General features: G+C 36.0%; 1 protein-coding gene and 1 long non-coding RNA gene across 2 annotated transcripts; one reads left to right on the forward strand and one right to left on the reverse strand.

The window, feature by feature from the left end:
* Nucleotides 1–20,612: 20,612 nt before the first annotated feature.
* Nucleotides 20,613–117,248, reverse strand: ZNRF2 (zinc and ring finger 2). The gene is made up of 5 exons (XM_059933669.1): nucleotides 116,027–117,248; nucleotides 65,399–65,494; nucleotides 37,269–37,374; nucleotides 29,454–29,533; nucleotides 20,613–26,519 (listed from the first exon to the last, which is right to left on the reverse strand). Exons 1-4 carry the CDS (start codon nucleotides 116,469–116,471, stop codon nucleotides 29,476–29,478), a joined length of 705 nt encoding a protein of 234 aa, XP_059789652.1. The 5' UTR covers nucleotides 116,472–117,248; the 3' UTR covers nucleotides 20,613–26,519; nucleotides 29,454–29,475.
* Nucleotides 115,593–118,675, forward strand: LOC132371903 (uncharacterized). Its single transcript, XR_009505006.1, has 2 exons — nucleotides 115,593–116,401; nucleotides 117,427–118,675. It is a non-coding gene; the product is annotated as an uncharacterized LOC132371903 (long non-coding RNA).
* Nucleotides 118,676–121,896: the final 3,221 nt, after the last annotated feature.

Raw genomic sequence — 121,896 nt, forward strand, 5'->3', positions numbered from 1 at the left:
TACACTTATTAACACTGTAAATAAATTTAAATGGAATACTAAAAAAATGTTTAAGTAACTCATAAGAAGGTAGGAAAGATCAATGAAGAACAGAAAGAACAAAGAGAATACAAACTAGCAGACTTAAATCCTAAGATACCAAAATTACATTAAATGTAAGTAGTCTATACATATGATTTAAAAGAAACTGACCCAATAGATAAAACAGTATTTTTCTATCTATAAGAAAGAGATGAGACAAATTACCAACATCATGAATCAAAGAAGAAATATCACTACAGACTCAGAAGACATTAAAAAGATAATAAGGGAAAACACCTCTATGCCCATAAATTTGACAACTTGGATAAAATCAACAAATTCCTCAAAAGCTACAACTCTCCAAACTCACCCCAAATGAAACAGATAACCTGAATAGTTTTGTAAATACTAAAGAAACTCAATCCACAGTATAAAACCTTTTGATAAAGAAATCTCTGGGCCAGATGGTTTCATTGCTTAATTGTATCAAACACTGAAAGAATAAATAACAGCAATTTTACACCATTTCTTCCAGGAAACAGAAGAGAGGAAAGCACTTAAAATTGAGTTTTACAGGTTTGCAAGATACAAGATTCACATACAAACATCAACTGAATTTCTATGTACTAGCAACAAACATATCAAAAATGAAATTAAAAACACAAAACCACTTACAATTGCTCCACAAAAAAAACAGAAGTGCTACAGTCTAAATCCAACAAAAGATGAACAGGATTAGTATGAAGAAAATTACAAGACTCTGATGAATATATTTTTAAAGACCTAAATAAAGAGAGAAATCTACTGTGTTTATGGATTGAAAAATGACTTAACACATTAAAGATGTCAAGTCTCCCCCAATTGATCTACAGGCTTAATGCAATTTTTATCAAAATCTCAGAAGGATTTTTTTGTAGACATAGAGAAGCTTTCTAAATTTATATGGAAATATAAAAACAAAACAAAAAATTTCAGAAAGAGGGGGACTTCCCTGGTGGCGCAGTGGTTAAGACTCCGCGCTCCCAATGCAGGGGGCCCGGGTTCAATCCCTGGCCAGGGAACTAGATCCCACATGCATGCCGCAACTAAGAGTTTGCATGCCACAACTAAGGAACACACGTGCTGCAACTAAGACCCGGTGCAACTAAACAAATATCTTTAAAATTTATATATATAAAAAAAAGACAATGTAGTATTGGTAGAGGAACAGGACAGAAGAGAAAAGAGTGCCAGAAATAACCCATCAAGTACAGATTTTGACAAAAGGGCAAAAGCAAGTCAAAGAAGAAAAAAATGGCTTTTCAATAAATGGTGTTAGAATAACTGTACATTTTTAGGCTTCAACATAAACCTCACATCTGACACAAAAATTAACTCAAGATGGATCATAGATATAAATGTGAAAAGTGAAATCATGAATCTTTTAAAAGACAACATAGGAAAGAATCTTAAGGGTTAAGCAGAGTTCTTAGCCATGACACCAAAATCATGATCATAAAAGAAAAATACCAACAAATTGAATTTTATCAATACCAAATCCTTTTGCTATGAGAAAAGACCCTGTTAAGAGGATGAAAATACAAGATATGAACTAGGAGATACATTTGCAATTCACAGTTCTCACGTGAGACCTATTTTCAGAATATGTAAGGAATTCTCTAAATACAAGAGTAGAAAACAAAAAATTCAATTAGAAACCTACTAGAATGGCATGAAAAAATCCACAATACCAACTGCTAGTGAGGATACAGAGCAACTGGATCTCTCATACATTGCTGGTGGGAATATGAAATGATACATCTACTTTGGAAAAAAGTTTGGCAGTTTCTTATTAAGTTAAACATAGACTTACCATAAGAATCAGCAATCATACTCCGGGGTATTTATCCTAGAGAAATGAAAACACAAAAATCTGTCCACACAAAAATCTGTACATGAATTTTATAGCAGCTTTATTCATAATAGCTGAACTCTGGAAACAATCAAAATGTCCTACAAAAAGTGAATGGATCAACTGTGGTACATCCATACAATGGAATACTACTCATCAATAAAAAGGAAGGAACTATTGATACCTGCAATACATTGAAAGGATCTCAAGGCTATTATCCTGAGTAAAAAAAGCCAATTTCAAAAGGTTATATACACTGTATGATTCCATTTATAGAAATTATAAATTTCCATTTTGAAATGACAAAATTATAGTGAGAAAGAACAGATCAGTGGTTGCCAGTGGTTACAACTATGGAGAAGGTATGATTATAAAAACGTTAGCATGAGAGAATTTCTTTGTGGCGATGGGAAAGTTGTATATCCTGATTGTTGTGGTAGGTATAGGAATCTATATATGTGATAAAATGTCACAGAACTATGCATTTAAAAAAAAATGCGTGTAAAACTTGGTAAAATTTGAATAAATCTGTAGTTAGTTAAAAGCACTGTACCACTGTCAACTTCTTGTTTCTGATAAGGAACTATGGTTATATAAGGTCTTACCACTGGGCCATCTGGGGAATTCTGGGTGAAGATACACAGGAATTCTCAGTCCTATTTTTTGCAATTCTTTGTGAGTATAAAGTTACTTGAAAATACAGCTAAAAATTGGCAGAAGAGGCTTCTAAATACAGTCCAGATTTTAAAATTTCCCTAAAAGACTCTTTCCCTAGACCAATAAAATGTAAAAACTTAAAAATCTGCCTCACTTGTGGATTCACCTAAACCCTGTTCTGCACTTTCCAGTTTGTTATCTTGCCTTTCTCTTCTCTCCTTTTCCATCTTTGGAATGATCCATTATAATTCAAAGTCCCTTAAAATTGCAACCTCTGTATGAAGAAGTCCCTAATACGTCAACTTCTAATCCTGGTTATATTCAGATCATTGTGCCATCATTAAGGACTTCCCAAGTCCTGTCCTGGCCCATATACTCCAAACTTTCTTGACCTCATTCAAGCACTTCTTTCCATCGATGGGTCCAGGAGATGCAAAAACTTGACACTGTAAACCACTGGAAAATTCTCCCATTCTAGCCAAAAAGAGGAAGAACTAGAAGCCTCTAGGCAATCATAAAGGAGACCCAAGGGAAACTGTAGCATCCAAATTCCAATGATTCCCTTAGCCCAACAAGATGATTATCTCTGACGGAAGGATAGAAACAAACCTTTCAAATGGACACAGGTTGTACTATAAATCCTACAACTCTTTCTATAAGTATAAAATTATACTTTTCAGAATTATATAATTACCAGGTAGTAGGTTAACTTTTCCCATCTCATCTGCCTATAGCTGGCTCCCTCCTCCCCTGCCTCTTTTCCCTAGGAATTATTTTTTAAAAATTAATCAAAAAGTTATCTGTTGTTACTCACATATTCATCTAGTCCAGATAAAATTCGAGTAAAATTTTTTAAAGGCTCAAGCTTTACACATATTGCCTTTTCAATTTTTTCTTGCTAAAACTAATACAGGAGAAAAAGTTAATTGTTAGTTTAATGGCATTAGATGCTAGGCTATCAGATTCAAAAAGCCGGAAAGTTAAAACTTTTCACATAATATAAATTTTGGCTTTATGGATGGAGGTTCATCGTATATCAGAAATAAAAAGAGTTATACTAGAAAAGAGTTCACGTAATATTCCTGATCATATCCCTTTGGACAAATTGGAATGACTTCAGTTTAAAAACAGCTCTCGGTCTTCTCACTGATGTACCATCACATAAAAATCATCTTGGTGCAACGTACTGGTTTGTACAAGACTTGGATTTAACGTTTTTATGATTTGAACTTTTCTAAATCGCTTGCATTTTAGGTCAAGTTGATTTAGTCATGTGTAATTCTTATTATGCTACAAACCATAAAGACTTCATGTGTACACTTAAATTGCAGTTTCCCAATCCATAGTTAACTTTGTTAATAACTTAGGTTAATATTAAATTGAGCTAAATTAATAAACAATCTTTGGATACCTTGACAATTTCTAAGAAAAAGATACAAAATGCTGGTCACATAATATGGTTTTAATTTATGCTTGTTTCCTATTTTTAAAATTATAGAATGACTAAAGAGTAAGTGCAGATGCCTTGGAAAATATTTATTTTTGCAAAATCTTAAAATCTATAAAAGATACAAAATGTGCAGCCATGCATGGAGAAAAAAATTTAAACACTTTTTGGTTTTATGTATTCTAGTTCTGTGTTTGGAGGAAATAAAATGAGTTATTTTGGTTAAGGCAGTAACTAATAAAATGGTTGAGACTATATTATAGTAACAAAATAATACATCTCATACACATCAGATAATGAATATGGTTTAACTATTTATTATTGAAACTGTTCATTTTACTAAGATGGTATATTCAATATAATAGGTAATCCTATTTTAAAGCAGAACTAAAACTTTAAATTACATGTTTACATATGTCTTAACAAATATTTAGGAAGGCTTTAGAAAGTTGCATTAATGAAAGGCAGACAGAGCCTTCACTGTGAATCATTATTTGGGTGATATAACACAAGAATCAAATTAAAATTAGGGTTTTCTTTCTATAAAATGACCCAACTTATTTTGTGCCCAGATAGTAGTTTCTTCTTAAAGATAAAAATATTGTGAAATCTATGTTTTTGGCATACTCTTAAATACTTTTTTCAGAAAGAAGGAACTTTGTGTTAAAGTTTCTTATAATCGTCACTTATTGCTGCTGTTCTTACATTGTCAACTTGTAAAAACTGCAGTTAGATACTTCTCACTATGTTTCTATCTTGTCTCCTTGTCAATCTTCTTTATTTTTGCCTTTCCCAATTTGAGAATACTAAAACTTCCAATGTGTCTTTCACAACTCAGTGTTTTTTGGGTATCCTGTAATGGTTACAAGGTAACTTGTGATTTGCTTCTTCACATTATAAAAGGAAGAAAAGTAGAAATAACTGAATTTGTTTGGTAATTTGAATTTTAACTAACTTAAAAGTATTTTGAGAGCTCTCTTTAATTTTCAAAACTAGGGCTAAAAGAACAAAAACTTACAAATCATAAGAGAAATTTTAAAAAGTGTTTTAATATCAGAGAAAAACTACCAATACCTTTGAGTCCTGATGAAATAGACCTTTCCAGGGGATCTTAAGCTCGAGTCTTAACAATCCTCTAGGAGCAGATGATCTTCAGATGAAGACTGCCAACCCAAGGTCCTCAGATCAAAGAGATGATGACAAAGTAGACAGCCTCCACACAACATGGCAGAATAAGATTAATTTGCTGATATCTCAGATTTTCTTCTTTACTGCTTATCTTATTTGTTACCGTACTTTGGTGCCCCCTAGCCATCACCTAATGTTTTCACAGAATGCTTTCACAATTCTCACTGCTGTATTTTCATTCTCCCACTGTCTCTGCGGTATAAGAAAAGGCAAAACCCCTCGTGTGTTCTTCTCAGTCCAGTTACTGCTCTACATCTGATTGACTGCTAGATTATTTTCATCCCCAACCTGACCTCATTGACAAAAATTTAAAGTGACAGCTGTTACTTTATATGCATAGGATGGCAGGTCTTTTATGATATTTGAATTTTCCTCACATTTATTAACCCCAACGCTTCAGTCTTATAAAAATTGGAACCTAACCTCAAGTCAACAAAATACTTCTGCTGAAATCATTACTGTACAAACATTATAAGCTCATTAGGAGCGGGAACAGATACTGGCGCTATCCTGGTGGCAATGGTCAGTCTGTTTTCTTCAGAGACTCTTCAGCCTGATTTGGAAGAATTCTTTGCCTTCACTCAGGGAATCTGTCTGCCTCAAGGGACAAGCAGTTGGCTCAAGTCTAATGTGATAAATGTTATTTATACTACCAATATAGTCTAACACCCATCCTTGTTTTCAACCAACCTTGTTTTCAACCAACATATCACAGTTTGTGGGATACAGCTAAAGCAGAGCACCAAGGAAATTTTACAGCATTCTATACAAACTCTTTCAGAAAATAAAAGAGGAAGGAACACGTCCCAACATCTTTTAATGAGACCTCCATTACCCTGCAAAGATACTGCAAGAAAAGAAAACTATAAACCAACATCCTTCCTGGCCACAGATGCAAAAAAAAAAAAAAAAAAAAAAAGGAACATTAAATGATCCTTAACTAATATTAGCAAATTGAACTGAGAAATATATAAAAGGTTGGTTCAACATTCAAAAGTCAGTGAAATTCATCATATTAGCAGATCAAAGAAGAAAAACCTTATCTCAATAGATGAGAGAAAAGCACTTGACAAAATTCAATATCCATTCATGATAAATTGTCTTAGGAAATAGGAACAAAAGGCAACTTCCTCAATTTTATAAATGGCATCTACAAAACACCTACAGCTAACATAAACTTAGTAGTGAGACTGAATGCTTTCCCTTTAAGTTCCAGAACAAGCAAGGTTCTCAGCTTTTAGCATTTTCATTCACATCACACTGGAGATCCTAGCCAATGTAATAAAAGGGAAGTAAGGAATGGAGAGAGGAGGGGAAGGAGGGAGGGAGGAACTAGAAAAACTAAAATATTTGGTGAAAAAAAAAGAATAAAGTTGGAAGACTCACACTACCTCGTTTCAAGACTTACTACAAAGCACAAAGCTACAGTAATCAAGATAGTGTAGTACAGGGGAAGGGCAGAAACAGAGGCAGAACAGAGAATCCAGAAACAAACCCACACATGTACAGATAATTGATTTTTGACACAATATAATCAAAGAACAGTGTTTTAAACAAGTGGTGCTAGAATAATTGTTCATATGCCAAAAAAAAAAAAAAGTCCCTCAACCCATACTTTGTACCACAGTAAAAAAAAAAAAAAAAATTGGAAATGGATCACAGACTAAATATAACACCTAAATCTTCTAGAACATGAGTCAGCAAACTAAGGCTCATGGGCCAAACTCGTCAAATATGTGATATAGAAAAATAGTAAGGCAGGGTAAGGAAAACAGGAGATGTGAGGGTGAGGGGAGCTCAATGGGCTGGTAAGGTATTCCTGTTTTGTACTGTATGGTTAAGGAAAGTCTCTCTGATAAGGCAACAGCTGAACCAAAGCAACAAAAAAAGTGGAAGAGGATGCTTGTAGAGACCTGAAGGAAGGTCACAGGCAGAGAGAAGAGCAAGTGCAAAGGATCTGGTGCAGGGGCTTGCCTGCTGTATTTTAGGAACATTAAATGATCAGTACGGCCACAAGAGAACAGGAGGAAGAGCAGGGGAAACGACTTAGAGAGAGCGAGCCACTGGAATGTATACATCTGTGTATGCATGCACACACTCCATATGTTATAGGGTCTTTTAGGTCATGGTAAAGACTTCAGCTGTGGCTTTGAGTAAGATGGGATCCATGGAGGATTTTCAGCAGAGGAGTAACATGATCTGATACTACTTAATGGCATCCCATGAACATATAGGCATAGAATAAGAGTCTGGAATGATATATACCAACAAATTAAGGGAGGAAAAAAATTAAGGTAAATGGGGAAAGGAAAAACATGATGTTTTCTCCTTTGTGCTTTACTCGTATTTTTGAAAATTTCTACAACAAATATCCAGTATTTTGCTGAAAATTTTTTATTTTAAAATATCTAAAGGATTAATTATTAGAACCATCAACTAAAATAACCTTTTTCTTTGCTTTACCTTAAGCTCCGAACAATTATACACAGCCCATTTCAGCTCCTAGGACAATAAGCAAAAATGAATATTAACTAAGCGGCATGTATGTGGCTAACAAATATCTAGAATGAGCCACTGACATTCAGGAAGGGCTTAAAGAGAATAAGGTTAACTGTCCTGAACAACTGTTTTAACTTGTACTACTTTCCTTCTTGCTTGAATTTAGTAGTATCTTTATTGATTTAACTTTGCTTGCCCATTTTTGGAAACTTGTCTGTACATTTCTCTTAACTGCAAGGATTCCAAGAGCATCAGGATGCAGAGACAAAGAGAAGCTTTTGTAAGAGCCCTGGTCAACAGAAGATTTAGAAAAAACACATGCCATGGGCACTGCTTGAGAAGTAGCCAAACATGAAGACGGTGAAGGACCATCCCAGTGGATGTTCTCCAGTGTTTCTAGCAGAGTTCTCTGTTCTAGTGACTGCTGTGTAACAAATCACCCCAAATTTAGTAGCATAAAACAAAAATATCATGTATCATCATCTCTCACAATTCTGGGGGTTGAACGGACTCAGCTACGTAGTTCTCACCCAGGGTCTCTCGCATGGTTGTAATCTGATAGCAGCTGGGGTTGGAGTCATCTAGAAGGCTTCCTCACTCAAATATCTGGCAGCTGATATGGCCTGGGCTTCCCCAGAGCATGAAAACTTGGCCCCATGGGAAAACTTCCTGAGAGAGCCAGACAGAAGCATACTGCCTTTTCTAACCAAGCCTCAGAAGTCATACAGTATCACTTCCGCTGCATTCGTTAGAAATTAGGAGGGCCAGTCCATACTCGAGAGAAATGAAGTTGATATTTTACCTCTTGATTGGGGAAACACCAAAGAATTTGTGCACATGATTTAAAACTAGTTCATCCTCTGGCTTAAAGGCTATTAGATGGAATCAGACAAGAAAATAAATAACTAATGAAAGGCATTAGGCTAAGTGTGAAGTATTTACAAATTATTAATTATGGGGTGTGGTTCACAATAGGTTAGCACAATCAGAAGCAGTTTTCTCTAAGAAAGGACATTTTGAAAGGTCTTATAGAATGGTAGAATGTTCATAAGCAAAGATGTGAGGGGAAAATAATCTAGACATCCATTCCCTTGGATTGCTACAAAGGTCTTTTGAAGATATAGCAAATGATTTTGTTTAACTGGGGCTTAGGGTACATGGAAAAGAATAGTGTATGTGGTTGAAAAGATAGAGTTCGGTTACAGTATTAAAGTACTGTATTTCAAATCTGAGGTGTTAAAAGCTCCTAGGCACACTCAGGTGAGGTTTACGAAGGGCCTTATTCTCCTCAGCTACAAATTAAGTGCCTAAATAAATCTGTAACCATGTAGCCCCCTACAACTTCTCCAAACTGACCTTCAACTTAGGTCCTACTCCCCCTCATTGGGCTTTGAGGTTTCCACTCAATCTGCCTTTGGAGATAGAGGATCCTCAAGGTCCTTGACACATCTGTCCTCTCTGTTTAACCTCTATTGAGGCATCCCATGACTAATCAAGCAACCTACTTACTATAACATAGCTTCACTGATCAGCTCCATTAAGATAAAAGGGTTTGCTATTTCTGATACTAGGAAATCCTAGATCAACATCTTATCAACCTCTGCTTTTATAACCTCTCTATAATCTTCTGGTGGTATACTATCAAATTTCTGGAGCCAGGAACCCTAATATTCATAATCACAATTTTGGTTCAGTCACCTACCCATGGTTTTCCCTTGGTCAAATCACTTAACCTCAAGCTTCCTCATCTATGAAGATAAGGACGAAAATCCCTTTCTGACAAGGCTGTTGTAAGCATTAAATGAGATACTTGTGCTTAGCATAACGACTGGCACACAGTGAGTGTTCCAAAATACAAGATATCACTTTTATTAGCACAAGCTCATTACACAAAACCCTAATAAAAGAACTATCAAAGGGCTGATGTGAATAGCTTAATTAATAGTTTTATTTTTATCATGTGTGGTTAACCTATGCCCCTGGCATTACATGACTCGACAGTTTCATTTTATCCTCAATTATATTCTTCAGTTGCCCTCTTTTTAATTTATAATTTCAAGACGCATTGGTGGATAAGTAAACTTCTTTCACACAACATCTTAACAGAAGAAAATTAAACAGGGAAGAGGATATAGAACAATGGTAGATATAGCAAAGATAGAAAAATAGTGACAGAACTCAGTTTTGCCCAAAGTACAACTTGAACTTACATGTCCTGTTGGTGGGAGTGTTAAGTTGGATAAGACTTGAAATTTCAACATAAGAGTACTAATGAAATTATAGTTACTTCAACAGTGGTATAATGCTATCATCAAAACTATGAAATAAATCTGTATTTAACAACAAAGATATCTATGATATATTGTTGAATGTGCAGACTGAAAGACAACACGTATGGTATGACACTATTTATGTAAAATTATGTTTGCACAGGTTGATAAGTGATATATTCACCAAATATTAACAGTGGTTTATACTGTAAGATCTGAGGTAGTATTACTTCTTAAGTACTTACATATTTACTTTTGCAATTGTCTCAAAGAAAGATTTTACTTTTTTATTCCACCAGGTATTTTTAAATTGAAGTACAGTTAATTTACAAGGTTGTGTTAGTTTCTGGTGTACAGCAAAGTGATTCAGTTTATGTATATATATAAAACTGTCTTCCATAGTGGCTGTACGAATTTACATTCCCAACAACAGTGTAGGAGGGTTCCCTTTCCTCCACACCCTCTCCAGCATTTGTTATAGACTTTTTAATGATGGCCATCCTGACTGGTGTGAGGTGATACCTCACTGTAGTTTTGATTTGCATTTCTCCTCTAATTTGGGAAGTTGAACATCTTTTCATGTGCCTATTGGCCATTTGTATGTCTTCTTCGGAGGAATGTCTATTTAGGTCTTCTGCCCATTTTTTGATGGGACTGTGTTGGTTTTTTGTTTGTTTGGTTATTGAACTGTATGAGCTGTATTTGTATTTTGGGAATTAAGCCCTTGTCGGCTGCATCATTTGCAAATATTTTCTCCCAGTCTGTAGGTTGCCTTTTCGTTTTATGGTTTCTTTTGCTGTGCAAAGGAAGCCTGTAAGTTTGATTAGGTCCCATTTGTTCATTTTTCCTTTTATTTCTATTTCCTTGGGAGACTGACTTAAAACACTGCTACAATTTATGTCAGAGAATGTTTTGCCTATATTCTCTTCTAGGAGTTGTATGGCGTTATGTCTTCTACTTAAGTCTTTAAGCCATTTTGAGTTTATTTTTGTGTAGGGTATGAGGGAGACTTCTAACTTCATTGATTTACATGCAGCTGTCCAGCTTTCCCAACACCACTTGCTGAAGAGACTGTCTTTTCTCCATTGTATATTCTTGCCTCCTCTGTCGAAAACTAATTGACCTTAGGTGTGTGGGTTTATTTTGAGGCTCTCTATTCTGTTCCATTGATCCATATGTCTGTTTTTGTGCCAATACCATGCTGTTTTGATTACTTCAGCTGTGTAGTATTTTCTTAAGTCTGGGAGGGTTATGCCTCCACCTTTGTTCTTTTTCCTCAGGATTCCTTTGGCAATTCTGGGTCTTTTATGGTTCCACATAAATTTTAGGATTACTTGTTCTAGTTCTGTGAAAAATGACATGGGTAATTTGATAGGGATCACATTAAATCTGTAGACTGCTTTGGGTAGTAGGGCCATTTTAAAAATATTAATTCTTCCAATCCAAGAGCATGCGATATCTTCAAAGGAAGATTTTTTAAAAGCTGTCCTGACTTGACTGTCAGCTAACAACAAATCAAATACCAGCAACCATCAACATGGTTTGAGGTATCACCTTGCTAGACATGATAAAGTACAGTATAGTATTTATGAAAATACTATCAAGCAAAAATTTGTCAACTCTAATAGTGGAAGAGTGCCCAATCAAGGATCTTCCTACCATTTGGATTACATCATCATTTACTGTGTACAAAAATGTAAAGCTATGCTAATACTTACAAACTGGTATCACCTTATCTTTAGGTCAAGTGCCATGGAAAACTTCCTACATTTCTAAGCCAAGAACACTTCCCAGCTTCAAAACATATTACAAACATATAGTGATCAGGACTGTGTGATACTGGCATAAGGACAGACATAGATCAATGGAATAAAACTGAGTTGAGAAATTAATCCATACATTTATAGTCAACTGATTTTCAAAAAAGGAAGATGGGGGAAAGAATAGTCTTTTCAATAAATAGTGCTGGAACAACTGGATACTTACATGCAAAAGAATGAACTTGGACCCCGATACCTCATACTATACATAAAAATTAACTTCAAATGGATCAAAGACCTTCTGACCTTACCTAAATGTAAGGGCTTAAATTATAAAATTCTTAGAAGAAAACATAGGTGTAAATCTTTCTAACGTTGGATTAGGCAATGGTTTCACAGATGACACCTAAACACAAGAAGTCAAAGAAAAAAATAGATAAAAGTGAACTTCATCAAAATTAAAATCTTTTGTGTTACAAAAGTCACTTATCAAAAATGTGAAAAGACAACCCAGAAAATATTTAAATATTTGCAAATCATATATCTGATAAGGGTCTAAGAATCCAGAACATATTAAAAAGAATTCTTGAAACTCAACAATAAAAAGACAAATAATTTAAAGACGGGGAAAGGATCTGAAGACATTTCTCCAAAGATATATAATAAGCCAATAAGCACATGAAAAGATGCTGAACATAGTCATGGAAATGCAAATCAAAGCCACAATGAAGCACCACTTCACAAAGTCACTAGGATGGCTATATTAAAAAAGATGAACAACATGTGTTGGTGAGGATGTGGAGAAATCAGAACCTCTATGCATTGCTGGTGGGAATGTAAATTGATGCAGCCATTTTGGAGAAAGTTTGGTAGTTTACAGAAAGTTAATCACAGAGTTGCCATATATATGACCCAGCAATTCTACTACTAGGTACATACCAAAGGTAATTGAAAACATACTTTTACAAAAAGACTTGTACACAAATGATCGCAGTAACACTATTTAAGATAGTAAAAAATGGAAACAACCCAATGTCCATCAAACAAATGTGGTATATCCATACAATGGAATATTATTCAACCATAAAAAGAAATGAAGTACTACTATGTTACAGCATGGATAAACCTTGAGAACATCATGCTAAGTGAAAGAAACCAAAGAACACATATTCTATGATTCCATTTGATGAAATGTCCAGAACAGGTAGATCCATAGGGAGAGAAAGTAGTTTAGCAGTTACCGGGGGCAAGGGGGAAGGGGACAACAGGGTGGGACTACTAATGGGCATGGGGTTTCCTTCTGGAGTAGTGTAAATGTTTTGGAATTAGAGAGTCGTGGTGGTTGCATAACCTTGTGAATATACCAAAAACACTGAATAGTACACTTCAAAATGGTGAATTTTATGGTATACTAATATTATGTCTCAATTAAAAAATTTAAAAAAAAGAATGATGGCAAACCTCTTGCCTGAAGTTATGTAAGAGAGAAGACGATGAAGCAGTATCTTTAAAGTACTGAAGGAAAAAAAATTACAATGTAGAATTCTATGCCCAGCAAATTTTTTTCAAAACTGAAGGCAATGATTTAAGACTATAAATCTACAACAATCAAGACAATGTAACATTGGCATAAGTAAAGACGTATAGTTCAATGGAACAAAATAGATCCCAGAAACAGATCCACACATATCATTTGATTTTCAACAAAATGCCAAGTTAATTTCAACAAAATGCCAAGTTAATTCAACAGGGAAAAGAGAATCATTTCAACAAATGATCTAAATAAGCTGGAGAGTCATATGGATAAACATAAACCTCAATACTTACCTTCACACCATATACAACAAGTATCTTGAATTGTATCACAGATCTAAATGTAAGAGCTATGGAGAAAGATCTCTGTATTAGGCAAGGATTTCTTAGGACACAAAAAGCATAAACAGGAAAAAAATAAGGAAATTGAACTTCATCAAAATTGAAAACTTTTGCTCTTTCAAAGACACTGTTAAGAAAATGAAAAGGCAAGCCACAGACTGAAAGTATTTGCAAATCATATATCTGATTACAGATTTGTGTGCAGAACATATAAAGAGCTCTTGCAACTCAATAATGAAATGATGCACAACCCAACTTAAAAATAAGCAGCCCTGTGAGACTTTAGGAATAACTGGGTAAGAAGTATGGCAAATTTCATCCCCACAAAATACTGATAAAATTTGACAAAACTATCATTTCAAAACTGGAAACTGACCAAAGGCATGCAACAAACAGGCGACATTTACTTAAGAAAACCTACTGAATCTTGGCAAAATCAGTGGGAGCCCAGCACTTCAGCCTGGAGCAGCTCCACCTCTCCCCAGAAATCTCCCAAGTTGGTGGCACTGTAATTCTACCAGAGTGGGCAGGCTGTATCTGCAGCCTTCCTGCTGCAGAGGTTGGACTGATGTGGAGCAAAATGTAAGAAAACTCATGCTCAGGGGTATTGTTGGAAAAAGTATCATCCTGGGGGCAACCAGATTAGGCCAAACATTACAGCTAGCCTGAGGATGAGACACTACTTGTGCTAAGCAACAGGTGAACAGAACAGCAGAAACTTAACATAGTGATATGGGGATGAGATAATAGTGAGCCTCCAACATATCCTCAGGCTGGGATGGGATGACAGCTGCATGCATATAACCCAACAATTCTACTTCTAGGTACTTACCTAAGACAAATGAAAAATATATATCCACACAAAGACTTGAAGGTGAATGTTTCTAACAGCATTATTCATAACAAAAAAGAGTGGGAACAATCCAAATTTTATCAATCAGTAAATGAACAAATGTGGTATATATCAATACATACAACAGAATACTATTCAGCAAAACTAGGTAAAGAATTATTAATACATGCTAAACATGGGTGAACCTCAGAAACATGTTAGGTGAAAGAAGCTAGATGCAGAAGACCATATTTTGTATTATTCCCTTTATATGAAATATCCAGAAAAGGGAAATTATGGAGACAGAATATAGACTAGTGGTTGCCTAAGTGCTGAGAAGGGGGAAATGAGGAGTGATTGTTAATGGGTATGAAGTTTCTTTATGGTGATGAAAATATTATAGAATTAGACATGCTGAGGATTGCACAACTTTGTAAATATACTAAAAGCCATGGAATTGTGCACTTTAAATGGTTGGATTTTATGGTTATGTAAATTATACCTCAACCAAAACTGTTAAAAGTAATAGGACAAATATTTGAACAGACCTTTCACTAAAAAAATATGAGTGGCAAATGAGCACATAAAAAGATGCTTAACATTATTAGTGGTTAGGTCAATTCAAACTAAACCAGAAGATACCACAACATACCCACTAGAATGGTCAAAATTAAAAAGACACTGATGTGGCAAAATCCTCATGCATTGCTGGTGGAAATGTAAAATGGTACAGCCAACTCTGGAAACAGTCTGGTGGTATCTTATAAAGTTAAACAAATATTTACCATACAATTCAGTCATTCCACTCCTAGGTATTTATTAAAGAGAAATTAGATCACATGTTCACATAAAGATTTATATATAAATGTTCATAGCCACTTTATTCGTAATAGCCCCAAACTAGAAATAGCTCAGGTGTCCACCAACAGGAGAATGGATAACACACTATATGATATTCACATTCATATACTACTACTCAGCAATAAAAAAGAACTGATTCAAGCAACAACACTGATGCCCTCACAAATATGCTGAGCCAAACAAGCCTGACACAAACAAAGTACACACTGAATGTTTTCGTATAATCTATAGTGGCACAAAGCAGATCAACGGCTGTCCAGGCCTGAGGATGGATGGGTGGAAACTGACTGTAAAGGGGCTTGAGGTAACTTTTGAGGGGGGATGGAAATGTACTCACCTTGGTTGTAGTGATAGTTTCACAAGTATATGTGTGTGTCCAAACTCATCAGACTGTATACTTACAATGGATGTTACTGCCCTATGTAAGTTATAAAGTATTAGTTGCTTTTAATACGCTGAGAAGAAAAAAATTTGATTAGAAATATAACACTGTTCTCATTAAGGAAACAGGCCTCTAAAAATGGAAATGAGTTAACAAATCTGTCTGGTTGTCTTTACTGTAATTATTAGGGATGTAATATTCAACATGATAAATATAATTAATACTGATGTATTATATATGAAAGTTAAGTCAGTAAATCCTAAGAATTTTCAGCACAAAGAAAATTTTTTTCTTTTTCTTTTATTCTGTATCTACATGAGATGATAGATGTTTAATGAGCTTATTGTGGTAATCATTTCAGGATGTATGTAAGTCAAATCATTACGCTGTACACCTTAAACTTACATGTGCTTGATAAAACTGGAAAGAAAGAAAAAGAGCTAGATTTCATGCATCCATCCATGTTACTTATATATCTGCTGTGCCATAGCTGATTACCAACTTCTGCTAGGAATACTGAACCATAAGCTCCCTAAAGGCAGGATCTATCTTTTTTCCTGATCAGTGTTCACAAAGTGTCTCACACAGTATCTTCCATCTCTCAAATGTTCAATCAATATGTGCTAAATGAATGAACCACTTCAGTTAACCCTGCATTCTAGTTCAAGTAACTCCCACACATTTTTCTTCACGGTGAGAAGACTTCTGAAGATTACCAACATTAAGAATGAAAACTATATGAGACTATAGCTACTCACACGCCCACACAGTTACCACAGTGCTTTCTAGTGATTGATGTGAGTGTAATAAAACATTATCTTTGAATTATTAACTGCTACATTTTTCATTCCTTGCATTCCTGGTTGCTTATGGCAGCTTACTCAGTGACTCATTGGCAGCTGCTGCTTCAGTAGGGAGAGACAATATGGATTAAAACAAAGACAATTTCAAGTGTCAAAGCTGAGTTTTTGAAAGCCAAAGGAAGAGCCGGGAGCCTGAAGGCCAAAGGGCTTTTGATTTATCAGAGCCATGTTCTGGAGGCAGAAAGGGCTTTTAAGAATCTATAAGCGTTGCTGGGCAAATCAAGGATGTGAGCCTGGCTGAATAAAGTAGTTTATTCTACGAACCACAGAGCTGGGAAGAATGCATAATAATACAGGAGCAGTTTTCTCATTCAAAAAGATCCAAGAGTTCGATCAAGCAGGAAAGAGAATTGGAGGGGATGAAGCTACAGCTTAGTTGCAGAGGTCTGAAAACATGTTTGGCACTCTCCTCAACGGCTGACACCCTATTTTGGGGGTGTGAGGAAACCCTAGATAAGGGCTGTACACTGGCTACACAACAGGATCACACCAGAACAATCAACTCAAGAATCTCTGGGGTGGGATCTTTAATATCTTTAAAAAGCTGCCTCTGCCTTCCCTTCCTACCTTCTGAGTTCATCTAATGTTTAGCCAAGTGCTGAGAATCACTGGCTTATGAGGATCCCAAAGCAGAAGAGTATAATATCTGTCTTGCCTCGGTGTAGTCCATTCTTGCAGACAAACTCCCTGGCAATCCCACTCCGACTCCTTTCAACAGCTCACTTGAGCACAGAATCGCACACAAACTAGAGAACATCTTACTGAAGAGAGCTTAGAATTTACTGGTGACTCTCAAGCTGGATTTTGAAGAGTCTCAGTTTTGTGAATGAGGGTCAGGTGAACAAGTTTAGAAGTTTAAGCATGGATGTGGTAAAAAAGTGAACTACTGGCTAGAAGGCCTGAAACTCATGAAACTGCCCCCACAGAGCTCAACACAGGGGACAACTTAGACTAGTGCTATCATCAGCACTGCTCACAATTCCTACTCATTTGGCTAAAACTTCATACACTAATTCCTAACTATCAAACTGACCAGTTATTCAGAGCCTGTGTGTGCTCACCAAAAAAACTGATGATGACAAAAGCCAGTGACATCTATGAGAGCACACAAAGAGGATTCATTAGACCATCAACCTTTTCAAGATATTTCCAGCCCTTTTCATTGAAAAAATCTGGCAACTCTGCCTCAATTTAGTAACAACATAGGACTAGCTCTGCTCATGCGTAGTAGCTACATTAACTTTGAGAAACTCAGGTCTTCGGAAGTTGGTATTACAAGGATTTCAAAAATATTCAGGTTAAGGACAGAGTAGAAAAACAACCTCCCAGTCATCTAGACCTGTGAGTCCAACACGGTAGCCACTGGTCTCATATGGCTCTTGAGCACTTAAAATCTGGCTAGTTCTGAATACAGATGTGCTATAAATATAAAATATGTACCAGATTTCAAAGACTGAAAAACAAAAAGAATGTAAAATATTTCATTGATAGTTTTTAAACTGATTATATACTAAAATGATAATAGTTTGGACACTGAAATACCTCAGGAAGGCCTTTATAGCCTTTGCAATGTTTGAGTTCCAGCAATGGTTGAACCATATACCGTTTGACTTCCTTGATGGCTATCCTCTGAATACCTGGACATGAATATCCTTAACATTTACAGATTTAATAACATTTCAAATATTAATGAGTTACTCTGAAAGGCTCATGACATACAGTAACTTGATATTTTCCCCAAATACAAATTTACATTGCTAATACTGTACAGTTTGCTTTCAGTTATCCAGCTACTAAATGATCAAGACAATTCAAAAGCATTTAAATCTCAAACTGATTTTGTTGGGAGGATATTTTTTGGTCAGGTACTTTTAGAAATCTCATAAAATAATAAACACTGAATTCGTAAGTTTACAGGAAAGAACCACAGAAATAAGGCACTGTATGGTATAACAACTCTGTCATTAAGGTACTTACTGCAGAAAAACTGTTTTCACTCCATGTGGGAAACCAAATTTTAAATCATGTGGTAATATTTATGAATATAAGCATTTTTGACATTTTAGAACAATTCCCTTTCAGGTGTGTTAAGTTTCTATTATTCTCACAGGCTTTCCTTGTAGAAACTCCTAGTCTAGGAAGTTCCAAGTTGTCTTCAGGAGCACCTTTGAAACAATTTGGAGATTTTGTGGAAGTTCCCATGGATATGCTGTTATTAGATTAGTGAATGGCGGGGGTGGGGGGGGCTTGACTCCTTGACCTAATCTAATACAAGGATATCCCAAGGTCTTTCAGGAACTAATAAACCTCTTCTGGCCTTCCTCTTGCATAGCCTAACCCTCTCATCCCAACAGCAATATCCATCAGGAAAACAGGATTCATCCTTCCTATTACTAAAAAGACTCTGCTTCCAAGAGTAGTAGAAGACTGGTACAACGGAAAGGGTATGGGACAAATGAATCAAAGAGAAAACCTCAAGAATGCTTCAGAAAAAAAAAAAAAAAAGAATGCTTCAGAGTACATCTTGGCATTTCACTAAGCAAACCTACTTAGTGAAATGGCTCTACTCCAACAGGTATCTGAGGTTAAGAGGGAGATTAGTGGTGGAGGAGTCCAAGTCACCCAACCCAGATGTCGTTTATCTAGTTCAGTGTAGCCCACTTACCATGAACTTCTAACAGTGTTGGCCACATTTTTGTCTAGACACCCCTTGAACTCTAATACACACACACACACACACACACACACACACACACACACACACAGAGCAAGCAATTCCTGTCTGGCTTCTCTCTCAAGGCTCTGCCTCCCACTTAAGATCTTTCATGTTAGAATTGTTGTTCTTTATCTCTAGTTCTCCCTCCAGCAGATACTTCTGGCATAATTGGCTTTTCCCAAGGAGAGACATTCTGTCCTTAAGATTCCACCCTTCAGGGACTTCCCCTGGTGGTGCAGTGGTTAAGAATCCGCCTGCCAATGCAAGGGACATGGGTTCGAGCCCTGGTCCGGGAAGATCCCACATGCCATGGAGCAACTAAGCCCATGCGCCACAACTACTGGGCCTGTGCTCTGGAGCCCACGTGCCTAGAGCCCGTGCTCCTCACAAGAGAAGCCACCACAATGAGAAGCCCACACACCGCAACTAAGAGTAGCCCCTACTCACCGCAACTAGAGAAAGCCCACACGCAGCAATGAAGACTCAACACAGCCCAAAAAATAAATAAAATGAATAAATAAATTTATTAAAAAAAAAAAAAAAGATTCCACCCTTCAAGATGTGGAAAAAGTACAGCTGGGAGTTGTCTTGGTCTTATCTGTCATCCCTTACATCTAAATGACTACCAAGATGAGTTAAGTTCTTCCATCTTTGCTTTCCCTATTGTCATTGCTTTAGTTTTGCCCCTCATCATCTTGCCTGAATTACTATAAATTTTCTACAGGTCTCTCTACCTCTAGTCCCATTCGTCTCTAACCTGAAGGGAAAATCTGATTGTCTTTTTCCTGCTTAAAATCCTTCAATCATAGTTTGGCACATACATCTCTTCATGATTTGTCACCTGCTTACCTCTCTAGACATAGCAATCCTCCAAGAGTGCCATGCTTGTATGTGCTAAGCTTTCTGCCTGGGAATCCCATTCCCAGCCTCCTGCTCCACATGTCCTTTTATCCATATCCCTTAGAGCTATGATTATTCTTAAAGACTTAGTCATTCTCTTGCCTAGTCTGAGTTTAATGACCCTTCTCATTACCTCCACAACAGCCTTTGTGTGTACCAATGGCTATCATGGCATTTATTACTCCGTATTTGCTTCACCCACTAAAGATTAAATTCCTAGAGGTCAGTTTTCCTTGATTTCTGTATTCTTGGCTCCCTAACAGCCCACAGAACCAAGCAGTGCTTAATATATAACTGCTGAAATAATAAATCTCTAGATTTCAGCAAGAGCAAGATCAGAATCTGCACTGTCCTCTGGAATACTTAGGTTTCTTCAACGTATCAGTTAAGGTTTATGACTTACTCCTACACATCATGAATGAAGAGAATAACAAAATTTATTCACAGATGGGCACAAATATTTTTATTGTTTATAAAAACTACTAACATTATTAAGTGCTTACTCTGTGCCTGGTGCATACACGTTACTTTCCCATTTAATCCTCACAACAACCCTGAAGTAGGCAGAAGTATTACCTCTTTTTATAGGCGAAAGCGAGGCACAGAGAAGTATCTCGTCCAATGTCAAGGAGATGGCAAAACTCGGCAGTCTGGCTCCAGAACTCATGTGGTTAACCATTATGCTACAAAATTCAATACCTCTTCCATCATGAAAATTGTGCTTCAAAAGATTAATAACTCTCCTTTTAAAAACATAATGGAATGTTACTAAAATACAATCTAAATTTTAAAAATTATGATTGTGCACTGGCAGACCATCCCTCCCCAAAACTTAATAGCTCTCCAGTAATATTTCAATTACAAATTTACAAAATAGGTTTTACATTAGATATTTCACAGTACATCTTTCCTAATGGTTACGATAAAAAGGCCTCTTTGTCCATTACCACTACAAACAGTCGTTTATTAAGCTATTGCAGAATTTCAACTAATATTTTTAGATCCAATTTTTGTGGTAATGGGCTGAAATGTAAAAATTCAATTTTTTTCTGTATACAAAAATAAAGAAACTGTGACATCAGTTAATTCATGGTAACCTTTCAGCATTCAGGTAATTCTGTTTTATTGTAATGCACTGTTAACTTCTAGACATAAGGGTGGATATGATAAACTTCCTTGAAAACATTCTTCTCTTATTTTCTACTTCTAAATAATGGGATAATTTGGCAAGATCATTTGGAAGTCTTATTTATTAAAATATCAATAACGAATTGTTCCATTTTAGTTTAGAACACACTAATACAAGTTGTTCCTAACACGTTTTCTATATTTCTTGTGATTGATGCTTTAGATACCTTATTTAACAGGAAAATATTTTCTAGTAGAGGAAATTATAAAGTATTACAGAAGAGTTGAGGAAACCATGAACAGAGCAGTAGAGGTAAATATCTATCATTATCATGATTTTCAAATAAGGAAACTCATATAGTCATTGCAAAGCAATAAAATGTAATGGACTGCTATAATACAGATCAATATCATCATCAAGTTCCAAAATCTCTTTTGTATCTCTCTATAGGGTCTGCTAACTGTATTACATGCACACAGATGCTCAAAATGCTTTTGACTAATAATGAAAGCTTTTCAAGATGCTGGCACCAGATTCACTGGTAACAGGATACTGATAGAACTCTAAGTTTATAAATATAAATCATCAGTATTTATCAATCTCAGCATACCAAATCAAAAAGGAAGTCATGAGAATTTAGTAATAGAAGAAATTAATAATCACTTCTGATTCTAAGACTCGGGGTCCTGAAAGGTGCCTCACAGTCCAGGGCAGAGTTAAGAAGCACAAGGTTGGTTAACAGATACTATAATATCACTTTTTAAAATTTCATTTATTTCTGGGATGTGAGTTTATGCCATGCCACTCTTTACCTCTCTATAAACAAGCAACCAACAATCTATCTTATTATTAGCTATTGGTCTAAAATTAATGATGGCTTAAATATCTGAAAATATGTCAACTCCCCTAAGTATAGTAATGTTGCATTTTCAATAAAACTCAACATTAACATATCTGGTTTTCTTTGATGCCTTTTACTTTCCATAGAGAATCAGATACCTTAAAAGACGAGGTATTTCCCATTCATATAATACAGGGATTCTGTGATTTGAAAAGAACATCCAGTTTCTTAGCTTAAGCACAGCATTCACAGAATATGGTATTTGAAGTATTGTCTGGGTAAGTTATTACCAAAAAAATTTTACCAGCTGTTCCTGAATAAGGATCACTACTAGGAGTATACCAAGTAGCAATTTCCTGTAAAGAAAACCAAGTAACAATTTAGTTTCAGAATGAAAAGATCTGGGTAGAGAAGGAAAGTGGACAACACAGATAACGTAACTACCATAATGTTCCTCACAGTATGTTGTAGCAAAGAAAAAGATCAGAAGTTACATACTTCAGAAACAAAGGGGAATGGGCCAAAGACAAAATATTGGCATGCTAGAATTTTTTTTTACCTTAGAATATATCTAAGAAAGAACAAGGGACACTTCACATTTAACCACTCACTGTCAATATGTTCTGAGTTTACCTCAGGATAAATCAAAATGCGAGAAAACGGCCCAAATGAATTAGAAAACTTCCTGTAACTAACAAACTGTACTCATATTTAAAGCAATATTTACCTCTATGTAGTTTTATAAAATTCCTAATAATCTGATTTATATGGAAACTTTCTCTTTGAAAACATAAGATGATTGGATATTAATATCAACATATAATGTGGATGTCAATCAGATGGTAAGTTCAATTATTCTTTAATTTTAAAAAAGAGTTTCATGCTTTGTTCAAATGTAGCTTATTGTTAGAAAATTTCCCTTCTTTAACTCTCTTTTAGTAAATAAAATTAGGTAATATTGACATTAAATTTACAGTCTCTTTTCATTTAAAGGAATACCCCTGTGACTTGCTATAATATGTTAAACAACTGCTCTTAAACTTCACTAAACCCAAATTTGGCAAGCGAACTAAGCTTTGAAAAAAATCTGGTATTTTCATTAACTCATTTAAACTGGAATCTTTTTGAAATACATACTGCAAGTATGCTCCTCAGGCATTTTGGGGCTGCATTCTAGTAGACTGTTTAGTATGTGAAAACTTAAATAACTGTATAACATTTAAAAGAAATAGAAGACTTGCACTAAGAAACTAAAACCTACCCAGTACCCAACAGTTTAACATGACTTTTTTAGTTGTTTTGGCTACCACAAAATAATGAGTTATAGAAACCATTATTTATATTTCAATCAGACACTGCTCTTAAAACACAATCTATATCTGATTTATAACCAGATCTGAAAAACACAGATGAAGACTATTCTTAGTTTATTTCTCTGGGAAAGAGCCAAAAGAAGACAATAATTGTACTCATATACATTCTTACGCTCTCTTACACATTTAGGGGGAAAAAAAGCCAGATCACCGTAAGATGAGTCAAAATTGGCAATTAACCCATTATGAAGAAAAGAGCGGCACTGAAGTGAAATTTCAGAACACAACTGCTTTCTATATACCCAACTGTGATCTTATTTGAAAACAAGTATTTACAAAGATTCTAGAAAACTATAACCAACTTGATAACTAGGGTTTCATTCTTTATTTTGTCTCCATAATATTCAGTTGTCAGTAGTTTCAGCTACACATTTAAACATGTAACGTGATTTTATGTCCTACTTACACTATTCAGTGTCTGTATATAAATTTACAAATATTATAAGTGACATTATATACAATATTACTTATAATATTTTCCAGATTAGCAATTTTGAATTTAAATAAAAACTGGAGCATCTGGGCTTTAAAAAAATGTCAATTTCTAAATTCTTTTCAGGAAGTCACTGATGGAGACTGAATTTAAAGTAAAAAAAACAAAATGCTACCTTTTGTAAATTTTAACAAAAAAGGGATCACTATAAACAGATTTAAGTAGATACTGTTCTAGACAAATAATGAAGTAGCACTTGACACTGACAAACACTGAACTTTCTCTTAAACCACAGGAGCTTCTACTGTAGGAGCTGCAGCACGGAACCGTATGACAAACAAAGGCTAAGTGAATACGACTGTGAGTGTATGGTACAGGATAAAGAAGGAAAAGGGAATTTAGGCCAATAAACTTTAAAAGTCAATGAGTAAATTATATCAGAAAATCAACTTCCAAGAGAATATCAATAGTTAACTACCACAGCTATAGTAAATCTTTTCCTTCAAGAATGCAAGACAAGAAAATAATTCTTACCATAACAATATACCAGTAGAAAAAAAATTATTCACATTCTAAGAGGTTTTTCTTGGTGTGTGTGTGTGTGAGAGAGAGAGAAAGAGGGAGAGCAAGAGGGGAGAGAAAGCTTACAAAATTGAAAATGTGAACTAAAGTGTATTCATATTAAGATTTTGTGATAACAGAAAAAATTTAAGGAAAGAATATTTTCTTTGAGGGAAGAATATTTTCCATAACTGGTTAAAAAAAAAGCACCTATGAAACTGTGCTGTCAGCTGTCACAATGGAGGTTTTGGACTCTTCTATCAACTGCAGCATAACAAAAGACATTTCACAGTAATAACTTTAGGGAAAACATTACCTGGTTTAGGATCACACTGAAAGCAATGAAAAACTCTTTTAATTGTTTATAATATACATATTTTTCTGGGTAGCAGCAGTTGCTCCTGTACGTGCCCTTTTAAAAAATATGAAACAGAAGCAATAGAGTAGAAAAAAAATTGAGAAGGATAAGAATAGCAGCAATAAACAGAAAAGCAAACACTTAAATACATTAAAGAAAAGCTTAAAATAAGGAAACAGTACTGTGTAACTCTCAATTATACTGAGTAAAGTGCACTGCTTAAATTGTTCACTGATAATATTTTCCCTATGTTGAAAACATGAAATCTATTTATTGGTATTTTTGATATTAAAAAAAAAAAAAAAAGACATTCACTGTTGCAGCCCTGATAGCTCTCTTCCAGTATTTTTTAACCATTCAGATGTATTTTGTGGGAATATTTATTCACATAATTTTGCTTAATACATTTCTTTCTAAACAAGACTGAATTTAAAAGTCTCTAACATTTTCAATTACAGTAATAACACATTAATAAATTATAAATTAACAAAATCTTCATGTTTGCTTTAAAAAATCATTTATCAAATGCTAAACCCCAGATTATCTGGAAAATTAAAGATGCAAATTGCTATAAATCTGGCATCCCAATTAAATTCTGATTTTTAAAAGTATATAAAAATGTCCCTCAAATTATTCCAAGTTCCACTCAAGAAAATTTTATTTTACCCTTTTCATAAGTTATTAAGTTTACAACCTGCTAAACATTTTACCCAAATGTAGGAAAACTGCCTGGAGATGCAAGGCACAATAAAATAATTACATGAAAAAGAACAAACAAAAATACCGGTTAAAACAAAGTTACTGTAGCTGGAAGCACTTAAAATTGGTAATTAGTATTTTTTTAAAGTTGCATAGCTGCAAGATGATTCACTGCTGATTAACTAACTGTTGAGCAGTTTTATTTAAAAAGGAAACAACATATTTAATAAACTGCAATTCTGTAGATAATCCAAATTTAATTAATTAAAATGTAATTATGTAACTTGATTTTTTTTTACTCTTTGGACTGCATTCTGATAATGTTAAACCTTTAATTTAAAGTATTAACATACTTCAGCTTTCCTATGTAGAAGTCTATTTTCCACTCTTGGGGAAAAAAAAAGAAAATCAAAGAACTTGAGATCATGGTCTACATTCAGAGAATGTTTTACTGCTTGATTACATTTCTTGGTTTCACATTCAAGACTTTAATTTTTAAGAAGTAAATTACGTGGTCTTCAATTTAAGAATAGATGAATGCAGGAACATCATGTTGGGGAAAATAAAGGGAACCCAAACTAACCCAAAACAAATTAAAAACAACTAGTTGCGCAGCTCTAGAGAACTTAATCAAAAGTTAATCAACTTTTAAATCAGTTAACTTTGGTGTCTGAATATAAAATGTTCATCAGTATTACCTATGTAGATGACTATTAAGGGATGTGCAGCATTTTCAAAATCCCTGTGTGTCCTTTATATGCATGTTTGGTACACTGAGTTCTGTGACAATTGTCCTCTCCTCAGCAGGATTTTTTTCCCTGTATGATTGTCCATCTCTGCATTACTGAGTCTCACAGAACTTAGATTTCTGGCTGAGTGTGCCTGCATTTTTGTTTTTGCTTTTCCAGAGATAAATCTTCATATCCTCTCAGTTTTTCAAGCATCTTGAAAAGACAAGGAAACCTGTGTAAAAGTGGATACATTTAGTTTAAGCAATGGTCCATGATAGTAATACAAATCAAAATACAACATCCATTTCCCCACGAACATTGCTTTAGACTGTAAATTTTCATACACTTACTTAGTATTTTAAAAACTGATAAAATTTGTTTTCTGCAAAAGAACAAATCAAGGACACAGAAGGACCAATTAAAGCTTAAAATAGTTACAAAAAGTAGCCACTAAGTAACAGTCATTCCCCCTCCACAACAAAGACTACACCAAACTACAGAAAACACACACACACAAACACACACAATTTACTAAGCCCTCTCCAAGTAACTAAAAACCTCGAATTACAAATAGTGAACAATTTCCTAACTAAACAAGACCTTAGATATTCATGTATCTCCGTTTTGGGCTGACTACTAAATTTGTATGCTGAAGAGTATCAGAAGTGCTACTTACATGTTGCCTTAAAAAAAAAAAAAGTTTTAACAACACTGAATCCTCTTCAAACCCACACATTTTTTTTTTAACATTTTTATTGGCGTATAATTGCTTTACAATGTTGTGTTAGCTTCTGCTGTACAACAAAGTGAATCAGCTATACGTATACATATATCCCCATATCCCCTCCCTCTTGAGCCTCCCTCCCACCCAAACCCATCCACTTTTAATCTAGGACAGCAAAAGGGATAGAAGAATTTATCATTTGACAAATAAGGGCAGTCAGAACAAAAGCAAAAACGTGAGAGAGTTGAGATATTCCATGTCTACACATTCTCAGAAATGACTCTTCAAGACCCATAGAGAAAGATTCCATTGGTTCACATTTCTGAGGGCAGCTGCCACCAAACTCAGGTTCCACAATGAAAAAAAAATGAAGAAGAAGATAACATTGATATATAGGGTAAGGAAACTGAAATGCTGTTTAAAACCAACAGACATGCATATTGACCATGAGATGAGATGCATGGTCCACATATCCCATAACCTCATTGTGACACTAAAAGAAAAATTTCGCTGATTAGACCATGTAATAAAATATTTTATATCATAAAATTCCATTTTCACACAAAAAAGTTTATTGACTAAAAAGATAAATTTTATCTATGGGTGAAAGATTTAGACATATTATTTTGATATGTGGAATACTAAGGTAAAAATTTCATTTTATTAGCATTGGTTTTTAGTACTTAAAAAGCTTCTAAAATTTTAGCTATAGCTTTACTTTATTGGCCCAGATGTAAGGTGACCCTGAAGACATTCCAAAGCATCCTCCTCTTCAAAAAACCCTTTACACAGTAAAATAAAAACATACATACATGCATGTATCCTCAAAATACCACTCCATCACCACACTTCTCTTATACAGCAACCTAATCCCAATTCATACCTCAAATGTGTCAAGGTATGATGATCTGAATCATCTCACAGTAAAAGGTTCAAAAGCTGATACAGTCTACCCAGGCCTTCACATTTCACAGGCATAACCCTAATGTTATTAAGACAGAGGTCTCTCTCAATGTTGCAGCTCTTATTTCAGCTGCTATAGCTGCTATTATCTCAAATATATTTTGCCAATATTCTTATCTGCCGCTATTAAATGACCCTCATTAAGAGGGAACAGAATTCCTTGAATGTGTTTATTATCTCAACACCTCAAATTTAAGACCAGGAGTTACTGAAATAAAAGGAAATGGGGGAACAGCACAGGACCAGATCTCAGGTATTATCTGCTCTAGTTTCCTGCCTCCAGTCTTAGACATTGAGGAAAGATTGTTGTCTGTGACTATCTTGAGTCTCTCAACACAGAGGTTCTAACTCCTTCCAAAACAATTCCAAGATTGGCTAAAATATTCTGCCTTCATATAAAACACAATGTTTTATATCATTTTTGAAATGATAAAAATAAAAAGCTTTTCATATACATGAAGATAGCAATTAGGTTAACTATTTTTTCAAAGCTAAATGATGGAATATGAAAAAAGCAATACTCAAGTGAGGTTTTCATTTCAATTCGCTAAACATTTTCAGAAAATGCAGAGTCACGAATAAGCTACGTCAATAGTGGAAAACAAATTCTGTATTTGGTTTAAAATTCAATTTTTTTTTTTGTCTACTGTATAGGTAGGATACAAAAGTGAAAGATTAAATTGAACGAATGAATACAAATGCAACTTTCTGAAGAAACTGTTCCTACCTAATAATAGCAAAATAGCAAAGAACACAATCTTTTGATTCAATTCCCAGCTCTACTAAGGAACTAGCTATGTGACCTTGACAAGTCAAGTTTCCCTCTCTAAAACTTAATCTCATCATCTGCATAACGGGAGTAGTTAAGAGTACTGAGCTCAAAGGGTTGTTATACCAATTAGATGAGTTATAAATGGATGTAAAATGCTTAGACCAATCCCCGGCACATAATAATGCAATATAAATGCTAACTAATTATTATGATTAGAATTATATTATATTGCATTACCTAAAAACATACCTGGGAAGTTATGGATAAGAGTATGGAATTTGATTCTGTTGCTAACTACATGTCCTTGGACTGTTGGTGCAACGTGCTTCTTAATGTCATAGAACTTAATTACTCTGACCCTCAGGTTTCTCATTGGTAAAATGGGGTCATGATATTTACTTCATGGGGTTTTTTAAAGTATTAAACTAAAATTAAATAAGCTAAAGTGTTCTAAAGTACCAAAAATATAGAGTTTACTTAATATATGACTCTCTTCGGGAAATCAAGAAAGTTGTTTTTATGTATCTTTTAATGTGAGTTTTCTATACAGTAGCCTAATACAATGTCTGGAACACATACACACACACACACACACACACACACACACACCCCTTAATTAATAAATGAGTGAATAAAAACGGTGGTTGAGAATGTATAACTCAGGTAACAGTTTAAAAAGCAATTAAAACAGAAAAAGGGAGAATTACCTATAAAACAGGAAGCTGATGCTTAATCTGAAGGGTGCTCAGGGCAAGATCTATTTACTTCAAACCATTCATCTATGCAGCTAGAAAAGAAATAAACCAGAAAAACTGAAACACTTACGTTTAATTATTTATATCATAACAGTCATAATAAAAATGCTTACTTCTTGACATTAATATATCTCTGTGGAAAAAAATACAATGTTTTTAACGACCATATTTGGCATATAGAAATAAAAGATAAGAATATGTTTATTACATTCTGATTATTCTAAGCAGTCAGGGAAATGAATCTTTGCAAAATTATGCTATAAAGTACTTTAAAGTTTAAAACAGAACAACCATTCCCAAAAGAGAACCTAAAGAACTACCACTTTACCAATATTCAAAATTAAAGGACAAATCTGGACAGATATTTCTCTCTTCAAATTAGTTGTTCATTTATGCAAATGTCAACCAGTTCATGCCATAGATCAAACTTTTAAGCTTTAATTCTTGACAATACTGCATTACATTTTAAAAGACCATATTTATGTGATGTGAGTATTGAAAACTTAATTCTATCCCTTCCTTCCTGCAATACATATACATATACAAATAAATATACCATCATCCATTTGTATTTATAAACTATTTCATGATTTTATAGGAAGTTAAATATTAGAAAGTTAAATATTAGTTAAATATTTTATAGGAAGTTAAAGTTAAATAATACTATTTCATGATTTTATAGGAAGTTAAATATAGGAAGTTAAATATGCCCTAAGTTATATTAGGGCAGCAGAGCCTTTTAATTTTAGTTTTATAGATCTGCACTGTCCAGTGCAGTAAGCCACAAGCCACACGTGGCTATTTAAATTTAAATTAATTAAAATTAAAGAAAAATGCACATCCTCAGTCACACTAGCCACATTTCAAGTGCTCAACAGCCACATGGCTAGTGGCTACTCTACTAGATAGCACAGATATATAACATTTCCATCACTGCAGAAAGTTCTAATGATAAACTCAAGGCCTTAAGAAGGTTAAGTAACTTGCTCAACAGCTAGGAAGTTACCCAAGCAGATTTTATACTGTTCAACATTCTCACTGTCGACACATTGCAAAATTGCATATGCCACAAAGCTAGAAGGCTTGGCTAATACGTTGAAGGGTAAAATTAATATTTATCCAACCTCATATCCTGACAGGTTGGTTTGATAGGTAAAAATGATGGATAAATTTAAAAGGAAAGAAGGTAAAAGATCTCAACCATATGACGTTCTTTCAATATCTAAAACAATTTCTGTTGTCATTAAGACTTTTGCTGTCTAAATAAACATGCCCAATTTGGCTTATGACACTGTTTTCATTCAGCCTGCTCTCTATTTGACTCACTTGGCTCTAGACGTCCTCTGGTCTACCAGAATACCTCTTACAACAAAGTACTGAGAAATGAACAAAATACTCCAGATGTGTTAACAATTCCCAATACATCTGAATAGTACACCCTCTGTGATCTAAAATGGGTACTTCTTATTTTACAATCATATGATTTCGGCTTATCTAGACAAAGAAACCATTTAAAATCCCAGGTCCTTCTTACATAAATTGCTATCAGCCCACATTATTTAAAATATTATATTTCTCTCTCCAAAATCCAGCAGAAAATCACTCTCCTGATTTTGGTGCTTTACTTTCTTAGGCATTTTCTTACTCTAAAACTATATATATGAGTATTCCAAAACAACGTATAGTACTGTTTCCATGTTTTAAATTTTATTTGAATACTACTATAAGGTATGCTTTTTTCTAGTGGCTTTTTTTCAGTCAATTTGAGGTTTGCAATTGTTAATAAATAAGGCTCTAGTTTTTACATTTTCACTGTGTATAGCGTTCCATCGTATAAGCACACCGCAATTTATGTATCCATTCTTTTACCAATGGACACTTTCAGTGATGCTATGAACATTCTTATACATCTCTTAGCCAGCACTACTCAAAGGGTGGTACACACAGTGCTAATCCTTGAGCTATCTGTTACCAGTCCCCTAAACACATTGTTTTGATTGACTTTTTTTTTTTTTTTTTTAAGCACTGCACAACTTTCTCAATGAAGACAGCACTGTATTGATTTATTTTCTGGTACAAGCTCCTTGATCTCACCCTGTACCTGCACACTAAGTAGTAGTAGCAGCACTGTCCTGGAGCACAAGATCAAAAATCCCTCCAGAGCATATACCTAGGAGTGGAATTACTGAGCTGTAGGATATGTACAGCAGACACATTTGTATGATTACTGGACACTTGTGGCTCCTTTTTATGAACTGGCTGTCAACAACTTTTGCCAATTTTTCTATTTTGATTTGTCTTTTCCTTATAGATTTGTAAGAAGTTATTATCCAGATATTTCAGCTGTAACATAATACACACATTTTTGATGAACCTTGCTTTCTACAAAACTATTCACTAAAAATAACAGGGTTTATGAGAGAAAAAAAAACAGGTTAAATAAAGGCAGACCACTCAAATAATACAACCCTGTAACCGGAACAAAGCTGTGCTCCTTCCAAACAAATAAAATACCTCTGTAAATATAGGATTTTTTAAAAAAGGGTGAGGTTAGCTTGATATAAAGAGGATTAAGGAAGGATTGATACTGTTGAGTTACAGAGACAAAAGCCAAAGCACAAAATTTGAGAACTATGAAGTAAGCAGGCACTTCCAAAATAAATCCCAGGGCCTAACTGAATTGGGTGTGAGTCTACTTGGTGAATGGGCATCCTTAAAGTTAACTGTATTCTTCCATGGCTTGCTTCCATATTTGCTTTTATTTGATGGAGCAAAGCATTAATGTGCTTAAAAATATTATATATGAACCAGTATGATGTGATTATATTGTCGCCCTTCTATACCTTTACCAACTGCAATGAGCTAACTGCATTACAGAAAGTTGCTGAAGCAGAGTACTGTTTCAGATAGAAAAACTTTTGTTGTTATGAAAACACTCTGAGGTCTAGTTTTTAACTTTTTCACAGTATCATGATGCAAAAAGTTTAAAATTTTAACGTAGTCAAATTCATCAACTTTTCTTCTAAGTTTTTATGGGGAGGTTATCTTAGCCCCCCAAATAATTCCTTACCATGAGGTTAAGAACATCTCTCTATATTCTTTCCAACACTTTAGATTTTAGTTTCCACGGGCAATTAATCTGGAATTCTTATTTCAAATGTAAAATAGGATTCAATTATTTTTTCATATCCATAACAGCATCAATAACAGTATTTTTTCATATCAATAACATATCAATCGATCCCAGTGCCATTCATTGAATAGTTCATTCTTATCTTTACTATACTGTAATACCACCCTTGGGAAACCAATTTTTCCATTCATGTTAAACAAACACTTACATAGCACCTATTATATGCCAGAACTTTCTAAAAACAACTCATTTAAAACCTCAGAAAAGGGACTTCCCTGGTGGTCCAGTGGTAAAGAATCTGCCTTTCAATGCAGGGGACACAGGTTCGATCCCTGGTCAGGGAATTAAGATCCCACATGCTGCAGGGCAACTAAGCCCGCGCACCACAACTACTGAGCCCGCATGCCTCACTACAGAGCTTGCGTGTGGCAAACTACAGAGCCTACGTGCTCTGGAGCCCACATGCCACAACCAGAGAGAGAAAACCTGCACACCACAACTAGAGAGGAGACCGCACACCACAACGAAGAACCCGTGCCCCGCAACAAAAGATCCCACATGCCGCAACAAAGGCCCGACGCAGCCAAAATTAAATAAATAAATAATAATAATAAAATAACCTCAGACTTTATGAAGTTGGTACTATTGCCTCATTTTACAGATTAAGGCAGAGAAAAATTAAGTAACTTGACCAAGATGACACAGTGAATTAACAGAGGGGCTGGAATTCAAACCTTAGGAATCCTGACTCCCAACAGTCCATGCTCTTAACCTCCAAGTTACGTTGTCTCTCCGTATATGCATGGGTGTTTATGGACTCTATTCTTTCCCACTTACCCACCTATATCCTTTCCAAACTGTCTTAATTAATAGTCCTATGGTGAATTTGTACAGGACAAGCTCCCTGCCCCCAGCATCGCTTTCTTCTTTATGAGTGTCTCGACTATTCTTGGCCCTTTGTTCTTTTATCCATTATATATTTAAGAATCAACTTGTCAAGTTACATGAAAAAACTAGTTGAGATTTGACTGGAATAGCATTAACTACATAGATTTGGGGTGAAGTGACATCTCTATGACATTGAGTTTTCCTAGCCACAAAAAGGTACCTGTATTTACTTCAAACCTTCCATAATATCTTTCAATAAAGTTTTAAAGTCTTGAATATCTTAAGATTTATTCTCAACATACTTTATTCCCGTTGTAGTTTCTGTTGCTGTTAATGTTTTTATTCTAAAAAAAAGTTATATATATTTTTTGTACTGGGATATGAATGCAGCTGGTTTTCATATGTTGAGCTCATATCTGGCAACCCAGCTAAATTCTTATTAATTTTAATATATTATCGAATATTTATTCTTTGCTTTTGATTTTAAATTATTAATAATATAGAATTTATTAATACGGTCCTTTTCCTCTGTTAATGTGGTAACTTATATACATAAATTTTCTAATCACATATATCTTTGCATTCGTAGCATAAATCCAATTTGGTTGAAAGGCATTATTTTCGATCTATATTGACAAATTTGGTTTGCTAGTATGTTTTTGGATTTTGCATTTATATTCATAAATGAGAGTTCCTTTTAATTTTCTTTCTTATCCTGTCCTTGTCTGATTTGGGTTACCAAGTTTATACTATTCTCATAAAATAAGTGGGAGAACCTTCTATCATCTTCTACTTTTGGGGGGAATTTACTACTGTTAACATGGTGTTCTTTGGACATCTGGTAAATTTGCTGTCAAACTGTCATCGTGGGCCTGTTTTTAGGCTTTTGGTGTGGTTTTTTAAAAAATATTTGTGGTTTTTCAGGGTTAGTCTTAATAACTACTTATGATAGTTATTAGTCTATTCAGGTTTCCTACTTCTTTTTGAGTCATTTTGGACAATATTATATTTTTAAGGAAACTGTCTGTTTTGTTTAAATTTTTTACTTGAAAAGTATAAAATTTTTCACAGAATTTTCCAATCGTTTTTAATTTCTGCCATATCTAGAGTTACGTGTTCCTTTTCATTCCTATACTGTTTATTTTTTCCTTCTAGAGACAATCTTGCCAGAGGCTAATCTATTTTATTATTCTTTTCAAAGAACCAACTTTTGACTTTGTCAGTCTCTACTCTAGTGTGTAATTTTTTCATTCAATTTTTTTCTTCTCTGATCTTTATTGTTTTGTGTTTATTCTGTTACCAATTTTCTAATTTCAGTAAGAACTTGGATTATTGATTTTCAGTCTTTTAAAAAATATTTTAAATTAATTAATTAATTAATTAATTTTTGGCTGCGTAGGGTCTTTGTTGCTGCGCACGGGCTGTCTCCAGTTGCAGCAAGCATGGGCTACTCTTCATTGCAGTGCGCGGGCTTACCATGGTGGCTTCTCTTGTTGCGGAGCATGGGCTCTAGGTGCGCAGGCTCAGTAGTTGTGGCAGACAGGCTTAGCTGCTCCGTGGCATGTGGGACCCTCCCAGACCAGGGATCAAACCCGTGTCCCCTGCATTGGCAGGAGGATTCTTAACCACTGCACCACCAGGGGAGTCCTTTTCAGTCTTTCTTTTAACACAAGCCTTGGTTTTCACTATTATTCAGTTCAGAGTATTTTCTAAGTTCCCTTATGACTTCTTCTTTGATCACAGAATATTTATCTTTTGTCACTGACATCAAACTGAGCTCAGAGAACAGCATTCTGTATGGTACCAACGTTTTGTGGTTTGTTAAGACTTGTCTTATGGTCTAGTACATGGATCAATTTCTACAATACTTCATACGTACTGAAAAGAAAATGTACTCTCTAATTGCTGGGTGCAGATATACACATACACATCCATTAGATCAAATCTGTTAACTGTATTGCTCAATTTTTCTAGGTCTTAACTAATTTCGTGTATGTCAGCTTGCCTCAGTGAGAAGTGTATTGAAATTTCCCATTATCATGATGGATTTGTCAATTTTTTCTGACAGTTCTACGAATATTTTGAGACTGTGTTCTTTAGTACACAAAAAATTGAATTTTATATAATTTTATCATCATAAAATATTAATACTTTCTGCAATAAAGTTAATTTTGTCCAATATTAATTTAGCTTTGTCAGTTTTACTTTAGTTAATATTTGCCTGGATATGGTTTACTATCCCTTTACATCCATATTTTTCTATAACCCTTACATTTAAGTGTGTTGCTCATCAACAGCATATCCCAATCTTTTGTTTTCAACTCGTTACTTTGATCTATTTGGATTTATTATAATTACTGATATTGGATTTATTTTTGCCTCTTTGTTTTGGTACTATTTACTATTTTCTCTATGTTTTCCCCAACCCCCATGCCCTGCTTTTAAATAAAATTCCACATTATTTCTTTTATTGCTTTTAAAGTTATAGTTTTCTATTCTTTTTGTAGGTTACCTTAAATCATCTTAAATCAAATTTTTCCTGAAACCAAGAACACTTTATGAGAAACCAGATGGGCTCTGGAGTCAAACAGACATGGCTAGAATCTCAGTTCTTCCATTTATTACCAGCTATGCGACCTTGGAGAGATTGCCTATGGTCCCCAGCTTATTTCCTCAGCTGTACAATGAGATTGTTACAAGGCTTATATAAGATAACCTATTCAAGAAGCTATGGACAACACCTGGGTCACAGTAAATGCTTAACAAATGGTAGCCTTTGGGATGCAAACAGATATGGGCTTAAGTTTTAGTACTAGCAGGAAAAAGAAGGCCTTTTTTTTTTTTTTTAACATCTTTACTGGAGTATAATTGCTTCACAATGGTGTGTCAGCTTCTGCTGTATGACAAAGCGAACCAGTCATACGTGTATATATATATATCCCCATATCTCCTCCCTCTTGCATCTTCCTCCCACCCTCCCTATCCCACCCCTCTAGGTGGACACAAAGCACCAAGCTGATCTCCCCGTGCTACGCGGCTGCTTCCCACTAGCTATCTATTTTACATTTGGTAGTGTTTATATGTCCATGCCACCCTCTCACTTCGTCCCAGCTTACCCTTCCCCCTCCCTGTGTCCTCAAGTCCATTCTCTACGCCTGCGTCTTCATTCCTGTCCTTCCCCTAGGTTCTTCAGAACCTTTTTTTTTTTTTTAGATTCCATATATTTGTGTTAGCATACAGTATTTGTTTTTCTCTTTCTGACTTACTTCACTCTGTATGACAGACTCTAGGTCCATGCACCTCACTACAAATAACTCAATTTCCTTTCTTTTTATTGCTGAGTAATATTCCATTGTATATATGCGCCACATCTTCTTTATCCATTCATCTGTCGATGGACACTTAGGTTGCTTCCATGTCCTGGCTATTGTAAATAGAGCTGCAATGAACATTGTGGTACATGACTCTTTCTGAATTATGGTTTTCTCAGGGTATATTCCCAGTAGTAGGATTGCTGGGTTGTATGGTAGTTCTATTTTTAGTTTTTTAAGGAACCTCCATACTGTTCTCCATAGTGGCTGTATCAATTTACATTCCCACCAACAGTAAGGCTATTGTTTTTTAAGAAATGGGGAAAGGGAGTTTCAATGAAGAAGAAATCTTTTCAGCCCTAACTACAAAAGTGTGAAACTTGAGAAAGGTCTTTTAGTCTAATATCAATTTGGTTAACATAAAAATAAACTTACCCTTTATGATATATGCATAGACAAGGCAGTCGTGCTATAGTATCTCCCTGCTGCAATTCTTCAAGGCATATTGCACATTCCCCAGCATCTTTACTCAGCACATCCTCTGAGAAAAAAGAAAATGAGTTTAGGACAATAAAACTGAAAGAATTATGTGAATGCTAATTTATAAAGAGTGGTGACTGGCATATTTTGTCAGAAATACATAAAACTCAGCACCTATAATTGAAATGCTATTCACAAATCAGTGAATAATGTTTACCTTTACTTATGGACAGTGTCTCTCATTTCCATTTAGATTTCATTGAGGCATTGCAGTTAGTAATTAAGAACAGTATGGAATCCTCCAACTTGCAAAAGACTTTGCTGTAAAACTTTATCAGTAAGTCAGTTATTTGGAATTTGGAATTTATTGTCCTTATCCTACTAATCAATATTAATTTGGTGCCCAAGCTAGTTAAAAAAAGTGTATAGAGTATAACATGGCAGAAAAGACATGAAAATACTATTGTAATTTTTAAAATTCTAAAATAACAAAATTGCATAAGTTAAAGAAATCATCTTGAATATAGGACTTTTAAAAAAATCTGCTTAATTCAAGAAAATACAAAGGTAAATCAAAGCTTTTGTGTAGATTCTGAAAGGGATTTTTGGAAACTTGAGGATTTCAGGCATAAGGCTCAACAATTCTTCTTAATCCTTTTTTTTTTAACATTAAATTTCCCAATTTTAATAACTGTACTATATTTAGGTCTTAATCCTTTCCCATGACAATGCCAAGTCTACTCCAGGCAGCAATTAGACTAACTTGCACGGTATTTTAATCACTTTGTTTAAAATATTCCTATGGTGAAAGCCTTTATAAAGCAAAAATTCCTTTCGGGAAAAAAAAAAAAAAAAGCTTCTCTCAATTTATGTTTTATATTGAAATTTTAATTTAAATTACATTTTATTAACGTTAAATTTTAATTTTAAAAGGATCTTGCCTAAAATAGAGTATATTAGCCGGACATACTTTGTGACTCTTTTTAAATGAGGAATAACTAAAACATGCCATTAAAACTGTTGAAGAGTACACATTCTTAGTAAGTTTAGAGAACAAAAAGCAAAAGCAGGAAAATGCAATATAAATTTATATCACAAATAGATAAATTACTGGTTTTGGAAATAAAAACCAAACAAGCTAAAGGGGAAAGGCTGCATTAATCTCTACCTAAGTGCTTAAACACAGAGCAAGGTAGGAAAGTTTCCTAAAATTAAGTACTCATCTGCTAGTCCCATACCTCTTATAAACACCAACAAATTTAATTGTGCACATATCTGTAATAGTTCCTTCTAGAAAAATCCATTCTATAAGTAGTTCCCCCTTTAGTTATTCATTTTGAGATAGCACATTAAGATGAAATACAGACTCTATTTGGTCTACAGAAAGTAAGGTACCAGCAGATGATTTACCCATAAGGCTAGAGGGGGTAAGAGGGCAACTTCCACAGAAAAAGGAAAGGCCTTAGCAAGAAGACTTATGCTTTCAGAATCTAGGGAATATGGTTGATGTAATTTTAGCTAACTATTGGGTAGCTCACAAGCTAATATATCACATCAAAGACTTAACCAGAAGAAGATTTTTGGGCAAGTGGAACTGGGTAAATGAAAAATGATGCCTATTAACACTCCCCTCAAGAGTCCTCTCCCCATTTTTCTTTTCTTGACCCTGGAGGTCCCAACCGCAACCCCGACCCCACCTGCAACCCCAAGTCTTTCCTCCTTCTCTTGATCTCCATGTTCCTCTTATTGTTCTGGATAGCTTTCCACAGATAGGGAACCAGTTTAATGTAAAGCACCTAACTAGTGTTAAAGTTAATTGGTATATTGGAACCCACAAAATGGAAGTCATCTCAGTGGCTCTGACCACGTCCCAAACCTATACCTAAGTCAGCCTGCACTACAGAAAATACCTCACTCTCAAGGAAACCCAACACCAATCACAATCCTCCAACTCAGCTTTAGCTAGCCTACCTTGCCCTAGAAAATAGAACCTGTAAGCCTTATAAGGAAACCCCCAGCCTCCTAGCCAATCATGTCCTGTTTTCACAGTGCCTCTTCTAAGGCCCCATAAAACTCACTCTTGTCCAAAATCCCCTGGGGAGGTGCTTATTAGGCAGTGTAGTCCCCCAATCTATGGATTGTTTTTCCATTGAATAAAGGACATCAAACTTGTTACCAAATTTTTTAGTTTTATCATTTAACACTAGGATGATAGCAATGAAAAAAAGAGGAAAAGATCTGAAGGAAACATTAAAGGATCATGGTACAGGTATAATTCCAAATAATATGGAATTTTTTGTGGTATGTTCTCACCACTTAGATTTTTTTCACCACAAAGATATACCACATCATAACATAAATCCAAGTCCCACAACTAACTTCAAAAAATTAACCATCACTTCTTATCAAGCCTAAGACATCAATAATTATAAGATGCACCATGAGTTTTATATTTCACCAAGAAAAAAATGCTTCCATTAAACTATGACACAAATCAATTTTAAGACATGTCTCATTTTTCAGAGTTGTTAAAATTTATAAAAAGAAGTGTGTCTTAGAATTGATGGACTAGGGTATCAAATTTTCTACCTTTTGGAATACAGTAACAATGCATCTAGATTTAAGTATAAAGGAACCAAAAAATCTCTATTAACATAAATTAGATAGACCAGCTTTTAAAAAATAAAAAGTATTGCCACATTTTTGCCATATAAATCTATGTAACAGATTCTCAACACAAAATAAAAATAGGTAGAAATCCACGAAGTAAAAGCTTCTGAATTCATTGTTCACAGAAATGTTAAGTGTCTTAGAATGCTTTTATGTTGACCTATAACTACCAACTCTCATTTCTTTATTACAATAGGTTTTAAAAATCTTTGAGTTGGGAAAATTTTAGTATTTTAAAAGGCCTTGGTTATCCTGTTTATAAGAAAATTTATTTACAGTACAACAAAGACAAATCCAATCTGCATATAATTAACAGAATAATATATATTTTAAGAATATAATGATATGCTTTGCAGGTACTAATTTAAAAAAATCTTTTTAGTTTAATCTAGAATGACATATTAATGTCAGTCATTTTAATCAGAAGGTCCTAAAGTCCAAGTAATAAAAAATATGCAGAACTGTACTTTCTATGTTAAGATACATATATGTATACACATACATGTATATGTGTGTATATGTGTGTGTGTATGTATATATATATATACATACACACACACACACATATAAGAACATTCCAAACACATTACTTTCAGTGCAGAAGCAGCCCAATAGCCAATGTAAACAGTTTCTAATGAAATGATCTCTGCTCAGAAAATTAAAAGTTAACATTAACATATTATAGCCACTGCTCAACTGCATTTTGATAAGCAACTCTGAGTTAAAAGATAGTTCGTTCTCAACAGTTACTGCCCCAAGTAGCAAATGCTTAATTTTCAAATTTGAAAGTCTTATTTCCAAGAGAATCTGTCTTTGTACGTTTGAAGGTATTTATTTTTGAAAAGTTACTATGCAATGTGATTAACTTTTGACTGGAGGTTTTCTAGAGTATGCCCCTCTCCTACCCTATTGTGACATTGTACTTTCTTTCAAAGGGAAGTTTTCAGCTTAGTAATGAGATACATGCAGAGTTAAATAGGGCCTAGAAATACCACTAAATCCAGGACATTGAAGCATCTTTAAGACAGCTGAGAAAAGATTATTAAAAGTCTTTAGCTAATCAATTGAAAACCGTCATGAAGAAACCATCTCAGGCAATAAGGAGTCAATGTTTTAGGACTAGAATACCTTAAGGGTAGACTACTAACTAGCCAAAATTAATATGAGAAAAGCAGAGAAGGGAACACAAATAGATTTAACTACCATGGTTGGCTAGTATGGAATTCCCGCTCTCCACAAACACTGATTAGTGGAGAGATACTCAAGACTGTGAACAGGAAACTAAACTTGTATTGCTTTTTCAAAAGTGTTGATGTCCCACCTAACAGCTGGAATCAGTGTATTCCTTTTCAGTCTAATTCTTTGATTTATTCACATGGTCTATGCATTAATTTAGAGGTACTGATACAGGAAAAGAAGAATTAAACCTGGAATAGAACAATGATTTTATCAAGAAGTAGGCACCAGAATCACTTGGGTATGTATTCTGCTCAACAGAGAAACAAAACAAAACAAAACAAAAAAACATATACCTGGGCCCCATCCCTAGAGATTCTGAAATATACACCTGCTTCAGAAAACAACTGCTATCAAGGAAAGAGCATGCTGAAATAGAAAGAGCATAAGATTTAAAGTTGCAAGTGATATATGAATTTCCATTCTCACTATTAGTTAGGTACATAACCTCCAAAATGTTGGTCACCCTTGAGTTTCCTTTCACTCTTCTTTAATACTAGCATTAATAAAGGTATTCAAAATATTATAGAGATGAAATTTTAAAGACTCTTGTGTGAAATTTCATGTTATAAAAACACTATACAAAATATTAGTTTTTATCATTATTATCAGAAAAACCTTTATGACTTCTTGAAAAACAAAGTTGGTCATTTTTCTCTTTCCTCTTCTCCCCATTCTGGTTATTCTAGTTGTTGCAATTTTATAAATTGTCATAAATAATCCCATGGCCAACAGAAACTTCTATAGGATACTCTTGACCCAGCCATTTCTAGAGACCTATTATAATTGCCAGACTGGGAACAACTCCATACAAATGATACTGCCTAATTAACTTTTAAACGTTTTGGCTTCATTCTATATTTAAAAGTATTATAAATGTCCACTTTGCTACATGCTTTTAGAAGTACTTAAGTCTTTTATTAATCCTATGAGGTAACTAAGGTTACCTCCATTTTACAGATAAAGAAACTGAGGCTCAAATAAATTAAGTAACTTACCAGAAGTTACTGAACGAGTAAGTTCTAGGGTCAGGATTCAAATTTAGGGTAAGTCTTTGGCCTTTCTACAACTTCATGAATTTTGCTACAAAACAATTTCACTTTAAGAGTATAAATACAGAAGCAAACTGTTTTAGGCAACGTTAGATTTGAATATTAAAGGTGAGGATGGCTACCTATTTAGAGGAAGTATGCTTAAGACTGGTCATATGCTTTATCTTCTGGAGTTATTAAACTGCTATAAAAACTGGTATCAGAAATGAACTCACACTTTACCGCTTACTTCCTTCTATGGAACAGGAAAACAGCCCTGTCCAACAGAACTTTCTATGATGACAGAAATAATCTTTTATCTGTGTTGTCCAAACAGTAGCTACTAGCCACATATGGCCTGAAAATAGCATTTGAAATGTGTGCAACTGAGGAACTGAATTGTAAATTTAATTTTTGCAAAATGTGAAATCTATATATTTCAATATAGTAGATAAGAAACATACATTTATAAACTAAAAACTTCTGTAAATTGTTATTTTACTCATAGCCTCAAGCTCATAATTTGCATCACCCAAAGAAATTACTTAAAATTCAAGCAGCCAAATATGCAAAATTAAAATATTTAGCAAGTACAAGCACATATCCATATAGTTACTGCAGATCAAGACAACATGAACAAAAGCAGACAGCCAAAATCCTTTGGGGTGGTGGGGGAGAAAAACAACAACTAAGACCAAATTTGTTAGAGGCAGCCAACAAAACTCCATGCGAAAATTTCATAATCATCACAACCTTATTTTCAGATCAAGCATCCAAAGGTATATGATCTTTTCAGCAAAATACAATGCCAAGCACTATTATGGATCAGGCATTTTACCTGAAGACTTATTTTTTGTTCTTGAACCCTCAATGATAGCAGTAGAAAACAAAAGCAGCTGAAATGTGAAATAATCCCTAGAAAAATCGAGAATTAAAAAAATTCACAACATTAGTAAGAAGCAATTACTCAAAGAATGAAAAATTGTGGCTCACAAGGTTTATTAATAAATACTTTCAGATATAAAGTTATATCTAATGGACTTAAGAGAAGTTAACATTAATATTCTAGATTATAGATCCGTGAGATGTTACTGTACTCAAGTATCATTAAGGGGAGTTAGAAATGATATTTAACAAAGGAAAACAGTCATTTTCACTGTAAGATTAATATATCAATAAAAACATGGGGATAACCTTTACTAAACTGTCTAAAACTCAAAGTTCATGGTCAGGGTCAAATTTTACCCTGTTTGGAAACTTCTTATTCTGGTTTGACGAGAAATTGTGGGCTTCCTCTGCCTAGATGCTACTGACATTTACTGCATCAATGCTTTCTTTAGTTTAAATATAATTGAGAATTGGCTAAACATATAGCCACTTTTCATTTGCATTGTTAGAAACTTACTTTAAAACTAAGACTATTCTTCAAGAGGAGACAGAAGTTGTGACTCTTCTGATGACTTTTAAGGAAAGATGTGTACTCTTGGGAATATTTTGGAAATTGACATTTGGCACCTTCTCCAAGAAAATGTAAGTAAAATAAAATGGAACCCAAAGTATATACTCTAAAAGGTAAAATATACAAAAACAACACTAAATAAATACTTATAGATTTAGTTTTCTTGGACCTTTTTATTTCTAACTCGCCTAAAAAAATAGCTCAGGATTAAGTATTTTATAAAACCAGCTACCGGGACTTCCTTGGTGGCGCAGTGGTTAAGAATCCGCCTGCCAATGCAGGGAACATGGTTCAATCCCAGGTCCATGAAGATCCCACATGTCACGGAGCAACTAAGCCCGTGCGCCACAACTACTGAGCCTGCGTTCTACAGCTGGCGAGCTACACTACTGAGCCCGTGTGCCACAACTACTGAAGCCCGCGCGCTTAGAGCCATGTTCCGCAAGAGAAGCCACTGCAATGAGAAGCCCGCGCACAGCAACGAAGACCCAACGCAGCCAAAAATTAATTAATTAATTTTTTTAAAAAAGGTACCTAATAAGCTGCAAGAAGTTATACAAGTCATCTAAGAAATTTTTAAATTACCAAATTACTTCCCAATCTTCATACCAAATTAAGATGACTTTCCTTTACTCCCTCCCTGTTACAAATCACTGATTTGCTAAACCCTGAACAAGTGTTTACCTAAATGAATTGTCCACATTAAAAAGTTAAAAAAAAACCCCCAAAACCAAACAAAAAAATACCCCAAAACACACACATACAGAAAAGAAAAAAAAAAAAAAAAGAAAAGAAACTGCTGAATATATACAAAATTAAAATAAAATATACTTTGAACTAAAAAATTTCAGGTCCATTTTTGATTTGAATCAATGCAGAGAGAAAAACATCAGTCCTAAAAAAAACAAAAAAGCTGATTTTCAAACTTAATTTATGATTGTATACTTTTAGAATTAGATTAATGTATTAAATTATAATGTAGGCTTTAATGGCAATAACAAAAGAGTCAAACAATCTGGGTAATATAATGTAGCAAATTTTTAAAAAGTGTTACTTATAGACAGTTCTAGGTTCAAATTCCAACTCTGCAACGGGTTTAGGAATATAATGGGGCAACAATACCTACTTCATAGGGCAGTGGTAAGAATTAAATAATATCTGTTAAATACCTACCACTGTACCTGGCAAGGAGCAGGTATGTTCTGAATACTAGCTATGTGATTACTGGCAAGAAAGGACACTTCCTCTGAGTTTGTTTTCTCCAATCTAAAGAAATGATGAAACCTGCTAGACTTGTCTCTTAAAAGTGTTATGAAGATCTAATGAGATAACGCAAATAGAATTGCAGTCTTACGGAAAAGAACAGGTCTGAACTTTGGACAATGCACAAAATTCTGAGTCTCGTTTTCTTCAAATAAATTGCAAGTCATAATACCTGCATCTCACAGTCTTTCATATTGATGATTAAAAATAAAAGAACTAATAATGAATGTAAAAATGCTTAAGGCTCTAAATGTTACTTAGCTAAATTAAACAAAATTCTACTATCGTATTGAAACTGAAAAATGTCAATACAATGGTATTGTATTATAGCATACAACAAAACATATTATGTCAGAACTATTATCAGATTTATGAACTACGATTCTATCTATCATTCTGTTAGAATGAATCTGAGAAGGCGTATTACAATGTGTATGTATACGTACTGAGGCTAAAGCGTGATGGTCTTTCCCTGCTGCTTCCCCCTGAGGCTACAAGGTAATTAGCAGGCTGACTGGTAGATAATGTACAGGGTCAAAACTCAAAATGCCTAAAGGGGGATAAGCCAGAAAACGTTCAAAAAGTAGCTCATCTTTTAAACTACTTCAGAAGAAAAAAGAACAAAACAGTTGTGACAATAAATGTCAACTGAATTTGGCCTTAGTTTTAGGGGTTAACAGGTAATTGTGACAAACTGGTGCCCACAGTCCTATCTAAAGGGGCGGTTGCTACTATAGCAGAATGCCATGTGGGAATAAAGAGCCAGTGTGGCTAGGTATATTTAAAGCAGCTGCAAATTTAGGTTTTTAGATGAAATTTCTTCATTTTCAAAATATTGACTCAAAAACATCTTTGATACTGTGTAAGCAAACAAAAAAAGTCTGTGAGCCTGATGTAGCCAATACTTTGCAACCTCTGTATTCAAGAAACAGTAAATTCCATGAGGGCAGGGAACCTTGTAGGTTCTGCTTACTCCAGCACGTAGCATAGTATTTTGTACACAGTAACTGCTTGATAAATATTTTTTGAACAGCTAATGAAGCAAAAGATCTCCGAAGACTAAAGAAAGCACCAAGCAACAAATGAACCAATGGCAGAGAAAATGCCCCAAAGCCAGGGGGTTGGTGTTTCAGTGACTTGGGCACTGCACTTGCAGTCTGGTGACTCAGCTGAGCTCAGACCTATTTTTTTTTTAAGTGTACTGACTTCGTCTTTATCCAGTGGTTCATATCAGCCAATCAACCAGAAAGCACTGAGTATATGCGGAGTTTGCCAATAAATAATTATAGGTTGATTAGCATGTATGGGTAAAGAATTAAAAGCACTATGTATGCACAGGAGAGAGATTTTAAATGTCCACTCCTAAGATAACAGAGCAAAGAGTGAAACTCATATGTACCTGAAGGAAAAAGCAGGAAGGTGAGAACCAGTAGCTCTGACAACAGTCATGTAACATTAACAACTCAGAGTTCTTTCTTGATCCCTCTTCACCCTGCTACTAAATGACTAAATACTGTGACTAAATTACTAAAATAACTGTAACTAATTGCTGGATCCTGGAGAATCTAAATCTAGATTCATCTGAAACCTCAGATAATGAAACCTCATGAAAAATCAAGAGAGAGCAAGTGTAAAATGGGTTTATAAGAAAATTGTTTTAAGAAGAGGGGAAACACACTGATTCTGAAACAGGTTTATTTCTTTCTGCTCAAAGTTTACCAATCCTTCAGTTGCCCAGGCAACTTCAGTACCTGAGTGAATCCCACTGGAACAAGGGAAGAAGGCTGCTCTGACAGTGAAAGCACTACTGAAAAAAAGAAGCTACTGAGTTGGCCTGAGGACAGAACTCTCTCTGCACCCAAGAACAGGGAAACTTCTTTCCTCACACTTCTAAACAAAAAGGGCTAGTGTGTGCCAAGCTAATGATCACAAGGCTCACAAGAGAAGAATATCCTACATTCTATCCACTTCTATTTGAGAAAGAAATAATAGTATGATCTACATGTGTGCTAACATTATGGAACAGAGAAAGGTCATAAACTAAGTATACACAACAATGTGAATGAAGGTGAAGCAAGCTGAAAAACTGAAATAGACACCTACTATAATATCAGAACAAATGAATGAATGGAAGAAAGGGAGGAAGGAAAGGGATGATGACTTCACAAGTAGAAATTCCTAGAACCAAAACCCATTATTTTTTAATTTAATATTTCAGAAGGGAAAAAGGAAGGCCAATGCAGAAAACTAAGTTAGTAATCTAGAATAAATATCATGTAACTAAAAAAAAAAAAAAAAAATTAACAAAAACATAAGACACAGAGGATAAATCCAGGAGCTCTAATGTTGAAATCATAGGAATCACAGGAAGAGAAAAAGGAACAGAGAAAGAAATAATAATCAAAGAAATACTAGAAGAAAATAATCCCTGAGCTGACTAAACATTTGAGTTGCTAGACTGAAAAGGTTTATAAAGTCTCAAGCAGGATTAATAAAGATGGGAGTCGAGTGAAAAAACACTTAAATAGATGCATCCTGGGAAAAAAAGAGGATTTCCAACATTCAAAAAAAAATTAACCTGTAAGCTTCCAAATGGAAAGAACAGGTAAATTAAGACGAAAAAACAATGAGACCCAGCAAGACTTCACATCTATAATAATGGGAGTAAGACAGTACACAATTTTACAGACTTAAAGGGGAAAAAAAAAAGAAAAAGAAAAATATCCTATATTCAGCAAAAGATAGTAATCATATATGAAGGTGAACAAGAAACACTTGGGAATCCAACAGCTCATTAAGTATACCATCCATGAAAGGCTTTCTAAGGAAATTATTCATGAAAATGCTTTTAACAAAAAAGAAAATTAAAATAACAACAAAAACCCTCAATATACAGAAAGAGAAAATTAAAGAGTACAGAAAACAGCAGTGAGCAATGAAATATGTGTAAGTGAAATTTAAATCTAAATAGATAATACTGTAATTGACACTGTAACATAACTAAGGATTTTTGAAACAAAAGTAACATCCTGCCAGTGCAAACTTAATATGTAATGTAGGATGTAAAGTCTAAATTATTTCATAATATCCAGGACTTGGAGATAGAGGGGGAGGGGAGTAGGGGACAGGAAAGTGAGCAAGAATAATATATTAGGGGGATGAGCACAAAGAAAACTCCTGATTTTGACAGAATAAAACAGAAGTATATGTTTAAAAATATATATTAAAGTAAGGTAACCAACGAAGGAATGAAAGATGTATAGTAAAAGTTCTGAATTAATCTGGAGGAAAGGGAAAGTAACTTGATCAATCCAGAGAAGGCTGGGAAGAACAAAGTAAAATAGACAATAAATACAAAATAAGGGAAAGAACAACACTAAATTTACCAGCTATAATGTAAATGTATGTGTGTTGAACAGTATAACAGGACATCATATAACTACTATCTAGCCTCAACAAATCAACTTATTTACTATGAATTAAAAAGAAAAAATAAACAAAACAGGGAAACATAGAGAAGCAACTGTCTTAGAACACATGCCAAAATATAAGAGCTCAGGAGTGAAGATGAAAAAGAAGAGGGAAAAAAACCTATTACAAGATGAAGGTGAAACTAGAAGGAGAACAAGAAAGCACAGACATACCTGATATCACAGTTAGGAACACAAGGGGTCAAAAGTGAGAATAGTAAACTGGAAATGAAAAAAGCTTTAATAATTACAGAAAAAAATGTTACCTAAGGAAGACAAGAAAGGGAGATCCTATTACACACCTACAGTATTGTAAAAAATAAAACTACATCACAGAAACAAAAATAGATCTAGATCTATATACTTAAATCCTAGAATTGAACTGAATCCTAGAGAAAACTAATCATGAAAACTCAACACTATTTAAAATATATGCTAGTAGATATTGGTCATAAAAAATAGAGTTCTTTGGGCACCTTGGCAAAAAGACTGTCAATTCTAAAAGGAGGTGAAATCAGGCTGGTCTCAGACATCTCCAGAGAAGCATTTTACACTGTAAGACTGGAAGAAAGCTTATAATATCCTCAAGTAAAGGAAGCGTAACCCAAAGATTTTACACCCAAACTGTAATTCAAAAACACAAACAAAAAACACAGACAACCAATATTAAACATGGAAGCAGTCTAGTGAACAGTTTCCCATGAGCCCTTCTCAAAGGATTTGTATGAGGATAAACCTAAGCTAACCAAGAGATGCCTGGAATAGCTAAAGCAAAAGGATTTGCAGTGAGAACTGAATCTACTTAACTGTAAGATTAAAACAAATGTGGGATTTATGATTAGATAATATATAACTTATATACCTAAAAAATTAAAAAGTTCATTATGAATGAACTTTTCACGGTACATCCTTTGTACCTCTCTGCTTTGGCAAACATATTACCTATTCAAAAATAAAATTTAAATTAATTAAAGAAAAAAAGGAATAAGCAAAGATAGGCAGGTACAAATAAAAACAGCTGGGTAACAATTCTCCATGGGTCTCTCCTGTTCAAGTCTTGGACTATCTTTTCAAGGATCTTTGTAGAGCAAACAGCCTTGAAAGATACAGTGTCCCCTCCAGTGCGAGGGTGGACCTGCTTACTTCCCTAAGCTCAGGGTTCCTCTTGTGTAATGCAAATTGCTGAGCATGCAGATATCCCCTTGCCCTCTTCACCATCACCCTGTGGGAATAGGGACTTTAGGAAGTGGCACACGAAAATGCTGATACTCTGGCTGCTGTTATGATTAATAATAATAGAAGTCCTTTGATTCTCTTTTCTGCCAGAATTCATGAAACTGTAGCAGGCTGATATGTTAGCTTACAAGTAGGGTAAAATCTCAGACCCTTCACAGCTTCTGGTAAACATAAGTCAAAATAATCTTGGAGAAAGCAGAACAGAGAGAAGTGTACTCTATAGCATAAAAAGATTCAACCCAAATGGAAAATAAGTCATAAATAGTTTTTCAAATAACACAGCTATGAAATATATAAAGCCAGAAAAAGATTGTGGCAAGGACACTATCACCAAAAGGAACTTAAAAAAAAATAAGAAAAAATTAGTAAAACTATGGCCACAGAGGGGATAGATACTTTAACAAACTTCTTCCCAAATTTGTCAGACTATGTAAACCAAACATAAGCAAGGATACAGAATATTTCAATAATACAACCAAATACAATTTACTGGAAGTACTTATATACATATGAATTAAAAAGAATAATAGTAGAAGTAAATTTTTTACTCTACAGAAAACATATATGCTTCTCTTATATTCATGATTTACAGAGGTCAGTGAACTACGTGGTCACAAAGAAAACATCAATGAATTTCAAAAACATAGCTATTATGGGCAGCATTCTCTAATATCAAGATCAAAAAGACTTCCCATCACACATACCCCTCCCCGCATAAAATTTATCTTCAAAATTCAGAAGGGTTTTTTTCTAGTTAACCTCTGAATCAAAATAAGATTAAAAATTGAAATGAGAAATTATCTAGACATTAACAAAAATATTTCATATTAAAACCTCAGATACAAATAAAGCTCTTATAAGAAAATATTTCTATTTCTAAAATACTTTTATTAAAATTTAAAAATTGAAAAGAAATAAGTAGCTTTATTCAGTACATAGTACTAATAAATTAGTAGCTTTATTTACAACTCTAAAGTAGCTTCTTTGAAAATATCAATTAAACATTAGCCCTTTTAGCTAGCCTAAGGTTCAAAAGTACAAAAATATATAACATTAGAACGAAAAGGGCAATATAATCAAAAATATTGTAAAAATTAAAATATTTGTAAGAAAATGTTAATGCAATGCTATGGCAATTAATTAGGATATTTAGAAGAAAACAATTATTTTCTAACAAAATATAAATTCCCAAAATTGACTGAGGAAGTAGAAGAACATGAATATACTAATAATCACAGAAGTTAAAAGGACTGTCAAAGATCTACCTTAAAAAAAGGGGTAGATGGTTTTACAGTCAAATTCTATCTGATATGAAAAGAACAGTCCTTCCTGGGTTTTTCAAATTATTCCAGAGAAGAGAAAAGATGGAAAGCTTTCCCACTTACTTTGCTAGCATAATCTTTAGCCAGCACAAACTTGGTAGCATTGTTTTAAAAGAGTAATAATCCATGATCAAACAGTTAAATCCAGCAACATTAGAAATCAACACAATTCAACTAAAACATTAGAAAATCTACCAATGTAATTTATCAACAAATAAAAAGGGGAAAAAGCATTTACTAAAATTAGGCTGTTTCTTGCCCTAAGTAAAAGAGAATGAGACAAGAATGACACACATACAATAAAGATGATTTACCAAAATTCTAAGCAAGCATCCATGAAACAATGAAACACTACAGACACATAAGATGGGCATGTCCACTGGCACCACTATTATCAACATCATTTGTAAGCTTCAAACTAATGCAGTAAGACAAAGAAACAAAACGTATGCATAAACACTTGAAAATATTATCTTCATTTGCAGATGAAGTCATAAATCTAGAAAATCCAGACTCGCCTACAACCAGGCTTCTTTTTATACCAGCAAAACCAATTTGATATTCAAATGGTAAGCAAATGTCATCCATAACAGTAGCAAAACTACACAATACGAGACAAAAATTTAACAAGTTTAACACTAAAGATATAGGTTCTCAATGAATCAAAACAAATGTAGAGACAAATCATGTTCCTTAATAGATAAACTGAAAATCTTAAAAAAAAAAAAAAGCATTGAGCAAGACAGTGAACATCTTTCTTAGTAAGATTTAATAAAGTGTAAAACATGTAGAGTCCAGTTGAGTCTTATGTTAATGAATAATAGGCTATACTTTATATTCACACATCTGTATTCTGTATATAATAAACATAAAATGTCTGAAGCTAGAAAGTAAGACTTCATAATAGGAGCCCTTCACTATGAGAATTCCACAATATAAAACCTAAGAAAATTAACTCGCATTTTCCCTCTAAAACCTGAGGAAGAGAAAATTATAAAGTCTTTTGTTGCCGGGGCTTACAACAGTAGCTCTCATCCCCCTAAAAATCCCTTTCATCCACTATTGAAATGGTGATAATAAACTAAGATTACGTATTTCAAGTTATATCTGTGCCATATAGAATATGTCTTAGTGTGTCTTGGGGATACTTAAAATCATAGAGCACATATGGCCCATTAAAAAATTCTTTTAAATCACCACAAATAGGAACGTTAAAATTTTTTTTAAAAAAACAACTTTTTTTTTTTTTAAAGAAATGTCTCTTAGGCTTAATCTCCAAGTTAAACTTTTACTCTTCTGTATTAATTTACTGACTGATTGATGGAACCAGATATATTTATTTTACACTTTGAGTTATAATCCAATACCATGTTATATTAATTTTCTTGCTCAAGTTATTCACTGGGAGCTCATTCAGGTTGGCTCCTATGCCCTCACCTTTTTGATTTTTGAGCACTTCCTTGCTTTCCAGACAACACAAGATCTCCAGGCTTTTATTTTCTCTGCTCCAGCCCTCAAATCAGCCATTTCTCCAAGAAGCCCTGTTTTCTTTTTACAGGAGAATGGTATTTAGAAACCAAGATTTGGGTACTGGGTGTCAAAGATTTTTCAGCTACAGGAAGGTCTCTCATACCAAAAAGCATTACAAGGAAAGGTCTAAGAACTGAATACCAAGAAATGCAGTTTAAAGCAATCAAGATAAAAGGAATCCTAAGTAACAATAATCTAGGAGGTATTGAGAGGTCAAGAAGCCTAGAGACCCCAAATCATTCCAGCAAAAAATGGAAGAAATCAAGCAAATCATAAATATTATAAATATTTAAATAGCAAAGGAGTGAAACGACCTAGAATATTTTTATTATTTTTATTGTTCTATTACCTTAATACACTGTTAAAATGTTAAGAGTTAAATACAATTCACCAAAAAGGCAAAGCCACTCTGTTAATACTGCCTTCCCTGAAACCAAACCACTCGGTAGCTGGGAAGATATTTCTCAAGGCCATCTCTGAGGCAAATGCAGGGCAGTGTTTTGAGTTATCAGGGCCAAGATAACTTAAAGGAGAGAGAAAAACCATTAAAAAAAAAGGTTATACAAGTAATAAATGGTCATTGAAAAAATATTCACAAGCCATTTCTTCAATAGTCCTCTGTAAAATCTTTCTTGAAATCAACAAAATACTCAGTGACCTTAACGCTAACCCTTACTCATTTTGGAAAAATCCTTTGAAAAAAATCACATTTCACAATTTTCACATTTTGCAAAGACCAACATCCCTGGCACAAAGTTAGAGCAGCTAGGTACTCTCTTACAATCTCTTTACCCGAAATTGAGTCCTCCACTGCCAATCCTCAAGTCACCTGTGAAACCTCCCTCCCCATTTCCAGCACTTACTAAACCCAATTCAATTTCTTCATCTGTCTCTTTCTCCTGTAATATATCATCTAACCACTTCCTACATAAAATACCACACCACTCTCCAAACTGGTCTTTAAGAAATTACTTTCCTTACAAACATTTCTGCACATGAACGCAAGATTAATCTTCCAAATTCCACATAATTTATTTAAAAACTGCACTAAATTTATCTTCTCACCTACAATTCCCTTTTATCATGCTCTGCTCCCCCAAACTATACCTACCTAGTTGTTATTTCTGAGCTAACCCTGCATTTCTCTCCAAATCTTATTAATCCTTTCAAGGTCTAGATTAAATATCTAAATAGACTAGTTTACCTTTTACTATGTATATACATATAAAATATTTTACGAAGGGGCAAAACTGTTGATAGACTTGAGCTGAGTCCTACGTTTGCTCTAATATAGAAGAAACTTAAAAATGAGATAAATTTGGAAATGCATTTTATTAATTTGCATTAGAATTTCTTTAAGATGAGAGTCTGCCAAAACCACATCCCAACCAAAGTAAGAACTGGGACCAGAGGAAAAAATCATTTCCCTCTGAGGACAGCTCTAAAGGTTTACTGGGTTTTCTTGCACTCCAAAAGTCTTTTCAATGTCTCTGTGTTGTTTCTTCTGATTTCTTATGATCAGGAAAACTTGCCTTGAATGTTGGAATGATTTTAAAAAATTATGAAAGTAATATGAAAAGAAGAAAACAAAAGGCAAGACATAAACATTTATGAAGTGGAACTACAATCCTGCAGCCTGTGGAACAAAAACCACATTCACAGAAAGACAGACGAAATGAAAAGGCAGAGGACTATGTATCAGATGACGGAACAAGATAAAACCCCAGAAAAACAACTAAATGAAGTGGAGATAGGCAACCTACCAGAAAAAGAATTCAGAATAATGATAGTGAAAATGATCCAGGACCTCAGAAAAAGAATGGAGGCAAAGATCGAGAAGATGCAAGAAATGTTTAACAAAGACCTAGAAGAATTAAAGAACAAACAAACAGAGATGAACGATACAATAACTGAAATGAAAAATACACTAGAAAGAATCAATAGCAGAATAACTGAGGCAGAAGAACGGATAAGTGACCTGGAAGGCAGAATGGTGGAATTCACTGCCATGGAACAGAATAAAGAAAAAAGAATGAAAAGAAATGAAGACAGCCTAAGAGACCTCTGGGACAACATTAAATGAACCAACATTCACATTATAGCGGTCCCAGAAGGAGAAGAGAGAGAGAAAGGACCTGAGAAAATATCTGAAGAGATTATAGTTGAAAAATTCCCTAACACGGGAAAGGAAATAGCCACCCAAGTCCAGGAAGCGCAGAGTCCCAGGCAGGATAAACCCAAGGAGAAACATGCTGAGACACATGGTAATCAAACTGACAAAAATTAAAGACAAAGAAAAATTATTAAAAGCAACAAGGGCAAAACGACAAATAACTAACAAGGGAACTCCCATAAGGTTAACAGCTGATTTCTCAGCAGAAACTCTACAAGCCAGAAGGGAGCGGCATGATATATTTAAAGTGATGAAAGGGAAGAACCTACAACCAAGATTACTCTACCCAGCAAGGATCTCATTCAGATTCCACAGAGAAATCAAAAGCTTTAAAGGCAAGCAAAAGCTAAGAGAATTGAGCACCACCAAACCAGCTCTACAACAAATGCTAAAGGGACTTCTTTAAGTGGGAAACACAAGAGAAGAAAAGGACCTACAGAAACAAACTGAAAACAATTAAGAAAATGGTAATAGGAACATACATATCAATAATTACCTTAATGTGAATGGATTAAATGCTCCAACCAAAAGACACAGGCTCACTGAATGGATACAAAAACAAGACCCATATATATGCTGTCTACAAGAGACCCACTTCAGACCTAGAGACACATACAGACTGAAAGTGAGGGGATGGAAGAAGGTATTCTACACAAATGGAAATCAAAAGAAAACTGTAGTAGCAATACTCATATCAGATAGAATAGACTTTAAAATAAAGAATGCTACAAGAGACACGGAAGGACACTACATAATGATCAAGGGATTGATCCAAGAAGAAGATATAACAATTATAAATATATATGCACCCAACATAGGAGCACCTCAATACATAAGGCAAATGCTAACAGCTATAAAAGAGGAAATGGACAGTAACACAATAATGGGGGGGGGCACTTTAACACCCCACTTACACCAATGGACAGATCATCCACACAAAAAACTAATAAGGAAACACAAGCTTTAAATGACACAATAGACCAGATAGATTTCATTGATATTTCTAGGACATTCCACCTGAAAACAGCAGATTACACTTTCTTCTCAAGTGCTCACGGAACATTCTCCAGGACAGATCATATCTTGGGTCACAAATCAAGCCTCAGTAAATTTAAGAAAACTGAAATCATATCAAGCATCTTTTCTGACCACAACGCTATGAAATTAGAAATGAATTACAGAGAAAAAAACGTAAAAAACACAAACACATGGAGGCTAAACAATACGTTACTAAATAACCAAGAGATCACTGAAGAAATCAAAGAGGAAATCAAAAAATACCTAGAGACAAATGACAACAAAAACACAGTGATCCAAAACCTACGGGATGCAGCTAAAGCAGTTCTAAGAGGGAAGTTTACAGCAATACAATCCTACCTCAAGAAACAAGAAAAATCTCAAATAAACAATCTAACCTTACACCTAAAGGAACTAGAGAAAGAAGAACAAACAAAACCCAAAGTTAGTAGAAGGAAAGAAATCATCAAGATCAGAGCAGAAATAAATGAAATAGAAACAAAGAAAACAATAGCAAAGATCAATAAAACTAAAAGCTGGTTCTTTGAGAAGATAAACAAAATTGATAAACCATTAGCCAGACTCATGAAGAAAAAGAGGGAGAGGACTCAAATCAATAAAATTAGAAAGGAAAAAGGAGACATTACAACAGACACCGCAGAAATACAAAGCATCCTAAGAGACTACAACAAGCAACTCTATGCCAATAAAATGGACAACCTGGAAGAAATGGACAAATTCTTAGAAAGGTATAACCTTCCAAGACTGAACCAGGAAGAAACAGAAAATATGAACAGACCAATCACAAGTAATGAAATTGAAACTTTGATTAAAAATCTTCCAACAAACAAAAGGACCAGATGGCTTCACAGGTGAATTCTGTGAAACATTTAGAGAAGAGCTAACACCCATCCCTCTCAAACTCTTCCAAAAAATTGCAGAGGAAGAAACACACCCAAACTCACTCTACGAGGCCACCATCTTCCTGATACCAAAACCAGACAAAGATACTACAAAAAAAGAAAATTACAGACCAATATCACTGATGAATATAGATGCAAAAATCCTCAACAAACTACTAGCAAGCAGAATCCAACAACACATTAAAAGGATCATACATCATGATCAAGTGGGATTTATCCCAGGAAGGCAAGGATTCTTCAATATACGCAAATCAATCAATGTGATACACCATATTAACAAATTGAAGAATAAAAACCATATGATCATCTCAATAGATGCAGAAAAAGCTTTTGACAAAATTCAACACCCACTTATGATAAAAACTCTCCAGAAAGTGGGCATAGAGGGAACCTACCTCAACATAATAAAGGCCATATATGACAAATCCACAGCAAACATCATTCTCAATGGTGAAAAACTGAAAGCATTTCCTCTAAGATCAGGAACAAGACAAGGATGTCCACTCTCGCCACTCTTATTCAACATAGTTTTGGAAGTCCTAGCCATGGCAATCAGAGAAGAAAAAGAAATAAAAGTAATACAAATTGGAAAAGAAAAAGTGTAACTGTCACTGTTTGCAGATGACATGATACTATACATAGAGAATCCTAAAGATGCCACCAGAAAACTACTAGAGCTAATCAATGCATTTGGTAAAGGTTCAGGATACAAAATTAATGCACACAAATCTCTTGCATTCCTATACACTAGCAATCAAAGATCAGAAAGAGAAATTAAGGAAACAATCTCATTCACCACTGCAACAAAAAGAATAAAATACGTAGGAATAAATCTACCTAAGGACGTAAAAGACCTGTATTCAGAAAACTATAAGACATTGATGAAAGAAATCAAAGATGACACAAACAGATGGAGAGATATACCATGTTCTTGGATTGGAAGAATCAATATTGTGAGAATGCCTATACTACCTAAAGCAATCTACAGATTCAGTGCAATCCCTATCAAATTACCAATGGCAATTTTTATAGAACGAGAACAAAAAATCTTAAAATTTGTATGGAGACACAAAAGACCCTGAATAGCCAAAGCAATCTTGAGGGAGAAAAACGGAGCTGGAGGAATCAGACTCCCTGACTTCAGACTATACTACAAACCTACAGTAATCAAAGACAATATCGTACTGGCACGAAAACAGAAATATAGATCAATGGAACAGGACAGAAAGCCCAGAGATAAACCCATGCACATATGGTCAGCTCATCTATGACAAAGGAGGAAAGGATACACAATGGAGAAGAAAGCCTCTTCAATAAGTGGTGCTGGGAAAACTGGACAGCTACATGTAAAAGAATGAAATTAGAACACTCCCTAACACCATACACAAAAATAAACTCAAAATGGATTAGAGACCTAAATGTAAGACTGGACACTATAAAACTCTTAAAGGAAAACACAGGAAGAACACTCTTTGACATAAATCACAGCAAGATCTTTTTTAACCCACCTCCTGGAGTAATGGAAATAAAAACAAAAATAAACAAATGGGACCTAATGAAACTTCAAAGCTTTTGCACAGCAAAGGAAACTATAAACAAGATGAAAAGACAACCCTCAGAATGGGAGAAAACATTCGCAAATGAATCAACGGACAAAGGGTTAACCTCCAAAATATATAAACAGCTCATGCAGCTCAATATTAAAAAAAACAAACAACCCAATCAAAAAATGGGCAGAAGACCTAACTAGACATCTCTCCAAAGAAGACATACAGATGGCCAAAAAGCACATGAATAGATGCTCAACATCACTAATTATTAGGGAAATGCAAATCAAAACTGCAATGAGGTATCACCTCACATCAGTCAGAATGGCCATCATCAAAAAAATCTACAAACAATAAATGCTGAAGAGGGTGTGGAGAAAAGGGATCCCTCTTACACTGTTGGTGGGAATGTAAACTGGTACAGCCACTATAGAGAACAGTATGGAGGTTCCTTAAAAAACTAGAAACAGAACTACCATGTGACCCAGTAATCCCCACTCCTCAGCATATACCTGGAGAAAATCATAATTCGAAAAGATACATGCATGCACCCCAACGTTCACTGCAGTACTATTTACAACAGCCAGGACATGGAAGCAACCTAAATGTTCAAGAACAGAGGAATGAATAAAGAAGATGTGGTACATATATACAATGGAATATTACTCAGCCATAAAAAAAGACCAAAATAATGCCATTTGCTGCAACACGGATGGACCTAGAGATTGTCATACTGAGTGAAGTCAGACAGAGAAAGACAAGTATCATATGATATCGCTTATATGTGGAATCTAAAAAATGGGTACAAACGAACTTACTTACAAAACAGAAGTAGAGCCATAGATGTAGAATACAAACTTATGGCTACCAGGGGGTAAGGGGATAAATCGGGATATTGGGACTGACATATACACACTACCATATATAAAACAGATAACTAACAAGGACCTACTGTGTAGCACAGGGAACTCTACTCAATACTCTGTAATGACCTGTATGGGAAAAGAATCTAAAAAAAAGAGTGGATATATGTATAACTGATTCACTTTGCTGTACACCTGAAACTAAAACAACATTATAAATCAACTATACTCCCAATAAAAATGTAAGAAAACAAAAAAACCAAACAAAAAAACAAGTGTTTCTCAGGATTTCTTCTCCCCCATTAGGTAGAACAGGATGGCCAGAGTGGGCCCAAGTTGAGTATTACACCCTTCTCCCAGGTCAGTTAGGCTCTGGTTAACAAGCTTCCCTTGAGGCAAACCTTTTTAAGAGTCCTCTGGCATATTTCAAGATAGTTCATTTTCCCTTCCCCCTGCCAGAAGGAGAAGGGTATTTTTCTCTGACATTTACCATGGGAACCTGGTTCAGCTCCTAGTGGTAAATCTTAAAATATTGTGGGGATCTCCCTGAAGTTTTTAAACTCTCAGATTTGTCCACACTAAGCCCCCAGCAATTCAACAATTACAGTCCAGGTTTTCCTTACCCTGGCACTGGTTCCCACTGAGTCTGCTGCAGTAAGCTGAAACCCGTGACTCTCTGTATTTGCCTGTCTCCACAATCTGCAGGGGCAGTGGTTTGCCCTGTGTCTTCCCATCTCTTATGGATCTAAGAAAAGTTGTTGATTTTTCAGTCTGTTTGGTTTTTTACTTGTTTTTAGGACTGAGTGGCTACTTCCAGACTTCTTACATGTGGAACTGGAAACCAGAAGTCAATTCCATCTCTTTTTAGGAGATTACTGTATGTACGGTGGATCTTTCGTTACAGGCTCCATGCCACGTACCTCTCTATTACACTCTGTGTAATTTCCTCAGATCCATCTTATACTTTACTGATTCTCCTTGCAGCTCTGTCTAATCTGCTGCTTAACCTATCAGTTGAGATTTTAATTTCAGTGACTAATGTCTAAAGAGTTCAATTTTCATCTTATTCACAATATATCTTTTTACTTACTTCCTATTCATTTATTAATGATTTTAATGATTTAAAAACAAACATTTTGGGCTTCCCTGGTGGCTCGGTAGTTAGGAATCCGCCTGCCAATGCAGGGGACACGGGTTCAAGCCCTGGTCCGGGAAGATCCCACATGCCGCAGAGCAACTAAGCCCGTGAGCTACAACTACTGAGCCTGTGCTCTAGAGCCCGTGAGCCACGACTACTGAGCCCGCGAGCCACAACTACTGAAGCCCACGCGCCTAGAGCCCGTGTTCTGAAACAAGAGAAGTCACTGCAATAAGTCTGCACACCGCAACGACCCCACTCGCCACAACTAGAGAAAGCCTGCGTGCAGCAACAAAGATCCAACACAACCATAAATAAATAAATTTATTTTAAAAAATAAATAAAACCACTATTAGGAATCCACATTTTGTGGTTAAAACTCAACCACAAAAATTAATGCAAATAGATGAACAGAGTCATCAAATCAGACAGTAGATATCTTCCACAGAAGGCAAAGGTCACACAAACTCAGGCAATGATATAACTACCTCCTTATTTAAAATTCTGCTCCGTAATTGACAAATATGTTTTTTAACCTTAATTATAAGAGACATGCCAATTTCAGAAAGCCTCCTGAATTCAGAAAGATTAAAATGTGTGTGTTGGAGTGCCGGGGGCGTGGGTGGGGGTGGGGGGGTGGTCTTAAAACCAAGAAAATGTAGTATGTAAGGCAGAAAGCAAGTTTATAACTTAAAATGAGACCCACAACTGCCTGGAAAGCCAGACAGTAATTACAGAGGGAGAAAATACGTACTTTCTTGCAAACATGCTACACGGAGGAAAGCCAGGTCATTAGAAGACTACATGTGCGCATTGGAATCAAGCACTGACTGTCTGCTGCAACTTTTCTTCAACATCCAAGTAAGCAGATAAGATACACTCTCCCACCGACAGCACAAAAGATGAGATCCTTTTCCCTCACTTTTATTACAGCACAAGTTCGCTTTGAAATTGACTCAGTCTTAGGGATTGACATGTACACACTGCTGTATTTAAAGTAGATAACCAACAAGGACCTACTGTATAGCACAGGGAACTCTGCTCAATATTCTGTAATAAGCTAAATGGGAAAAGAATCTGAAAAATAGATACATGTATATGTATAACTGAATCACTTTGCTGTACACCTGAAACTAACACAACATTGTTTATCAACTATACTCCAATATAAAATTAAAAAAAAAAAAAAAAAAGAAATTGGGGCTTCTCTGGTGGCGCAGTGGTTAAGAATCTGCCTGCCAATGCAGGGGACACGGGTTTGAGCTCTGCTCTGGGAAGATCCCACATGCAGCAGAGCAACTAAGCTCATGCGCCACAACTACTGAGCCTGCACTCTAGAGCCCGTGAGCCACAACTACTGAAGCCTGCGCACCTAGAGCCCGTGCTCCGCAACAAGAGAAGCCACTGCAAGTCTGCGCACCGCAATGAAGAGTAGCCCCTGCTCGCCGCAACTAGAGAAAGCTGCGCGCAGCAACAAAGACCCAACGCAGCCAAAAATAAATTTATAAAAAAAGAAATTGACTCAATCTTTCTTCAAAAATGATTACTTTAAAAGAGTAATATTCATCTTACTCTGTCCATAAAGTCAGTCTTCTTTCTGATGATTTTGAAAAGCTCTCTTTTGATTCACTATATAGGTTTATAATTAACTCTCAGAAGACAAACTTATTTCAAGTTACACCTCCTTTGGGTGCACATGCGCACACAGAGTACTAACTACAAATAAAACAACACAAAGATTTCTTAAATACAGAGTTCAATCACAGAAGTCTAAAATGAAAACTGAACTTTATATGATGCAAAACATGCTATGATCCAGTAAAGTTTAAAGACCAAGAAAATCAAGAGTAAAAATTTGCTATCAATATTTATTTCACTTTTGTTTGTTCTGAAGTACTTAAGAAGATGAGGAACAAGGAAATAGAGACTCTATGCTTGCAACATGTATATTATGTTCATAAGACCATATATCAAATTACTAGGTCCATGAACTAAACAATGAAGTCCATGAAAGAGGGGTAAGTATATGAAGCGGGCAGTCTCTGACTTAAGGGCTATCTATCTACGAACACTCATTGTGTCATTCTGAACTTTTTTTCCATTCTGCCAAAAATACCACCTGCAAATACATAACCACTCACATCACTCTGAATCATTCCCTACCATGATTGCTTTGGGCCTCCTACCTGAACTTCTGCTGAGCCAGTTGCCTAAATCCTGAGAGCTTTCACCTGGCGAGTCAATTTTCTTCTTCAGTTGCCAGGACTTGGGTATTTGAATATATTACAGACTAAAAAACAATAAGAAAGCTTCTGTGGGCTAGCCTGGTAAATCAAACCAACATTCAGAATATCATCTCTGTGACTATGAATTTGAAACTCCAAATCACCAAGTTATATTCAAATTTCTGGAATTCATCCTATTCAGGAGTTTGACTATAAATAATATCCAGCCTGAAAAATAAGCCCAACTATTCTCCTTGCTAACTGTGAATGTCTGTAGACAGTTCAATTAATATACATTTAACAAATAAATTTAAAAATTATAGATCTAGCTACTTTAGGAAAGGCTGCAAAAGGTTTTAGTTAATAAGCACTACACTGAATAAAATTCTTGTTTGAGTATTAACGCAATTTAGAGACCCAATCTCTCTAATGCATCTCTCTCTACGAAATCAACTTTTAGGAATTAAAATATGAAGCTGTGAGGAGTCCAGCTGACTAAAAAGATTCCATTTCAGGATTCTCCAACTCACCTTGCTCTAAACTTCATAATAATCCTACATTACTGCTTAGGTGTTAAAGGGGCTGGTTCTCACACAGGCTCATATCCTTGATAGATCAGATTTTGGTGACTGAAGGGTAGCAGAATATGCTACCCTAAAATATGCTTCTTTGGCATAAGGATTATTTTTTAAATGACTGAGAAATAGCAGACTCAAGAGAAGCTCTGAAAGTAGAAGTTACCCTTCAGTAAGGGAAATTTACATTTTTTAAAAACTCTTTATTTTATATTGGAGCATAGTTGATTAACCATGTCATGATAGTTTCAGGTGTACAGCAAAGTGATTCAGTTATACATATACACGTGTCTATTTTTTTCCCATTTAGGTTGTTACATAATATTGAACAGAAGAACTCTCCATTTGCAAGGGTGTCTTCCTTCTCACTACCAGGAAGAGAAGGAGGGCTGCTCTAAATCACAAAGTTTACTCCAAGAGAATCTTCTCAGTGGAGCAGGCACTAACCTATATCCGTGTAACAGACCTCTTGTTTGTCATGATTTTCCTGGTGACCCCCCACAACTGGCCTCCCCACCCTCATTTTCTTCTTTGTCTTTAGCTGAAGATGCTATTTAAGCCCACACTCTAAACCACCTTGGAGATCAGCTCATTTTCCCCCTGGGTACCTCCTATGTACACCAGGAGGTATACTTGTTAATAAACTTGTATTTGTTTTCCTCTTGTTAATCTGTCTTTTATTACAGGGATCTCAGCCAAGAACTCAGAAGGGTAAAGGGATTATTTTTCCTCCCCTACAGGCCTCTGCCTTCAAAACCTTAGAATTCTCCTAGCCTGTGATGGGAAAGTACATTACCAATCTGCCACCTCTTTCTAACCTAAACCCGTCAATCACAGCTCCTCCTTCTTTTAACTCACAGTTGGCCACTGTCCACATTTAAAAAATTCAAGAATCATATATGTTTATAAAGAAGCTGTTTTTGCTTCTTGTTGTGAATGTTTATAGACGTTAATCTATAGGTAACAAATTAAAAAATTTCAGGTCTAACTACCTTAAAGTAGGTAGCCATTCTTAAAAATGGCTGCAACTTTATTTACTTTTTGCATTAAGTTTACTAACTTCTAAATTGGAATACTGTCAAATATTTAAAACCTGAATTCTTGGATCACAGTATCCCCAAGCAGAAGGTTACATATTGCTTTTTAAGCCACCAAACAAGTGATCTAGTAGAAAACTTTAATGACTTGAGCACAGTTAAATCAGGAAATTAAAAACTGCCAAATATCAACACATAAAAAGACTATATCCAAATACACTACACAAAAAGTAAATAAACAGAATACTAAGATTATATGCAAATATATTATATGGTAAAAGGAAATACACTTGGCTTTTAAAATTCAAGGCCTGAGTCTTAAGATTTAAGGATATTTATTTTAAAAACACTTGTAATAAACATAATAATTATGGAGGGTAATGATAAGATAATAGAGTAAGTATAAGAAACAAGCCCAATCAATTTTACCTCAAATTTTGAACCTGAATAAAAATGTCTTTTATTTCTTAAGTAACTAAATCTCAATTAGATTATGAAAAGTAGCCAATTCAATTTCCTAATGCAGAAAGGTTTATATATAATAATCAACAGGTATATTTACTATTCAAAGGGAATGCTAAAAGCTACTTTTACTTATACACTGGAAAATGGGAAAAAGTGCTCAATTATTACAATAGTGTGGCTGAAGCACTACCTTATCAAGACAGAGATTCCTAAATCATTTTGCAAAAAAGCTACTCAAAATAACGTGTTCACTTCAGTGTTAAATTTTACCCCGACAAGATTTCTGTAATCTGAGGAGAAATCTCAGATTATTGACTAAGTGTTACTACATTGATTAACCTTTGGTTGATTCTAGGCTTTAGGATCCATCTGTTTTATTCATTGCTATATTCCAAGTTCCTAACACTATATACCTCATACCTGACAGGTACTCAAAGAACATTTGCTGATCAAGAAGTCAATCTTTCAATTGGCTTCATTGTTTACTGGTACTCTTCTTACTCATTCTATTTCAAACCAAATTTTACATTTGAAAAATCTAAAATTTCTCCACAGATTTTGAAGTTTGTCTTTTTATCTATAAAATTCTGAAAAAAGCTCTCATTTTTCCTTTATTTCATTCTATTCATCTGAAGTCACGAATGAACTATTCCTTTTTTTTTTTTCCAAGTCTATTTCAAAATGTACCAGGACTACACTGAAAATCTCTCCTATGGTTTTGAGTATCTGGAGATTGTGGTCAGGTAAGAATGGCACAGCCAAAGCACCACACCTAATTAGGATACCAGTTAGCTCAGGGCTCATAGATAGTCCTTCCCGGCCTTTTAACTTTTACCTGAAACTTGAAATTCATAAAATCTAAGATAATTCTAATTTAAAGTATTATTTTAAAGCACTGGACTTACCATTATAGGTTATTCTTGGCTTTGTTAAACACATCACAAGATGCAAATCCATTTCATCTGAGGGTACAAATTTTGAGCATACAGGACACTTAAATCCTAAAAAGTAAAAGAAATCCATGTTACTTCACTATTTTGAATATCCAACTATGCTTTTTAAAAAAGCAGGGAAGAAGAAGAATTTCAAACTTCAATATTACACTTACACTAATACACTACCTATGTGCAACTTAAGTTGGGAAAACAGTTTGTGACTATAATATCTGACTTAAATCAGTTTATAAACAGCATCCGATTTCAAATAAAACAAGCTTAAATGAGGAGAATTTAGTTCACTACAAAACTCTCGCACCCTTTTCTAACGTATGGGTCCAATCATTCTGGTTTCTAATTTTTTACATTAATCTGAACTTATGATTTCATTATAATAGTTGTGTATTCTGACCATCCTTGCGGAAAGTACCTTTCCCAGCTTGGTTATAGTACACCTTGAGTCGCAAGGTTTTATAGCTAGGTAGTACCTTAGAAACTATTCTACTCCACTGACCTTTTAAAAATTTATCTGATGAAGAAAGTGAAGCCTTTCACAGAACAGCAAAATCAGGTCTAGAATCTATCCTGACTCCTAGTATAGTGGTCTTACGGCCATACCATGCTACTAAAGTCACAATGCAAACAGAAAATAGCACCAAACAGCAGATTTCTCAGTCAATTTTGACACAAATATTAGCTAGTTTCCTACAATATTCAATCTGTACTAAGAATTTGCCTGAAGTACTCTATTAAAAGTAAACTGGTAGACTGAAGGAAGAAATGTTATACATTCAGCTATATCCTGCTCCCTCACTTACCAAGGGTAACTGTCCATCCATGGTTCCTTGCTGCTTCCCTGCTGACCTACTGCTTCCTTCTCCAACATCCCCAACCTGCTTGAGCAGTGAACTGATCCAAGAAAGTCCATTTATGGTTTGGTTAGGAACAACAAACCAGGGTGGCACAAAAAGATGGTCTGGGCCAATTTGTTTTTATTGGAAATATGACTTAAGAAACAGCAAGAGAGTACACTGGTCAGCTGTAGACAGCTGAAGCAGAAAGGTCACATGTAGGTAAAGGTAAGAGAGACTGGGATGGGGTGTCTATTCTGTAGGCTGAATTTGTAAGAGAACAGAAACTATCAGTAAGCACAGGAAAATGGTTCACATGGAGATCTTAGAGCAGATGTGCAGAGAGGAGCAAAGTGCTGTGAAAGACAACAACTAATAAGAAGGGTGGTGAAAAAAAAAAACAAAAAACCAAAAAAAAAAATCCAGTCCCTAAAGCTGCCTCAGATTCTGGTAGCTCTACTTCTAGTACATGTGTGTTCTTACAGACACTCTCCTCCCTTTGTCGTGACATGAAACTCACTGCAACCCAACATGTCAGACTAGAGTCATACCTCGTGCAAAGCTTTACTGAATATGAAAAGGTTTTGGCATGGGTACTTAATCCAGTTATTCGACTTCTTAAATGAAATACATGTTTTTGAGCACTGTTTTTCACGCTGTATTAAATACATTTTAAAAGAAAGGAATAAAGGTATGTTTACTTCCCACTTCTTCAAAACCACCAAAATGAAAAAGAAGAAAAAGCAAAGGGGATTAATCTAAAATTAAACTACAAAATAGCTATAATCCCCAAACACAGACTATAGCAATACTGCAAAATATGGATCAAATGGGGAGAAGACAAAGAGACTCTCAAGCAGCATTCCTATTTCCAGGACCAATAATAATCTTTTGCTTAAAATTGTAAAAACTTTCCTCCCTTGAAGTTACACAGGACTTAAAAAAAAAGGTAACCAATTTTCCAACTCCTGATCAAAATCATCTAAGTACTGGCACATAAACTCTAAATTATCAAACAAAAGTGCAATACCATGAACCATTGAGAGCCATCCAACTGCCCACAAAGTAGAGCCTAAGGAGAGAAACTGTATGTATAAAGAACCACTGCATTTCTAATTAAATACAATAAATTGATGTGTTTCTTTCTCCTTACACCTAAAACCTACTAAAAGTGAGAATAAATATAACAAGATAAAGAACTTGAAAGGAGACAGCAGCAGATGAGAACAGATGAAGGAATTAACAGGACTGAGAAAACAGACGTCTTAAGTGTCTGCAGAAGTAAGCCAATTCTCACTACATAATTCTCAAAGGACTCAGGAATCTATACCTCCAATAACTTCCCAAGACAATGATGAGGCATGAGGTTAAAATCCAGACTGACTGAAAGACTTAATAAAAAAGATCCCCAAGTCTCCAACCCATGACATATAGCCAAGCAACTACAGTTCCCCAAATAGAGCAGGAGAATGAAGGTCTACTACAGGAAAATAAAGACCCAAAATAGACTGGCTTGAGGACACCAGGCACAGCAAGGGGAAGGGAAAAAAACAAGGGAATAAATAAATATCTATGTATGGAAAAGGGCCCTTCCCAACAATCTCCTTTTCTCTATCTCCACCAAGAAATTGGTAGAGTCTTCTCTTAAATCAAAAGTTCCACAGAATGAAACAGCAAGAGATCCTTATCTGTTGACAAGTCTTAAGTCTTACATATAAAGCTTCCAAACAGCTTTTCAGGGCTTCTCTCATAAACATAATGCAATAAAAGAAAAAAATTTGCACATGAAAACACAGCAGAAACAAATTCAAAAGACTAATGAAAATATTTACAACTCTTATCACAAAAGGACAATATCCTTAATATACAAAGAACTCCTAAGAAATGAGGAAAACCAAACACCTGTTAGAAAAATGGGCAAAAGTTTTAAACAGACATCTCACCAAAAAGAAAGATATGCAGCTAACCCTTAAACACATGAAAAACTGCACAGTGTCATAATGAAAGAAGCACTTTCCTCTCAAGTTCTTCTGTTTATTTCTTTACTCTCTCTTTACTCTCATTTTAGTGTGTTGAGGAGGGAGGAAAGAAACACATGTGTTTAATTCACTCTTTTTAACTAAAAATCCAGGTGGTTCTTTGTACATACTGTTTTCTCTCCTTGGGCTTTACTTTATCTCTACATTAAGATATCATTACTCATCCCAGATTGGCAAGAACTCAAAAGTTTGACAACACATGGTTGGTGAGGCTGTGGAGAAACACGTACTTTCATATGTTGCTAGTAGGAGTGCAAAATCGTACAACCTCTACAGAGGGTAATTTCACAACACCTAACTAGATTACATGTATATTTACCTTCTGATCCTGCAATCCCACTTCTAGGATCTCTCCTTGAAGGTATGCCCCCAACAATACCAGAAAACACATGCACAGATAGAGGATTATGGGAAGATGGCAAAGTAGGAAGCACTGAGGGAATCTACCTTCCCACCTAGACAAAAATTGAATGGGTGGAATTTGTTTGAAGGAACTATTTTGGAAGTCTGGAATCTGTTGAAGGCTTGCAACTTCCAAGGGAAGGAAGCCTTGGACAATACATTGCAGTTAATTTCAGCTCTCAGCACAGAGGCAGTTACCCTTCCCCCCATCCCAGCCACATGGCAGGCAGTGATGCACTTGTTCCTGGAGCACCTTGCACACAGATTACAGGAGTGAGGGTAGGCAAAAAGAACCCTGTGCTCCAAATACTGGGAATCTGCGCTCTGACTGCTGATTGCTGCTTCTGATCCAGGAGGTACAGACAAAGAAAAAGGCAGTCACTGTTGTTGGACCTCCCTCTATTGTTGTAAGCCCCTTCCCCTCTAGCTGAAGAGACTTCAAGGGGATTTAAAGGGATTGTGCCTCTCTGCCCCTCTTCATTTTTCTTTTTCCCCTTTGGAGAGCCAGACATTAAAGACTAGCACATTTCAAAACAATTGGTTATATGAGGAAAATTAGAAAGTGACTATGCAGATTCAGGAAGAAGTCCGAAAAGACCTGAGAAGTTTATACCTCAGGCTGATGATCCTTAGCACAGAGACAGCCTACAACACCCAAAAAAACAATAATAAAAAACAGCAGACCCCAGGGAAGGGGCAGAATCTGATTTCCAGAGTTACATTATTAGATTTAAATGTCCAGTTTTCAGAAAAAAACAAAAAATAAGGCATACAAATGAACAAGAAAGTATGGCCCATTCAAAGAAAAAAAAAATCAGCAGAAACTGTCCATGAAAAAGAACTGATGGCAGATATACTAGAAAAAGACTTTAAAATGCCTGTCTTAGAGATGCTCAAAGAACTAAAGAAAGGTGTGGAGAAACTCAAGAAAATGATGTATGAACAAAATATCAATAGATAGAAAACTTAAATAGAAACGAAGAAGAAATTCTAGAGCTGAAAAGTATAATAACTGAAATGAAGAACTCACTAGAGGGATTCAAAGGCAGATCTGAACAAGGCGAAGAAAGAATCAGTGAACGTTAAGATAGGACGATAGAGGAATCGTCCTCTAACTCTAGAGGACAGAGTTATCATGTCTGAGGAACAGAAAGAAAAAAAGTTTGAAAAAAGTGAACAGAGTCTAAGAGAGACCTGTGGGACACCAACAAGCAGACCAAAATATGCATTTGGGAGTCTCAGAAGGAGAACAGAGAAGACAGTAGAGAAAATATTTGAATAATAGCTGAAAACTTCCCAAATCTGATGAAAGACATGAATATAAACATCTGAGAAGCTCAACAACCTCCATGTAAGATGAGGCCACATCAGGATACATTATAATCAAACTTTCAAAAGACAAACAGAAAATATTGAAAACAGCGAGAGAGAAGTGAGTCATTACATACAAGGGATCCTCAATAAGATTACAAGCAGATTTCTCATGATATACTTTGGACTCCAGAAGGCAGTTGGCGGATATATTTAAAGTGCTCAAAGGAAAAAACTGTCAACTAAGAATCTTATATCCAGCAAAACTTCTTCAAAAGTGAGGGAGAAATTATGAAATTCCCAGATAAACAAAAGCTGAGGGAGTTTGTTACCACTAGCCCTGCCCTACAAGATATGTTCAATGGAGTCCTACAAGGTGAAATGAAAGGATATTAGATAATAACTCAAAGCCATATGGAGAAATAAAGATCTCTGTAAAGGTCTTCAGGTCAAGAGAAACTGTTTACAAGGTGCTGTACTGGACGAACTGCACCTAACAAGCTTCAACCGTATCTGGACCTGACTTAGATAACAAGATCCTGGACTTCAAATTGATCCCTTAATGGGATGAGACTGTCTGGGTCTTAGGAACAAAGTGAGTACGCTTTACATATAGAAAGCGCACTAGCAACCTACCTATATAGAAAAATATATACATACACACACACACACACACACACACAAACATTTAGCTCAGTCCACTAAAAGAGCCTAGAAGCAATGACACTTCAGTAGCAAAAAGGATCCACCCCCAGATCTTGGGTTCTAAATATCATTCCCCCCACAAAAAGCTATCCAGAGATAGCTGCTGTCAATTTCATGTATCCTGTTCCTCACATTAAGGAGTCTAATTCTTCTCCCCTTGAATCTGGGTCAGCCTTAATAAGTTGCTTGATCAATGGAATGCATAACTGATATTCTGGGATTTCTGAGATAAATCTTAAGATGGCTTGCAGCTCCCATTTGGGCCTTTTGTGATGCTCACTTTGGGGACATTCCTTCTCAAACCCAGCTGACATGCTCTGGGAAGTCCCAGGCACACAGAGAGGTCATGGGTAGGCATTCCAGCTGACAGTCCAAGCTGAACTCTGAGCTAACAACCAATATCATTAAGTTCCAGGCATACTGAGTGAGCTACCTTGAATGTTGAGTTACTCTGACTTTCAGATGACTCCAATCCCAACTTCCAACTGCAACTGCCTGAGAGATCCCAAGTGGGAAGCCCATCTACTGGTCCTACTTTACTCACAGAACCTCAAGACATAATACATTTATGTTTTAATTAAAACACACACACACACACACACACACAGTAATTTACTGTGGCACTCTTTGAAACAGCATAATATTGGAAACACATAAGAGATTCGGTGAATAAACAACTTTGCATCTATGTAACAGAGTTACTACACAACTATTAAAAAGAAATGAGAACAGTCTCTATAGACTGGTATGAAGAGATACCCAGGCTACATTAAGCGGAAAAAACAACATGAAAAAGCAGGCATGTGTTACGCTAGCTACTAGGCAACAAAGAAGAGTAACTAAGAATACATGTGTATGTGTATACCTGCAAAAAGAAAAACAAGGAAGGATAAATTTCAAATTAAGGTTTACAGGGGCTTCCCTGGTGGCGCAGTGGTTGGCAGTGGGAATCCGCCTGCCAATGCAGGGGACACGGGTTCAAGCCCTGGTCTGGGAAGATCCCATATGCCACGGAGCACCTAAGCCCGTGTGCCACAACTACTTAGCCTGCGCCCTAGAGCCCACGAGCCACAACTACTGAGCCCATGCGCCTAGAGCCCATGCTCTGCAATGAGAGAAGCCACCACAATGAGAAGCCTGCACACCGCAATGAAGAGTAGCCCTCGCTCGCCACAATCAGAGAAAAGCCTGTGCGCAGCAACGAAGACCCAACGCAGCCAAAAACAATAAATAAATAAAATAAATTTAAAAAAACAAACAAACAAAAAAGGTTTACATACATGTTACCTACAGGTGGTAAATGAGAATGTAGTGAAAGAAAAACTTAAAGAAGGTACTCCTGAGTCCATCCTTTAATAAAGTTTTTTTAAAAATATTTATTTATTTATTTGGCTGCACCAAGTAATAAAGTTTTTGACTTTTGAACAATGTTAATAATATATGTAGTCAAAAATTAAAAATAAAAAAGGATGAGGAAAGTCCCTAGTAAAAGTAAATATAAATAGAAACAAATGAACTTAACTATATATCAAATAGATACAAAGAAAAATATACACACACACACACACACACACACACACACACACAAACTTATTTAGCTCAGTCCACTAAAAGAGCCTAAAAGCAATGACACTTCAGTAGCAAAAAGGATCCACCCCCAGATCTTGGGTTCTAAATATCATTCCCCCCCACAAAAAGGAACCAGGGATCCTTGAAAAAATGGCTGGTTCTAAGTCTGGGGCAGGGAGTAAAAGGTGAGTCTTGAATATCTTGTTGTGCCAGATTAAGGAAGTGCTCAAAAACTGATATGGACACACAAAAAGGCACAGAAGCCAGTTTCAAAGGGCTTCTCCCTGTCAAATTTGGACAATCTAAACATCAAAATGGATGACATAATAAATTAAATATTTTAAATTTAATAAGAATGCAAAAGTACAAATGGATAATTACACATTCTGAAATATCAACCCCAAATCACTTAATTAACAAAGATTAAAAGGTACTTTTAAAATGGAGAAACTGGCTGACATTACCTTAAACAAATGTCTAAACTTAGTATCACCAACAAAAGGGCAAGCTGACTATCTGTGCTCCCTGATATGACACACTGAGAACATGATACTTAAGTATATTACTGCCAAATATAATTTGAACCTAAGTATGAGGAAATTTAGAAAAAGCCTCCAACATATAAGACGTACACCAAAACAAATTAATAGAAAAGGGAAACTATGATAAAACAGTCAATGCAGAAAACAAAAAAACTTCAACACTGCTGACACCCCAAAAATCTTATAACTAATTAAAAGATTTCTATTTATTTTTGTTTCTATTTATTTAATTTTGTTTCTATATATCTGTTTTGGTGTCCACCTTATATGTCGGAGGTTTTTTCCAAATTTCCTCAATTGTCCCAATAATTCAAGATGATACTACATCCAAGAAATAAGAACAAGAGGCTATAAAACTAGGAATAGAGAAGCAAACAAAAGCTCTGGAAAATTAAACTTTTGGTAGAAATTAAGAATTTGAATAGATAGAGTATTAACTTTGAGGTAATAATGATGCCAAACCATAATAACAATTAACATTTACTATGTACCAGGAAATTATCTAAGCATTTTGGATGAATTAACTTATTTATCCTCACATTCTTTGAATTAGGCACTGTTATTCAATATTAACCCTATTTTACAGATAAGAAAGAGAAAGGGTAATTAACTTATATAAGATCACACAGTTAGAAATTGGCAATGCGGAATTCAAACAGGCCTTCTGGATCCAGAGCCTAATTCTTAGCCTAATCCATTACTCATCTTTTTTAATCTCCCAGGAAGTAAAACCAAAAGTCAAACAGGAGAGTAAATAATAAAAGAAGAAGATCAATCCAGGTGGTCTAACATCTAATCAGCTAGAAACAGAACTGAAAAAAGAGGAAGAAACTATCAGACATAATTTCCCAAACTGAAGCTCATGAGCATACAGATTGAAAGAATGTACCCATACAACAACTGAAAATAAAGAGCCATACCAAAGTACATTACCAGGAAATAACAGAGCATTAGGGAATAAAGAACAAAATCTAAAAGTTTTCAAAAAGAAAAAAGATCAATGTAAAGTATCTAAAACAGTTTCCCAGACTTTTATATTCTGTCTTTCAAGATGGTAATATTTTTGGAGAGTCTAGTCCAATTGTTTTTCAAAATCAGAATGGCGTTAAGTGTTCTCAACAGCAACACTTGAAAGAAGATGTGAAGCAATAACTTCAAAACTCTAAAAAAACTATTTCACTTAGACTATATATACAAACTATTACATATTCACACTTGATTGATAAAAACATATTTTCCTGATTAAAAAAGCATCAAAAATTTTCCTTCCCATGTGTACTCTTGAGAAATTTCTAAGAACATGTGATCCACTAAAACAAGGGAGCAAACAGAGCAGAGGAAAACAAGACAAAGACACCAAGATCAAGGAAACAAGATCTCTCATAGGAGAAAGGTGAAGGAAAGTCCTTGGATAGTTGTATAGCAGGTCTGGAAGGTTATTAGTCCAGATTGTAAGGAGAGTAGACTGCTCAACAAGGGGGAGAAGGCAGAGGAGAGGAGGACAGAGAAGGGGAAGGGAGGGGAAGGGAGGGGAAGGGAGGGGAAGGGAGGGGAAGGGAGGAGAGGGAAATGCACGGGAGGAGGGGATGGGGGAGGAGTAGGGAATGAACTGATAAGGTTTCTTGATGTGTTTAATCATGTGGAAAACAGTACTGTACTTAGTTTTACAATTCTTTGGGCAAGTTTGGGAAAAACTGATAGGAACTTAGAAAATTAAGTAAGCAAATAGATGAGGCAATTATTAACTATGAGACAAACACATAAAAGGAAATGTAATCCACAGTCATAAACAATGAGCATCAATTTAAGCAAACTGTCATTTAAAAGGACATTCAAAAGGTAGAAGGATAAAAATAAAGCCAGGTGAGGTATGTAAATCCTCATCTTCCATAATAGGCAGTTAATAGTTAGCATCTAAAGTAAATTAAAAACAGGAATATAGGCACATTATTTATAAATAGTAATATTCAGTAAATATAAATAGTCATACTTATAACCAACCAAAGTAAATGTTATAACCAACACCTACAAGTGTTGAAAATAGGTGTCCCCAGAAATTAAAAACTCGGAGTTGGGGAAGGTTGATGCAAGAGAACGATGATTTTTATTATAAGACTATTTTATATTTTCAAAATATATACATATATTACATTAGTTTACTTTTTTAAACTATTTTAAAGGAAGAAAAGCATAGAACATATTAGCCAAGTGAAAATGTTTCTGTAGGAACATGTCTCAACTGAAGCTGTAGGCTGCCCCAGATCACTTCCTCTGCCCCCTCTCCCCCGCCCACACACAATGTCTTCACTTACAACAGGCCCAACTAGAATTGGCTCCATTCTTTGATGAATAATAAGAAAGAATTCATTATGGGACCTAACCATTGAATCTACTACTTAAGGAAAACAAAAACATTAAAAAAGCAGATAAATTAGACAACTCAGAAAATTAACTCAAGAAACAGCTGTCATAGTTCAGGAAATAAATTAAATATAACAATATACCGGTAACAGAAATAAAAACTACAGAAGAATCAGAAGGAAGTAGAAATAGCTAAGGATAACATCACTGACATGGACTGCAGACCTATGAAAAACAAAACAGAGATGACAGTGATTTGAAAAAAGATGAAATGTATGGAAAACAAAAGGCTAATTGGTTCTCTCAAAGAAGAGACTTGAATCCAAAGCACAGAACAAAATTACCAAAGATAGTAAAAGAAAGAATCCTAGTGAATATCTAGACAGAAAATGTAAGATGTCTACAATAGACAGTGAGGATGGCAGAAATAATACTGGTCTCAGAATTATCCACAGAATAATACACAGATTTTACTTGGGACACATTTGATGTGTAGGGGGATGGGGGTGTCTTCAGAACTCTTAAAAAGGGGAAAAAAATTAGGACTCAAGTAATCTATATCCTCAAAAGTTCAAAGACTCAAGACCCAATCAAGATCAGAAAGAGAAAAACAAATATCGTATATTAACATATATATGTGGAACCTAGAAGAATGGTACAGATGAACCAGTTTGCAGGGCAGAAACAGAGACACAGATGTAGAGAACAAATGTATGGACACCAAGGGGGGAAAGCGGTGGGGGGTTGGGGGGGGTGGTGGTGGGATGAATTGGGAGATTGGGATTGACATGTATACACTGATGTGTATAAAATTGATGACTAATAAGAACCTGCTGTATAAAAAATAAATAAAATAAAATTCAAAAACTCTAAAAAAAAAAAGATTCCACATAAAAGTGAAAGAAAAAAAAAGACCCAATCAAGAGATTAAACAAAATAAAGAATTCAGGAATGGACAAGCTGTGGTGTTTTATATATATATATATATACACACACATACATACATACACACACTTATATGTACATATACACACAAACATGCACACATACACTGGTACTACACTAGACACATTATTACTTATTTAATTGAATAGGTATAAAGAATGGTAGGAATTATTGCTAAAGTATATAAATATTAGGAATGTCAACAATGTAAAAATGATATAACTAACAAAAATTGAGATGAGAATGGTATGATCTTGTTGTGTATAAAAGGAACAAGAAAGACTGGGATGCAAGAAGAGAATGAACAGTAGAAATGACCTACATCACCCTGTTCTTTTAAAGCTAAGTACGGAGGTACTGAAATACTAATGTTATTATTCTCCCTCTTCTACCCTAGAGAACTTCTAGGTTGTCATCAAAACCCCACACAGGAGTCACCTTTCTCCAAGAGTCTTTCTCTAAAGGCTATAGAATGCTCCACCTCAATGCTGATTTAATCATCCCCTCCCTTTGTATCTCTTCTGTACTTTGATGATACTTCTAATACTGCAATATAGCACATGGCACTCTAATTACTTACTTGTATGTCTATCTTCCTTACTAGCTTTAATGGTCTAGTGAAAATACAGTCTTTGAAGTCCAAAAGACCTGGGTACAGATGTGGATATGTAGTTTCTACTACACACAAACTATGTGACCCCAGGGAAGGCAAGTACTTAAGTCCTCCAGGTCTGATTTTTTCCCTATAAAACATTGATAATATCACTTACATACTGGCAATCTGATGAGGATTAAAGATTACAATAATGTATATAAAGTGCCTAAAACATAGTAGGTATTCAATAAACAGTGGCTATTATTTATTGAAATTGTCCCTTTTTTAACTTTTAGACAATTCACTTACTCTTCGTTACATTCTTAAAACAGTACTGTTCTAAAATGACATTCTTTAATGGTAAAATCCAGATTCTTTGGACTGAAGGAAAACTTCCTGTAACAATTCAATGAGATGTACCTGCGATATCAAAGTTACTTTATACAGTAAAATAAACACCAGTAGCACCAGTAACTGTGAATACTTACCGTTTTCCACTTTGATGACTAAGGCAAAAAGATTCTTTATATTTCCTGTGGCCCAACCCTAAATTTACTTAGTATTTGTACATTTCCTCCTTCCACAAGCAAAAAGGATTGCTCCTACACCCAAGTCTGGTAAATATAGTAGGCCCTCTGTATGAGCAGGTTCCATAGCTGCAGATCCAACCAACTGGGATCAAAATATTGAGGAGGAAAAAATATTCCAGAAAATAAAACTTGAATCTGCCATACCCTGGCAACTATTTACACAGCATTTGTATTGTATTACGTATTACAAGTCATCTAGAGATGATTTAAACTGTGCATAGGTTATATGCAAATGCTACATCATTTTTTATATAAGGGACTTGAGCATGGGTGGATTTTGGTACCCATGGGGGTCCTGGAACCAATTCCCCTGTAGTCACCAAGGGACACTGTACACCAATCAGCAGGAAAAATCTGCTACCACAGTCAGAATTTGTTGGGTAAGACTAAAGATGAAAGAATCAGGTCCTATTATGAGATTTAAATATCAAATCGTCACTCTACAACTGCAAACAAGTCATCTAAATGCACTTGCTTAGTTGATAGTTACAGAAATACAAAATAAAGAAACCAGCCAGAAAGGGTCATACTGGAAAAGCTATCCTCTCAACCACTACCAGAATTCAGGGGGAAAAAATAGGAAGATAAACTGTGCTGGCTGCTGTGGAGATAAAACAGATGCCTGATTTTAGTGCTCTTCCACTTCAACCTTTATTAAAAAATCCAAATATTCTGCCCCTCCCCAGGTGTGCTCACCCTTCTATTACCCCCCAGTGGGTATCGATGTTCTCTACCCAAAGCTGGCACTCCACGTTACCCAAAATCAAAACTATTCATCTACACTTTCCTTTAAACAAAGCTCTATTCCTTCTAATCTCAATTAGGTGATTTAACTAATATAATTTCTAAAGAAAACTATAGGCTTAAAACTCCCTTAGGTATATGTGCACTGAAAGTGACAGATAATGGAATGAATCAATAACAGAGGACTGTATTCTGGAGATTTTTACAGCAGGTGACCTCAATTTGCTACACCAATCTCTCCAAGTAATACAAAACAGTAGTTGCCATTTTCTATCTTCAATATCAGAAATGAAGAATATTAAGCTAAAGGAGTCTACAGACTGTCTTGGTCTAAACTGCTCATTTAAAGAGAAGAGCAGTCTAAGTGCAAAGAAATCAAGTGACAGAACTCAGCTCTTCTGATTCCTAAGCTATCAAGCTTTCTACCACAGCATCCTGACTTGTAATCATCTTTTACATTACTGCACACACACACATGCATACCGTGTTTTCCCCTACACTAGACTTTTTGCATAATCACTATTACCCTAATACAAACTTGGTGCAGGCAATTTAATCCTCTTCTTCCAAAAGAATACACCCATTCATACCTCTATGCCTTTGCTCTTAAGTCCATATACCTTTTCTCTTATGTATTAAAAATCTACTCCCATCCCTTCAAGCCCAGATTGTCTTACTACCTCAATAAAACCTTTTAAAAGAATTCAAAACCATGTCCTTCTCTGTCCTACTATATTCCATTTACTGATAACACTCATTTGATATATATCAGCAGCTACTACATTTCTTCTGTGTAGATTTTATCTCCCAAGTTTGATAATACCTGTGAGACAGAAACTGTATATTCTTCTAAGTATTCTATACAACCACCCTGCCCCAGCATCCAGGTAGACCTATAGTCAAGACTCGATAAATATATCTAAATGCATGCATGTATGAATGAATTGCATAGCTGACCTGAGTTCTACACAGGCAAGAGTGGTACAATTAAAGGCAGATTAGGAAATTCTAATTACTGGTAATTCTAACTGCAATTTAATAGTCCTAAGCATTGTCTGCAGGAATAAACTGCACTCCTTTTTTTTCAGAAATTTAGTTTAAAGGTAAAATTCTAAACATGCCAATAAAAAGAAAGGTAAATAAAGCAACTTCCATAAGCAAAGTTTCATACAGTATATGACATACAGCAAAAGGTCTGGAGTGTAAACTGAGATCTCATTTGCCAGTAGGACATGTTCAGAGCTTGGCAAATACAGAATTATCTGATTTGAAAAATTTCCTCAGAAAATGTAAGCCAGTTTACCTAAAAAAACCCAAGATGAGCTGTAGACTCTTTTCTCTCTATCGTGGTTTTCTAATTGGTAAAACTTCTGCTACAAGAAAAAAGATGCTCAAAAAGTCAAAGGGAAACAATTAGGTAAAATCTATATTGTTTAAAAATGACAGCTACTTAATAAAAGACAAAAATATCTCTAACAAAACTAAAATGGCAGGATAGCAAATGTTTCCACAAGATAGTAGAATACATTTTTTACCTTGCTCAATAGGCATATTTCCCAGAGCAAATGTTTAAATATCTAATTCTATAAATCATCGAAAACAATCCTTGAGAACCTACAAAATAACATCAGTGTATATCAATTTGCATAATGAACGTTACTGAAGAGCTTAGTTTATGTCAGGATCAGATTTTAAGTCCATTAGGGAAAGTCATTATTTTCTACCATGTACCCACTTGTGATAATTCTGTTACTTTATTATTTTTTCATATACTATCTTCTTAAAAAGAACTATTTCCAATGAGAATGGAAAAAGGAAATGGAGCAATTTTAAGTGAAAATTATGATCTATGTTTTGTAGTCCCAAAGCCATTAGTATGCCTATTATGACACTAGCAGACATTCAAATACTGGATTGAATGAAAGGCTATCCAAAGAAGTTTTATTTTTTCATGTTAAATATGAGCACACTGAAATGTTTCATAAAATATTCTACAAAGGTACTTTAAATATGTCCTGAAGGTTTCTTTGTAGTTTAAAAAGGGGGGGAGGGTATAATTTCTTTTCCCTCTTTTGGTTCCTGATTTTAAAACAACAAAAATACTTATGGTTTGGACATTTTTATATGCTTTATGCTGAGTTCACCTAACAGTGACCTCAGTGTTGTTTAAAAAGAGCCACTTCTCCATACTCACTATAGTACTCCCATGTAATTTAGATACAACTTTATGAGAATGTGACTGGGTCCGAAGGGAGCATCTACTCTAATCTTCTATAGATACGAAAATCCAGAGAAGTAAAAAAATGTTGCCAAAAGTTATAAAACAAGTCAGCAGTAGGGCCAGAACTAGGGCTCTTTTCATTACACTCCCCAGTCTACTCATCTACCAGACCTCTCCCATAAGCATCTATAACCAGTTAAACTAACAATTTACAATACCTTATACATAAAAATGTTATAACAACCATTCAACCATTGTAGGGGATCTATTTTGAACTTGTTTGTTTTCAGAAGAGGTGATATTCCTTGTGTACAGTGGCAAAATTCTACAAAATGAATGGCTAGGATTAAGAACATACACCAGGAACCACAAGCAAATCAAAATCCATACTGGGACCAATTACTGGACATCTTAAAAAATGTACTTCCCATATTGGGGAAACTGTTCAGAAACCCAGAAAAATTATTGGAGATTCAATAATTTTCCTCCACCAACTGAAAAAAATTTTGTAGTCATAAAATGAAAGAAAAACATGTCTTTGGCATGTTTATGTCTTTGGCATAACCACAATCTTAAACAACACTGCGAAGATGCCCATCTTTTTACTTTTGTTTCCTATTATTTATTTTTCAGTATTTTATTATTCTTTTTATTGTCTTCTAGCTTATCAATCAACTCTCCGTCAACTTTTTTCTCTTTCCCCCACCCCACTCCCCAAAATATCCCATTACCTTTATTTCTCATCCTATATTTTGTCTTTTTTATTGTCTAGACTATTTTAAATACATACAACCTACAAATGTGATAGATTAGAGTAACTATATAAGATCTTAATGGAGGGCCACAACTGACAGAGAACGCTTCTCTGTCACTGTAATTTGTGTGAGCCCTGTATTACAATATACATAGAAAGATAATTCTGTTATGGAAAATTACAGCTTTATTAGAAAATAAAGATCTTCAGCAACATGGATGTTTTCTCTGGGAAGACTAACAATTAGATCTTTCTCTTTTAAACTTGTATGACTGAATTAAGAAATTAATCTACCTTACATAAGAATGCCAAATAGGATACAATTGTCTGCTCTTTTTAAACACCTGGAAAGGGGAACAGAAGAACCAAACGATATTCAGAATGGTAGAAAAGTAAACAAACTACGGTAGTACGCAGCAGGTCTGCTCCTGTGGAAAATTAAATAAATTCCATGTGGCAATATAAACAAGGTGTCCTTAATTTATGAGTATGAGTGGTAATGCCAATAACAGTATAAGGACCTAGGGATCAGTGGTTTAACTAGTACAAATGAGTCTTGTAAAATTCAATATATTGAACATCTTTCATCAGTGAACCTCAAAATGGCCACATATCCCCACTGGGGGAGGAGGGTAGTGAGACAGGGCACTGAATGACCAAAACATAGACAAAGGCCAAAGGGAGGTAATTAGTTTTTATCTTTCATTGATGGAAACAAGTTCACTATCAGAATAGGAGGAGGATGCCTCAGTGCCAAAGGTAACTTAGTCTCTGAATTCTCAGTTTCAGAAACTTTACTAGATACATGTCTTAGTGCAATCAGGCTGCTATAACAAAGTATCAGAGACTAGGTAGCTTACAAATAACAGAAATTTATTTCTCACAGTTCTGGAGACCAGGGTGCCAACATGGTCGAGCGAGGACCCTCTTCCTGACTGCAGACTTCTCACTGCATCTTCTCAAGGTGGAAGGGGCTAGGGAGCTCTCTGGAGCCTCTTTTACGAGGGCACCAATCCTTTCCATGAAGCCTCCATTCCCATGACCAAATCATCCCCCAAAGGCCCCATCTCCTAATACCATCATCATTAGGTTTTCAACATATTAATTTCAGAGGTGGGGGCCCAAATATTCAGATCCCAGCAGTATGCATGGCACTTTTGGAACCGAGCTTCAACAGTAGTCAAGAGTTTATTCATTTTTATAAATAGGACAATAACCTCTGCTCTGGAATTTTTCTCTCAGTTAGGGGAAGAGGGGAGGCAGGGGATAGAGTAATGGCATTTGCTCTGGGAATTTACATACTAGATGGAGAAATGCACCTTTGAGCCACAGCTTCTCATCCAAGACACAGTACCACTGCATAATGCCCACTAGCCTATGACATCATATGTAACATATAAGCCACATGTTAGTTTTGTCATGGCTCTAGATTAACAAAGAAATCAAATGAAGGGAAAAAATTTAAATAACTATAGATTTCAGAATAATTATTACAATGAACTCTAACCACCACAGTTATAACTTTTTACACTCGTTGGCTTGAAGCAAAATACTATGAAAAATCTGTACAACTAAAATTCTCAATAAGCTCAATGTCCCAAAATAGTTTGCTTCTAAACAGACATATTTCCAGTTCCCCTGAGTTGCAGAAATCATATGACCAAAGCTCTAGAAACAGAGTATCAACTTGGGTACAGCCCACATGGCTTATAATTGTTTATCACCTGTTTCATTTTAGGTTCTGCAAGACACACATGTTGTTCCTATCATATTTATATGTTGTCTTACCATGTGTTAGCTATTCCAAAACTGATTTACTAAAGGTTCAGTTGAATTTACTGAGGCTCTTTAGGTCTTTTCAAAATGTAAATGAGACCAAAATTACTACTAGCATAGTAACCAGACTTCATTAGACTTAAAATTTTTTCAAGAACTACAAGCAGTTAATTATATTACAGTCTTAATGAAAGTCAAATGTCTTTAGAACTTTCAAATACAGATATAAAATATACAAAATATTCTGCTGAACTAAAAAAATAAGGAATGATTTTAAAATATATCTTCTTCATGTTTCATATCAAGATATGTACCTCTCAGCACCATGCCAAAGTACAGTAGACACTCAATAAATATTTATTGAATGAATGAACAGCAAAGTACTCCCTCTAATGTATCCTTCCTCTTGCCCAAATTTGACGATGAAGTGTGGAATTTTTTCTCTCTCCACAATTCTCTACTTAGTGTTCAAGTTAACAATGGCAGCTCTGAAGAGCTAGCTAGATGACATTTTTAAAGCATGGCTCACTTATGTTTCTCTCTTTCTCTCCCACCCCCCCCCCATTCCTCCCTCCTCCTTCTGCTTCTCTCCCTCCCTCCCTCCCACCCTCTCTCCCTCCCACCCTCTCTCCCTCTCTCTCACACACAGAGGAACACCCACACACAACATGGACGTTTTACCATGCTGTCAACTATCAGAATTAAACCTAAATTAAAGACAACAAAATATGTGACACTTAATTTTCTAGAAAGTAGGAGAAGATGGAATGAACAACAGTTCACTGAATAACTATACAATAGTTATTTGGTGAACAATACCTGGCGTCTTTCTGTTTCTGTTTCAGGTAAAACATACATTTAAGTGGTTTAATGTTCCACTCAGCCACGAAACATGAGGGAGAAGCAGACATAATGAGGTACATATTCTTCTGATAAGTAATCATAGTATAAATTCTCCCTCATCGACCATAAAGACATGTTTTTCAAAAAAGATCAGGGAATGATATACACATTACATTCTTAGAGGACTTACTTTTTAATAAAATCCTAAAATTTTTAGTGTGCACTTTATTTCTAAGGGAGATAATCTTTTATCACTCATCCTGATCAACTAAATTTAAAAATCTTTAATGATTCCTTTCACTCACATAGAATTAGAGACTTAAAGAATTCCCCAAGAATAGCTACTTAAAACAAAGAAGCAAAAGAAGAAAGGTTAAGATCCAACTGGGAAGGCTTAAAGAGCAAGAGAAAGTATAAGAACCTGGTGCACTGGCTAAAGCAGAGCTGTTAGAACACAGGTGAGAAAATAGGAAGATAGAGTAAAGAATAAAAATAATATATCCTCTTTTCTCACTGTACTCTATACTGTTCAAAAATGAAAAAAGAAAAAAAATACTTTAATTGGAAATGCAAAAAAAATGTTGAAAGAAAAAATACTGGGGCACACATTATATACAGTGACAAAGTATTCAAAATATTTACATTTTTTAAGCTTCTAAAATTAGAGTTAAATTATATTTGTGCCATCACAGTTATATCTTACACTTGAATGAGTAAACCTACTTTTCCCCATGTACTAATGTACTAATTTGAAATGTGAGACAAAAATAATAATAAAAACAAAAATTATAATTTAAATAGCAGATATTTTAAAATATTATTTTAAATATTATATTGTTTTCTGTTAAAAGTAACATGGCTTTGATGTTTAGAGATTTTTTATCGACAATAAATATTAATAAAGTAATTCACAAGCGTGTGAAAATTTAACATAAATCTATTTCACTTTCTTTACCAAATAACTGTTTTTAGATACCCAACTGAATGCAAAATGTAGCTAACAAAATTTGACAGGATTTTTAAAAATACTCTTTTGGCAATTGGGGCTTTAAAATCTTACATGTGTTTGGTTAAAAGTATTTTCTGTTATTGTCAATAATTTAATTTTTTTATGGCCACCAGGACAAAGAGGTAATTACGAAGAGGTAATTGTTAACATACATTTACAATTTAGTATTGGGAGTTCCCTGGTTGCCCAGTGGTTAAGATTCCGGGCTTTCACTGCCATGACCCAGGTTCAATCCCTGGTCGGGGAACTGAGATCCCGCAAGCCACAACCAAAAAAAAAAAAAAAAGAGAAAGTTTAGTATCACAATTAAAATCAAATGTTAATTATGGCAGTTGGGCACCTAACTGTAATCAGTATTGCTTTTTCATAGGTAAAACTCTGCCCATTATGTTTGTACTCAAAAAATCTGACAATGTTGCCAGTATTTCCTAATACCATGCATACATAAATTAAGTCTCATTATTTACCATGTTGAATTTGATTTACAATTAAAGACTGATTCTGTAAGCATTTTCAAGTTTAGCAGAAGATGTGAAATCACTAGCCTATGGTATTCCAAGAAGAGCAAAGGCTAAAAGAAATGCCAACTCCCAAGTACAAATCAGGTTCCTTACTACTACAATATAACCCAACTCCACTTTCTTAACACATCTGCAATTAGTCTGACAAAGTTACTGACTTTCCTTCCCATAAGGGCTGACCTCTGGAAACTACTTCTCATTGGTATGGCGTTAATTACCTCCTTAAAGATACACTTCTTCAGGGAATTCACTCTGCATTAAATATTTCCCCAGCTATACTGAGTTTGCTGGGAGTTCCCTTGTTGCTATGTGTATTCCCTGTCTCTTGGGTCCCCCCAACCCACAATGAAAGGATCAAATAATAGCATTACAGACTTAAGGATTTATGTATCCTCAGGAATGAAAGGAATTAACATCTTACAGCCTACTGACTATTTATCTTTAAAGTTTCTTGTGAAGAAACCGCACCTGGAGTAACTGGCAAACTATGGGCCTATGAGGTAAATGCAGTCTGCTTTCACACAGCCCTTGAATCAAAAACAGTTTTACATTTTTAAATGCCTGAGGAAAAAACCAGAAGAATATTTTGTGACACATGAAAATTATATGAAATTCGAATTTCAGTGTCCACTAATAAAGTTTTATTGGAACACAGCCATGTGCGTGCATTTAGATATTTTCTATGGCTGGCTTCACACTACAAAATTGACAGAGATCAAATGGCCTGCAAAGCCTAAAATATTTATTATCTGTCCCTTTACTGAAAGCTTGCTGATCCCTGGAATAAGTCATTAAAAATTGTTCAAAATGCCTGAGTATTTGTTTCAAAGAGGGAGCTAGGAAAACCACTTCAAAAATTTTGGGTTATGACAAAAACTGTAAGCTGCCAGTGAACTTGATTAAAAAGTTTAGACTATCAAAGAGTTGACGAATAATGATGATATTCCAGTCAGGCCAATATTATTACTGCTTCCCTGAAGCCAAACCTATTTATCCTCAGTCCATCACAAACCTGTAGATTTTACCCCCCAAGTATCTGTCAAATTCAACCACGTCTTCAGACATCACTGCTCTGTATCTAGCTACTATATTTCCTGGACAACCACAGTAACCTCTATACACATCTCTGCTCTAGCCCTCCCCTTCCCCAAACTGTTTTTATAGCCCATCTTCATAACGCAGACCCAATCTTGTCACTCTCCTGTTTAAAACACAGAGAGAAGGAATTCCCTGGTGGTCCAGTGGTTAGGACTCCACGCTTTCACTCAGGGGGCCTGGGTTCCATCCCTGGTCAGGAACTAAGGTCCTGCAAGCCAAGTGGTGTGGCCAAAAAAAAAAAAAAACAGAGAGAAACTTTTTATTCATTACACAAAGCCTGTCCCCTCCCAACTTCAGCCTCATTTCTCTCCCAACCATTAACTGACACTTTTTAAAATAACATATATTACATACTATGAATCTGTAGTTTCCTGATCAGCATGATTCAGTATTTAACTGAATCACAATAATGCAAAAATCAACCAAATATTACTGAGCATTTTTTGTACTGAGTAATAACATACAGTGATAGAGTATCTAATTTTTGCCTTCCCATCTACCCTGAAAGTTACCTATACTTTCACTTTTATTCAACAATGACCAACAAACTAGACTCACTCAAAAAATACTCACTGCTGATTCATTATAAAACCATGCATGTGTTCTTAATTCTGCTGTAAGTTTAGACTGGGCTATGCAGATTCAGGGTACTAATTTCAGCACACCTCAACAGCAAGCCAGTAGCAAATGTGGAAGATTGTATGTCTAGGCTCCTAAAGGGTTGCTTTTGAGAATAAAGAGTCAAAATATTAATAAAATCTCTTCTAGCAGCCTACTCTGGTCACCTACTACGACACCATTACACATGTTGAGTTTTATCAGAGAAGTAATACATTTCTAAGCACTCAAAAGATTTTCTTATCCCTAAAAGTAAAACCTAGTTAATCATTTTAAGAAAGCTAAATTTCTGACTTTATTGGTGAAAGAGACAATATTCAGGAAGATTACCTAATTGAATACATTAGAAGAGTGCAGAGAATTGTTGAAAGACTGTAATTCGTTCAAAATCTCTCACTCATAATATCCCAAATAATAAGTTTATAAACTGTGCTTTGTCATTATTTTAGAATTTGTACATGTTTTTAATATGTTGTCTAACCTTTTAAAATAAAAAAAAGGCCCTCTAAAGATAGTCTCATCATGTAAAGAAAATGGTATGTACTTCAGATATGCACATTTGAGTATATGGGGTGAAATGATACAGCATCTGGGATCTGGCTTAAAATATTTCAGAGAAAAGAGATAGATAAAGCAAATATGGAAAAACATAATTAACTGGTAAATGTGGATGATGAGTATATAAAGCTTATTATTAGTTCACTGTACTATTTCTACTTCTGAGAATGTTTGAAAACTTTTCTAATAATATTTTTATAAAGTCTTCAGTAAATTTAAGAAGTCAATTTTTTCGATAAATCTGAAAAGGCAAAATTCAACTGCAATTAAAAGTGAACTCAGAAAATACTGAAATTTTAAAAAAAGCAAAAAACAAAACCCTAAAAGTTTGACAATATTCTTACAGAGCAACAAGAGGAGTTCTCAAACATCTCAAACATTTTAAGTAAAAACCGATACAACTACACTGGAAAACTGTTAAATAAAGCTGAAGTATACATAGTCTCTAATTCAGCAATCCACTTCAAGGTATAAATCTCAGAGCAGTGATTCTCACTCTAATGTGCGTAAGATTCACCTGAAGAGCCTGTTTCAGTTCGCTGGATACCAGAGATTCTGATGCAGTAGGTGAGGGTGTGGCCCATGAATTTGCATTTCTAGTAAGCTCACAGGTGACAACACCAATGCTGCTGGTTGGAGGACCACACTTTAATACTGTCCTACAGAAATCTGTGCACATGTGCACCAGAATGCATGTTAACAAAATATTCACAGCAGCAGTGTTCATAATAATGAAATGGAAACAAATATCCAACAATGGAATGGTTACATAAATTGTGGTATATTTATAAAACGGAATGATGAAATTAACCAGCTACTGAAGGGTAGCAGAATATGCCACCCTGAAATATGCCACTTTGGTATACTGATTTTTGAGCTGTAGGCACTTGAAAAACAACCAATCCATGGAGAGACTCCCTCCGAACTCCTTTCATCTGTCTAAAGACGTATCCTCCAGAAGGAACTCAACTGGGGAGTTCCTTCCTCCCTGCCCCAGGAATTTCATCAACCAGAGAAGACTGACTCACAGGAGAGAAGACAAGAAGTTGACATCACATCCAGACAAACTTTGTCACAAACTATCATATCTTCCATCTATTCTTCTAAAAGCCCATTCATTTTTCTTAAAAATCATTTCTCTCCCCTGAGAGACCTACAATCCCTCTCCCCTTTCCCTATAAAGATGACACTTAAGCCTCAATTCTAAGCCATCTTGGAGAGTTATTCATTTTTCCCTGGGTTCCTCCCATGTATACATAAAGCATACATGTTAATAAACTTGTTTGTTTTTCTCATATTAATCTGTCTTTTATTACCAGAGTCTCAGCTAAAAACTCAGAAGGGTAGAGAGAAAATTATTATTCCCTCCATATAGTACACACAATATAAATGAATCTTACAAAAATAATACTGAAGAAAAGAAGATCCAAAATAAGAATATGATTCCACTTATACCAAGCCAGCAAAATTAAAGATATTCTTTAGATTGCATATGTAAATGATAAAACAGACAAAAGGAAATGGTTATCAAAAAAAATTATGATTATTCTAGGAGAAAGAAAAAGTTTCATAATCAGGAAGACACAGGGGAGGGTTTCTGGGGTACTGGCAATGTTCTATCTACTTCGGGACATTGGCAATAGCTGCATTGGTATTCATTTTGTAAATATGAATTATTCTACTTCATGCATCTTTCTTATGTATAACAAAAAAATTAAGATATTTTCTTTGATAGCATTTTACGAAAATTACTTCCCAAAGTTTACTATTTGAAGCTCAGTGCTCTAAATCTAGCCTCATCCTTTTAATCAGTTAAATTATATTTCATAATCTAAGTTCAAAGAAATAAGTATTAGTTTTGGTGGTAAATGCAATGGTAATTTATCGTTAAAGTACAAAGCTTTGAGGGAACAGCATAACAAATAGATATTGCTATGATAAATCCTAAAAAACCTATTTCTACCTTTTAAAAATACTTAAAAGGCTCAAATACCTTGAAACTTGAAATGAGAAATAAAGCAACACAAAATCTGATTGCAAATTTAGCAGTGAAGAGTCAATAGATGAAAGCAGTATCACTTAATGGATATTGCTCAATGGATATTGAGCAGAATCACTCAATCTATAACTCTGCCCAAAGATAACAGTAATTATGTTCTTAATTTGTATAGAACAAACATCGTACAGATATCTAACTGGCAAGATTTGTAAAGATTCCAAATACTGTAGGAGGAATAAAAGTGCAGGTGTGAGAAGTATTTTTCTTCTTCCCACCCCAAAAGCCCCCCTCCTGCTCCCCCCCAAAAAAACAGCAGAAAGAAGGGGAAAAGGAAAGTGCAAGCTCCAAGAGAAACATCACTATGAAACACACAAACAACGGACGCCATTTGACACAGCATGCAAGGACAGGAGTACCTCAAAACTAAAGTTCATCAGTCTACACACACACAAGGCAACAATGAAAACCTGGGAAACCACAGAGACCATCTGGAGTCTACAAAGTTTTCACCAACATAGGTGAGGGTAAAAAATTCCTCACTAGGTCAAAAACTTTGTAAATCTTATTTAAATACTTACCATTAACCTACTGGTTCCAGAAGGAATAGAGGTAGCAGAGCAGAAAAAAGAGGGAAAACCCAATCAATACTAAGAATAAAAAGTGGCAACACAATATCAACTCTAGGCACCTAGAATAAAATAGCAAATAAATAGAAAATATGAGGTTAAGCAGCCAACTTCCTAAAAGTATAGAGAGGTGGGTTATTGGTGCCCCCTTCTGCTTCTTACTCCTGTTTTGCTTGTTATTTGGACACAGTTCCTTAGCAGCTATACTAAAGAGCAGACTTGGGAGGGCAAAGAAGGTAAAGTCTGTAATTTTCATTAAGGCCAACAAGTCAATATGAAACTTAAATTACTAAGGGAACCAAGAATCCTTACATTCTATTCTATAGCAATTGGACTACCTAATATTTTTGGAAAATCACCTAAGTTTATCCAGAATGTATCTATACAACTAAAGTAGTGGTTTAACATTTCAGTGAATAAAACAGATGGTTTTCTTATTTGCTGGTATGGTTCATATCTAACCATCACTCTGAACAAATGAAAGGTGACAACACTTAATCACCTTACTTATATGCACATAATATGCAATAAGACTGAAGTTTACTCACAACTTTGCTTCAATAGCTTTTATTATTTTATAAAGTATATCATATAATCTTTTACTTACTACTAGTTTTCATACCCACCATTCAAGGCAACTTGTAGATAGGAGGATTTATTATTTTGGTAATAAGGATGTTAGCTCACATTGGCAGAGCACTTTACTATAAGCCAAGCAATTTGCTGAATGTTACATTACCTCATCTAATCTTCAAAACCACCACATGAGGCAGGTACTATTTATTATCACCACTTTAACTGAAGAAATAGAGGCTTAGAGTATTTAAATGATTTGGCCAAAGTCGAAAAGGCCCAACTACAGATCCAAAACTGTAAACGACTATGCTACAGAATAATAAGTAAGCAACTTAGCATAGTATTTTCATAATATTTCAGTGTTATTTTCTTATTCCTCTGAGTGCTGAAAATATGTATGACAGATCAATGTAACATGAATCAAAAGTTTTATGGAGAATTTTCTAATTCATTGATTTTCTAAAGTACCTGAACATAAAGACACCAAATATACAAGTAGGAAATAACTAAACAATACTACTTTAATCTTATTTAAAAAAATCAAACTCTAGTCATAAATAAAAATACTAGAGAAAAAAAGTTTCTTAGTGTTAACTGGCCAACTTCATCAATAACACTGCTATAAGAATTAAATCTCCCAATCTCTCTCTCTCTCTCTCTCCTCTCTCTCTCTCTCACACACACACCCCCATGTTAAAAAGGACAAAAAAGTATATTCTTGCTACAAGGAACTCAATAAATGAAACTAATGGCTTACAAGAAAGACAAAGATTTATCAAGATACCTTTAAACAACAATGTTTTAAAAGACTAGGAGAACAAGTTTGCAAAAATACAGTCTACATACAAGTAAAAGCTAAATAAAAGAAGGCGTACCTTCCTTTAAATTTAAGATACTTTTAAAACAATTGAGTATTTCCCTAAGAACAGTTAAAGCTTTACACATAATATTGGAAGGCCTAAAACTTGAGAAAGTAAGTACATTTACAGAGATTAAAAGCAATCGGTATCTCAAACAGCAAAATGTTATACCCAATGGTGTCCTGGTTAATGTGTAACAACTGCTTTCCACAGGGAAAAAAAAGTCCTGACTTTTGCTATTTGCTGATTTCCATGATTTCTATGTCTGATTTTAAGCCACCGAAGTGTCATCACTGAACACAGAATTGGGAAGAGATGAGCAGTATAGCACATCGTTATATAGTATTTCCACCATACAGGCACAATCAATAGATGTCAATAACCTCAAGAACACATTAATAGTAAAATGTAATAAAATAACTAGGAAGTGATGAGTTTTGATTATTTATTATCTTTCTTCAAAATGTAATTTATCTAATTGTAAGTTTATATAATTTTAATGATGGCTACCAAAATCCTGAATTTAACTATCAACTCCAGGAAGAGCTGGTTCCAGCACACCACTGGCATACAGTTCCCTTTTTAATTCACCCCAGTCCTTCGTTCATTTCCCTCACTTTCCTATTATACTTTTTGATGGATTCGTAAGGAAGACGTAACAGTTTAATCCAACAGTGCTTTCAATTATTTCTTCCAAGCCTATGTAAATGTCCCCTAACTCCACCTACTCTTTTTGTTCAGTTAAGCAAACCCCACCCCTAGGCCCTAAACATAAGACAACCATTCATTTCCAGTCCTCACCAAAGAAAAATGAAAGCAGCGGTCAGTTGCATTTGCTGGAAACATACTTCCCCCCAATCTATTCCTTCGGCATGATGGTTTTTGCCTGACACGAGCTGGTTTTAAGTCTAAAACACCGGAACAATTTACATTCACACCAGTATCACTTACCACCCCTGTCACCTGCAATGTGTCTTGCTACTACTTTCCCTTCTGCCAATCTGACAGGAATAAAGTGCTATCACATTACTACTTTAGTTTGCATTTCCCTAGAAAGCAATCCAGCAAAATCTATTGCATTTAATAGGGAATGCTGTTCCAGGAATATAGTAGAATAGGTACTTAGGCCAACCCTAACACCCACAAAAAATCAAAATCCAGGATTAAAAAAAAAATCTTAAAGACATTAACAAGCTGGCAAGAAAGATACAAATTCCTAGGCCAGAATATGAGAGAAGGCTGAAAACCCAAAACAGTACAGTGAACAGCCATAGGCTTTTGCCTTGAGTTAGGATACCCTCGAATGGCTACAACTTCACTATTGCAGTAAATTAGAAATAACCTTCCTCTCCTTACCACCATCTCCCAAGCAACTTCAAGGAAAATCCACTGAACCTTGACACTGGGTGGGGAGGAGATGGCAAAATCACCACTGAGAATTTAGAACCACAAATAGAACTCCTGCTGCATCTGCTGCCTGAATTCATAATTCCTGGGTGATCTAAAAACCCTACATTGAAATTCTCACACTTTAACATGCATCAGAATCACCTAGATGGCCTATTTAAACAGGTTGCTGCTGCCCCCCCTCCAACAGATAAATATATATATAAAATTGGTGTAATTTCCATGTTATTTTCGACCAATTGTCTATTATTATCAACTGCAATGTTTAATATCTAGTGCTTGATGGCAACATAAAATTTTTAATGAAATTTAAAGTGTATTTAAAATATATTAACTTTTATGTATAAGTACTACATAATATACACATATGTGTATATAAATACATGAAGAGGAGTATGATAAAGTGATCAATGAAGACTCAAACATAAAAGTATGCTCCTCTGGGGTAAAATTCTGTGGGGGGAAATAAAATACAAATATGATTTCAAGGTGAAAAAGGAACAATGTAAAATATCCAGAAATTATAGACTAGCTTGTTCATGGATGTTTTAAAGGATGCAAGCAAATCTCCAGACACTAGAGTATTTATATTTATATTCCACTGGATACATTTAGGAGTGATATTAATATTTTAAAACATCAATATTTTTAATATTCCTGAAATTACATCCCTAGCAACTATTTAAACATTATGATAAAAAAAATTAGATGCCAACTTAAAAACGTAAAAGGAGGTAGATAGTTTAAAAAATTATTTGGGCATCAAAAAATGGGCAGAAGACCTAAATAGACATTTCTCCAAAGAAGACATATAAATAGTCAATAGGCACATGAAATGATGCACATCGCTAATTATTAAAGAAATGCAAATCAAAAATACAATGAGGTACCACCTCACACCAGTCAGAATGGCATTCATTAAAAAGTCTACAGATAATAAATGCTGGAGAGGGTGTGGAGAAAAAGGAACCCCCCTACACTGTTGGTGGGAATGTAAATTGGTGCAGCCACTATGGAAAACAGTATGAAGGTTCCTTAAAAAACTAAAAATAGAGTTACCACAGGATCCAGCTACCCCACTCCTGGGTATATATCCAGAAAAAACTCTAACTTGAAAAGACAGATGCACCCCAATGTTCACAGCAGCACTATTTACAATAGCCAAGTCATGGAAGCAACCTAAATGTCCATCAACAGATGACTGGATAAAGAAGATATGGTATATATATATACAAGGGAATATTACTCAGCTATAAAAAAGAATGAAATAATACCATTTGCAGCAACATGGATGGACCTAGAGATTAGCATACTAAGTGAAGTCAGACAAATATATATCACTTACATGTGGAATCTAAAATATGATACAAATGAACTTATTTACAAAACAGAAACAGACTCACAGACATAGAAAATAAATTTTGGTTACCAAAGGGGAAAGAGGGGAGGAGGGATAAATTAGGAGTTCCGGGTTAGCAGATACAAACTACTATATATAAAATAGATAAACAACAAGCTCCTACTGTATAGACAGGGAACTATATCCAATATCTTGTAGTAAACGATGATGGAAAAGAATCTGAAAAAGAATATATACGTATATATAACTGAGTCACTTTGCTGTACACGAGAAACTAACACAACATTGGAAATCAACTATACTTCACAATTTTTAAAAAATTATCTGGGGGATAAAAAAGCAAAAGGGTTTAAAGATCACTGCCCCAAAGTACTTGTGAACATGGGCAGTAGGAATCATGAATAAAAATGTTCACAGCAGCATTGTTTATAATAATGCAAAATCAGAAACACCACCAATTCCATCAACAATAAAAATGGATAAATTGTGGTATATTCATTCAACGAATACAATGTATCAATGAAGATAAATAAGCTACAGCTACAAACAATAACATGGATGAAATGTACAAATAATGTCATATATTTAGAATGAATCCTATAATATTCATAACCAAGCCTATTATTTGAGGATGCTTATGGTTTAGAGATGCATAACTGAGTGGTGAAGCTATAAAGAAAGATAAGGGGACTTCCCTGGTGGCACAGTGGTTAAGAATCTGCCTGCCAATACAGGGAACATGGGTTCAAGCCCTGATCTGGGAAGATCCCACATGCCGTGGAGCAACTAAGCCCGTGCGCCACAACTACTGAGCCCGTGAGCCTAGAGCCCGTGCTCTCCCAACAAGAGAAGCCACCGCAATGAGAAGCCCGCTCACCGCAACGAAGAGGAGCCCTCGCTCGACACAACTAGAGAAAGCCTGCAGGCAGCAACGAAGACCCAATGCAGCCAAAAATAAATTAATTTTAAAAAAAGTAACACACCTTAAAAAAAAAAAAAAAAAAAGGTAAGGAAAATATTTGTTTTTCCCAGAAGCAAGGATAATACAATAGAAGGGCACAGAGGGAGGTTCTAAAAAACACCCATTCTATTTCTTAGAATGGGTGATGGTACAAAAGGATTCACTTTATTAGTCTTTAAAGATGTATATATGTTTTCTATACTTTTCTGCATGTAAAATATATTTCATAATAAAAATTATTTTTAAAAATTACCCTTTGATCCAGCAATCTCCACCTGGTAATTTATCCTACGGATAACATCAGTATACAAAGAACATATGCACAATAATTTTTATTTGTTTGTAGTAGTAAAAAAAATTGACCGTCAATAAAAACAGCTTAATAGTTTGTCCGACATCCCTACTATGCAATATCTTGCAGTCATTAAAAAGAATCTGAAGTATATTCCTTGAGGAATTTTCAAAATGTTTTAAGTGAAAAGAGCAAGATGCAGACAAGTATTCATAATACAATCCACTTTTATAAAACAACCACAAAATCCCTATATATGTGTATATATTATTATATCCATGCATAGCACAAAGGTTCAGAAGATAAACACCGGATTAGTTTATCTGGCAGGTAAAGGTGTGGGGGATAAAAAGAAGAAAAAGAAAACAAACAAACTGGTGTACACATATATACATGAATAAAGAGATGTACCAACTAGTGTACCAAAGTGTCATGGTGTTTATCTTAGTGGATTTTCAAGTAATTTTTCAGGTAATTTATCTTAGTGGATTTTCAGGTAATTTTTATTTTCTTTGTTGTACTTTTACGTGTTGTTCCAAGATTTTAACAATAGAATTCAAGATTTATAAATAGCATACATTACTTTACAGACAGGAAACGCTAAAGTAGATATCATTTGGGACAAAGTATTTCTAAGCTCTAGAATAAATAATATTCCAATTGGTAACATCTATACAGAAACAGCCCTGGATGGTCAGTTTATAAAGCGGAGAATAAGTCACATACTGCACTAGGGAAGCTTTTTTCAAGGTGTATGCTACCATCGGTGCCTCCCATGTGGTAATGTGCATACAAATCACCTGGGCATTTTTAAAATGCAGATTCTGTTTCAGTACATCTGGGATGGGGCCCGATATACTGCATTTCTAATAAGCTCCCGAATGTAATGTCATTGGTCCACAGACCATACTTTGATTAGTAAGGTGGTGAGCACTTGGAATGTGAGCACTAGGTGGTGAGTACTAGGCACTTTTGCAAATATTACATCATTTAATCCTTACTACAACTTTCTGAGGTAGGTTTAATCATTTCCATCTACAGATGGCTAAACTGAAGCTCACACAGTATCAGAAGAATACTGATGATAGAAGGGAAATAATGCCCCTTGGGTAATTTAGTTAATGAAACCCCCTTTGAGGGCTCTTCTCATGCTAAACACAATTATTTCCGATTTTTAGATACCTTCTTTCATCAGGAAAACACGAGCATCATAACCTAACATAAAAGTTCTACAAGTTTACATCTCAAGGCAAAATGGGATTGCAAATCACCTAACAAAGAGAGTACTAGGTGTGATTCTCGGACCAGCAGCCTCAGCAGCACCTCGAAACTTGTCAGAAACACAAATTCTCAGACCCCATTGCAAACTTACTGAATCAAAAACTCTGGGGGTGGGGGTGATTCTCATGCCCACTAAAGTTTGAGAGCCACAGAACATCAATAAAGGACTAATGAAAAAAAGAGTCAAACGACTGTTAAACTAATTTGGTAAATACTGAATTAAAATGAGTTAACCAGATTTTTTTTACTGCAGAACTTTGTTATAAAACATGCTTCGGGGGCTTCCCTGGTGGCCAAGTGGTTAAGAATCTGCCTGCCAATGCAGGGGACATGGGTTCAAACCCTGGTCTGGGAAGATCCCACATGCCGCGGAGCAACTAAGCAGGTGAGTCACAACTACTGAGCCTGCGCTCTAGAGCCCACGAGCCACAACTACTGAGCCCACGCGCCACAACTACTGAAGCCCTCACGCCTAGAGCCCGTGCTCCGCAACAAGAGAAGCCACAGCAGTGAGAAGCCCACGCACAGCAACGAAGAGTAGCCCCCGCTCGCTGTAACTAGAGAAAGCTCGCGCGCAGCAATGACGACACAATGCAGCCAAAAAAAACCCCAGAACTTGCTTGGTTACAGGACTCTCTCTTCCAGGAGAATCTTATGGGACCAGTGTTTAATAGGATTAAACTCTCAATGATACTGTCCCAAAGCAGATTTGGCTCCATGGGGCCTGAGGGCTAAAGGCACACACCTGAAGTCAGATAAACTTAAGTATGAAAATGAGCTCTGAAAGTATGAGTAATGGTAGTACAGAAGTAGTAATAGTAAGAAGAACAATGATGATGATACTACTACCAATACTACTACCAGTTCTTTTCTGTTTATAAAAGGTATACAGGCATTACTATAAGAAAACATATGACAAAACCTAAGAAGAAAATATAATAGCAGTATTCCTACCAGCCAGATAACCAATATTTAGTATATGGATATTACCTTCTGGTCTTTTTTTCTTATGGACACAGATATACATGAATTTGGTAACAAAATTACCAAAACAAAACCCATACTACTTTACACTTATTTTCATAGTGTTATATTTTTGTTTCCAAACAATCTGTCCACTAGACTTCTTGAGGACAAAGGTTGTTTTCACCTTTGCATTCTCAGTACCAGAAAGCCTACCAAGCCTATTGCAGCTGGTACTGAATATTTTTTGACTGAGTGAATAAGAAACAAAGAAAAGTCAGATGCACAGACTGTGTATGATAATGAGAACAGTTCAAGTTTCCTCCATACTCAATTTTAAAGCCAGCTAAAATACAAAAGAATATCTAAGTGCTGTGCTTTGGCTTATAAAAGTCCACTGTCACATTTTCATATATAGTATAAGAAATATTTTTTTTCTAGTCCTTGCCACTTTATAAAACTACTTTCTTAAAAAAACCCTTAAGACATTAAGTATGTGGATACATAGCAAAAGCAAGAATAACGTCTATGGAATGATAGACAATTTGGTCCCCAACGGACCTCAACTTTCTGTGGCGGAAGCTTGTCAGATTTCTCAAATTCCTCTAGGGCTCTTGACTCTCCGACAGAGGAAGATTGCTTTCAGAACACCAAGGAATAATGCTGACAGAACTAGTTCACCACCCCCTCTGAAAAAAGTGAAACCACCTCCTTCTCTGAACAAGCAACACCATGCCCCTTTCTACAAGTATCATTATGACTCTCTTTAGTGAACTAACCTACAAGAGGATATTCCTCTAGGCTGCTGTCCTAATCGTTCGTTCTTATACAGCAAATTTAATTACCTTTTTGGAGTTTGTAATAATGGGAACTGTCTGCACTAGTATATTCAAGTCCAAGACATGGACATAGTTGTAGTTGTTTTTTTAAGCCTCATTATTCTTTAGTCTATCCTGGAAATTGAAGCCCAAGAGAATGAAAGATGAAGGCCATAAAACAAGTTTTATTGACCTCAAAGTAGAACTTTTCTCACCATAACCAATGACCCTTCCAAAAATATTTAATATATAAAAAGTGAATGCAGCTAACCACGCCCTAGATTGCTTTTAGGAATTTCAGTCAGGCCCTTTTACTAACTTTTTAAGAATACTCTTCTCCATAGGTACACTAAAGGAATTCCTAGGCTGAGGTTCTGCCATCCTAATCACCTTTCTCAATCCATGTAGCTTAATACATGCACCATATAAAAAATAAGCAGATCCTCCTGTTCTCATCCTTGGTGAATATGGAATCCATATTCAAGACTTGGTACATCTGTCTCACTGTCACAACAGCCATAAGAACTCCTTTTTCTGGTTCTTCTTGCATAAGACTGGAATTTCTACAACCGAGCTGTTATTTTAGATTACAGTTAAGTTGTACACAAAACTTAATACGATCTTTGGCTCATTTATACTTCCTGGACTCATATATGAAAATGAAATACATAGGCAGAAAGAAAAGTATGTGTCTAGCCACTGTCTACTTAATTTTTAAAAGATTTAGACTAAACCAAAAACATAATAAATTCCCAACTCCTGCATCTTTGTTCAACCACTTCCCTACATTCCTTGGACAAGTTAAATTTCTCCCATGCTTAGAAATACTGACCCTAAAAAAACAAAGTTTCCTGAACTTTGTCCTTTTCCTGAGAATTGACAATTTGCAAATAAATTAACCACTATATCCCACTTTGATAGTGAATACCATCTAAAACATTTAGTATCATTCAAAAACTTTGCTAATGGACAAAGTATAAGGATAAATAAATTTAAGCATTAATTTTAAAATTAAGTTTCTCTTTGCGATATTTATACACTCAAGTGTTCTATTATAAATCCATCATTAAACACTTTGGGTATTCTTAGGCTTAGTGTCCACATATTGCAGTGTTACTGTACAGTATCTGATTAGGGAGAGAGTGGCGTGAAAGGGATAGAGAAAATGTGAGTGGCAAGAGAGAATTTTATTAACCTTTACAATGTCTCCCATTTTTAACTTACTTTACAATTACCCCAAACCCTCAACATGAAAAAGTACGTGTTACATGACTCCATTTATATGAAGTTAAAGTACAGGCAAAACTAATCTATGATGATAGAAATAGGTAGTACTAATCAGCCTCTTGGAAGTAGTGTGGAAATAACTGAGAAGGAGCGTAAGAGAACTTTTGGGGATGAAGAGAGTGCTCCCTACTTTGATAGTGTGTTGGTTACACAGTGTATTGTCAAAATATTTGTCAAAACTCTTCAAAAGTACACTTAGGATCTGTGCATTCCAACATATGCAAAATAATCCTAAATTTTAAAAAAGGGGGAAAAGTAGTTGCTTCCTTTCCACAAAGAGGTCAGTTCCCAACAATAATAAAATTAGAGAAGGCTCGGAGCGGGGGGGTGGGGGGGGGGGAGAAAGAAAAAATACTGAGAAAAGAACATGACAATTACCCAGCTTGATGAAAACAGGGTCCATGTTACAATTACTACTATCAGCACCTAGTATATAACAGAAGCTCAATAATTTGTTTTACACATAAATTTTCAAGTATAATAATAGAACTATACAAAAACATCAGAGAGCTTTACAAAAAAAAGTCAAGAATTTAATCAGAGATGTAAAAAATTCACAGACCAATGGTTCTTAAATCAATTTAGGACGATAGACCCCTTTGAGAATCTGATGAAATCTATGGTTTATTCCTACTGAAAGATGAACATAAACCACAAAGTTCTGTATGTAATTTCAAAAGCTTTATGGGCCACCTGAAGTTTACCCATGAAATATTCTGGGACCTACTGACTGTAAGCAAAGAATCTCTTTCTATAACTAGACAATTTCAATATTTAACTTAATATGAATAAAAATTGTTCAATAGACTACAGCAGATGATCACTGCATTTTTTTCCTTTGTTCGTAGGTTTTTAAAATTTTACCAGCTCACTCATTTTTATTGTTTCACAGAAGATTTCAAAAATACTCATTTAGGGCTTCCCTGGTGGCGCAATGGTTGAGAATCTGCCTGCCAATGCAGGGGGCACGGGTTCGAGCCCTGGTCTGGGAGGATCCCACGTGCCGCGGAGCGGCTGGGCCCGTGAGCCACAACTACTGAGCCTGCGCGTCTGGAGCCTGTGCCCCGCAGCAGGAGAGGCCGCGGCGGTGAGAAGCCAGCGGACCGCGATGAAGAGTGGCCCCCACTTGCCACAGAGAAAGCCCTCGCATAGAAACGAAGACCCAACACAGCCCAAAAATTTAAATAAATAAATAAATATAAAAGGAGGAAATTATGTTCTCTGACTCTTGCAAAGTGTTACTCAAAGATATAGAGTATGTAAATATGCTTTTATAAACTATAAAATATCTACAGATATGACAGCAAAATTACACAAGATCAATATGAACACGGTAACATTCATGCTATCATATTAAGATATATTCAATACATACACAACTAAGAGTTCTAGAAACAAAGCTTGATTAATATTTATTGGGGCTATTTATAATATGTTTTTCAAAGTTTTACACCAAAAAAATTAGCATTTAAACTTCTAAAATATCTCTTCAGTGGTAAAATTTTAAATGGGAAGAACTAAGTCTTCTACTACATACTTCTATATTCCATAAAGAATATACCACATAGCAATTTATAAAGATGTTATACATATAATAAATTATTATAATAGAGAAATTAATATTTATAGAATTATGTCACTTGGAGTTATGGACATTTCTAAATCACCTTTAATAAAACAGAAGAGGGATGATGTGGATAAATACCATCCACAGAATTTTTAAGAATTAGTTATTACTTTTGGACTTCTCCCATCATACTGCCACAATAAATAGTCTCCTCTTCTTCTTACTCTTAATTACTCTTTAGAGGAGTTCAAGTGTTCCAAAAAATGGGAAAGAGACAGCCAAGGGCCTATATAATTTAAATCTCTATTAAATTAGACCCAATAGCTAAGATATTTAAAAATCACCAAAAAATCTTGCCATTAATAAAGACCCTTTCTTCTTCATTTATAGAAACCAGTAGACTTTTAAGCACCATTTTAATAATTTAAATTCATAACCCTGCACCATTAGAATTGACACAATAAATCTAATTCATAAAAATTTAATCTTAGAAGTCAACAGCCTGGGAGGAAATATTTAAAACATATAAACAGCCAAAAACTAATCTGTAGAATATATAGTAAACTACAAATCAATATAAAATAGATGAACAACCCAACAGAAAAATGGGCAGTCACTGAGTAGGCAAGTCAAAAAATATACATGGCTAGTAATAAACACATGGAAAAATGCTCATTTTCACCAGCAATCAGGAAATGCAAATCAAAATTTTTCAAGTGAAATGGAAGAAAAAAATAATAACATCTAACACCAGCAGAGCTATAGAAAATTTAGTATTGTCATAATACTGGTGCAGAATATATTACTAATGCCTTTGAGGGGAGTTTCAATATCTATTAAAAATTTTCAACCAGAAAATTCTACTTCTGGGAATCTGTTGTATAATAAAGAACCTGTCTGGTCTTGGTTCCTGGGTTCCTGACACAGAGCTTCTAAAACCCTTGGAATTTTCCCAGTGATAAGAGTGTTTTCATTATTCATTAGCCCCTTGGATGGCACCTGACTTTATGCTAATGAGATTATTCAGAATGGAGTTAATCATCAGAGAGACCAACCACTAGAGAAAAGGGATGAGGGCTTTGAGCCAGGCCAACCTCTGCAGAGGAGAAATGCAGGTGGCCTAGGGACCCCCAAAGAGTGGCTGACATCTGAAGTGAGGGCAGTCTTCTCAGGTCAGTGCCCTTAAACCTGTTGAGTCTGACACTAACTCCAGATGGTTGGTGTCATTATAGTATCCACCTGAGAAAAATCTGTACATATGTACATATTCATAAAGATGTTTATCCCAACACTGGAAAAGTATAAACATCCTAAATGCTTACCAACAGAAGAATGGTAAAATAAGCTACGGTACGTGCATATTACAGAACAGTAAGTAGGTAGCAGTTAAAAAAAAAAGTTACATTTCCATATCCTCCCACATAAAAACCTCTTAAACACATTAAAGAGAAAAAAGCAGGTTTTAGAAGAATATAGTATGACCACATATTGTTATTCTTAACAATAACAGCCTCCCTTGCAAAATCACATACAAAACTGGTTTTCTCTGTACTTATAAGTAAGTGAATTTGTTAAAAAGTTAGGAAGTATACATATAAAAAATGATAACAGTGACATTTGGAGGGAGAATGAGATCACCAGAGGAGGACTGAAAGGGACTTACATTTCATCTGAACTGTCTAAATTTCATAGAAATGGATTCATATTTCTTCTGCAATTAAAAAAGAGAACTTGCAGTTAATGGCTAAGACTCTGCGCTCCCAACGCAGGGGGCCTGGGTTCTATCCCTGGTCAGGGAACTAGATCCCGCATGCCGCAACTAAGAGTTAGCATGCCACACTAAGAGTTTGCATGCGGCAACTAAAGAACCCACATGCCGCAACTAAAAAGATGCCACGTGCTGCAATTAAGACCCAGTGCAGACAAATAAATAAATAAATATTTTTTTAAAAAAAGGATGACTGCCTGAACATGTTTATCAGCCTCTGTTCAGTCCAAACATCCTAACTAAAATCATTATAAATGTATTTTTTAAGGGAATAAGCCTGTAAAAGGATGGAGTAAATAAATTTAAAAAAAAAAATAGCAATGCCATCCATTAGACTACAGAAAGAAAATAAATGAGTGGTAACTTTCACTGCAGAACCAGGAAAGCAGAGTAGCAACCTGATTTACACCATGCACAAGAATTTGCAGGCAGGCAGAAGAGGACAAAAAAGAGAAAGATTCACTGCAAGTCCATGTAAGAAGCAGTGAGAGCCCTCCAGTTGTCCTCTCTGACTTCAAACAACTAGGCAACTGTTCCTTCTCAACCCTAGCACTAGAGGTTTGAAGAGGGAAGTTTCTGGACTTGGGGACAACAGGAATAGCTAAAGGCAGAGGTACCTACTGATACTGAATATGAAGATTAAATGAAAGTACCATATTGAGCATTAAGTCTCCCAACTTTCTTCTCAATCTGCTCCTAGAACACTGGTATAAAAAAGAATGTCCTCCAGGTAAGAAAAGAGAAAAGCCATTCTGGAAAATATGAGCAGCCAAGAGAAAAGACAGTAATTTAGTATTCCTAAGAAAATGGCCCAGATAGATCACCTTACCTGCAGAGACAGCTTCCAATCAGCTTTTCAGTGCCTTGAAGAACGAGTAACCAGCCAAAGATGATCAAACATTCGAAGAAAGAACCTAATGAAAGACTGAAGCTAAACAAAGGGAAAATGCAACTGGGAAGAAACTGACCGATCAAGAAGGAAAAAAAAAGAGCATATGCACACACATGTACACAAAGACACATTTTAATGTTCTTAGAAAAAGATATTGTACCCACAAAACAAAAACGGAATGTATGAAAAAATTCATTATAAAAAGAAAGCTTTTGGAAAGTAAAAAAGATTACAGAAACAAAAATTCACTAAAAGGTTAGAAATAAAGTTGGGGAAAAAAATCCCCCCAAAAAGAGATCGAAAGAGATTTTTTTAAAAAAGAGAGAGAGAAAAGATAAAGCAAAAGATCACTCTAGGGCTTCCCTGGTGGCGCAGTGGTTAAGAATCCGCCTGCCAATTCAGGGGGCACGCGTTTGATCCCTGGTCTGGGAAGATCCCACATGCCACAGAGCAACTAAGCCCGTGCGCCACAACTACTGAGCCTGCGCTCTAGAGCCCGTGAGGCACAACTACTGAGCCCATATGCCACAATTACTGAAGCCCATGTGCCTAGATAGAGCCCGTGCTCTGCAACAAGAGAAGCCACCGCAATGAGAAGTCCATGCACCGCAACAAAGACCCAACACAGCCATAAATAAATAAATAAATAAATAAATTTATTAAAAAAAAAAAAAAAAGATCACTCTAAGTGTCCAACACTGAAATAATGAGAAAAGAAATTGGAAGAAGACAAAATCACAGAAATAATTTTCTAAAAATTACCCAAAATGAAAGACAAGAGTTAGCAGATTGAAAGGGCCTGCTAGTATGCAGTGGAATGGATGAACACAAACGTATCTTAAGATATACAATAATGAAATTTTATAACCCTAGGGCTAAAGAAGATCTGAAATGCTTGGGGTGGGGGGTGGGGGGTAGGGGGAGGAGATGTTTCACACAAAGGATCAAAAACCAGAATGACATGGGTGTGCTCAACAGCAACACCAGAAGCCAGAAAACAACAGAGCAAATTTAAAAATTTTAAATTCTGAGGAAAAATAATTTCCAACCTAGAATTCTATATCAAGTCAAACTGTCAGTCAAGAGTGAGGGCAGAAATAAAATATTTTCTTTCAGACACTGAAGTCTCAATGTCTTTTACTTTACACACATTCTTTCTCAGTAAGACACAGAAGAGTGTGTTCTACTAAAAACAGTGTAGTACATGAAGAAAGAAAAGACATGAGACCAAGGAACTAGGAGATTTAACCTGAGAGAAAAATGAAACTCCCAGAATGATAATGAACAGAGACCTTGCCCAATAACTAATTCAGAATGGGGTTGGTCAGAAGGCCCCAGAAGAGATTTAACAAGAACATGAAATTCACAGAATACATAGCTTATGAACAAATGTAAATATACAACTGAGGGAGGGTTTGGCGACTACATGCAAAACTAAACAAAAAATTTTTTTAATTGTACAGGAAAAGAAAAGCAGCCAACTGTGAACAGGATGCTGAATTAGTAGAAGTTAATTACACTTTACAACTAAGGTACAGAATAAGTAACATTTAAAATACAACAAATGCAGGTAGTTCATCTAACTTCTGATTCACATCTCCAAATAACCAAGGAAATTACCTACCCTACACACTTCTTATGAGACGCAAATGAGTTAGTGCTTGTGAAGTCACTTTCCAAATCCATAAATTACTACATAAAAGTAATAGTATTAGTTCTATATTTAAAAAGACACTAAAAGTGGTCTATAATATTAAATATTCTTCATTTATGTTTTTTCTTAAGGAAACTAACGACATCCCCCTGAAGAACTCTTTAAGTGGCAAGATGGTAGAAAGAGTGAAACATGGGAGTTACTAAGGAACTGAGATTTCAAGGTGACCAGATGTACTTTTTGAAGACATGTTATAATAGACAGGAAATCTGAAAAATTCCAAATCAAGACCTTAGAGATCTCAGACCAGAGCGTGTCAAAACACCAGCAAAGCAGTATATTGCTTTATCAAATGCCGTGTCAACCAGGTTGACTGAGATGCAGTAAATCATACAATATAAAAATGCTAAGTTTCTCAGATACTTCCCTGGAGAAGTAGCATACCCTTAACAAAAGGACTGACCTGCCTTAACTTCTCACCAACCATCTCCCCCAACCATCTCCAACCACCCACTAAACATATTCAGACTGATTAAGAATGTTTTGTAGCACAGTCAAATGGTTATGAAAAAAAGAGCTATTATTAAGCACAGCAGAATCTTATTTCTAAGACAACTTTATGATTGTCCCCATTTGTATAGTCCACATTATACCTATTTTCTTTGTCTCAAAAATTCAGTTTACATATACCTACTTTACACAAATAAAAACATAACGCTTCTCTCTGGAGAAATAAGTTTTTATATATGATGTAAATAAACAATAATTTTGGTGATCATTAGCCTTGTTATCAAATACAAAATGTATCTGAAGAACACTGAATATTTACAAAGTTTTTACCGTCTTGACTAACACAGTAAATGCACTGTAAAACTTAATTCAAACATTCAGGGGAGATTCATGGAAACAGACATACAGAAAAACTAAAACTAAAATTTTGGATTTTTTTTTTGCAAAATCTGAGAAGTTGAGAAGAATAAAGGACATGGTCTTCCAGAAGAGGGTGAGAATGAGAAGAGGGATGTGAGTCTTGAATGTTTTCATTTTTGATGGAGGTTCAAATGTTAGTTTAAAATAATGATATAACATACCTTATACAGATTACTTTAAGCCTCACAATACCACAAAAGAAGATTTTTATCCTGATTTTAGAGATGAAAAAGCTAAGGTAAGGAGGGATTAAATAACTTGCTTAAGATCACACACCATGGATGGACTTAATCCAGGCAGCCTGACTTGAAAACCCAAACTCTTCCCCATAATAACAGAATACTGCCTGCACATACAGAGAGAGCATTCCATCTCCTTCACTTCGGTGACTGATTTATGGATAGGCACAGAAGTCAAATCAGAGTCCTTCTGCTGGAGCTGGAGGGAAATATACCCTTCAGGCCACTCAGATAACATGTGGATGGAAGTAAGGGTGAGCCTTCCGGCCATCAGCTTGAAGAAGGCCTAATAATCAATACAAGAGGATAAAACTAGGTAACAAGCAAAAGGAAACCAGGGTGTGGATGTGCACGCACACACAGAGAATTGCTCAATTTCAGCTCCACAGACCCTGGTTCCCGAACTTGTTCCTCTGATTCTGTGGGCTATTTTAGGATCCTTTCTAATAATTTGAGACAATATATTGTTTTTCCATTTAACGCTATTTTGCATTGTATATCTATCATGTGCAGTTGAAAAAGTTCAGATTCTCTGACTACAATGTAATATTCCTAGTTAATACTAGAGCTGTGCAGCATTGGTGATATAGTGGTGTGCACAGCTGCTTTCCTAGTTGACACTAGAAATAACAAAAGGGTAGCAAGAACAACAACAGTAAATTTACCACCTAAAACTTTACCACAGCTACACTTTAAAATAACTCCAAGGTTAAAGAAAAAAATCTAAATGTAGTTAATAAAATTATTCCTCAATAGAGCTGATTTAAAATGAAAGAAGTATACTTAATGACAATGAAAATACTAAATGTCTAAAGCTGTGGGAAGTAACTATACGTACTGAAGAGTAATCATAGCCTTAAATGCTTTTATTATTTAAAAAAATAAATAAATGAACTAAGAAGCTAGGAGAAAATAAAATTAACTACAAAATGAGAAAGAAACTAAAAGATAAAACAACTAATGAAATAAAAATCAATAATAAAAATAGTAACATTTATTGTTCAAACCAAGACCTGGCTCTTTCAAACAAATTACATGTAACAACCCATTTATTTATTTATATATATATATATATATATATATATATATATATATATACACACACACACACATATATATATACATATATATATACATATACACACACACACACACACAGATATATATGGCTTCTTTGTTCTTTTTCTCAGCTCACATGTATACAAATAGGATAAATTAATGAACTATCATGGACTAATCACAATTCAAACAAAAATTAGGAATTTATTAAATTCCTAATGGTCAGAATTTATTAAATTCAAATGACACAACGTACTTATTTTTTGATATACTAAATTTCTGTATTGTAAAAAAAAAAAAAAAAAAAAAGAGAGAGGGAGCACGCACACACTGAATAAAATAATGATTCTGACAGCTATTACTCGAAATGCACCTACCAATATGCACTTGTTAAGCACCAAAAACCTCATTTGAGTTTTCACGCGGAGAAAAAAAAAAGATATGGATAGTCCTAAAAATTATACCTTGCTTGAAGAAGTTGCCCCTTCTAAAGGGCAATTTCAGCAATAAAGATCAAATGCCTTGAACAAATGCATATCTTTAGTTCTAATGATTCCTTGTCTCTGATAAATTTCTAAGAACTGGAGAAATATAAAAATTTGCATGCCAGGATTTTGACAGCAAAAGTATGTTTAATAGTACCACCAAACTGCAAACAAACTGCAGTTGACCACTGAACAACACAAGTTTGAACTGTGGGAGTCAAATTATCCATGGACTTTCCTCAATATAGTAAATACTGCAGTACACCATCTGCAGTTGGTTGACCCCCCCACACACCTAACCGTGGATGTGGAGGAATGGCGATTTCAGAGGGGGGGTACAAATGAAAATGGACTGCCCAAAGCACCTGCACCCCTAACCCCCCCATTGTTCAAGGGTTGGCTAATCCTTCACTCCTCTACATCTAATCCAGTTGGCTCCATCTTCAAAGAACCGGATATCTAGAGTCTGGCAACTCTTCACGAATGCCAGTGCTGCCACCCTGTCCAAGCCACTGTTATCTCTTGCCAAGAGTTTCTGCATCTTTGCTTGACTCTTGGTCTCTAGGGTCTACTCCCACACAGCGGCCAGAGCAATCCTTTAAGAGCCTAAGTCAGGTTACGTCAATCTTCTCAAAAAAACTCTCTAATGCTTCCCCATCTCTCTCTAAAACGAAACTCTAAAAACCAGGTCAATGGTTATGAGGCATTTCATGAGACTGCCCTACCCCACTCCTCTCATCTTCTACCACCCTCTGCACTCCAACTACACTGGTTTCATAGCTGTCCCCAGAACACACCAGGTACATTCATTACAATCACACCTTTGCGCCTTTCTAGCTACTGTTCTTCTGCCTGGGTTTGCTTCTCCCCTAGAGATCCTTCATGGCTTACTCCCTAAGTCTCTGCTTGAATGTCACCTTATCAGAGAGGTTATCCCTAAAACCGTATTTAAAATAGAGACAAATCTCCACCCCACAATCTCCATCTACCTTTCCACTCCATTTTCTCCATCACATTCTACGCCCTCTGACACACTATATATTTTACTTGTTTGTTTACTGTCTCCCCCAAGTAGAATATAAGGCCCATGAAAGCAGGGAGCTTTCTTCACTTCTATATCCTCAGGACAAGGCAAAGTAGGTCTTCATTAAATATTTATTGAATGAATTCTGGAGTAGCAGGCAGTCATTAAAAATAATGCTGTAAAAAAAAAAAACATGATAGAAGAAACTAATGAAGTAGAAAGAGCATTTTATCAAGGAATATGTAACCCATGGATCAAAGAAGAAATCAAAAGGGAAATTAGAAAATATTTTTAAGGGAATGTTAACAAAATGCTTCAAAATTTGTGGCATTCAGCTAAAGCCAATTCCTGGAGGGAAATCTGTAGCTTTAAAATCTTTTATTAGAACATCAGAAAGGTTTAAAATCAAAAGAATATACTAGAATGACTTTCAAATTTTCTATCTAAGACATATATATGGAAAAAAACAGACATCAACATTTTATTCTGGTTATTTCTCGTGGTAATATTACAAATGATTTGCAATTGCTTATATGTGCCTTTCTGTATTTTCCACATTTTAGTTTTCTCTAATGAACACATATTATTTTAATAAAAAACATTTTAAACAACTTTTCCTTGTGCTTTAATTGTAATCGTTGGCCTCCTACTCTGCCTGTATCTTAAAATTCTTGCTCCCCAGGATTCCATGCTTGCTCCTCAATTTATATCCATCCCTCAGTATCTTAACCACTGTTCAGCTTCACTTATAATCTGTAAACTGACAACTTGTCAATTTTTTGTAATGTCCTAAATTAGAGACTTATAGTTCCAATTGTTTAAAAGATGCTTCTAGATGGAAATCCTCAAAATTTAACAAGCCTAAAAGGACTCATTATCATTTCCTAAAACTTGTTCTTTTCTTCTTTATTTTTAATATTGGTTAATGACAACACTACACAGCCCCGTTCTCAATTCTATCAGTTGTATCTTAGAAATCTCAATCAAATCCTCTTCCTCGCCTATACCATGATTTCAATTTAGGCATCTTCCACCAATTATATTCTAATAGAGTCTTAGCTTAGCTTCCTGCTACCACTCTCCCGCTCCTAACAAGCAATTTAATCATGATCAGGGCAATTGTATACAGCTTTGAAGGCTGCCATCATATAAACTATGATTGTAATGGTGCCTCCGGCCTGATCATGATACCACCCTGCTTTAAAACTTGGTTAAGTAAAACAAACTTGTAGCACTGTAAAATCCTTCAACAACTGGTTCAAGGCTATTCTTCTAGCTTAATGTTCTCATCCATCATTCCTCCTTGCACCCTACAATCCAGACACACAACTTTTCAAGATTCCCCATCAAAGCCAAGGCTTTTGTGGATTCTTCTTTAGTCTCTACTGTCCTCCCTGCAGAAAACTTCTAAATCCTTCAAAACACAGTTCAAATGTTATCTTCCTCTGTGAGGTATTCTTAGAGTGCCCTAGTATTGATACCTCAACAAAGTATTTGGTTAACAGTCCTATTTATTATAGCACCTGTTACAAGTGTATAATCATCTCAAATTCAACTGAGAGCTGAGCAAGAACAGCAAGAAGCCCCATGTTTGTACCCCTGACAACTACAATGCCCAGCCCCTAGAAGGGGCTCAATTCATGTTTACTAAAACAACCCTTAGCACCTACAATATTACAACTTCTTCAAAGTAAATACATAATGAGTTCAAAAATATGGTTAGAACAACTGTATGTTTAGCTGGTCAACCTAAGTCTATAATCAGTGTGGCCACACTTGATCCCTGCCTCCTGATATTTACACCTTTCTGTCATTCCCTCCCCCTTGAGTATGAGCAGGACCTGTGACTTGTTTATAACCAATGGAATGCAGCAAAGGCGATGGGCTGTGTGTGATTACATGTACATATTTACATAAGACTGTAGCACCAGCCCATCTTGCTAGTCTCTCTTTTGCTGCCTTTGAAGAAGCAAGTTGGCAAGAGCTTAACAACCATGATGAAATGAATTCTGCCAACAACCTGAGGGAGGGAGCTTGAAAGCAGAACTGCTACAAAAAGCAGTTCCTATACTTCTTTTTTAACTCATTTGCTAAAATACCTGGTTGTACATATACCCAGTATATACAGTAAGTATAACATTAAGGCAATTCTTACAAAAACAAGATAAATAATAAACTGAAAAAACCTGGTATCTAATTAGTGGTACTGACAACCAGAAAATAAATAAGAACCTACTTACTTGTTGCCAGGCAAAGCAATCAAATTGGAGGCAGCTGGAGGACTTGCTGTAGACATTACCTGTTAGTAAAACAACGGAGCTCTTTCTGGCTACGCGGACAGCAAGGCATCAAAAGTACTCAGGTCAGGCAGCTCTCATATCAGATGATGCCCAGTGCAACACAAACCACTCCTCCCTCTGGCACACCTTTCACCTTGCAGTCAAGAAAACTCAAAATACTCCCAAAGCAAAGACATCTGTGGCAGAGTCCACACCTTAGCATAACAAAGCATACAACACAAGGTATCTCCCTAGAGTGTTTAAAGATTATGTGAGATTACAAGTGAGAAACATTAACCACCAGAGTTCTTGTGGGCTGCTTTTTTTTGGGGGGGTTGGGGGGGTGTTGGTGATGGGATAGTGGTTAGAAGAGTCATTTTTCTTAAGAAGCAGCAGACATTTCTCTTCAACCACCCCATAAAAGCCTTCAATTGAATAAAAGAACATTCAGGACTAGAAAGTAGATTAATCACAATATCCCCAGTTCAAACATTTTGGCACTAGATACTAGTAAGAAGTAGTGACTGAGTACAATTCAATACAGTTAATTAATGGAGATAATCTAACACCTTAAAACCCACATCCATCTTGAAGAGTAAGAGAAATAAGTCTGCCAGAAGTACAAATTTTATTTAACGTATTGTTTTAAGTGATAACCTAAAACTCCTTCAATAAAAGGAAGCATGTTTCCCAAGCAACAGGAGGCACCTGAATTACAATCAGATGACTGAAATACTCACAGACACAACACACCCAAAGATACTCAAGCCAATCAATTAGGAGGAGGCCAAAAGCAACCCAGTGCCATCAATAAATTGTCTAGATTAATTCATTTTACCTTTTCACTTCCAAACTCATGGATGTAAGAGAAGCCCACATGGTTTCTCTAGAAATGAACTCCATTGACTGGTATAATTTTAGAGTCCAATTTACCTCTGCCATCCTCGCTGGATCATTAAACACTATTTTACCACCCATATAACTGATTTTATGAACATTAGCAACTTGATAGTGGAAAAAATGTAGACACACAATAGAGCCAAAAAAATCCTAAGATACCACCAAGTCTTTTAAATATTAGACCATTCCCTTAAAGACCTGTTTTAGAACAAACGTGATAAACAAGAAAAGGCTTTTGTTCACTGTAATAGTATTAAACTCAGCACTCTGGAAAGAATAACAAAAAGAAGAAAAACCTACTTGACCTAAAAACTCCTACATGTTTTATAATCATATTCTGATATACAATAATTCAGTTCTAAGAAGTTCTAGGAAATCTCTGTAAACTGAAATATGTGAATTAAGCACCTCTCTTCTGGTTCTCTAGAGGGAACTAAATAAGAGTGAATATAGCCAAAATACATGTCCCAAAGAGAGAAAAACATAAACCAACAAAGAAAACCTCATTTAATTTGGTAATTCATTATGACAGAACTAGTAACAATTCAACTTGTCAGACTTCTAAATTTTTTTTTTTAGAAAGCGGTATTGTTTAGGTTTTCCTTTTCTATAAATTACATGACACCCTATAAAGGAAAGATAATTTTGAATCTTATTAGCACCATACTTCCCTATTAGGAGACAATAACAATACAAACATCAATTAAAATAAGTTTTATAAACTTACAGAAATAACTTTCCACTAATTCAGAAATATTCCTTTTCTCAATTTTCAGATGGAGTTCCTTTATAATGCCCAAACATCTGTACAATTTGTAACTTAATAAACACATTAACACAATAATAGATACTAAAAAATTAACTCAACACGGAGGATAATAAAGCCTAGGTTTTAAAATAATAAGATTCATCACCTGGTTCCCTAAATCTCAGGATGATGACAGACATGCTTCTATTAAGTTTCCCTAATGAGCCCATCCACTGAAATACAGGTAAAAATCTCATTAAAGCAAATGCCGCTAGAAAGATGCTTTTTCACCTAAGTGTATTCCATCTTCCCGTCTTAACTAGGATTTAAGGTACTGGCACTTTGATCTGTTCCCATCATTTAATAAGAACAAGTAATTTGTCATCCTCTTCCAAACTTTCTCAACTGGGGTTGCTCATCTGAATTACCAAACACAAGGTTATCTGAATGACTGTTTTCTTAAATTTCCTAAGAAAGATACATAACTAGAAACATTCTAAATGCACAGGAGAAAAAAGTTAATTAATTGCATACAATAGATGCCTTAAGACATTAGGGCTCCATTCTCTACAGAGACTTGGTTAAGAAAGGCTGCCACAGTTCTCAGTGTCACTGTGCTTCCACTAGGCCCCAGTCATCCTAACCCCCAAAATACTAAAAGGACTAAGTGCACAAATCTAGGAATTTAGATAAGAAAAAAGATAAACGCGTTACTTCTCCAACTTTCAGCAACTAGGTCTTCATTTGCTCTTTTACTATGAATTAATAGCACAGGTGTCAACTATTTGCCCCTGCTCTGAATGGAACATATTTAAGAAAATAAACCCATACAAATACTGTTAAAAGAAATTATCAGCCCTATAAAAAAACTGAAGACACTCCATCAGTATACCAAAGAGATAAAAACTACTAATTTAACAAACCTTTTCCTATTCCCTCTTCTTCAGCAAGCTTCTAAATATACATAACTGCTAAATGCAAATTTTAATCTTAAAAAGATAATCATTTTTAAAAAACCAGCTTATTAGCCTTTATTCTTGCACTAATCTGCCATTCTCAAGAAACTGTCTTTTGTTATTCTTCGATGTGGTGACTACAGTACCTTCAGCTGTGTTAATTATGAATCACAAATCACAGTATGGTCAGCACTAGTTCTTTCTCTCAAAACAAAAGTCTTTTTTAAGGGCCAATCTTAGGAAAAGTCAATATTTTTAGTTACATGGCAGAAATCACTTTATAACAAGTAATCAAAGTAAGGTGACTAGAGAGTTGTTCTATATTTTGAATACACAAACCAGTATTAAGAAGATGGAAAAAACTAGACATGTCATTCCCATTTTTAATTTATGCTAAAGGGAATGCTGATAGTACAGAACAGAGCAGATAAATTACATTATTGAATATTCCACTTTACCAACCACCTACTCAAATTTCCCACATTTATAAGCACATGAGTAAAAGCGGTACAGAAATGGAAATGATGGTGTTTTCACTATTCATCTGTGCTCAACTGTGAATGTCGGTAATATCATGATGCATAACGCAATGATATGGAAACGTTTATCTTCTATAGTCTGCATCTCTAACCAGAGTTAACTTCTACTTCTTTTCATGAACTGGGAAGGGAGGGTGTCTTAATTCATTTATCCTTAACCGTTCTGACAAAAAGTTCATAAGCATAAAACATAATTGAAGAGGTAGAATTTGTTTTCCTCAGATCAGGGGCACCCTTACCCCTCTGTTTCTACATAAACACATATCGTTTAACTACTAAAATTTCCATTTTTCAGTGTCTTTCCCTGAACTCTAGTAACATGGCTTTTCAAAAGCACCTAGGGCTTTTTTACTGCATCTTGTAGGCAGAGTTATGATAATTAGTTTATCTTCTTAAGAAACTGTTTTCAATTTTTTAATGCTCTGTCCAAATTAAGCAGGACTCACATTAACCATTATCTAAAGTAGCAGTTTACTGGGGTTAAAAATATACTTTTCATTAACACATTCATCCAATTAAAGTGTACGCAATAGGTGGGACTATTTACAGACATAAGAATTACAGTTTTATATATTAACAGTCACTCCAAAGGCGATAACTCCCTTCTTCTTCAAATACTCATCTCTTCATTTCAGACTCTGACTTTTGGCCTTTAAAAACTGCTCACCACTCGAGTCACCAGATAGAACTACATTTAGCAACGGGTCTCCTCCTGACTTCCTGCTACTAAAACCCACAAGCACCAGGGTGTTGCGTCGGTTTGTTTTTAAAACAGTATTTGCTCCCTTCACCTCCGGGGGGCAAACAAGGTCCTTCTGGACTAAGGAGCCGCGAAGAGGTGACGGTGCACGCTGTGTTAAAAAAAAAACCAAACGCAAGGGTCGCGCGGCAGCAGCGCTGCAGGGGTTAAGAGGCGATCTCTCTCCCCCCACTCCCCCCCTCAAGAGGGGTGACCCGGCCCGGCAGCGCGGCGAACCCCCGGCGCCCAAGCTGAAGGAGAAAAGGAGAAGGGTAAAAATAAGCGCAGCCGCGGCCCACGTGCCGCCCGCGGGAGCCAAGGAGGGAAGGGGCCATACCTCCAAACATGTGCGGCGAGAGGTGAGCTGGTAAGGAGCCGATCACCAGGCGTGGCCCGCCGGGACCCCCGCCCGCCGGCCGGTCCCTGCCGCCGCCGCCGTCCTCGGGACTGCTGTGAACCGAGTCCTGGGAGCCGTACGGGCCGCTGCTGCTGTTGGGGATGCTGAAGGTAGACTGCGCCGCGCGGGCCCCCGACGCCACGGTCCCCACGGCCCCGCCGAGGGAGCGGCTGCGCGGGGCCGCCGAGGCCGCCGCGGCGCCACCGGAGGCGCTGGGCTGGTGCGCGCCGGGCACCTGAGCCGGAAACCTCCCGGCGGCCGCGGCTCGCGCCCCGCCGCCCGCGGTCCCGTTGGCCCCTCCGCTGCTGCTGGAAGGTAAATCCGAGCCCGAGTACGCGCGGGTGCGGCCGTTAGCAGCGGCCGGGCCGCTCTGCTTGGCGCCCATGTCCGCCCTGTCCCGGGCCGGGCCCGCGCGTAGCGCTCGGAGCGCCGGGAGGGGGGGAGCGAGCGCGTGAGCGAGAGGGCAGGGTCGAGGCGCCGAGGCCGGCGCACACAGAAGCCCGCACGTCCAGGGCCGCAGCCCGGCGCCCCGAGGGGCGGTCTGCGCCCGGCGCGCTCTTCTCGGCGTTGGCGGGCGAGACCTGCTGCCTGACAGGGGGCGCGGGAGACGAGGAGAGGCGGAGAGCAAGAAGGTATCGGCTCCCGTGGGCGCCGCTCGCTGGCTCCGGCGGGAGGGGCGGCTCAGGTGGCTGCGCGGCTGCCGCTGCTTTCGGTTCTGCTGCGCCGCGACGGGACGCTGCCGCTCTCTGCCGCCGCCGCGCTCTGCGCCGGGAGCCTCGGCACCGCCTCCTCCCGGGCGGCCGCCGCTACCGCCGCCATCCTCCTGCTCCCACGGCGGCTCGCGGGTGAGTGGGAGGCGCCCGCCCAGACTCAGCCGAGGCCACCTTCCCTCCTCCCCCAGCCACCCAGCTGTTATTAACGGAGAAGGAGGAAAAACGGGTGGCGCGTGAGGGGAGGACGCAGGAGGGGAGGGAGGGGCGGCGCGTGATTCCCGGCAACCGTCACCGCGCTCCCCCGGTGAAGGAGGGGCGGGGGTGGGGGGGAGGTGGGCCACGAAGGTAGGGGTGCCCAGGAGGGGAGGAGGTTCTGCAGCCCTCTCACCGGAAGGCGGAGAAGCTGCGCTGCTCCGGGATGCGCCAGGGCCCGAGTGTTTGGGTCGCGCGCGGTGACCCCGCCCCCTGGCGCCGCCCAGCGGATTGGCTCCCGCCAGCCTGGCCCCGCCTCCCCCAGCCGCGGCCTTCCCGCTTCGGCCTTGTCTCGCCTAGGTGCCTTGGTGTGGTAGGTGCCGCCAGCCGCGGAATCGGTGATGGACAGGTCGCTGGGCCCGCCCCCTCATGCAGGGAGCGCGCCCCCTCTCCAGCGCAGGGCCTACGCCGATTGGAGGGACCGAGCCCCTCAGAGCGCCAACCAGAAGGCGGCCCCTCCTGCTGCACGTGGCCCTCGGACGCCGGACCTGACCGTGGGTCTACTTCACCTTTTTCCAGCTTGGGGCTGGGAGTGGTTCGGTCCTGTGTCCCGAGTCATTTAGTTTGGGTGGGTGTCAACTTCCTCCTTGGTGTTACTCCGAGTGTGTCGTTTAAATAAAACAGAAGCTCACCAATGCTGATGATAAAAGACTGAAAACAAAAGAAAGAACCGAGGAGGCAGAAGCCAACTTGATCTGAATTAGATCTATCCCATTTAAACACTCTGAGTGTGGAGAAAGCACGGAGTTGATAGAACTAAGGATAATCCAGCCTGATCTTCAGTTGTAGGGCAATAACTGTGGCGCAGAGAAAGCACCCGATTCGGGAGACCTGGGGTCTAGGTCTGGGACCAAAACTAAGTTACGTGTAATAAGCAAATTATTTTACCTTTTTGAACTTTAGTTTCCTTACCTGGGATCTTGGTATCAAATCTCGAGGGTACCTGCTGCTTTAAAATCCTGTAATTTCTCTAAAATGGCAATTAATAAAATTCTCACTCCATTCGTAACTGTAATGTGGTGTCTTGGTAGCAAAGCATGGTCTGGATACCCAGTGGACAGCCTGCTCTGACCCTCCCATTTTTAAAATGCCTAAAAGTGTCCTCTATATGAAAATAATTGCAACTGGTGTTTTTTGTACAAAATGCAGATGTAAATACTTTATCGTTTTTCCATATTTGTAATGAGTCATTTATGTAATCATTTTTATCAAGCTTTGTAATGATTTTTATCACTCTTTGAGGTATGAGAATCAAGTTTTTAAACAGAAGTGAAGGATATATGTATAGATATTGATGTGTTATGTGTGTGTGTGTATATATGTATACACACACACACACAAACAAAGCTACTCAATTCAAATCTAACATTCTTTCATCTTGGGTATGAGCTTACTGAAACCAACGTTTACTTGGTAAGCAAAGAAAAGTTTGAAACGCCAAAGTGTTACCAGAATGACAAGCTCTCATTTAAGAAGGCATCTAGTGATTTGATCCTATTTAACTTTTATTGAATGAGGCCTTGGGTGCAGAACTATGGTTCAGCAGGAATTTGTCACCAATATGGCAAGAACTTACTGTTAATAGAGAAAAGTAATAAACTATGATTTTTAAAAAGGAGTAAAAGACTTTTGCAAGTCTCTGAGCTAACAACTGATAAAGAGTTTCATACTCATCATTATATACTTTATCATGTATAAAATTTTATACATCATTTATACATTATGCATTTTAAAAGTTTAGATAACTATAATATGGAACAAACCCCATTTATTAGTTAAAACTATTCAATGGGGCTTCCCTGGTGGCGCAGTGGTTGAGAATCTGCCTGCCAATGCAGGGGACACGGGTTCGAGCCCTGGTCTGGGAGGATCCCACATGCCACGGAGCAAATGGGCCCGTGAGCCACAATTACTGAGCCTGCGCATCTGGAGCCTGTGCTCCGCAACAAGAGAGGCCGCGATAGTGAGAGGCCCGCGCGCCGCGATGAAGAGTGGCCCCCGCTTGCCGCAACTAGAGAAAGCCCTCGCACAGAAACGAAGATCCAACACAGCCATAAATAAAATAAATAAAGCACACCTAGTATAGTGTAATTAAAAGCAAACAAACAAAAAAAAATGTTAAAAAAAAAAACTATTCAATGGAAAGATTTAACTCTGTGACTCTTACTCATATCCAGATTTAGTTATACTTTGCTTCATCACATCCAAACCTATATTTTTAAGTGATTTTTACCCAGACATTAATTACACCTGAAAAGCACTCAACATTTATTCATTTATTCCTACCTAGGAAAAAAATCCCCTTACAGTGCCAGGTTTCCAGCATTCACACCACTCAAAACAGTTGGAATTTTACATTTGTTTGATTATTGATGTCTGTTCCTCACAAGACTGTAAGTTCCATGAGGGCATGGAAAGTGTGGTTTTTTGGCTCACCGTTGCAGTGCTTGACAAACAGTAACCTCTCGGTAAGTATTTGTTGAATAAATGAGTAGTGAGAAGGCCATTTACAGGCTGAACATTGGATACAGAGGATAAAAATTGGAGTTGTAATGATCATTCATTCAGCTCATAAATATGTGTTTTATGTGCCAGGGACGGCATCTTAGTCAGGGCAGGCTAAGCCACGCAGTGGAAACAAGCCCCTCAACCTCAGGGTCTTGATGAAATGAAAGCACGTTACAAGTTCACTTGGTACACCCTCTCATCTCCCTCTGAACAGTTCCCCACTTAAGTGGCAGTCCTGGGTGTCTCTTCTCCAAGGGGTGACTCAGGGACCCAGGCTCTTATCTAGTGCTAAGCAGGCCCCTGGGCCCCTCACAGAGTCCGTCACTAGATCCTGTGCACCTGGCTGGCCAAAGAAAAGGGGCAGATATTGGAAGAAGTTTTGGCCAAGCCTGGAAGGGTTTGCATCCCTCTGCCCACTATCCATGTTGGCAGAAATCAGTCACATAGGCTAACCTACCTGCAAAGGGGTCAGAAAATGCGGTTTTGTGTGTGTGCCCAGGAAGAGAAGGAAAAAATTTTGGCAAGCACATAGCAAGCATGTCTTTGCCACACACACGAACAATTGTCAGGCTATCAAATATCTAAGCTAGATATGAAATCTTAGTAAAACATTTTACAATAAACAAAGTTACATGAAAAATTTCAAGTGTCAGTTCCTGGTATTAAGCCATCAAAATATCGTAAAGAAACATTTTTTGTGTCCGTGTGGATCAGCTAAATTCCTTCTGCTTTAAATTGTGTATCTAGAAACACCATCTAGCACAACTGATTAGTTTCAAAATAGAACATCATGTTAAAATGTGGTTATCCAAAGAAAATAAAAACACTAATTCAAAAAGATTAAAAAAAAAAAAAGATGTGGTCATCATCTTGATTAAATGCCCTCTCCATATGGATCTCCCCTGTCACCCCACTCTTAACCCCATCGTCACAGGCTAACTTCAGTATTCCCACTCAGTGCTGTGTTAATCATCCCTTCACAGCACTGATCTTCACAGCACGATTGTATTATTATTGATCTTCTGGCTGTCATTAAACAACACTGTCCATGACAGGCCTCACATCTGTACCCCCAGCATCTAACACAGTGCCTGGGACCTGTGACGGTACAATAAGTGATCTGTGAATGAATGAATGAATGAATAAAGGAGTGAATGAATATTCCAGCTTCAGTAATGGTTTCCTGAAGGTCGCACATGACCTTATCTTCCTTGACATTTCCCCTGTGGTAGATGCCCCTTCTATTTCCTCTCTGGGTGGGACTTTTTGTTTCTTTCACCTCGAGGATTCTGGAGTTATGAAACTGGCCTGCTATGTTCTTTCCTTGGCCCTCTTTCCTCTCTCCTCTGTCTCTCTCCAAACAGGAATCCACATTAAGCTGTCACTGTGTTTTATTGTCAGCCAAACAGTTCTGACTTCATTTAAAATTTGTAGCTTCTTTATTCTACCCTACCAGTTCTTCAAAAATTAAAAGTGCTGCTTCATCCAAATCAGTATACATGTATAGAACTGAACAAAGTTTTATGAGATCATACCCATGCTACGTGGGATGCACTCCAGTTTCTAGTCTATTCCATTTCACTTTTGTAAAATGCTGGTTACTGCCTGCTGAACTGACTTCATAACCCACTAATCTGCAGTTTGACAGACGATGGTCTAAATCAGTGCTTTGCAAACTTTAGTGCATGAAAGAATCAACTGGAGACCTTGTTAAAACAGACTGCTAGGCCCTACCCTCAATGATCCTCCTTCCTTAGGTCAGGGTTGGACCTTGAGAATGTGCATTCTAACAAGCAGCCCAGTGATGCTGATGCCACAAGACGTCCGACCGTCTTTGGAGAAGTACTGGTCTAAATGACACTCTCCTGTACATAATCAGAACTGTTGTTTTAATGTCTCAGTGACTCTCCAAGAGACCAGAGCCCCAGCTCTTTAAAATTTCTAGTATTTGAAGCTTTTTTATGCTTTGTTTTTCTTCCTCCTGACAGGGTTAAATGATGATATTTGACCACAGACTTTTGGGGTTCACAATTAGTTTGTATTGTTAAAGCACTTCATGTTGACAAATGTGGTGACCAGAAACCCACACTGGAACAGATAAGCTAGTTGTGGGCTTCTCAATAAAAATACCTGACCAATCATTTTGCCGTTATCTAGTTGAATTGCAGTTGGAGTGAGTCTCTTCCCTTTGGCACTTACTCTTTTTTGTGCTTCTCTTTTCTCTGTTGCCCACTCTTTTAAAGCTGTGATGGATCAGGTCTTTGACACGTAGGACAGCAGATCTGCACCGGGCAGAAGACCTGTCACACCCCTTAATCTGCTCAGTTAGGCCCGTAG

The sequence above is a fragment of the Balaenoptera ricei genome, chromosome 9 (assembly GCF_028023285.1).
Source record: "Balaenoptera ricei isolate mBalRic1 chromosome 9, mBalRic1.hap2, whole genome shotgun sequence".
Classification (NCBI taxonomy): Eukaryota; Metazoa; Chordata; class Mammalia; order Artiodactyla; family Balaenopteridae; genus Balaenoptera; species Balaenoptera ricei.

What these genes read in the sequence shown, in the direction of transcription:
- ZNRF2 (XM_059933669.1), bottom strand. Translation starts at nt 116,471, where the DNA reads ATGGGCGCCAAGCAGAGCGGCCCGGCCGCTGCTAACGGCCGCACCCGC. An exon ending in GCCAAGAATAACCTATAATG is followed by an intron (nt 37,375 to 65,398) that starts GTAAGTCCAGTG and finishes CTTTTTTCTCAG; the next exon opens with AGGATGTGCTGAGTAAAGAT. An exon ending in CTATGCATATATCATAAAGG is followed by an intron (nt 29,534 to 37,268) that starts GTAAGTTTATTT and finishes TTTCTTTTCTAG; the next exon opens with CTGCATAGATGAATGGTTTG.